Consider the following 110,915-nt stretch of genomic DNA (forward strand, 5'->3'; position numbering starts at 1 on the left):
TTCGGACTATAACCGCAATCAATGGTTCCTATGGAAAATTGCAAGGGGAAAACACGTTTTGGGACCCCCCTTTTTTCTTGGCCCCTGCTTCAAATGCAATATTTTAGACCACGGGATTTGTCCTACCCAGATAGCTAATTTTTAAACAAGTACAGGAGCCCGCGCTTCGTTTTTATTTTTTTTAGGGAGGATCCATGCACCCAGCGCACATTTATCCATTAAAAAAAATATATATAAAATAATTTGGGGCCCTAGGGGTCCTTGTGGGACCCCCTCAGCATGTTTAGAGGGTCAAAATATTTCTTACCTGCCCACGTTATACATTTTGAACACTTCTTCCACTAATTTCTATATCCTCGCTTCTACCGAGGCACAAAATGGCTGCCAACACTTCCTGGTTTCGAATTTGACAACCACTTGACATCCAATCAGCATTCAACGTGTGATCGGGACGGTGCGCTTATAGTCCGCAGAAGATGCGCGCATCCACAGATGCCATAGATATATATGTACTTTTAATTGTCATTTTCTCAAGAACTACTGAACAAATTTACACCATGTAAGCAAAAGGCACGAGTCTGAACCGAGGACTACAGCTTTGCCAAATTTGTTGTAATTTTGTTCAGCCGTTCAGGCTCTAGCCGCGATGAACTATGGAAAATTGCATGGGAAAAACACGTTTTAGGACCCCTCCTTTTTTCTCAGTCCCCCTTCACGAATCACCCCAGGACTTTCAGGATAGGAGCGTACCGGAGCGCCCCACCAAGTTTCAAAATTTCGCGAAGATTTGTCAACCTGCGCCAAAGTTATTCCAAATAGAATGTTGCATATTTCCTATGGAAAATAGGTCCTAACTATAACTACCTACTGGCGACCGCCAGTAGGTAATATACACACACACACACACACACATATATATACCAGCGATAAAGACATTAGCATCAATGGAGGAAACATCGCCATTGGAACAAACAGGAACCACAGACTCACTCCTAAATGACATTGAATTTTGCAAACAAATGGGAACAAGTACAAACAGAGGAGGAGAGAGTGGCCTCAAGAGACAATCCAGATTCTGTCCACAACTCCCGCCTGGGAATAAAATCGACCTTTTCCATGAAGTAATGATTGAGGAAATTACAAAAATCTCAGGGAAACCGTGGAATCTGAATATGAAAAAGAATAAGAACATGAAGAACAATATAACATCTGAGGAATTTCGTGCAATATCTGAATTGAAAAATGACCCAACAATTATTATCAAATCATCCGACAAGGGTGGAAACATCGTGGTACAAAACACAACAGACTATATTGCAGAAGCAAAAAGACAATTGGAAAACAAAGACCATTATGAGCCACTAAAAGATAACCCATTGGAAACTTGGAAAAATGAATATCATTCTCTTTTATTGGCATGGAAGGAAAGAGGTCTTATTGACTTTGATGAATATTCCTACCTTAAGACGGACAATCCCATTACAGCCACAATCTACTTTCTACCGAAAGTACACAAAGCACTTATAAGACCTCCAGGTAGACCGATTGTGAGCTCCATTGGCTCATTACTTGAAAACACCTCGAGATTCATTGACATTTTTCTGATGAATTATGTAACGATGCTACCATCTTATCTAAGAGACACAATGGACTTCCTCAATAAAATCTCAGGAATCAAATGGAAATCCAACTACCTGATGGCAAGTATAGACGTAACATCACTATATACTGCGATACGCCATGCAGATGGGATAAAGGCCGTCAAAAAAATTCTTGAAACAAGATCCATCAGTCATCTGGAACATTCAGCAATGCTGATAGAAATGCTTATGTACTGCCTAACGCATAATGCATTTCTATTCCTGGGCAACCTGTACCTACAAAAACAGGGTACCGCAATGGGTACATCATTGGCGCCCACGTATGCTAACCTCCTAATGGCCATGTGGGAGACTGAAGTAATGGAACAAGAAAAGAAGCAGGAATCAAGAATTAAATTCTGGTGTCGTTTTATAGACAACTTATTCATAATCTGGGAAGGTAACATCAACGAACTGCAAGTGTTCATAAATTCATTGGAGAACAATAATCTTAATCTTCACTTCACTTCATCAATAAGCGCAACTGCCTTGATTTTTCTTGATGTTGAAGTTTTCATCAAAAATGAAAAGCTGTGTACAAAAATCCACAGAAAACCAACGTCCTGTAACAGTTTGCTGCACGCGAATAGCGGACACCCGAAAAAACTCAAGTGGAGCATTCCATATGGCCAAATGCTACGGGCCAAAAGGAATTGCTCGGAAGATGTCGACCTGACAAAGGAAATTGATGGACTGTGTATAAGATTTCAAGAACGAGGCTACCCTATGGAAGTAATTACATCTGCAAAGGAAAGGATGAACCTGAAGGAAAGAAAAGATCTCCTCCTACCTAGAGAGAATAAAAACACTAAAAAGGACAACAACCCAGACGAGACGGGAAATGAGAACACTACAAGAATAATCATCGACTACAACAATCAGAGTCTGGAACTTAAAAAAGCCTTAAATAGAAACTGGAACATTTTAATGCTTGATGACACATTAAAGGAAAACCTGACTTCTAACCCCAGTATCTGTTACAGAAAAACGTCATCATTAGGTGACATTTTGACTCAAAGTCACCTGCAACTGAAAATCCCTAAAAAAACTGCATGGCTAACAACACCGGGATTTTGGAAATGTTTCAAATGCAAGGCCTGTGAACATGGCACAAATTTAACAGAATACAGACTACAGTATGGACGGATTGAAAAAATAAGGGACCACATAACATGTGAATCAAAATGTGTGGTATATAGACTATCATGCCCTTGCGAAAAACTGTATATAGGGAGTACAATCAACAAACTAAAACTTAGAATCTTACAACATCTAAGAGCGATCAAAAATGTGGACACTAGTTACCCCATGGCAATACACTTTGCCAAATATCATCAATCAAATCCAAGCTTGCTTAGATACGCTGGAATAAAACTATGCAAACTTTCTGAAAGAGGGGGAGATCAAACTCTAATGCTACGCAAACTTGAATCGCGAATGATTCTGGCAATGGGCACTGAGCATCCCTTTGGGCATAATTTGGATGCCGAATTACACGTACACCTGGGAAGTTAGTGTGATGTTAAATAATACCTGCTCAAAAATGCTTGCTAAATCTGAATACCTGTCTGTAATTGGTTCTTAACCTCTGCGAAATTGTGTGGTCATTCGAAAACGAATCATCGCCATCAGTCTGATCAAAATGTTTTCTCCAAAGAGGCTTAGTGACAAATATCTTAACTGCACATATATGTTAACAAAAACATTTTTTTCAGTGTAATTCGAAATCTAAACCACTCCAGAATGAGCCCCAATCTAGTCTGTACTTTACAAATTTAAACCACTTACCAGACGAAACATCAAATTATGTAATTGCTTAGAAAATAGATTGTAATGCACATCCTCGGAGATGGGAATTGAGAATGAAAGAGGACTGAATCACTGTTGTAAATAATGTAAAAATACATACAGTTCAGGTATACTCTATAATTTGTGATGCTGTTTGAACTGCAACACAGGGTGAGGCTGTAGTACTTTACTTGCCACCACTGCAGTAACAATAACAACTGATGGGTAAACACACAGCACTTTTTGAAATGGAGAATCATTTAATGTATATAGACTGTAAATATGTGAATGGAATGCGGGATCAATATAACAAATCAAAGTACTTTACAGTTATGTTTAAATTCATCTGTGGACAATAGGTGCAATGCACCCTGAAACTGACCAAAATGGCGATAATTTTTGTTCTGAAAATACAAGGTAGACAGCCTAGACTTTTAATGGAAATGGAGGAGGGGACTTACTTCTTTACTGCACATTGCACTTTATAAAATGGTCTAGACAGAAAGGACTCTATGGTTCAGTGGAAGGCTTGTAGTAGCCGAAACGCGTAGGCCGTCCTAATCGTTGCACTATTAATTTTGCACATGGTGTGTAAATACATTTGTGTTCAAACCTACCTGTTGCTGTGCCGTGACTTCAATTGCCAAGCTGAGGGGCGAGAAGAATCCAAGAAATATATATATATATATATATATATATATATATATATATGAACAAGCTCCCTTGTGGAGCGAAACGCGTCATCCTTAATTCAATAAACCGTCTTCCCTGCTATCCATGCTGGATTCTTGATATTTTTGAGGCTGTATTTTACTGCTGGGCGTGAGGCTTCTGAGGTCTGGACCTACTCGGTTCCGCCATCATTGGACGGGACTAGGACTGCTTTTGTATATATAGTTAGGATTTTGGCGGTCGCCAGTAGGTATATATAGTTAGGATTTTTTCTCTATGGAATTTTTGAAAATTCTATGTCTAATAACTTTGGCGTTTGTGGACGGAATTGGCTGAAATTTTCAGGAAAATGGAACATTTTGTTTCTGAGCAGCCCCTGAAAATTTGGGGGGGTTTCGTCAAGGGGGGGCCGAGAAAAAAGGGGGGTCCCAAAACGCGTTTTTCCCGTGTTAATTTCCATAGGGCGGTTGGCCTCACTTTTAGCTCGAACGGCTGAATGGATTTGCACGAAACTTGGCAAAATTGTAGGGACTGGTAGCCCGATGTGCCTTTGCTAGGTCTCAATATATGAGCTCCAGTGGATTTTGATAAATTAACGTTCAAAAAAATATATATATCTGTAACAGCGCTCCGGGTAGCGCTCCGGTTCGCGTACTTGACGCGTAACGGAACTTCGCGAAGCGAAGCTGATTGGCTCTCCGGTGTCTGTCAACATTCTAAACAGTCCGGAGCGGCCGCCATCTTGTCTCTCGGTAGGATCGAGAGAAAAGAGGAGGCCAAAACAAAGGGGGAAATGACCATAAGGGGACATAGTAGATCCTCCCTGACCCCCTAGGTTTGATTTGGAGGCTTTAAAAGGGCCCCGCGGGGCAAAAAAAAAATAATATATATATATCTTTTTTTGGGCGTGGGGAGCGCCCGGTACGCTTTTGTGCAATGGGCGGTGGTAATCTAAATGATGAGGGGGGGGGGCAGCGTTCAAAGCACATCAGCGTGCATAAACACGAAAATGTTTTTATCTACCACGTACTTGACTTATCTCTCTGAGATGCATTCCCTTGTGTTTCGGCAATGGTAGTCTGTTCATTACATAGATCGCCCGAGGGCGGTAGTACAGACCGCAGGTAGGAAAGGGTCAAAAGCCAGGGGTATAGGAGTATGTAACAAGCGAGCCATTTAATTGAAAAAAATAAACGTGACAAACGGTTGCAGGATCAGTGAAGGTTGATTTTATAATTGAAAGTATATAGGGCCATGTGCACAAAGACCGCATACATCCCCCATAACGTCAAGGCTAAGTAACTAGAACGTCATAAGGAGTTGCAAGTCGCTCCCATACTGGCGCCATTTTGGTTGAGGCCAGGCAGGTCCAGAGTATAGTTCAATGTCTCCAATAAGTAGCGGCAGGACCAGAATCCCTTTCGGCAGTTCTGGCTTCGTCATTACGAGCACTAGAAAACAAGACATTCTGGGCAATACCACCCTTGACGCAGCCCTTTATTCTACAAGATGGTGTCTTTCAAAAGCCAGGGGTATAGGAGTATGTAACAAGCGAGCCATTTAATTGAAAAAAATAAACGTGACAAACGGTTGCAGGATCAGTGAAGGTTGATTTTTTAATTGAAAGTATAACAGGATCAGTTACAATAAAATCGTCCATACGCATACCATGGGCGAGTATCATGGGTAACATTACTTCGAAGCTTTATTAATACAATAATCAATAATGAAAAATCGACATCAATAGGGTTGTCCCTATTCCCAGTCAGTACCCTTCCCCGCCCGCAATGTGCACAAAGACCGCATACATCCCCCATAACGTCAAGGCTAAGTAACTAGAACGTCATAAGGAGTTGCAATTCGCTCCCATACTGCCGCCATTTTGGTTGAGGCCAGGCAGGTCCAGAGTATGGTTCAATGTCTCCAATAAGTAGCGGCAGGACCAGAATCCCTTTCGGCAGTTCTGGCTTCGTCATTACGAGCACTAGAAAACAAGACATTCAGAAAATACCACCCTTGACGCAGCCCTTTATTCTACAAGATGGTGTCTTTCAAAAGCCAGGGGTATAGGAGTATGTAACAAGCGAGCCATTTAATTGAAAAAACTAAACGTGACAAACGGTTGCAGGATCAGTGAAGGTTGATTTTATAATTGAAAGTATAACAGGATCAGTTACAATAAAATCGTCCATACGCACACCATGGGCGAGTATCATGGGTAACATTACTTCGAAGCTTTATTAATACAATAATCAATAATCAATAATGAAAAATCGACATCAATAGGGTTGTCCGTATTCCCAGTCAGTACCCTTCCCCGCCCGCCATGTGCACAAAGACCGCATACATCCCCCATAACGTCAAGGCTAAGTAACTAGAACGTCATAAGGAGTTGCAAGTCGCTCCCATACTGGCGCCATTTTGGTCGAGGCCAGGCACGTCCAGAGTATAGTTCAATGTCTCTAATAAGTAGCGGCAGGACCAGAATCCCTTTCGGCAGTTCCGGCTTCGTCATTACGAGCACTAGAAAACAAGACATTCTGGGCAATACCACCCTTGACGCAGCCCTTTATGCTACAAGATGGTGTCTTCCATTCAGAAAATATTGTTGGCAGCATTTTGAAAGGAAAGATAAACGGCCGTTCTCCTAGTGAGTCTCACATTGTTACATTTATGAAGAATGTTGAAGAGTAGTATGTTGAAAATCTGAAGCCATCGTTCTACAAACTCTCAACCAGCCTTGGATGGAAAAATCCTGAAGAATGTATAAACTGAAAACCAGTTTTTGTCTGCATAGCATCAGCAGCAACACTTGAGTCAGCTTTGTGTGAAGCCGCCATCTTGATCCAATCAATACCGTCCCCCTGCACACATTCAGGGACCAGGCCGCATTGCGAGGGCACCGCAGGACATGTCTTCAGGTCAAACGGATTGTGGGACAAGGTCCAGAATGGAAGAGTCATCAAAAGGCTAAAAGTTCCGTCGGACCCCGGGAGCCGGCCGCCTATGTCGGGGGCGATCTCAGGCCACACCAGGGCAACAAGACTTGGGGAGGGGGCAGGACCCAAGCGCCCCCTCCCAGTCCGCGCCACCACACCGCCCCTCGGGGGCCTCCGTCAAGTGGTTCAGGGAGGCACCGCAGGCAGCTGTTCTTCAGATCAGTGGCTCTCACCGGCAAGGCTCCCCTCCGTCAGCAGCGATCGTTGGCGCTGTGGTTGCGGCCGGAGGCCCCGCCTAGTCATCGCCCCGGCCTCTCCATCTCGTAGGCCGCAGAGTAGTCGGGGAGAAAGGAAGAGTCACCAAAAGGCTAAAAGTCCCGCCGGACCCCGGGAGCCGGCCGCCTATGTCGGGGGCGATCTCAGGCCACACCAGGGCAACAAGACTTGGGGAGGGGGCAGGAGCCAAGCGCCCCCTCCGAGTCCGCGCCACCACACCGCCCCTCGGGGGCCTCCGTCAAGCGGCTCAGGGAGGCACCGCAGGCAGCGGTTCTTCAGATCAGTGGCTCTCACCGGCAAGGCTCACCTCCGTCAGCAGCGATCGTTGGCGCTGTGGTTGCGGCCGGAGGCCCCGCCTAGTCAACGTCCCGGCCTCTCCATGTCGTAGGCCGCAAGAGTGGGTGCAACTCAGCTGGCCGAGCGAGACTTGGGGAGGGGGCAGGAGCCAAGCGCCCCCTCCCAGTCCGCGCCACCACACCGCCCCTCGGGGGCCTCCGTCAAGCGGTTCAGGGAGGCACCGCAGGCAGCGGTTCTTCAGATCAGTGGCTCTCACCGGCAAGGCTCCCCTCCGTCAGCAGCGATCGTTGGCGCTGTGGTTGCGGCCGGAGGCCCCGCCTAGTCAACGCCCCGGCCTCTCCATGTCGTAGGCTGCAAGAGTGGGCGCAACTCAGCTGGCCGAGCGAGACTTGGGGAGGGGGCAGGAGCCAAGCGCCCCCTCCCAGTCCGCGCCACCACACCGCCCCTCGGGGGCCTCCGTCAAGCGGTTCTGTGAGGCACCGCAGGCAGCGGTTCTTCAGATCACAACAGAGTCTCATGCTCGATCGATTGAGCTGGCCGAATCAGGCAACAAGAAGGTGGGTGGGGGGGGCACCTCTTGCTCAACCACCACCTGAGGAGGTGGTACTCTCTTCCTAGGAGGTGGTGGTGGTGGTGGGGATGCACCAGCTGAAGCTACAACACTTGCCATTGCTAAGTGATGAAAAAAGGTCTTCCTCTCACAAAGATGAAAGTCAGAGTGAGGAAACAAGGAGGGGTTTTCATCATTTGGGACAAAAAATAGTTCTAAACCAATGAAAAGTGTTATTTTTAGGTCACATGACCTAGCCTTACATCATTAGGAACCCAAAAGTGAAATGAACCAATGAAAAATTTTATTAACAAGTCACATGACCTGTTATGCTTACGTTACGCGCTCCGCGCCCCGGATCGCTTCCGGGAAGCTGCGCTTCGCGCCTCGCTTCGCGCACCAGGTGCACTAACGCGGCGCGTCATATGACGCATTACGTGACAACGCGATACAACAGTGTTTCTGGATGTTTCAGACTGAAGCTGGCGTCAGCATGAGAGCACCCCGTGGCTACCTCGTGGCCATTCCGCGAGCAATCATGGCAGTCGCTCCCCACCGGAAGTCTGCGGGAGTCGGGGGCCCCGGTGACTCTTGTAGAATCTTCAAGGCTGAGGGGACGCTTTTGGGAATGGGGCCCATGCCCTAGCAGTCAAGCGTCCGAGTTCCAGGGTTGCCCAGAGCCATCCTTGCAGGCCAGGCCCAAGTCTGTGGAGCCGACCGCCATTTCGTGAGCTCCGTGGCAGCCGCCTGTCGCTGTACCGCAAGAGTGGGTGCAATTCAGCCAGATGGTGGGTGAGACGTTGTAATAGCAAGAGCAGGCGCAACTCAGCTGGCCGAGCGAGGCACTGTGCCGCAAGAGCGGGCGCAATTCAGCTGGCCGAGTGAAGCGCTGGGGTGCAGCTGAGAAACCTCCACCTGGGGAGGTGGGGGAGGCTCGTTCGCACCGCCTCTCCCTTCCAGTGCACCCCACGCCGTCTCCTGGTGCAGGTATATGTGATGGTCGGACCAGGGCACCGCAGGACGTGTCTTCAGGTCAAACGGATTGTGGGACAAGGTCCAGAATGGAAGAGTCACCAAAAGGCAAAAAGTTCCGCCTGACCCCGGGAGCCGGCCGCCTATGTCGGGGGCGATCTCAGGCCACACCAGGGCAACAAGACTTGGGAGGGGGCAGGAGCCAAGCGCCCCCTCCGAGTCCGCGCCACCACACCGCCCCTCGGGGGCCTCCGTCAAGCGGCTGAGGGAGGCACCTTAGGCAGCGGTTCTTCAGATCAGTGGTCTCACCGGCAAGGCTCCCCTCCGTCAGCAGCGATCGTTGGCGCTGTGGTTGCGGCCGGAGGCCCCGCCTAGTCAACGCCCCGGCCTCTCCATCTCGTAGGCCGCAGAGTAGTCAGGTAGAAATCCCGGGAACGGCGGCATGCATTTGGATCGATGTTGCAGCAGGCTGCCATGTAAATAGTTATTTAATAAAATGTTTTACCCTGTTACTTTGCTGGTGTGTTGTATATATTTATAATATTTGCATAGGGTTTGTCGTTATTTTGGGCGGGGTGGGCGGCGGAGCCGAGCTGTCTTGCAGCCATCATGGCGTCGAGCTCGGTTCCTCTCACTAGTTTCATATTTCTCATGAGGGGTTGTTCCTAATGTTTCTATTTTAGCGAGGTCAAAAAGAGATCCCATTAGTGGCCTACTGATTTTGCTTGATTCCTTTTGTTTTTTCTAACGATTTTTCACTATCTGCAAAGACTAAACAGAGTATTGCGACTCTGTGCTTGTTTGTAAATAGAGAATGAACCAAAGAGAACCAATTCCAAAACAGTAAATGCTTGGATAACAATCAATCAAATGGAGAGGGAAGCAGGCACGACGGATTACAACGGGGGCAAAGGCCTGCGTTACCTACCCTTCACTATCTGCAAAGAGAGAATACTCCTAAAAGAAAAGAGGGGGGGGCAGCGTTCAAAGCACATCAGCGTGCATAAACACGAAAATGTTTTTACCTACCACGTACTTGACATTTTAAAGCTTTTGATATTTGCTAATAAAAAACCATTGAAATTCACTGAAAAAACCATAGGTTATAGACCATATATAGTTAGGAATTAGCATTTACAAAACCTTGAAAATTCACTGAACAAACCATGGGTTATAGACCATATATAGTTAGGAATTAGCATTTACAAAACCTTATTTTACTCACACAAAACCATTGAAATTCCATATATAGTTAGTTGCACTAACTATATATCGCGCACACGCAATCCACTGCTGATGATGTCACATATTACATCATTCATGACATGGTCAGTGACATCACTGATGACATCACTGATGACATCTCAAATGACATCACTGATGACATCACTGATGACATCTCAAATGACATCACTGATGACATCACTGATGACATCTCAAATGACATCACTGATAACATCTCAAATGACATCACTGATGACATCACTGATGACATCTCAAATGACATCACTGATGACATCACTGATGACATGTCATTTGACATCAATGGTCACATCACTGATGATATCATTCATGTGACAATACAATGCATCTCCTCACACTTTAATATAACCTCTGTTACACCCAGTGTTAAATACAGAATATAATTTTTTAAACCATTGACACACCAATACTAGTTACTACATACGCACTCACTGATTCCTACGTCTACACACACATTCACTCATTCACCTATACAATCATTCATACATACAATCACTCATCTTTACAACACTATCATATGCACTCATACACCTATACAGACACTCACACTCTGCCACTCATCCATGGAGTTACTCACACACCTAGTCAGTCCTGTAAAGAATCAATCACACTTCCATTTTCTAATCTATACAGTTAAACATAGAGTACCTTACATCTTCAAACATATACAAACACATTCTTACTCTCTTATACAATCATTGATACAAGAACACATTGATCTGCACAGAGTCACACATCTCCCAGCCAGCCACACACACACTCAGTCTCCCATACAAATACTTGGACAATCAATCAATAACCCATATAGTTACTCATATAGCTACTGATCAACACATGCAGCAGTTTACAGAACAACAGACATAATGATGCACAAATTAAGACAGTTTAGTCACTAACCCATGCACTCAGTGAGACACATTTAATCACTCACTCATACAGTCAGTCACGCACCTACTAAATCTTTTATTTAGACACTTCTACATCTACTCATTTTTCAATATGTAAAACATATTTAAACTTTACAGAAACACACAGTCACTGGATGATGTCATCAGTGATGTCATCAGTGATGTCATTTGAGATGTCATCAGTGATGTCACTGACCATGTCATGAATGATGTAATATGTGACATCATCAGCAGTGGATTGTGTGTGCGCGATATATAGTTAGTGCAACTAACTATATATGGAATTTCAATGGTTTTGTGTGAGTAAAATAAGGTTTTGTAAATGCTAATTCCTAACTATATATGGTCTATAACCCATGGGTTTTTCAGTGAATTTTCAAGGTTTTGTAAATGCTAATTCCTAACTATATATGGTCTATAACCTATGGTTTTTTCAGTGAATATATATATATATATATATATATATATATATATATATATATATATATATATATATATATATATGAAGGTATTCCAAGTTTGCACCACACGCTGACTGGATGCTGAGCGCCTCACACCGCAAAACTGGACACAGACCCGCAAATTAGTGCTTCAGACTGGTTTTATTTCCCTTGTGTCAAAGACGCGTTTCGCAGCTCAACAGCCGCCTGCTCACTCATATATATATCCTCGCTCACTTTCCTTCGCGTAGGCAAACAAATGGACCTCACTCTATAGCTCAAGCAAATCCATAGTTTATTTTCTTGTTTTCAGCAAAACAAGACGCGTTTTGGCATTGCACCTTCTTCCAACTGTTACTGCACAGCAGATTGCTTCTATTTTTTAAATAAAGTTTCACTAGGTTTCTTAACATTACATCATTTCCTTTAGTTTCATAAAAACAAAATGTGCACTTACAATCAATTGCTATTGGTGCGGCCATCTTAGAATGTGTTTTGTTTTAACAAACATTTTATCTATGAAATATGGCCTTTCTTTGCTCGAACAGAAATTAAGCCCTGGATGGGCATTTACTCAGACAAATCTAATCAAATCACTTATAAGCATTCATCTACTGTAAATACATTCATTAGTTGTCAACATCTCCATGTTTCTACAATTCATAATCAAATATGCAATTCAATATTTTTTTTGGAAAGCTTAATCAGAATGTGTGAAATAAATACATATGTTCTGTCGACTTAGAGTTGCAAGTACAGATCTATGTGACTCGGGTAGAGGAGAATGGGAGCTTATTTCCCTAGATGTACAGTTAATTATTCTCCTGTGTTAAGACCAAAGATAAAAAATGATAAATCTCGATTCCAATCGATGTAACTGTATTTCCCTATCTCCTCCCCTCTCTTTGATGAGAACTTGATCTAAACAGAAAAAACACAGGAGATTGTGATCACTCTTGTGTTCTTTAGCAAAGTGTCTCGCCACTGGGTAATTTGGGTCATTGTGCTGAATGGCTCTTGCATGTTCCAGTATTCTTCTTTTTACAGGATGGATGGTACTCCCAATATAATTTAATTTACAGGGACATACAAGGCAATAGACACTAAAGGGGGTTGTACATGTCAGGAATTTATTAATCTTCCTAGTCATCTGTGTCCCCAGAATCTTATAAATAGTGATCTTAGTGCTTGCCCTACAGGCTTTGCAATTTTGACATGGAAAAAATCCTGTCAAATTGCTTAGTCTTGGTGTCCGTAGAACTGAGTTAAAGTGGCTGTGCACTAGCAGGTCTCTCAATGATCGATTCTTTCTGTATGTGATTTTTGGGTAACTAGATATTTCTTTCCCAATAATACCGTCTGCCTTTAATATGTGCCAGTTGTGTGCTATAGCTTGATGAATTTCTTTGGAGTCTCTCGAGAAGGTTGTAATAAAACGAGGTTTATCCTCATATTTACTCATTGTCCTACTCTTATCTTTGAGGAGATTTGTTCTCGGAATTTTTTGAACCTTATCATATGCCTGTTGTAATATCTGATCCGATTATCCCTCACTTTGAACCTGGACATCGACTCATGTGCCGCCTCTTCAAAATCTCTCTCTAATGTGCAGTTTCTTTTAAGACGTAGTAATTCCCCGTACGGAATACTATTCTTTTAGAGATTTAGGATGACAACTGCTGGCTTCCAAAATTGAATTGCCTGCTGTGGCTTTACTGTACAATGAGGTACAAATTCTAACTTCCTTGATAAAGACTTTTAAGTCTAGAAAATCTACTTCTGTGTCACCTATATTGCCACTAAAGTGTAGATTGACTGAGTTGATGTTCAAATGTCTAATGTAGGACTCAGCTTCAGTTTTGGGACCTATCCAAAAATGAAAAGGTCATCAATATATCGATGCCATCCAATGATTGATGCGACCCAATGTGGATTTTCTTCAGCCGAGGCGACCTGCTTTTCCCACCTGCCGACGAACAAATTTGCGTAGCTGGGGGAGAAGCAGGTTCCCATCGCTGTCCCCCTACACTGTCTGAAATTTTATTTTTGGAACAAGAAAATGTTGTTATTGAGGCAAAAAGACAGGAACTCAAGTAACATTTCATTATGTCAGGTAAACCTTAATGAACGTGTCTTAAGGAAATATTGCACTGCATGTGTGCCTTGTTCATGAGAAATACATGTATACAATCCTGTAACATCCAGGACAATAATTAACATGTCTGGTTCCCACACAATATCAGAGATCGTTCTCATGAAGTCAGTGGTGTCACAAATATAGGATGGTAACGTTTTTACATGCTGATGATGGCCCCCGTCCATCATGCATCACAGTGGGCGTTTGCTGATGACGGCTGGGGGCCGTCATGAACCTGCCCAGTCATTAAAACGGCCGCACAGGCGCAGAATCGCGGCCGCGCCCAAAGGGGTTAAAAAGAAGCTCAAATATTGTGACATTTTGTTTAGTAAGACTTCCCCTTGATTAAATAACAGGTCTGCCCGGTGGTGTAATCACATTTTTGTGAATTTTGGGCAGATGATAGAAGGTCGGTGTTACCGGTTGTTGACATGTCAGAAATTTGAATTCATTAGTGTCTAGCAGACCCTCTGATGCCCATTTATCAAGTAATTCATGATATTCGGTGATACTGTTGTTGTACTCCTCTTTACTGATTTTAGTGTAACAGGATATATCCCTCAATTGGCGTAATGCCTCTGTGCAGTAGTACTCACGTGTCATCAGGACATTATTTCCTCCCTTATCGGATGGTTTGCAAATTAGATTAGGATTATATTTTAATTTTTCCAATGCTTTTCGATGTGCATAGGATAAATTCCACTGTTTATTGTTACTTGGGCCTGTCTTCTCATTTCGTCCAGGCCAGTTTTGACTGATTCCGCAAACACATCTATGGGGTCTTGTGGCATTGAAGGTACGAACTTAGAAGGAGGTTTGAAATTCGTTTTCGCTTTGGTTTGTGTGATACCAAATTGTTCAGCAATTTCTGCAGTATTAATAGATTGTTCCTGTGTATCACTGATAGATTGACTGTCCATAATTCGCAAAAAATTCAAATCATCCTCCCCTAAGTTCTCCATTGTAGATTCATTGCTTCTAGTGTCATGATTCCCACTAGTGACATTTCTGAGTTTATGATATTTTAAAAGCTTCAGTTTCTGAGTGAATAGGAATAAGTCAATTCTTGTTTGAGTATACTCAAAACTGTGCGATGGACAAAATGTTAGTCCCTTTTTGAGGACTTCTTTTTCAATTTTAGAAAGTTTGTACGATGTCAAATTCACTATTGTAAGATTCTCTGAGGGCACTACCTCCGATTGCCTCTCTTGCTCCTTGTCTGTGAGGCCATCCCTTGATTTTCTGATGTGGAAGCCACTTCTTCGCGTCTGTCTTGTCTTTGTCTTTGTTCTGGGGGCTTGCCTTTGGCCGTTCTCTGATATGATTGTCACATTAGCTGGAACTCTTCGCGAAAAAGGGATTGCGAGGACATTGTATCCTTGGGGGCTGCTCTTTCATCGCCAGACTGCTCAGTATCTGTAACATCAGATTCTGATGTGAGAACAACTTGAAGGCTTCTTTTATTAGCACAACTTCTCAAAGCTCTTCTTGGTGCATCATACTTCCATGCAAAGGTTAAAATATGCCCTTGCTCATAATCTCGAGCATCCCTCTGAAATTTAGTTTGCTTGCGTTTTCTGATTTTATCCTTGTAGGCAATGAGGTGTTTCTTCATTGCTTCGCGCAGTTGGTCTAATTGTGCTGAGTCTGGGTCCTGAGCGATTAGTGCCTCTTGCACTTCAATTTCTTTCTGGCATTTCTCCCTGTCGCTCCAAGCAAATTTAATTAGGATCTTTAGCATGCCTCCCAACATCTCTGCCGCATAGCTGACCCATTCATCCAGCAATTGCGGGTCGGGATTCGCGTATGCGGGAACCTTGTAAACATGGAGCCCGCGCGGAATGCGTTGGACTTCCAAGTATTTCAGAAGCGAGGTGGCCTCCCACCACTTTCTGATCTCTCGCTCGAACAGTTTTTCGAGCTGTACAAATAACGTTTTCAGGGGACTGGATGTGCTTTGTGTGCTTGTTGTAATGTTACTTGCTGATCCACTTCGTCCATCTTTTGTCTGAAATATATCCGCTGCAGCTTCGCAGTGCTCTTGATCTCTCGCTCTCCCCCTCTATCTCACTCTGTCTGTCTCCCTCTCTCTCTCCCTCTCTGTCTGTCTCCCTCACTATCCCGCTCTGTCTCCCTGTCTCTGTCTCTCTCTCTCAGTCTGTCTCCCTCTCTCTCCGTCTATCTGTATCCCTCCCTCTGTCTCCCTCTGTCTGTTGCCCTCCTCCTGTCAGGACACACTCCGCGGGATCCAGGATGTAGCAAGAATGTCCACCTCCTGACCTCACCAACACTCTGACATTGCCATACACAGGGTGTTCGAGCGATCGAGCGAGGGATGGATAGGGAAGGGAACAGCAGAGAAAGGGAGGCTGTAAAAGAAAACACACGATTATGAATGTGCACTTGCATAAACAACTACTCTCATGAATTCTCACTAAGGCAAGACCTATTCACCTGAAGGCCTTTCTCTATGCTCCCAATCACAACATAGAAGTCGAAAGAACTCATATGGCTCTTCTCCCTACGGAACATAAACATACAAGTTAAGGCTGGCAATGGGGCGAATGAATATACCGAATAGGGAGATAAGGACTCTGGGAACCTACCCTGTCTGTTCCCTTTCAAATGAATAAAGAAGGGGGTGCTCTCCCAGCATTTGATAGTTTCTCAATAGCATCAGGCAGAGACCCAAACAAATAATGAAGTTCAAAACATTGCATTGTCATCTCGTAGATCCCCACGAAACCACACAATCTAAAGTACAGTTCCTTAGATACAAACAAACTCCAAACACGGTAGAACGTAGTTGACCTCGCCACCGTTCTCCGCTTTGGCACTTAAATGTTCTATGTCGTATAGCCAGTATTAATTCATGGATCCATACTCCTTTAATAATGTCCCCCCAAATACGGCAAGACGTAGTACTTCTACCACTGTCCTCCGCCTTGGTACTTGTACTCCACAAATGACTCACTATCACGCGAAGGCGTAGCAGATACTACCACCCTCCGCGATTGAAATGTCCCTTAAGGCTCTCCGTTCGTGACGGTAATGCGAGGAACCCACCTCCGCATTCCGCCCTCGTCACTCACCCCGAACAGATAATGAAGGAGAAGTCTCTCTGCCCCACATCAGCAGCGCTGAAAGCAGAGCCCCTCCCGCTCTCCGTGCGCCGAAAGGAAAACAAGCGTTCTCGGCGGAAGCGCTCTCCATACCTCTCCAGCCTAACACAGATCAGAAAGAACCCAAAACAGCAAGACACTCACTAGGGACTGGAACAGTGCAGGCGAACGAAAACAGAATCACGCACAACGTGCTAAGGCTCCGCCCACTATTTATCTGGTGCACCCGGCTGAAGCCTTCTGGGAAATGAAGTTTTAAATGTTAGGCATGCGCGGCTGAGACGATTCCTGACAGTACGTGCCCCCGCCTCAGCGCCTTCTAGGACCAGGCTTCGTCGGGAACGGAGCATGAAAGGAGCGAACTGCACGGGGAGCATGCACGTTGCTCCAAGGTTCCCAAGAGTCACCTTCCGCAGAATAGCCCTTCTAGGACACCAAATACCAAAGGACTCCTCTACGTATTTTGGAGTCCCTAATGCTCCTCACCTCATATTCCAGTCCCCCGTCACCCACCACCGGCGGAGGAGCCTTCCTCCTGGACGTATGGGCTGGTTTCAACAACTGAACATGAAACACCGGGTGTATTCCCAAAGACCCAGGTAACCTTAGTTTGTAGGCCACTGGGTTAATCCTTTTTATGATTGGGTAAGGGCCAATGAAACGTGGGTGAAACACACTACGTAGTTTGAACCTGATGTTTTTGGTGGATAACCAGACCTTATCCCCTACGGCGAAGCTAGGCCCTGTCAATCTGTGACGGTCTTCCCATCGTTTGTATGTCTGTTTGGCCTTCAACAAATGCTCACGCACACTCTTGTGCACCTTCTGTAACAACAGTACCTGTCCTCTAACAGAAGGCTGGTTTCCTACATCCTCAGGCAGATCCACCGGTAAAGTGTTTGCATCATATCCATAGTTAGCCCTGAACTGAGTCATCCCAGTGGTGCAATGCCACGCATTGTTGTAGGCTAGTTCCGCCATCCACAATAAGTCCACCCATGATGCATGAGCCTCCTTTGAATAACACCTCAAATATTTCTTTAGGGTTTGATTCAGCCGCTCCGTTTGACCGTCTGTCTGAGGATGAAAACTAGTGGAAAGTGAGGAATCAATCCCCAACGCTTTACACCACATTCGCCAGAAACGAGCAATAAACTGTGGATCACGGTCTGAAACAATTACCTTGGGGACCCCATGTAATCGTATAACATGACTAGCCAACAATTGAGCTGTTTGCCCAGCCGTGGGGAGGTTTTTGCACAGGATAAAGTGTCCCATCTTGGTCAGACTGTCCACCACCACCAGGATGGCGGAACAGCCCTGATCTGTAGGCAGACCTGGGACAAAATCCAAACTGATGTTTTGCCATGGACGTTGAGGAGTAGGCATGGGCATGAGTTTGCCTCTTTTCCTAGTGTTTTCTCCCTTGGATCTGGTGCATACCTCACAACGTGTTATCCAAAAGGTCACATCTTTAACCAAAGCCTCCCACCAGAAATATTTCTGGATCAATAACACAGTCTTACGAATGCCTGGGTGTCCGGCCAAGGGTACTGTATGACACCAAGGGAAAGCCTTTTTCTGCAACTCCACTGTGGGCAAATACAATTTGTTATCATGGAAAGGCAACCCGTGTCTCACCATCCTTACCCTGTTATGGGCTTCCCGGGACACCCACGCAGCAGGGGTTTTGTTGTTCTTCACCTCCTCTAAGAATGTCTCAGCTCTTAACACACAGATCACCTTCACAGGGGAGATTATGGCCTGCGCTGATTCTTTGGTGTAGTTCTCTGAGGTTTCCTGTCTGGATAAGGCGTCTGCCTTACGATTTTCACTGCCTGGTCTAAAGGTTACCACAAAATCGAACTCCGCTAAGTAGAGCATCCACCGCATCTGTCTCTGAGTGAGGTGTCTGGCTGCCTTCATGTATTGCAGATTGCGGTGGTCTGTATATACAGTGATGGTGTGACAGGCCCCCCACAAGTAATGCCTCCACTCCTGAAATGCTTTCTTTATAGCCAAGAGTTCTTTCTCGGCTGTGGTATAATTGTGTTCGGCCGGGCTCAGTTTTTTGGACAAATAAGCTACCGGATGGAGCTGTCCTGTGTTATGATCTCTCTGGGACAATACCGCTCCGATGGCCTCATCCGAAGCATCAGCCTCCACTATAAACGGATGATTCAGAATAGGATGAGCGAGCACTGGAGCAGTGATGAAAGCCTTTTTAGGTATGCAAACGCCTCCCCTGCTTCGCTCGACCACACAAAAGGCCTTCCTTTTTTCAGTAACTGTGTAAGGGGAACTGCTACTTGCGAAAAATGCAGGATAAACCTGCGATAATAATTCGCAAATCCAAGAAAACTTTGGACTTCCCTCACATTGTTGGGAACAGGCCATTCCTGCACAGCTTGTACTTTCCGCTCGGACATGTGTAGACCCCCAGGAACTCCACCTCTGTTACTCCGAATTCACATTTGCTCAGTTTCACATAGAGCCTATGCTAGCGAATCTTCTCCAACACCTGACATACTTGATTAGTGTGACATGACTCATCCATCGAATAGACCAAGATATCATCTATGTAGACCACCACAAAGTGATCCACAAAGTCCTTCAATACATCGTTTATGAAGTATTGGAATGCCGCCGGGGCTTTGCGCAGCCCAAACGGCATAACCAAATACTCATAAAGACCATAGCGCGTCTTGAAGGCCGTTTTCCATTCGTCCCCCTCTCGCACCCTGACCAAGTGATAAGCTCCCCTCAGATCCAACCGGGTGTAAATCTTCGCTTCCCTCACTTGGTCAAGGAGCACTGAAATGAGAGGAAGTGGATACCTGTTCCGAATGGTGTTTCTATTCAGCATGCGGTAATCCCCACACACCCGTAAATCCCCATTTGCTTTCGCAATAAAAAACAAAGGAGAGCCTGCAGGGGAACGGGAAGGACATATGAACCCTATCTTCACATAGTGGTCAATGTGTTCTCTCAAATGTGTGGTTTCGGGCACTGATAAAGCATACACCCTGCAAGAAGGAATGGTAGCCCCCTCAAGTAAATGGATACGGCAGTCGTAGTCCCTATGAGGGGGCAGCGATTCCGCTTTGGTTTCACTGAACACATCCCCATAAGATGCATAGTCCTTTGGCAGTTCCACTGCTTTCTCTACTGCGGTGGCCACAAAAAACGGAGAGGATAACAGAGCTACCTGAGATGTAACACAGGGAAAGAAATGGTCTTTACAGGTCTCTGACAAGAACTGAAGGGTTTCGGTTGTCCAATCAATAGTTGGGTTAGGGTATCTTAGCCATGGCATACCTAATATAACCTCATACTGAGGGGCTTCAATGATATTCAACAACAATTTGTCGACGTGTTGCTCCCCCATGACTTCCACAGATAGCACAATCTCGCTAGTCTTTTCTGTGATACGCCCTGATTTTAAAGGCTGACCATCGACTGCCAAGACCTCCTCCGGGTTAACTCTAGCTACTCTAGGTAACTGCAAACGTGTAGCCAACCCATCGTCTATAAAGTTGCCGGTTGCCCGGAGTCTAACATAACCAGAATCTGGTGGCATTCATTCCTGCATTCCAATGTCATAGGAATCACTACATGCGACTCAGTCTCACCCACCCCAATGGTAGAAAGAGAAGTAAGTTTCCAGTCCTGTCTCGTATCCGCCTCCTGTGTAGACCTGCCCGGTTCTCTATCTCTGCACTCGTGGCTGATACTGCTAATCTCTTGTTTCGGTTCCAAGGGTTGGAGTTCTTTGGTTTGGATGGACACTCTCTTACATAATGTCCCTTTTTTCCGCAGTACATGCATTGGCCCTGGACCCGTCTACTCTCTCTTTCTTTTCTGGACAAACGAGGTCTGATGGCCCCTATCTCCATAGGCTCGGAAGGTACCTCAGGTGTTCCTACTGCCTTACGTGTCACACTGTCAGGTCTATAGTAACCCCTTTCCCACTTCCGCCTATCACCTCTTCTCTCTGACAAGCGGCTATCCAGTCTTAATGTTAAGTTAACCATGTCCACATAGGATGTGGGCTGAGGATCAATCTGCGCCACAACTACTTTCAACTCCTCCCGCAACCCTTGGTAGAAAAGGGACATCCGCTTCTCCTCAGGCCACTCTGCTTCTGCCACCAAACGGTTAAAAGATGTCATATAGGTAATTAGCTCTCCCCTACCCTGTCTTAATTCCAACAACTCTCTATCGGCACTAAAGGTTGTGGCTCGTCTGTCGAACACTTTCTCAAACTCAGTTCTAAAAGCATTCCAATCCGATAATATGGCATCATTGTTCTTTACCAATGGTACTGCCCAGTTGGCCGTATCCCCTACTAGGTACAAGATGGCAAAAGCAACACGTGAGTGGTTGTTAGGGAAATAAGCAGGCTTGCAAGAGAAGTGTAACAACACTTGTGTTAAAAACACCTGTATCTTTCTCGGATCCCCAGAGTAGCGCTCAGGATTGGCCAAAGGAATGGGAGGGGCACTGTAACATTAATGGATGACGCGGATGAAGAGGCATTAAAGGGGTTCCTGCTAAGTTGTTCAACCTTATCCTTCAATGCGGCAGTCTCTGCCTTAGAGACCGCCAATTCCTGCTGCACCAAAACTAAGGCATGCAGCACATCTTCCATGGAGGCCATGCTTGCTACCCCTGGCCCGGGCGGAGTGGAATACTTGGGTACGTGATTTTGTCAGGACACACTCCGCGGGATCCAGGATGTAGCAAGAATGTCCACCTCCTGACCTCACCAACACCCTGATATTGCCATACACAGGGTGTTCGAGCGATCGAGCGAGGGACGGGTAGGGAAGGGAACAGCAGGGAAAGGGAGGCTGTAAAAGAAAACACACGATTATGAATGTGCACTTGCATAAACAACTACTCTCATGAATTCTCACTAAGGCAAGACCTATTCACCTGAAGGCCTTTCTCTATGCTCCCAATCACAACATAGAAGTCGAAAGAACTCATATGACTCTTCTCCCTACGGAACACAAACATACAAGTTAAGGCTGGCAATGGGGCGAATGAATATACCGAATAGGGAGATAAGGACTCTGGGAACCTACCCTGTCTGTCCCCTTTCAAATGAATACAGAAGGGGGTGCTCTCCCAGCATTTGATAGTTTCTCAATAGCATCAGGTAGAGACCCAAACAAATAATGAAGTTTAAAACATTGCATTGTCATCTTGTAGATCCCCACAAAACCACACAATCTAAAGTACAGTTCCTTAGATACAAACAAACTCCAAACACGGTAGAACGTAGTTGACCTCACCACCGTTCTCCGCTTTGGCACTTAAATGTTCTATGTTGTATAGCCAGTATTAATTCATGGATCCATACTCCTTTAATAATGTCCCCCCAAATACGGCAAGATGTAGTACTTCTACCATTGTCCTCCGCCTTGGTACTTGTACTCCACAAATGACTCACTATCACGGCAAGGCGTAGCAAATACTACCACCCTCCACGATTGAAATGTCCCTTAAGGCTCTCCATTCGTGACGGTAATGCGAGGAACCGACCTCCGCATTCCGCCCTCGTCACTCACCCCGAACAGATAATGAAGGAGAAGTCTCTCTGCCTCACACCAGCAGCGCTGAAAGCAGAGCCCCTCCCGCTCTCCATGCGCCGAAAGGAAAACAAGCGTTCTCGGCGGAAGCGCTCTCCGTACCTCTCCAGCGTAACACAGATCAGAAAGAACCTGAAACAGCAAGATGCTCACCAGGGGCTGGAACGGTGCAGGCGAACGAAAACAGAATCACGCACAACGTGCTAAGGCTCCGCCCACTATTTATCTGCTGCACCCGGCTGAAGCCTTCTGGGAAATGAAGTTTTAAATGTTAGGCAGACGCGGCTGAGACGATTCCTGACACCTCCCTCTGTCTCCCTCCCTCTCTCTGTCTCCCTCTGTCTTCCTCTGTCTGTCTCTGTCTCCATCCCTCTGTCTCCCTCCCTCTATCTCCTTCCGTCTAGATCCCTCTGTCTGTCTCCCTCTCCCTCCCTCTGTCTCCCCTGACTCCCTCCCCCTATCTCCCTCCCCCTGTCTCCCTCCCTCTGTCTGTCTGTCTCTGTCTGTCTGTCTCTGTCTGTCTCTGACTGTCAGTCTCTGTCTGTCTCCCAGTCTCTGTCTCCCTGTTTCTGTCTCCCTGTATCAGTTTCCCTGTCTCTGTCTCCCTGTCTCTCTGTATCCCTGTCTATCTCTCTGTCTCCCTGTCTCTGTCTCTGTCTACCTGTCTCTTTCTATCTGTCTCCCTGTCTCTCTGTCTCCCAGTCTCTGTCTCCCTGTCTCTGTCTCCCTGTCTCCCTGTCTCTGTCTCCCTCTCTCTATCTCTTGTCTCTCTGTCTCCCTGTCTCTGTCTCTCTGTCTCTGTCTCCCTGTCTCTGTCTCCTGTCTCTGTCTGACTCTCTCTGTCTTCCTGACTCTGTCTCCCTGACTCTCTGTCTCCCTGTCTCTCTGTCTCCCTGTCTCTCTGTGTCTCTGTCTCCCTGTCTCTGTCTCCCTGCCTACCTGTCTGTTTCTCCATGTCTCTGCCTCATCTATCTGCCCCGTCCCAGCTCTCACTCCCTGCTGCCCTCTGTCACCCTCTGTCATCTCACCCTGTGTGTGTGGCAGCCCAGGTGGAGACAGCTTCCCTGGCACACCCACAGCCGCACCCGAGTACTTCACAGTTCTTTAAAAGATCATTCACTCGTTAATGAGGCTTTGTTGTCTTTGACCTCTTCTTAGCACCCCTGCAGCTCCACCCTGACTATTGCTGGAATCGCCCGCCCCATAAAGCAGAATCTGTTTGCTGATACTCTTTGAAAAATAAGAAAAAGAACAGAGGTGTGATGTCTGAAAGATCCGTGGGCCGCCAAGGAAGGTTGCCGGGCTGCTGGGGGCCCGCGAGCCGTACTATGAGTACCCGTGCGTTAGACCTTTCAAATGAATGCCCTTCTAACACACTTTTTAAAAAGTGTCCTCTGGTGTGCCAGCCGCGCCAACAACAGTGGGTAACAGGGTGAGTCCCCTTAAGATATGACTTTAATGTTAAAAAAAGTTATTTTCCTAAACTACATTGGTCTCCGGTGAATGTGAGGGGAAGAAGGGATAATACGAATTCTTTTTATATCTATGAAAAGCGAAAACAGAGCCAACACAATAACATCAGAACAGTCTAAAACACTGGAGCAAAGGCGGCATCATACATCACCTGACTACGGGCTCGCTGGGGGCAGAAGTGAAGGTGTACCCCTTGCGCTTGGTAACCCCAGTCTGGGGTGTTTTTCTCTGACAAAACGCCTCTTTCCCTGAGCAGGAGGTTTTAGGGGTGCCGTAAGCCAAACCTTCATACTGAACGGGATATGCAGTAGAGAGGCTCGCCCTGACCAGCGCTCTCTTCCCTGGGTTTGCGCCGGGAAATGCTTCGATCAGCCAAGTGCTTCCTTCCCAGGTGTGGGTGCAGGCTGCCTTCGCTCTTTGTGAACCGACTTGTCTCTCCATGGGTTAGAACTGGAAGGGTGCCATGTGGACAAAAGCATGCAAGCTGGAGGTGCCCTCTCTCTGGTTTAGCGACCCCATCGGAGGGGTGTGTGCAGAAGGTGGAAATGGCTTTTGTACAAGTTTGGCTTGCACTAGACTGTGTGCACCAGCAGGGAAGGTTACACTAGCTTTGTGTGCACGGGGAGTATGCACCACCAGGCAGGGAAGGTTCTCTGTGCAACAGCCTCTTGTGAACGGGGAGTATGCACCAGCAGGTCCGGACGGCTCTTTGTGCACCAGCTTCTTGTGCACTGGGACTATGCACATCAGGTCGGGAGGGCTCTCTGCGCACTGGGTTGTGAGCACCAGCCGACAGGAGAGACCCAGGACCCTGTGTGTGATGTGAGGCAGCTGCCTGCTGGCCCAGCTCTTGTCAGCCGCCTCTCTCTGAGAGCCGTGTGCGTCTGCAGGGATGCATTGAGCAAGGTGTCTCGTCTCTCCACGACCCGTTGGTGTGTTCATGACAAACCACCCATCCTATTCCAGGTGTGCACAAATCCTAGCATGCATCAAACTTTTATGGGAGAAACGGAAGTGCCAGTGCTGGAGAAATAAATCAGTAGCCCTCTTTTAGGGCCGTACCATTTCATGAAAGAACATGTGTTGAATATCAGGCAGTGCATGTATTAATTTAAATCTAACCCCCCCATATAGGTCTACAATGTCTGCTCACTGCCCCCATGAAATCCAAGGTGTTTTCTTGCAGTTAAATGAAATTAGGCATTTGTTTATTGAATGGTTGTTTATGCATTGCTGATTGGATATAATGGATTGCTGCTTACAAAGTGACAGAAAAGTCGTATTATCTATGGTGCCAGATTGAATGCATTGTAACAATGAGTGAAGACATTTGCACTCGGAACGGGGCAATTTGTCAACAGTGCTAATGGATCATGATTGTTAATGTCAAATTAAGAGAAGGTTGCCCCAATCAATCAATCAATCAATCAGCATACATGTAAAGCGCGCTACTTACCCGTGAAGGTCTCAAGGTGCTGAGGGGAGGGGGAGGGGGGGCTACTGCTCAAAGAGCCAGGTCTTGAGGAGTTTTCTAAAGGAGAGTAGGTCTTGGGTCTGCCGTAGGTGGGTGGGGAGGGTGTTCCAGGTCTTGGTGGCGAGGTAGAAGAAGGATCTGCCACCGGAAGTCGTTCGTTGGATGCAGGGGACGGCGGCGAGGCTGGCGGAGCGGAGCTGGTGGGTGGGGGTGTGGAAGCTGAGTCTGCTGTTGAGGTAAATGCAACAGGTGATGGACAGAATGCAGAACAATGTCATACATTCACCCCAGTACAGAGATCTGGGCCTAAATCCATTGTTTTTTTGCTCACCATGCCATTCCAGTTTGAACCCAGCCATATGCAAATAAGTCTTGACCCTGTGACCGATGGGAACAGTCCAGCCCAAACTGCCAAGCCAGGTCCTCCCTGGACTAAAAACAAGCTTCCAAGGACCGGTTTCGGGCTTTCAGCCCGTATCAGCCTGGATAGCTTGATTCCAGTGGCATGGAGAGCACGGGACTCACGTCTGAGCATACCCGTCCCACTCGGGGTGACAAATGCAAAAACAACAGGTGATGGACAGAATGCAGAACAATGTCATACATTCACCCCAGTACAAGGATCTGGTCCTAAATCCATCATTTTTTTTTCTCACCGTCCCATTCCAGCTTGAACCCAGCCATATGCAAATCAGTGTTGACCCTGTGCCCCATGGGAACAGTCCAGCCCGAACTGCCAAGCTAGGTCCTCCCTGGACTGGACACAAGTATCCAAGGACCGGTTTCGGGCTTTCAGCCCTCATCAGCCTGGATAGCTTGATTCCAGTGGCATGGAGAGCACGAGACTCACGTCTGAGCATACCCGTCCCACTCGGGGTGACAAATGCAAAAACAACAGATGATGGACAGAATGCAGAACAATGTCATACATTCACCCCAGTACAGAGATCTGGGCCTAAATCCATCGTTTTTTGCTCACCATGCCATTCCAGTTTGAACCCAGCCGTGTGCAAATCAGTCTTGACCCTGTGCTCCATAGAACAGTCCAGCCCGAACTGCCAAGCTAGGTCCTCCCTGGACTGGAAACAAGTATCCAAGGACCGGTTTCGGTCTTTCAGCCCTCATCAGCCTGGATAGCTTGATTCCAGTGGCATGGAGAGCACGAGACTCACGTCTGAGCATACCCGTCCCACTCGGGGTGACAAATGCAAAAACAACAGATGATGGACAGAATGCAGAACAATGTCATACATTCACCCCAGTGCAGAGATCTGGGCCTAAATCCATCGTTTTTTTGCTCACCATGCCATTCCAGTTTGAACACAGCCATTGTGCAACATTCCGTCCATCATCTTGTGTGTTTTGCTGTTCACCCTATGTGCGAAGAGTGTGCCCAGACGTGGGTCCCTTGCTCACTAAGCCACTGGAGTCAAGCTATCCTGGCTGAAGACGGCTGATAGCCAGAACCGGTCCTAGGATGCTTGATTCCGGTCCAGGAAAGACATGGCTTGGCAGTTCCGGCTGGACTGTTCCCATGAGGCACAGGGTCAAGACTGATTTGCATATGGCCATGTCTGAACTGGTGTGGCTTGGTGAGCAAAATAACGATGGATTAAACCCAGATCTGTGACTGGGGGTTAATGTTTTGCCATTGTGCAACATTCCGTCCATCATCTTGTGTGTATTGCTGTTCATCCTATGTGGGAAGGGTATGCCCAGTCGTGGGTCCCTTGCTCACTAAGCCACTGGAGTCAAGCTATCCTGACTGAAGACGGCTGATAGCCAGAAACCGGTCCTAAGATGCTTGATTCCGGTCCAGGTAAGACATGGCTTGGCAGTTCGGGCTGGACTGTTCCCGTGAGGCACAGGGTTAAGACTGATTTGCATATGGCCATGTCTGAACTGGCTGAAGACGGCTGTAATGCCAGAAACCGGTCCTCGGAAGCTTGTTTCCCGCCCAGGGAAGGCATGGCTTGGCAGTTCGGGCTGGACTGTTCCCATGAGGCACAGGGTCAGACTGATTTGCATATGGCCATATCTGAACTGGGGTGGCAGAGTGGGCTAAAGAACGGTGATGGAATAAACCCAGATCAGTGGACTGGGGGTGAGTGTTTGTATTGTCAACGCCCCGTCCATCACCACCTTTGGTTTTGCTTTGAAGACGGCTGATAGCCAGAAACCGGTCCTAGGAGGCTTAATTCCGGTCCAGGAAAGACATGGCTTGGCAGTTCGGGCTGGACTGTTCCCATGAGGTACAGGGTCAAGACTGAATTGCACATGGCCATGTCTGAACGGGGGTGGCTTGGTGAGCAAAATAACGATGGATTAAACCCAGATCTGTGACTGGGGGTGAATGATTTGCCATTGTGAAACATTCCGTCCATCATCTTGTGTGTTTTGCTGTTCACCCTATGTGGGAAAGGTATGCCCAGACGTGGGTCCCTTTGTCACTAAGCCACTGGAGTCAAGCTATCCTGGCTGAAGACGGCTGATAGCTAGAAACTGGTCCTAGGATGCTTGATTCCGGTCCAGGAAAGACATGGCTTGGCAGTTCGGGCTGGACTGTTCCCATGAGGCACAGGGTCAAGACTGATTTGCATATGGCCATGTCTGAACTGGGGTGGCTTGGTGAGCTAAATAACGATGGATTAAACCCAGATCTGTGACTGGGGGTGAATGTTTTGCCATTGTGCAACATTCCGTCCAACATCTTGTGTATTTTGCTGCTGTTCAGGTAGGCTGGTCCGGTGTTGTCGAGTGCCTTGTGTGCGTGGGTGAGGAGCTTGAAGGTGATCCTCTTGTCGACGGGGAGCCAGTGTAGGTCTCTCAGGAGGGGGGTGATGTGGCTGCGGTGGGGGACGTTGACGATCAGTCGGGCGGAGGCGTTTTGGATGCGTTGTAGTCATCGCCGGTGTTTGTCTGGGATTCCTGCGTAAAGTGCGTTACCGTAGTCCATTCTGTTGCTGACGAGGGCCTGTGTCACCGTTCTTCTTGTTTCGATCGGGATCCACTTTTAAATCCTGCGTAGCATGCAGAGGGTGTCGCAGCAGGAGGAGGAGACGGCGTTGACCTGTTTAGACATGGAGAGGGAGGAGTTGAGGATGAATCCTAGGTTGCGTGCATTGTCGGTGGGTGTCGGTGCTGTTCCCAGTGTGGTAGGCCACCAGGAGTCGTCCCAGGCTGAGGGGGTGGGACCGAGGATGAGGACCTCCATTTTGTCCGAGTTCAGCTTCAGACAGCTGTTCCTCATCCAGTTGGCTACGGCCTTCATTCCCTTGTGGAGGTTGGTTTTGGCGGTGTGTGGGTCCTTGGTGAGGGAGAGGATGAGCTGGGTGTCGTCGGCGTAGGAGATGATGTTGAGGTTGTGATGGCGGGCCACTAGTGCGAGGGGGGCCATGTAGACGTTGAACAGCGTCGGACTGAGGGATGAGCCCTGGGGGATGCCGCAGATGATGTCGATGGCTTTGGATCGGAAGGGTGGGAGGTGGATGCTCTGGGTTCTGTCGGAGAGGAAGGACGTGGTCCAGTCAAGGGCCTTCTCTTGGATTCCAGCTTCTAGGAGGTGTGTTTTTAGAGTGTGATGGCAGACCGTGTCAAAGGCGGCTGACAGGTCCAGGAGTATGAGGGCTGATGTTACGCTGTTGTCTAGTTGGCGCCTGATGTCGTCTGTGGCGGCGATGAGGGCTGTCTCGGTGCTGTGGCGGCGATGAGGGCTGTCTCGGTGATGTGGTTTCGTCTGAATCCGGACTGAGACGGGTCCAAAATGTTGTTGTCTTCCAGGTGGCGGGCCAGATAAACGTCTTTGTTTTTTGTTGTGTGTAAGGATGAGCGCTCCACAGGACTGTGCTGTTGTTGTTAAGCTGATTGGTCAGTTGTACATTTCCGGCCTTTGCAGGTACTTTCCCTATGGCATCTCTTGCTGAGTCTCTCTAGCAGTGATAACATAACATGTGTGTTTGTAAAGCGCACGTTCACCCTTAGGCATCTTGGCGCTGAATAACAGATGATTATTGTTACCCAACTCAATGGTACTCATTTTATCGACCTCAGGTGGATGAAAGGCTGAGTGGACCCGCTGGGATTTGAACCAGTGACCATGAGGTCAAACACAGGGCCCTGAAATGGATGCGTTAGTCCACTGAGCCACCAGACCCACAGAGTGGGTGACATAATGTTCGAGCGGCCACTTGCTTCGGACTCATGAGGATGCTCCGGCGGGTGCTCCCTTTGCTCCCTTTCCAGGCGAGGAGGATCATGGTCCAGGCCCTGATTCTCTCCCGCCTGGATTATGGGAACGCTCTCTATCTGGGAGCACCGGCTTCGGTTCTTCAGAGGCTCCAGGTCACACAAAACTGTGCGGCCCGCCTACTGTTCAATCTGTCCCGTCGGCAGTCGGCGAGGAAGGCTCTGAGGGACCTCCATTGGCTCCCAATGACTGCCAGAGTGCAGTTTAAAGCTCTGTGCATTATGCACAAATCCTTTCATCGTGTAGGCCCAGCGATTCTGCACCCTCTGGTCACGCCTTATGTCCCTACACGCCCCCTTCGGTCTGGTACTCTGCAGTTGGCCACCTCCTCTAAAATTAATAAAGCCCGTTGGGGTGGCCGTTCTTTTTCCCATTCGGCGACCAGACTTTGGAACGCCCTCCCCTTTGCCATCCGAGGAAATAGCAACCTCCTTTCGTTCAGAAAGGCCTTGAAAACGCATTTGTTTGCTAAATCCTGCTGATCTGCCCTGAGCCTGCGCTAAACCATTTTATCTTCAAGCGCTGCGAGGCCTCAGGGCAGTTATGCGCTATACAAATGCAATTTTTCATTTCATTTCAGCTGCCTGTTTGTTGAGATTGCAGTGCTTTGCCTGCTGTCTGGCTCCGGTGCCTTGTTATCAGACCTCAGAGTGGTTGACACCTTCCTGCTTTCTCAAATTTGCTTGAAAATGCACCATTTGCCCACTCTTTTTTCAAAAATTTTGCGGGGGGAGAAACCCCCCCGAGCCTCCAATAGGTGGTTCTGGCTCACTCGCTACACTTGCCGCAGTGAAGTACAATTGTTTTATGCCTCGCCACTTTCAAATGTCACCAGTCACCACTGCACTACAGGGGTGTGCCTACTAGTTAATTTGCACACAATTTGTAACACTGGATGGCTTTAGCGCTGGTGGCACCCAGTGCGATGTTTATTTTTGGTGCCCCCATATCCTATGACCGCCTCCTTGATTCCCTCACTACCACTGAGCAAAAGTGTCCTCATATCTCCAATCACAAGTTATTGCTAAACACAGTACCCCCACCCCATGAGGCCAGCGCCCCCTCCATAAGTCAGCGCCCAGAGCGACTGCACCGGTCGCACTGGCCAAAAGCCAGCCATGCTGGATCAATCAATCAAACATTTGTAGGGCGCGATACTCACCCGTGAGGGCCTCAAGGAGCTGGGGGGTGCAGCTACTGCTTGAAAAGCCAGGTCTTGAGAAGTCTCCTGATGGTCAGCAGGTGCTGAGTCTGACACAGCTGTGCGGGGAGGGTGTTCCAAGACTTGGCAGCGAGTTAGGAGAAGGATCTGCCACTGATGGAGGTTTAGTGGATGCGTGGGATGGTGGCGAGGTCGGCGGACCGGTGCAGGCGGTTAGGGGGACGTGAGACGTTTGCTGAGGTATGCTGGTCCGGCATTGTGGAGAGCTTTGTGGGCGTGGGTGAGGAGCTTGAAGGTGATCCTCTTGTTGACTGGGAGCCAGTGAAGGTCTATCAGGTGGGCCGAGATGTGGGTGTGGTGGAGTATTTCGAGGATGACACGTCCAGAGGCGTTCTGTACACGTTGGAGTCTCTTTTGGAGTTTGGCCATGGTTCCTGCGTAGAGGGCATTGCCGTATTCCAGTCTGCTGCTGACGAGGGCCTGTGTTACCGTCTTTCTGGTTCCAGTGGGGATCCATCTGTAAATCTTGCAGAGCATGAGGAGGGTATTGAAGCAGGAGGAGGAGACTGCGTTGACGACCTGCTGGGTCATTGAGAGCGATGAGTCCAGGATGACCCCCAGGTTGTGTGCGTGGTCGGTGGGTGTTGGTGTGGCTCCCATGGAGGCAGGCCACCAGGAGTCATCCCGGGCGGAGTGGGTGGATCCAAGGATGAGGACTTCCTGTCTTGTCCAAGTTAAGTTTCAGGCAGCTGGTCAGCATCCAGCTGGTGACGGCTTTCATTCATTTGTGGAGGTTGGTTTTGGCGGTGGCGGTGTTTTTGGTGAGTGAGAGGATCAGTTGAATGTCGTCGGCGTAGAAGACGATGTTGAGGTTGTTTGAGCGGACGATGTTGGCGAGCGGCGCCGTGTAGACGTTGCAAAGGGTGGGGCTGAGTGATGAACCTTGGGTACGCCGCAGATGATCTTGGTGGCCTCAGAGCGGAATGGGGGGAGGCCGACCGTCTGGGTTCTGTCGGTGAGGAAAGAGATGGTCCAGTTTAGGGCTTTGTTGCGTATTCCTGCATCGTGAAGCCATGTGCGTAGGATGTGTGCGGCCGAGAGGTCCAGGAGGATGAGGGCCGCGGTTTTGTCGTTATCCAGCAGGGTCCTGATGTCATCTGTGGCAGCGATGAGGGAGGATTTGGTGCTGTGATTTCTGCGGAATCCAGATTGGGACGGGTCCAGGATGTTGTTTTCCTCAAGAAAGTGGGTCAGTTGCCTGTTGACGATCATTTTGATGACTTTCACTGGGAACGAGAGCAGGGATATGGGCCGGAAGTTCTTGAGGTCCTTTGGATCCGCTGTGGGTTTCTTGAGTAGGGCGTTGATCTCGGCGTGTTTCCAGCTTTCCGGGAAGGTGGCGGTCTCAAAAGAGCTTCCTGAGTTGGGGTGCGATGGTGCGGTTTGCTTTGTTGAAGATGTGGTGAGGGCAGGGTTCTGCTGGTGAGCCGGAGTGGATGGTGTTCATGGTCTTGATGGTGTCATCATCGTTGACGTGGGTCCAGGAGAGCAGGTGGTTGGTGAGGCTGGGGGGTGATGAGTCTGCAGTGTCCGCTGTAGTAATCAGGGTCTGGGTGTTGAAGCTGTTGTGGATGTCCGCGATCTTGCAGTGAAAGAAGGTGGCTAGGGAGTCATGCAGGTCTTGCAACAGCGGGATGTCATTGGAGCTGGAGCTGGGGTTGGAGAGTTCCTTCACAATGTTGAAGAGCTCTTTGCTGTTGTGTGCATTGTTTTTGATGCATTCCTTGAAGGAGGTCCTTTTGGTGGCTGTGTGGTTGTCCAGTGTTTGTTAGTGGCGCCACTTTTTCTCGAGTCTTCAGCAAGTCCGCTTGAATTCCTGGAGGTCAGTGGTGAACCAGGTGCCTTTTATGTCTATGCACCTGTTTGAGGGTTTTTTGATCGGGCAAGACTGTTGGCGCAGTCGTCGCCCCATTGCCTGAGATTGCTGGCGGCTGTGTCGGTGGTGTTTGTCGGTGGGTCTCGGAGGAGGGAGGTAGTGAGCTGGTCTTCGGTGACCTTGTTCCAGCTGCGGTAGGGGATCCATTGTGGGTGGTGGTGGGTTTCTTGAAGGTGAAGTGGACGCAGCGATGGACGCAGCGGTGGTCGGTCCAGTGGAGTTCGGTGGTGTGGCTGAAGCTGACGTGGTTGCTGGCGGAGAGAATGGGGTTGAGTGTGTGTCCAGTGGAGTGGGTGGGGGTCGTGATGAGCTGTGTGAGTCTGAGGTTGGCGAGATTATCGAGCAGAGCAATGGAGGTGCTGTTGTCAGCATTCTCAAGGTGGAAATTCAGGTCTCCGAGGAGGATGTCGTCTGTGGACGAAAGAGGATGTAGTCTGTGGATGGGTAACATCTTTTAGGTCACCTTTCCTCTTCAAGCACTTCCTAGTTGTGTGCTTCCTTTTGATACTCAGAAGCAACGCACCAGAGCACGGAAAACACACTGCCGAATTTACGCTTCCCATTCAGCTGCAAAACAAGATGAAAACACGAACACGAAGCAAGCCAAAGCAGCTTTTGAGTATATGGGGAAAGAGAAATGTGTGAACAACTTAAGTATTAATAATTTTTTTTAAGTAAAAACTTTCCTCTGTTTCTAGTCTTTTAATGGTTTTTTATGGTGACAATTTGTTTTTATGGAGTTATGGGGAACAACAGTGCGGAAGGGAGAGCAGTAAATTAAGTGACCGTTTGTTTAGTGTGTGAAGGAGTTTGGTAACTGTGGTTGTTTCTTGTTGGATAGCTTTGAGTGTGCTTTCAAATGTGGAAGGCCAAAATGTCCAGAGAGCATTATTTGCTTCGCAAATAAATCAGTAACAGTATAGGGACAAATAACGTGAATTATACGATTTTGAGCCTGACCTTGAAAATGAATTGTTCTCGATCTCATTATATAACGCACATCAGCTGAAGCAATGTTATGCTCGTGTGCAATAGAGCAAAATCATGTTATGTACCCCTATTTGGCACGATGTATGAGTTGTAAACACAGCACAATCCTAAAGTAGATTTACAGGCGTACGGAGCGGGAATGCTCCGCAAATGAACAGGGAAGCTTCAACACGAGGCATAGAGCCCTGGTGCTGGAGGGCAGCAATGGAGCACTGAAGCTCATGCCTACGTTCCTACTATCTCTCCAAAAGAAGTTTTTGAAATTACGCACACAAGGAACTGTGTGTTGGTGTCGGTTGCCGTCTGCTAAGGATGGCTATGTGCTGGTGTGTAGAGGGCTAAAGCATGCTCTGGCGGCCAGTAAAGTAAAAACATGGAGGGGGGGAGCAGCTGCAGTGAGCATCGGGCAATAAGCACTCCAACAGACCAAAATGGGGTAAAAGGCCGCTTTATTGGACAGGTAAGCAGTTTCATGTATTCCAAATATGCAAGTAAGGCCTCACTAATACAGAGTCATATTCTATCACCCCACCGCCCTTAAACAATTCCCCACAATAAACTTCCCCAACATTGTTCTAACCAATCCCCCTCCCCAGTGCTTAATTTGAGTCTGTGCTTTCCGGTGCTCAGCACCGGCACCTAATCCTCAGCACCAGTGCTTGTAGCACCAGTTAAGGACACACTTATTTAGAAGGCACATGATTTTCCCCAGACTCACAGGATGTTGAGCCACGCCAAGACTCAAACTGGGTTCTCTAGCTCCCAAATTGGCAGCTCTACGCATTAGGCTAAGTCCTCTCCAGGTTAATAAGCGCTGGGCTCTAGTCAGGAGGCAGTTTGCACCAGCACATTTCTCCTGTTAGTGCTGCCTCCTGAAGAGAGCCCTGGCACTTTTTATTTCACAAATTAACCCCTGCTCCTCACCAACCACTATCTTTCGTCCCCTGCCTACCTCCTGCCTCATTCCTCTCTCCCCTGTTGCCCTCTGTCCGAAGCTAGTATGAATGCCTCCAACCCAAATGGAGATATTGGTACATGGTCCTTTTAATTCCAGTGGGTGTGTTTCACCGTACACAACCTCTTTGAATCTATACAAGTGAATAAAACAACATGATTTCATGCATATCAAATTCTAAGTGTGCCTTCCAATTGTATTTAGAATATATTTTGAATGCTCTATAGCAGTGGTTCCCAAACTTTTGACTCCTGGGGACCCCCACTGAATCACTACTGGAAGCCGGGAACCCCAAGCAATTTGTACAATTTAAATTTCTTTTTAAAAACGCCTTTTGAAGCAGAGGCATTTTCAAGAGGGAGACAGCCTGAATTGGGTCTATTGGCATGGACATGTATGCATACAGCAGTGTATTATTTAGTGGTACCCAAGGGCTTGTGGAAAGTGAGCAATCAGACAGCAGCATGAAAATCCTACTGCTGATCCTGGCTGCATCCAGTTTTACCTGCCTGCCAAGTAACAATAACCTGTACACATGTGCCTTTCAACGTTTTATTGCTTTTATTGTATTGCCTGTATGTTCATTGTTGTGTCTGTGACTGCTGTTGTCTATCTTCCCCCGCTGCCTGTACGTGGTCCGTGCCCCTTTTTCTTCCCTGTGTTCCCCTCGCTGTCCCCGTGCTCTCTCTGCCCGGTCTTTCCTACTGTACCCCTCGCTGCCCCCTGTCTCTGCCCGGTTTTCCCTTCTGTTCCCCTCGCTGCCCCCGTGCCTCTCTGCCCATTCTGCCTTCTGTTCTTAGCTGCCCCTATATTTCTGTATTCTGTATTTTGTCTCTGTGCCATTTGTTTTTTGTGCCCGTCTGCCAACTGTGCCACTCGTTTTTCCCTCGTTTTTGTGCCCCTTTTGCCTTCTGTTCCACTCGTTTTTCCCTCGTTTTTTGTGCCTTACTGCCCTCTGTTCCACTCATTTTTTGTGCCTTTCTGCCCTCTGTTCCACTCGTTTTTCCCTCGTTTTTTGTGCCTTTCTGCCCTCTGTTGCACTCATTTTTTGTGCCTTTCTGCCCTCTGTTCAACTTGCTTCCCCTCGTTTTTTGTGCCCTTCTGCCCTCTGTTCCAATCGTTTTTTGTGCCTTTCTGCCCTCTGTTCCACTCGTTTTTTGTGCCTTTCTGCCCTCTGTTCCACTCGTTTCCCCCTCATTTTTTGTGCCCTTCTGCCCTCTGTTCCACTCGTTTTTTTGTGCCCTACTGCCCTCTGTGCCACTCGTTTTTCCCTCGTTTTTTGTGCCTTTCTGCCCTCTGGACCACAGTTTGGGAAACGCTGCTCTAGAGTCATGGCCTTAGCAACTAAATGTGGTGCCTACTAGCCCACACCCAGCATATTTTGTTGTTTGTTTTTTCATTTTAATAAACAGTGACACTACGTTGAGTGTCCATATACTCCGCAGTGGTCTGATGAAGCAGCACTTGAATCCTTAAGAGGTGAGCTGATACACACTCACCATGATGTTCAATTACTCTAACTGGTTACCCAGAGGTTTTTATATTCTAAATACAATTGGAAGGCACACTTAGAATGTGATATGCATGAAATCACGTTGTTTTTATCACTTGTATAGATTCAAAGAGGTTGTGTACGGTGAAACACACCCACTGGAATTAATAGGACCATGTACCAATATCTCCATTTGGTTTTTTGATCCTTTTTGTTTGTCCTCTAGGTTGGCTGCTTTTCTCCGATGCAATGTCCTACTGAGAGAAGAAGTGGTATGTAGAACCACACCACACACTGTAGATAGTTTTCATTTAGTCTCTAGGTCCTGAGGAATGGCCAACTGATCTTTTAGAACATTTTATAGGCGAGAAACATGTTGACCACTAAGGGTTCAGAGTGTAATTTTTGTCAGATTAAAACAAAATAGTCGCCCTCCTTCTTCCTTTTACTTTTTAATCAGGTTGTGACCTCTCCAGAATAAAAATTATTATAGAAGATTCTCTTACCTGTTTTAGCCCACACACCACATCTACATCTTACCAGGCCCCTCCCACCCACAGCACCTATATGGCAAGGAACAAAAGATCTCCGATAAAGAGCCCCTTTATGGGTGCCCATTGAGCATTGAGGCGCTGGCTCGACGAGGAGCAGACCCATATGATGAAGCATGACACCTAGCTTGCTGGGAGTGTGAGGGTCCTAGTTCCGGAAGGAGGTATTCCCCACTTCCCCACCACTCTGAGTACTCACCAGGTGGCCAACTTGCCACCTAGGAACACCGTACCTCTTGTGTCTTCTAGTTCTACCCAGGGCAAGTACTGTGGACCTTTATCAAGCCCCCATTGTCCCCCTTGTTGTTTACTGGGTAGGTGGGACAACATTTCATAAATGCCTACCTCAAACTCTAATGCCTCACTAACTGCGAACCTAATGTTCCCATTCCAGCTGACTCGCGGTATAATCAATGTATATATCAAGGACCCCCTGAACATTAGTTAGTTCAATTCCTAGATCAGGGAAAGATGAATGAGGAAAAACAATACCTAGGCAATTGCGTATATTTGTCTACACAGTGGTATATGGGAAAATTACAAGGCAAGGAAAGTTCTGTCTTTACTGACAGCATTTTAATAGTTCATACAAAAACACAGGTAAAAATACATAATCAAGGCTAGTGGCACATAATTATCGATGCGCGTTTTGGCGAGCTAGCGCCTTCTTCAGGAGTAGCCACAGATTACTTTATTTCATTCGAGGTGTCCATGTGAATTCATACACAGAAAAGTGCAATCGACTTGATAATATAATCTTCAAAGTTATGAGAATCACAACTTTATCGCTTCCTCTGAAATGTCGACCCAATTTATACGGATGTCTGCTTCATGATAATGAAGATAGAATAGAATGGCCCGAATGGAGTGTTGTAGCTTTCATCTTTTTCTAAAAATCGTCAAAAGATGCGGGATAACTTCACAGATTCTCAAGAACGACTCCAAATTGAAACGGAGGACCTCGGGCGTTTCGTATAAAAAGCGCGGGCCGACGTAGGCAGCTGAAAATTTAATAATAATTGCCTCGTGTTCAAAGCAGTAGGAACGACCTGGTCATATAGCATCTAACGAAGCTTTACGGTAGGTGTGGCCTTCGGTTATTATGGATACAACTTGAAGCCAAAAAAGACGATAAAGGTTTCATACACGAAGGTGAACGTTGAATCTTGGCGTCTGACGTCACAGGAAGCGGAAGGATACTCGCGATACATGCCAGCCAATCAGGACCTACTTACCTGTCCTGGAATGTGCCACTAGCCTGATGCTGCCCTGGGGTGGACATTCTGCGAATGCCACCCCCAGGAGCCCTCATTCGCAGTTTACAGTTTACAGCTAATAGCTGAAATAGTGTGCCCATTCTCTCTATACATAGGCATATCCAAAAGCATTCACCTGCTTAGTGCCACAAGACATTTTAGTCCACAGTGGGTGCTCTAGACGGGCTACCACCCACTAATCTATTTCAGAATAAAGCACACCATCTCCTCCCTAATTCTGAATTATGAACGAAGTCGACACCAGAATGGGAACCAGTGCCCAAAAGATGTTGAGCAATAGATCTGGAAGGTGAAGGTTTATCATTTATTAAACAGTCGGTTATTTTACCGTAGGCACCATAAAGCATATTGTTTCCACGGGTCTGTAGGTTTTAAGTGAATGCTACATTTCATACTGCAAATTATGGATTATGCACTGTGTTTAGAAGAATTCATGTAATATGAGAGGGGGGTCTGGTCTCTTTCATGCTTTGGTTATTTAGGGAAAGAATTCGAGGCAACTGACTACAAGCGGATGTGTCCAGGTTCACACAATTTGGTTACATGGAGAAGACGATATTAGAGCTCCGGGGTGTCCCAAACATCAGAACGTAACACATTTCTCAGGCCACGGTGGAAGACGTCCCTGACATGTCGGGCTGCGTAACCATTGGTATATAGTAATATAATGCATTCAGGCAGAGCAGCAGTAGAACGTGGGAAAAGGGGAACCCGAAAAGAGTGAAGATAGAGAGGGTTCCTATAAAGAAAGTGTGATACGCGCAGCCGGAGGCACGTGGGAAAAGCATCCCGGGAGAGAAATCCTTAGACCGTAGATTTACCTCCCACTTGCCGGTGAGATCTGGGTTTAAGTACTATAAAATGCCTAGGGGATGTTAATGTTGAATGACTGAAACCAGCAAAGATTTCACCTGCGGGGTGCAGGCGACTCCCGAAAACCGGAAAAACATGCAGCTGAGAGAGGTAGGTGCCTAAGAAAGCTCAGTTCTTATGCAGAGTTATATAGCGCAAAATCGACCCGAAGGTATTGGAGCGCTTTACATGAGTGCCAGTTACACATGGTCACATTCATTTTTTTTTGGGGTAGGAATGGGGAGATTAAGGGGCATATTACTAACAACTAGCGATATTTATCTCTAAATGCGCTTAGCGACTTTTTTTTATCGCTGCCTATCGCTGGATATTTTAGCGGAGAAAACATGCTATTAGCAACGTTTTTCTCCATAGCGCTAAAATATCCAGCGATAGCGGCGTAATGCGAGAATATCGCTGAGAATATAGCGATATTCTCGCATTAGCGACAAAATGCTCCTAGCCATGTTATCCACCTCCCATTGGCTAACATGGCTAAGAACTGGTCAGAGCAGGCGTTAGTTTTTGGCGATAGCGGGAATATTTCCATTGCTACACCAGCCTTGTGAATAGGCGAATGCGACGTTATCGACTGCTTTCAGTCGCTAGCGGGTTGGGTACGCCCACTTTGCATGTCATTAGCGATAAATATCGCTAACATGCAAAGCGGGCCCCAAACCGCTCCCTATCGCCTTCAAGCTGTCGCTAACTGCTGTTAGTGACAGCTTGATAATAGGGCGATAGAATTTTCACCGAAAACGGCAGCTAAACCGGCGAAAAGTGCCTATCGCCCCCCTTGATAATATGCCTCTAAGTGATTTGTCCAGAATCACAGGATGTGGAGTCGACCCCAAGGTTTGAACCTTGGTTTTCCAGCTCCAAAGGCAGCAGTTTAGCCGTGAGACCATCGGAGTGTACAACGTAAGGCACAGACTCCAATGCAGGAGGTTCAGAATAACAAATTACCAAATTAACAAATTACAAAGGACAGAGTGTTGGCTCTGGTTGCCGTCTGCCCTGGAGGGCTCTGTGCTGAGGTGTAGAGGGTTAAAGCATGCTCTGGTACTAACGTCTACCTGGCGCACGCAATGCTGAAAGATAAGATGGCCCTAATATAAATGCCGGTCAAAACATGATGCACGGCATCCGTGAAGCAGGCGGCATGTTGATATATGAGCCTAGGGAAAGCACAAAAAAGAGCGTGCAGGAAGGAACATGATTAAAAAAAGGAGTAAAGGCCAGATGTATCAAGCTTAATTGCAATTTAGCTGTGTGCAATGTAGGAAAGAAAAACCTACTCGCAAAATAAAGAATCGCAAAATTTGCAATTTTCTATTTTGCGCATGCATTTAGAGAATCGCAATTTGCGATTCCATATATGCTATTCTAGTAGGCATAGCAAATTGCGATATTGCTGTAAGGAATCGCAAATTACCATCAACTTCAAGTTGGTGGTAATTTGCGATTTCCTAAAAAAAAAGCACTTTTTTGCTTTTTTCAAAGTGCCATGTGGCACACATACATGCTCTTAGGGCATGTAGGTGCGCCACATGTGCACACATGCACATTTCAGGGGTGCAACAGGGTGTCCTTTTGGAACCCTTGCACCCTTGAAATTGCATGCGTAATTTACAAGTACCTATTGGTACTTGTTGGGCATGCAATTCCCATTCATTCCTATGGGCTTCTTTGCACAGGTGTACATGCACAGATGTGCATGCACAGATGTGCATGTACACAGACATTCGTAATTTACCACCCAATAGTTTTGGGAGGTAAATAACGAATTTCTAAGGGCCTGTGGCACTGTAAACTGTGCCACCTACATATTGAATTACAGAATCGGTAAATTTACTGATTCGGTATTTTACCGAATCGGTAAATTTACCTATCAAGATGATCTTATGAATTAAAACAACTAAACGAGATGCACTCCGACGAGTCTCCCAACTGAGCGCCTCACAAACTTCGGACGTCATTCAAGCCACCAGCCCATGGATGGATCCGAGCGATGATGAAGCTATTTACAGGATACCGAACTCCCAACTGTCCGTAGATCTACCGGATGTCACGCCGCAAATGGCTGACATGCTCCATTGAAGCCACACATGCAACCTTACTAGACTCTGCCGGGGCGACAGGGACGGAGCCAGAGACCAGGCGGTAGCTTAGATGCCGTGCCTAGGAGCCATTGCCTGGGATGCCCCCTGCCGCCCTGGGGACAGAGGGAGAGACCATGACGCAGTGAGTACCCACCTGGACACATAGACACTGAGAGGGTGATGAGGTGGTGGGGCCATACTGCAGTGCTTCCCCTTCTTTCCCCCATACCAGCCACCCATATCACTTGGGGACCTTCCTGCTCAGGGGCATTGGGGAGTGGAACTTGCCTCTCTCCCCTGTGCGTGATTGGTTTAACAAGCATCCCCACGACAGGAGACGGCACTGCCTTCCTGAACACTGCCTTTTTGGCTACATGGTGCGCATGACATATGGCCCGGGGAAGGGCCAATGACCCCTTTTCTTGCTTTGAATTGGTGAACTGCCAGAACTGTAACTAGCACACGTTACCCCATAGACTTGAATTCTGTTCTCTTTGGTGTGTTTGGACGGCGACATGTTGCGTGGCCGACCTTTTGGTATCTATAACTGTTTAGCACTGTTTGCACACCCTGTTCCTTTTCCCACCCCGACCTCGAAGAATTGCCTATGCCCTCTATTTCTGTGCTGATGTCTGTGTCTGATATAAGTGGGAGGGGGGCACCGCGGGTCTTGTGGTGGCGCGCGCCTGGGGGATGGCTGGCGGGTGAAACGGGTATTTCTTGCTATGATGGCGAGTATAGCTGAGATCAGGATATGCACGTGGAATGTAAGAGGCACGCACACGCCGTCGAGACGTTACCAAATCTATTCTTACTTACGGCGTCACAAATTCAATATAGCGTTGCTACAGGAAACACACTTAAACAAAACTGAGGAACACGCACTGCGCCGAAGATGGCGCGGGCAACTTTATGCCACGGAGTACTCCTCCTATGCTCGCGGGACACTTATATGGATACGGCCGGGCACCCCATGGGCAGTCATAGACACACGGATAGATTCGGAGGGTAGATATGTGATGACCCGAGGCAGACTCGATGGGCACCCTGTAGTACTTGCCTCTCTGTACTCCCCAAACACCAACCAGGGCGGCTTCTTTGAGAGCCTCTCCACGACATTGGTGCCCTGGCATGGGCTCCCGTGGATCCTTGGAGGCGACTATAATTGCGTCCTAGATGTAAACCTAGACAGATCTACTGCACCCCCGGCCAATGCACAGGCACACGTCACCACGAAAGCCCTACTCAACTGGGCCCAGCATTGGGACCTACACGACGCATGGAGAGCACGCAACCCCACAACACGCACATATTCCTACTGGTCAGGTGCGCATGCGCTACATGTACGCTTAGACAGGTACATGATCTCCACCGATCTTCTTCCACTGGTCCAAGACTCGCAATATATGGGCCGTACGCACTCAGATAATAATCCACACACACTGGTCATCGCTTGGGACGACCCATACCCTCCTATTCCCACCTGGCGCCTCCAACCTGACCTTTTACTGGACGCGCCTTCCGCGACTCCCTAGTCACGCAGACGGCTCAATACTTTGAACTCAACACTGGTACGGCATCCTCTCCCCAAACCGAATGGGATGCTTTCAAGGTGGTGACCCGGGGACTCTGCTTGGGTACACAGGGGCACATGCGTCGACAACTCGAACAGGACCTGACACGACTAGAGACCGAACTACTGGACCTTGAGCATGCTGGGGGGGGGGGATGCGGTCGTTCGGTTGACGGATGCCAAGGCGGAACATGACCGCCTACTAGACCGTTTGCATAACGTCAACTTTGCGGCACCTTCCGCCCGGGTCCACAGACAGGGTGATAGACCTGGTAAACTGTTAGCGTGGCTGATCGCGCGGGAGGATCGCTCGACCCCCGTATCGGCAATACAGGCGGAGGGCGGTGGATTACTCTACTCCCAACGCCAAATACACGAGGCGTTCACGAGTCACTATTCGGAACTATACTGTTCCCGACTGCGTGTCCCACTGACTACAATCACTGACTATCTTTCTGCTATACAATTGCCCTCCCTGACGACGGCACAGCAGAATGATCTCGGAGCACCACTGGACTCCGACGAAATTCGTAATACCATCTTAAACCTCTCGAATGGCAAGTCTCCGGGACCGGATGGCTTCCCAGCTGAATTCTATAAGGCCACCTCGGACGTCCTAATTCCCCACCTGGTGAGGATGTACTCTGCGGCTACAGATGACTTCTCCTTGCCCCCGACACTGAATGAGGCCACTCTCGTCTCTCTACTCAAACCTGGCAGGGATAGCGAGCGGATGGGGTCCTACCGCCCTTTAGCACTCCTCAACACGGACTACAAAATCCTCGCCTCCGCACTTGCTCGCAGATTAGCCCCTATGGTTCCCGCGCTGGTACATCACGACCAAAACGGGTTTGTACCGACACGACACACGTCCCACAACATCCGCCGCCTATTCCCCTTACAGGAATACGCCACACGACAGTGGCCACGGGCCGGGTGCCTGGTACTAGACCTCGAGAAGGCGTTTGACTCGGTGGAATGGCCTTACCTGCGAGCGGTCATGGACAAATTCGAGCTGGGGGACGACTATCAAACTATAGTTGGACTGTTATACCGCAGACCCACAGTCCGAGTCCGTACTGGAGCGCTGCTCTCTGACCCTATTTGTGTGCGGAGAGGCACCAGGCAAGGCTGCCCCCTATCGCCCTTGTTGTTCTCCTTAGCTGTGGAACCCCTGGCTGCGATACTCCGGTCCCAAGGGGCGGATTGGGGTATACCGATGGCGGATGGCCTGCATATGGTGTCATTATATGCTGACGACCTCCTTTTGTATGTCAAGGACCTAAGTAATGTTCCGGCGTCCCTAACTGACATCTTCAGCACTTTCGAGGAGGTGTCGGGATTGTAGGTGAAGCCTACTCCTTTAACCCGCACGATCCCGAGAGCGAGATTTGCATCGGGGGCAAGAGATTACAGTGGTACCCCATGACTTTCAGGTACCTTGGGATACACATCTACCGGGACCCTGTGAATATTTTGGAAGGGAACCTGATGCGAGCGATCGCATCCACCCGGGCACAGGTTGGGTTCTGGAAGACGCTACCGCTGAACGTTCCTAGCCGCATAGCCCTAATAAAGATGATAGTCCTACCCAGGCTACTGTACTACTTTGCGAATCTTCCATCCTATGTCCCTACTCGGGTATTTCGGGACCTTGAGGTCCTGCTGCGTGACCTGATTTGGAATAAGGGCCGGCCACGAGTTGCATTGACGAAACTCTATATGCCCACTGAAGCGGGCGGACTGGCTGTTCCTAACATGGAGCTGTATTATCTAGCGGCGCAAATGCAGTGGGTGTCAGGTTGGCTGGGTGGCAAGAACCTAGGAGACACGGCCACGGATACCGCTGTCTGGTCCCTGTTGCAGATCCACGGGTTGTTTCATCCACTGACCCGGACTCCCCGGCCGCCACAACTACTGCTCGCGGTGGCGCGCAGATGCTTCCTCCGTTGTTTGCATCTGACACGGGCGACATTACCGTATGCCCGATACTACCACTACTGGGCACCCCGACTGCGGCGGGGACCTTGACGGCTGTAAAGCTGGACAACTGGACCACCGCGGGGGTGGACACGCTGGGAGATCTATACTCTGATGGCGCCCTCCTACCCTTCGAGGATCTCGCGAGAGACACATCTCTTCCGGTTGGACAGTTCCTATTACACGCATCCCTCATCCATACACTGACTACCGCCTGGGGGGACTTGTCTGGTGAACTACCCACACATCATTTCATACAATACCTTCATGTCATGAGCAATGGCACACACATAATTCATTGGATAGCACAAGCACTCCTTCTCCATACTCATCCCACAACCATGCAACTAAGGGAGAAGTGGGCGACAGACAGAGGGAGAGACTGGACGGAAAAAGAGTGGGGTATGATCCTGGCTGGCCCAGTGAACATCCCCCGCAACCCTCACTTCAAAATTATACAATTTTACATACTGCATCGCGCATATCTTACCCCGGACAAGATAAACAGATATTTTTCAGTCACTGATACTGCCTGCGGTCGTTGTTCCCTACTGGGCGCAGACCTCCTCCACATGCTCTGGCACTGTCCTGCCCTCCAGCAGTATTGGGATGGGGTGACTACGTTACTTCGACATTGCACCAAGGAACACGTACCGACAACATGGGAAGCCTGGGTACTGGGATTGTACAAACGTACACGACTAAACAAAGTCCAGGCCCGTTACTGGGATCTTGGACTAATCACGGCCAAGAGACTGCTTACCAAGCGGTGGAAGGCTGACACACCCCCACACTTCCGACACTGGAGCCTGTCGCTAGTGAACTGGGCGCGGGCGGAGAGCACTGTCCTGCGGCGAGAAGAGACAGCGGGACTCAGGAAATTTCCTATCGCACAACACTGGGATGACATCCTACACTCCTTTCAGCAGAAATGTGTAGAACAGGGGATTACGTGAAGAACTGTCTGCTGCCCCCCCCCTTCCCATCCCTGTAACGGTTACTACGAGTCGTATATAATGCACCGACCACTACCTGCACGGCCACTACACCTTGCCCACCGTATATCACTTACTTGACCGTTCCGCCATAGCGGATGTCTCGCCCCTCCCACGCCTACATCCCCGCACACAACGCTGTAGCAATGGGTCCGACCACCGAATGCCTCCCACAAAGCGTTGAAACGCTGCACCCGATGAACCCTTATGGTGGGGTTCCCCCCCCATGTGCGCTTGACACACGGGCAAACTGCCCTCCCCCGGTCTCCTACCTACCCACCCACTGGACCGCAACCGACACACTAGCACCACACTTCCCTCCCCGACAACGTGGCTTTTTCCGCCTCCATCCACCCCTACCTATCTTTTGTACTGCCTGAGTTATTGTTTTATGGTTTATTGATTTTCTGGACTTATCTCCTTTTGGACCAAGCCCTTGCAGATAGAATATTGCACTTCATAAACCATGAGACCTTCGGGACTGCCAGCTATGGCCTGGGCGTTTCACCTGAGTGCCGACACGAATATCTGTCACTCTCGCCAAGATGGGCGAGCTAAGTTGATACACACGCACCAACACACCTGGACACTGAGCGGCCTCATCCCTCGTTTCTGTAGCACCATGCCCGCTTGAAGGTCGGACTCAACTGATACCCTTCCCAGCGATGCGCATGTGTCATGGTGGGCTTCGCCTAATCTGACAACGCTGATGAGTGCCACCTTACCGCTGTAACTCTGAGTTTGCAGATAAAATGAGAAAAACCCCATAGACCCATACTTTTATAACACCAAATGATTGTATGTCTGTGCAGTATGGTGACACGTTGATATACGCTGCCCAACCCCAGGGTTGTCGGCCTTAAAGCTGTGTTTCTTTACCATACCTGTTGCAATATTCATTACTCGCAGCTGGCCCGGCTGGGTTTTAAGCTAAGTGCTGTATACTGTACATGTTGGACAATAAAGGTCTTTAAAAAAAAAATAAAAAAAAATGAGCACAACCCGTGCAGCCCTTCGCCGCAAAACACGGAAAAAAAATAAAAAAAATAAAAAATGAATTAAAACAACTAAACATTCAAATGAAAAGCTGAGTGGAATCCTTTTTTCATTAAGAGGAGATTTAAGAGATTGTAAAATCTAAAGCGCCAGGATACCCGTAGGGTGACAGTATGCGCGGTATAAAACCTTCATACAATACAATACAATACAATACAATACAATACTATACAATACAATACAAGTGTGCCCTGGAGGGATGCCGCTAATGGCCCATTAGCAGCATATTCTAATTCATGTTCAAAGATGACACTGGTCGGATGACGTCACCTCAGGAGCACCTACAGCATCAGTAATACAGTTTATAATACACAAGAAAAAACGTTCATTCAAAAAGGGCTGTGCACCTAGAGCGCAATCTCACCTCTTATCTAGCACTCCAGCTGTCCTTAACTGACTGCCAATGTATCCAAAGCTGAACCTGCCCCTCTTCTCCTCTGAGGAAGAAGACAGATCTCAAATACCTGAATTGACTGCCGTAGTAGGGTCTGAGGGCGGAATTCATGGCCAGGGAAACAACCCCTGCATCCAATGGGCTGGGCAGAGACTGCCCAAAACTTTCTTTAAAGACACATGAGCCTTGTCAAGGGAAGAAAAGGCCGGTACATAGTGCCGTATTGCCCTGATCAAATCGTACCCAAACAACATACCCTGCATATTATTTAGAAGATTCCAAACTGGCTATTTACCATTTCTCCTTTCAAAGGAGAGACCCGTGTTGACCTTCCCCAGAAATCACAACCCACCAGGACACAATATCATGATCCAAAGGATCCCCTGAAGACTTGGTCAGCTCAATCAAACACATGATTCTTGCCAAAGGTCCTAGGATACCTAATACCTTATCTTGGCAGGAGGCCCATACCTTGACAACCCCTTTTCATAGGTCTTTCCCACCTTTGTGTAGGGATAGCAGGGATAAGAGCCACTTTGTCAGAAATGGTGGGCCTAGTAAATTCAATCCTTGTTTTAGTACTGGTGGCCCCATCCATCAGATTTATAATCCTTGACCTATTATATTCATCCACTGACAAAAAAGGGAACCACTCAGCAGAGTGAGGATGCTACAACAGGAAGGGGACCGCCTTAGCCAGCTTGGTGAATTACCTCGACCAACCTCAGGGAACTGAACCCTACCAAATGCAGACATGTTATGTTAATTCTTTGTTTGAAGCGCCATGCAGTAAACACTTAAATATTAAATCACATTCATACAAAAACAATTACATGCACTTTCAGCATATCTCCTTGCAAACAATTGCAAAGAATTTAAGAAAATTGTCAGCACATACCCCAGATTTAGCATGTGCGGTGATGAAGCAGATAAACTGCCGAATCCCTACTTGACACATAAAACAGATCTTGACATCTTTTGAGAGAAAAATGACAAACGTGCACCACTCATGTACATTATACGTTGAAGACTCATGAGAAAAAGATAGTAAAGAGACTTAGTTACTTCATCGTAAAAGCATGCCGAAGAGTGTGGAGACTAGATGAAAATGCTCCTTGGAATAACATAGGTTCAAGTTTACTAAATTTCCATGGTGTATTCTTTTAAAGTGGAATAGAAATGTGAAAGTGATGACTCACGTGTTATAAAAGTTTAATTAACCATTCTCTTTTGAATAATGATGTATGTGAAGAATTAACAGAACTAAATGTAAATTAGATAACCCTATGAACATTTATTGAAGGGATTTGTTCTAACACTATCTCTGCACGTTAAAGTGTGCACAAACCAAGAAAAAGAAATTGTGCTGCACATTTATGCTAATTCCAATTTCACTGAAACTTTCAGAGAATGATCTTCATAAATGTACTTATGAGAATTACTAGAAACGATTTAGGCACTTCACTTTTTAAAATAATTTTCGACGTTGAATCTTTTGGAATGTAGTTATGCACCATAGTTACACATGCTAATTGCAATGAAATTAAAATGCTTTATAAGTGAGAAAAATCGAAGAAAGAATATGAGGTTTTTGAAACTTTAGAACAAAATGTATATTTCGATTAATTTATATTGTATAATTCATGAACTACAATTCGATTTCGGCCTGCATTGTCTTTCTCTTGCTCGATTCTGTTCTCATGAGAAGGCCTCATACATTTGCAATGTGGGACAAAATTATGTTTCATTGAAAGAGTTCCCATGCACATACGAACATTATTCACAACTATTTTGTTACTTTGGGAACATCTGCTGTGAGAAACTGTCCTTTTCAACTCACTCATTTGCCTTTGCTAAAAGATGATTGTTCACACTCCTACTTTTTGAATGGTTTGATAGCTCACGCAATGATCTCCTCCTTTTTCCCATAAAATGTGTCTTTTTGATGCAGCATGACAATCACCCTATACAAACTGACCAATGGACTGAGTAGTCTGACCAGATGAGGTGACTCAGGAGGTTTCACTCTGGAACTTGAAAAATTATAATATACGTTAGATTGAGGATAAGGATGCCACTCTTTTCGACACTTTGCCACCTTTCCACTGGGGGTTGCTTCCTTGCGGCCCGAGAGACATCTTATGTTTCTTGCAAACTTTACTGGCTTTCCTTGGTCTAACACATACTATTTCCAAATTCCTTTCTACCATGGCAGAGAGGTTCATGTCCCTTCCTGAAATTGTCCTCTAGAGCATTGGTAATTGATGGCCCAAGTGAGATTAACTTGATTATTCTGTACTCCTAGATATAATGTCTAAGAATGATACATTTACTTTTCCTAACTCACTGATAAATCTAACTATTCTCAAATCTTGTTTCCATCTCTCTATGACTTGTCTCCAATAATTGATTGTGCATTCCAATATAATATCAATGAGGAATGGTATTTCTAAAAGAGAAGTCTCTAGTCAACAGATTCTAATGTTACTATTTTGACTCACCTTAACCGGATTATTGGTTTGTATTGTTCTAGTCCCACTGAATTTCTGTAGGAGATTTGGTCCATCCATAATAATCTAGTATTTGTATAGTATAGTTTTGAGAGTTATATACATGAATCTAATTACCAGCCTGTAGGTCAGTTATCCAATTCATGGTCCTCATTGGATAAGTGGTTTGGATCCCCTATCTCTGACCGCTCTTTGTGCGGTTCAAGATTCATCGGAGGACCAAGTAAATGACTCTGAGGTGTGATGCCAGGAAATATTAAGGCCAAACTAAATGCACCCAGCAGTTATAGTAAATCATTTTGTACATCGAAACAGAATAGAAAAAGAACTCTCTGTAAACTCTTCCACTAAAAGTCCCTCAAGGTGCACAACTGCAAGCAAATAAACAAATAAAGTTTCTATGCACATTATCGCTGAACTCAGCCAATTTACTAAACAAGAATTTTCTGTCCGAGCTTAATTATGAAAGGCAGAAATGTCCTAATTCACTGCTTCTCAGATGCGCTGGCTGCGCCTCGAGTTTAGTTCTAAATAGTGTGCATGCAGGCACAGTTCTGTTCTAAGGGAAGCTAATCTCTAGTCCTCAACACGACTTATTAATCACAAAAAAACGGTCTTCTATGAACAAAGACCAAGCAGAAACAGATAACTCCAAACCATGCAAATGGAAAGAGAATCTCATAATCTAAAGAGACCTGTTTATATCATTTTGGTTTGTTTGTGCTCGTTTTGTCATTTCCTGTTTAACCAAGGGGATTGTAGGTCTTGTAGTGCATTAAGATGGTGTGGAATGAAATAGTGACAGAAGAGAGTGCATTATAGGAAGCTTCCGTTTGTACGTGATAAAATCATGGGGTGTGAAACATCGTTGACTTAAAAGTCGTGATTAGCTAATTGTTTTACATATGGCATGGAACTAGTAATCAGCTATGCCAATTGCGAAGTTGGACATCATTTGGACAGCTGCATATGACCTGGACCACAGTTAACCAATTTTAATATATGGTAACTTGTATTGGTTCATTAAAAAAACAAATTTTAAATAAATAGTTGAATTTATTTCACAAGAGGTAAAAATAATTTTATTCCACTCCTTCCCTAACGCGGTAATGTTAGTAAGCAGGAGGACTGTTTTTACAGCCCTTACAAGTTTAGCTCCATGGTTTATGATTTCATTTTGTACTACAAATTCTATTTTTACTCTTCATGTTTGCAACATGCCCCCTTTTTTTTATGAAAGTGCTACGCACCAAGGCTTCAAGTGGGAAAGGCCATGGTGTGACCAGGCATTATAAGGAATAAAGTACCTCCACCATACACGATAAGGATATTGTAAGTCACCATGGAGTTCCATGATCTTATAAAGGAACTCAGCCTCTATATGATCAAGGAATTCCACGGTAATTTGCAATTTGGTATACAAGCTGAAACGTGCTATGTGAATCTGATTACATAAGGAGTCTTTCTAAATAAGCAACTTTGGCGATGTCATAAAAAATAAGCACTGGGCATTGCAATTAAATTAGCAGACTGATTATGTAGTCATTCATTTTGTGCTAAAGGACATCAAGGGCCAGATGTAGGTAACTCATTTTTACCGATTCTAAAATACCGAATTTTACCCAATCAGTATTTTAGAAAAGGGAAATGAGATGTAGGAAAACAATCGGTAAAAAATACCGATTCGGTAAAATTCGGAAACCCCGAGTCGGTATTTTCCAAATCGGTATTTACCGATTCGGCAAATACCGATTCGGCAAATCCCTTCATTCCTATGGGCCTGGATGCCCATAGGATTGAATGGGATTTACCGAATCGGTATTTACCGAATTGGTAAATACCGATTCGGTAAATACCGACTTGGGGATACAAAATAGCAGGCAGTTGAGCTATCAACCAATCACGTGCCTCCACCACGCCCCTCAGCCAACCAACAGAGCAATCAACCAATCCTGTGCATCCACCCTACCCCACAACTAGGAAGTGGCCACACCCATGCAGGTGCAGAGTAACTGATCACACAGGAGAGCAGTTACACAGTGACAGGCTGTTGTGAAGCTGAGCTGTGCAGGACTAACAAATGGATTCCCAAGACTCCCAGAGGGAAGGTGCAGAGAGGAAGAGGAAGATGAAGTTCAGCATAGGTGAACTTCAGGTGCTGGTGGAGGAGGTGGTAAAGCACTACTCCAAGATATTTGGAAAGCAGTCTCTGCAGGTAGCAGAGGCTGTGAAGAGGAACACCTGGCTGGGGATCCAAACAAAAGTGAACGCAATAGGAGTGACAACCAGGGAAGTGGACGATCTGAAGAAGAGATGGTATGATCTGAGGATCATTACCAAAAAGAAATTGGCAGCAAGAATGAAAGAGGCCAATGCTACAGGTGGAGGAAAGAACAGGGCACCTGCTCTCATGGATCTGGAAGAGCTGGTGGAGTCCACACTGGAGCCAGAGTCCGTTGTAGGGATTGGTGATGCAGACAGCTCAGCCCGAGCTGCACCAAAGAAAGGTAAGGGACATGTCCATCATTCCTCACCCCTTGCCTGTCTCCCTCCCCCAATGTGGCTGTGTGTTGAGGAACTCCAGTACAGGCTTCAGTATCCACCTGCAATGCATTATGGGAATGGTAGCCATAAGAATACACATCAGAGCAGTCAACATGAAATAATGTCAGGCATGCCACACAATACAATTAGAGACAGGGGAGGAGCAGGAAATAGTGCAAATGACATGTGATTTAATTGTGAAATACACGGTGAAAGCACCACTAAGACACTCTCCATATCTGTCCACAGGAGAGACTTCGCGCAAGACAATGCAGGAGAGGGAGAAGACACATCCCCAAAGGGAGAGGAGTGAGGAAGAAGCCAGGGATGCAGGGCCCAGCACTGCAACACCTCCAGCACCCTGCACACAAGCAGCTGCCACACCAGAGGCAGCCACCATGCAACTTGAAGCATCTCCTCTGCTCCTTGACTCACCACAACATGAGTCACAACAACTTGCCACACCAGCAGACTCAGAGGTGTCAGACATCTGCAGGCCCGGGAGGCATGACGTTCCCCCGCTAAGGATCTTACATACATCCTCCGATGAGGAAAGGGAGGGTGAGAACCCAATGGAGTCAATGGCAGGAAATACAACTGGTCTTCCATCCACTCCTGTCACTCTATCCAGAGGCACAAGACGTCGTACGGTCCGGGAGGCAAGCTTGAGTGGGCATGATGAGGGTGTCTTCCGTGGCCTTGAGACCACAATGGTTAAGGTGCAGCGCCTGCAGGCAAAAGCTATTAGTGCAGTGCACAGACAAATGCGCCATATGAACAAAAACTTAGAAAACATGAACCAGGGGATAACATCAATGGCGGACAGCATGAGGGACATGGCCGATGGAGTCAGGGACATGTCACAGTGTGTGATGTCACTTTGTGACGATCTACATGAGGACCGCGCCCAAAGGCGCAGGGAGAGGCAGAGCATGCAACAGCAGACAAGGGGCATGCACCGTCTTCCAACAGTGACTTCAATGCTGTGTCGCCGTTCTGTTGCGATGCAGGAGGAGCTGGTGCACTGCTGCACTGATCTCACAAGGGGGATGGGGAGAGTCAGTACAGCAATGGAAGTGCTGCTGACAAACCAGTCAGCCACCGCAGGAGGTGAAGGTTTAGGGGACACAGACAACATCAGTAGCAGGAGCAGCACCCCTATCCCTGAAATTCAGAGGAGCAGCAGACGCCAGAGTACCGGCGCTGGCATAGCAGACATAGAACAAAGCCAACCTCAGGCATCACGCAGTGCAGTGCATGGGCGCAGGCAGTGAGGCTGTCAAATTCGGTCGGACATGTGAGTGTGCTAGGCACACTTAGGATGTAACAATTGTGTCTTCAGACATTTCACGTAGTGCCAAATAAACTACGTTCATTGCCTTTGAACACTTGCTTTGTCTCTATACTAACTCAAAAGTAGTTGTGTGTGATCTCTGCCCGTCTCTGTCTTCCGTCTGTGGGTGTTGGTACTCCTACTGTGTTGGCTGCTGGTAGTGCCTGCTCATCGTCATGGTCTTCATAGTCCTCCAATTCCACCTCTGTGCCCTTCTTAGTTGCGAGGTTGTGCAACATTGCACAGGTTGCAATGATCTTACAGCATATTACTGGTGAGTACTGCCGTGCCCCCCAACTTTTGTGGAGGCAGCGGAACCGACTCTTCAGGAGGCCTAAGGTGTGCTCCACGATGTTCCGGGTTGATTTATGTGCCACATTGTATCGTTTCTGGCTGGGGGTCGTGGGGTTGAGGTAGGGTGTCAGGACGAAGGAACGGAGTGCATATGCACTATCCCCTAATGTGAAATGAGAAAACCATTACTCACAGGCACACATTAACATACGTCTGCATCATCTATCAAGGGAGTGTCACACAGTAATTTACCTAGCAGGTATCCTTCCCCAAATTCCCCCGCTGTCAGGCGGGTGTAGATCCCACTGTTTTGGAAGATGTAGGAGTCGTGGGTGCTTCCTGGGTACCTGGCCACTATATCTGTGATCATGTACTTGGCATCACAGATTACTTGTACATTTATTGTGTGTGATGACTCCCTGTTCCTGTATATGTGCTCAGTGGCAGCAGGTGGGCATATTGGGATGTGGGTGCCATCAATGCAGCCAATCACGTGTGGGAAATTTGCCATTAGGTAAAAGTCAGTCTTGGTCCTGAGCAGGTCCGCATCAGTGTCTGGGAAGTGGATGTAATGCTCCATTCTTTGCATCATGGTATCCAGGAACTTCCTGAAGAAATGGGACAGGCAGCTCTGGGACACCCCACCTACCGCAGCAACAACACTCTGGTAACTCCCAGATGCAAGCAGGTGTATGCTACAGAGCACCTGCACATAGGGTGGGATGGCGTGGGCCCTTGGATTTGGGTGCTCCAGGAGTGGGTGCAGGTCCCTGATCAGGTCCAGGATGGTTTGGGGGTGCAGTCTGTACCTTTGCAGTATCTCTGGCTCTGTCAGTTGGAAGAGTGTCCTCTGCCTGTAGACCTGCTCCTCCCTTCTCCATTCCCTCTCTCCTGCTGCCTGTAGCCGTAGCCGCCTTGCTATGACGTAGAATGCCGCCATTCTGGTTACACTGTTGCCTTTTGGGGCCCTATTTTATAGCCATATATCACCATGGGGCGACCCAGTATCCCTCAGAACCTGGGCAATACAAATCAATATAGACAATGGTTCTGTCGGGTAAAGTACTTGATTCCTTCAGTACATGAACTAAATTCTATTTTAAATACAATTCATAGTCTTCTCATCATTTAAGACAGAGCTCCAAACCAGGAGCTTACTCACCACATAAATCCAACATCAAGAAAATTCAAGATATTTATTAGTTTGTAATTTATGAATTTTTTCATTCATAAACGATATTCATGTATATCATACTTTTTGTTAGAACTTAATTACAATTCATAAATATTTTCAAAATGCGGCGCACAACGATAGATAGTGATTATAATGTGACATAAAGTGAAATAGTGACATTTAAACATGTGTATATACAAATCAGTGAAAAAGGGAGAAGGAAAATCTTTTGGCCAGTTTCCAGATCTAATTAAAATTATCACAGTAATCCACTTCAATTGGATGTCATGAAACTGGATATTCTGTACTGGTCCACTGATACTAAGTTCGTCGACGTTTCTCCGATGGAGCAGGCACTAAGTACTATATGATTATGCTTTGGTTGTATAATCTGTTGTTTTGGGGACTATTGTTTTTATTTCTTCCCTGCTGGTGTTACTGTTTGCATGCGAGTTCACTTAATCTCCCAGTCAGAGGTGTAACACAGGCCCCCGCAGCCCATGCGTCGTAAAGGCACTGCGTGGTAAAAGTTGCGTTGTAAAGGAAGTTTCCCGTTTTCCAAGGGCACCTGTTTCCAGCCTCCCACCCCGCAGCCACTTTCAAGCACCCGAGCTGCCTCTTCTGACCTATTAAGTGCTGTGCGCACTGAATGCAGGGACATGCAGTTCCTCATATGTTTGCACTCGCTTCTTTTGTTGCACCAGCGCTGCAGGGACTACACGCCTTATCATGCCGAGCACTAACTCGCTTCCCTGCTGACATCAGCGGATGGCTGTGCTGTTGTTTGTTAGACACCTCAGAGTTCTCGCAGATTCATTTGCACTCATTCATCGACTACCGCATCGGATGAAATGCCTCATTCTTTTTTTAGGTTTCGCCTGGCGTTCACTGCGCAGCAGTGTCGCGCAGGCGAAATTTAATGTTATCTCAGTATTGGGGACTTGAACCCGCCCCTTCTTCCATTGGCTAGCTCCATAAATGGAGGCTAGCCATTGGAAGACATCGTTGTCAATTACTCTTTCCCCCATCACGACGCGATTCGTGGGCGTTTCTGGGTCTTTTTTTAAGTCCCGCCCCTTTTGTCGTCATGCCTTTCTGGGCGTTTTTTGTTGCTGGGACTTCATACGACCGGTAAGCATTTCTCCTTTCCCCACCATTAACCTCGGCGATTCCGAGTACACCCTTTCACGTTCCCCACGTTTCTTTTAGTGTTACAAGCACTTTTCACTGCTTGTTTTAATATAAATTGATGTTGTTTATTACGTACATTGATAGACGCCCACACGATACACAGATAGTTCTTTGGTGTATTTACCTAGTGAGCAGCGTGGTTCACTTCCGGTCCCGCCCACCGCTAGTTAACAAAACGAGAGTCGCGCTTTATCAGAGGTGCCAGGCCCTAAATTACATCTTATCGCCTCGTTTTTTTTTGTTCTGTCCGTAATTTTTGAGAACATTGGTAGTGTATTTCTCCTTAATCTGCCTCTTATCGGATTCTGGAGCAGGGTGGCGTGATTTAGTGCTGGGCGCCTCACGCCCACGGGCAGCTGCGCTTGGCGCTAGGGAGCGCTTTGTAATGTTCCTGGAGCAGAGAGTTATCGAGCCGGTTTAATGGCTGCTGCTATCAGCCGTGTGTGTGCCTCCCACGTGGGGCTAGCAGGGGGTGAACCTGGCAGAATGTGAAGGGGCCCTAGCAAGTGATTTACTCCACAGCTGGACTGGCAACTCCCCCACCCCCCCACCTGTATTTACAACACCGCCATTGTACGCTATGGACATATACATGCGCTGTGATGGGGGAGGGGGGCTGACATACGCTATCTGAAGGATTCTCTCAAGGGTTCCAGCTCACCTGTTAGCTCTGCTCCCTATTAGGCGCTAGATCAGCCTGACCTGGGCCAGGTGCTGTTGACCGGGAGTGTCCCCGTTCATTGTCAAAGAAGTGGGGGTTTCCTTACCAGGCGCTATCTGACTGACCTGTAAATGTTTAAAAGTTTGATCTGATGCTGCTGCTGTGGTGTCATTCGCACCCATCCAGATCTTTTCACGGAAATCACCGAACGATCCTTGGCAGGACACTCTCGATGTCCTGGGAGGAAGGATGCGCCAAGAGGCAGCTCGCAGCGCTGTGCTGCAGTGCAAGTGGAAAGGTGTTTTGCAGCGCAAAGGCACTGCCAGGGCCAAACTGGAAAACAAAATTTCCCCTGGCAAAAATATTCAAGCTAATCTCCATTACAAGAGGCTGAGACTAGAAGGGGGTGGTTGGGGCCGTGGTAGGGTCTCAGCTTCAACCTCGTAAATCCTGTAGCAGCCACCGCGACCCTGGGACAGCTTCACATGACTCACCAAACACCTGCTTTATTAATATTAATGGCGGCATTACAGTACCGAATCTTGAGACAGTAAACCTCCGTCCCATTATTTGCATTATTCTGCCTTCACTCGACCAGTCAACCAGTAGATTTGTAAATTCTGCCCTGAAACGCGGAGAGGGGGGACTTTGTCAGCAGGCACAGAGGTAGATCTGTTCAATCTGAAAGGATATGTTGCAAGTTAAATCGATATTTTTAATTACACATTGTCATTAATTATCGATTTAGATATCTGGAGGCAGGGTTTGCAGAAGTTGAAAGGGTTTGCAGTTTTTTCCCAGCTCTCCGAGCCTCAGCGCATTGTTTCATATCCTGGGGTGGGCGGGGGGGAGCTGTGAGGATGTCGGTGCACAGGGCCCCCCTGGCTCGTGTTGGGGGAGAACTCGCCTGCATCGAAGCCGGATCAATGGGAAGGCATCAACTATTAGCCAGAGAGGCGGCTTTGATCTGAGATCAAACTGCAGATACCTGATAGTAGCAGCAGCAGCGAGTGAGGGGGCTGAGGGGGGCCTGGGGACCCCTGCCAGTGGGCAGGGCAAATATTTAACTTGCTAATTACCCGCCTGCGAAACGGTGCTGGAGCAGGGGAGGCGCGGCGGCGGGCGAGTAAACACGGCGAGTGCCACACGCTCTTCAAAGGCTCCGACGTTATGGTATATATAAACACACGCATGTACTTGTATATAGACACAGACAGATAGATACACACATAGACAGATAGATAGACACACACTAATAGATATATAGATAGAAAGACGCACACGCAGATAGCAATCATCTTTTTTATTTATTAAAGTAAATAAGTATCGTCGGGAATTAAAATAGCAGTTGTCACCAACATTTTTAATTCTTTGCATGGTGCTATTTTTTTTTAAGATACCCCGCGGCGCTCGTTGTAAATTTATTCATCAAAAGCTATTAAGTATTCAATTAAATTTGCAAAAAGAATAAAACAAATGCCTTCCACCGATGTTATGGCCATTCCTTAGAAGGTAAAGTTTGCATTTGAATATATTGATGAATTGCGTACAATTATTTGCCATTCGAGCAGAAGTTTTAGGCACACGGTTTTGTTTGATAATTCTATATGCAATAATATGTATGAAGGTGAGTTATTAACATTGTCGCCGTTTTCAGTGTTATATCGTTTACATTACTGACGTGTACCTTGTGTCTCTTATTTGTGTTGTGAGCTCTCTGTTCGGGCGAGCTGGCGAGTCATATTTACAACGCTTCCACAATCTTGTCTTAAGATTTAGAGGACATATTTTTGTATTTTCCTTTTAAACTTTTATAGCGTTTGGAGCAGAAACAGCGATTTTGAGTAAGAACTCCGACGCTAGAAGAATGCATGCAGGGCTGGGGCGGGCAGGGTGGGGGTCTGAGTGACATGTACACCCTTATGCCAGACAGCACTGCAGGGTGGCCCGGACTCTTCTAAGCTGTCCCCTGAATATCAAAAGATTAGGCACCCATAAATGTCTGTTCTGTTTAATATATACACCGAATGCCTCAGCGCCACTTCTTAGCACTTTGGAAACATCGTAGCAGACAACGGTGACACGAACATTTAATGTGCGACGCTTAACTCCGGCTCGCATTATGTGTGCATCCGACAAGGTGCCAGGTGAGGGGGGGGTCAAAGGAAGATAGGTGGGGGGCATTAGTCGGTGCGGGTCCCGGGGGCTGGGGAGAAAAACTGCAGCCTGCAGGGGTCACGGCATCTCTCTCACGCACACACATGCTCTTCTCATGCACACACACTTGTGCAATGCCCCAGGGTACAGGCTAACCAGCCCGGGTGCCACTGTGACCCTTAGCAGGCTGTGCAGCGCCTAGAAGCAGGACCGCCGAGCAGTGGCACCACGTGCTATATTACAAGTCTACTGATAGACACCGTGTTCATGAACTAAAGCATCACAACCACCGAGTCACCACAAGTCCCCGACACAACACCGCCACATTGGTGTATTGAGGGTTGTGCACACGTGTCCTTGTCAGAAGATTCCGAGGGGGTCACCAGGCACAGCGTTTGCACCGTTGGATGTGTCTGAGAGTAGATTGTGTCTAGTAGGCGCCGACTGTGTCAGTATAAGGTAGGGTAGTCTGTGTGTCAGTGCTTGCTAGTTGTGTCTCAACAGGTACTGTGTGGTTTGTATCACTCACTTGATGTGTCTGTGAGTAGATGTCTGTTTGTGTTTCACTAGCTACCGTGTGTTTATATCACTTGGTATGTCTATGAGTAGATGTCTGGAGAGCACACATTCCCTCTTCATGTCTACGCGGGGTCCCTGCTCCCGCCTGTGTGCCAGTGCACAAGATCCACCCCGGAATGTGCAATACCCGTCTGTAGATCGATCGCACATTTCCTGTTCACGTCTGTCTACGCTAACTTTGATAGATAGTGGCTGTAGGCCATGACTGTTTGGAGTAGACTGTATTAGGAAGTGGCTGTGGGCCATGACTGTTCGGAGTAGACTGTTATAGAAAGTGGCTGTGGGCCATGACTGGTTGGACCAGGAGTCTGAGCGTATTAAATCATTGGGGGAGGGGGCACGTAAGCAAATGAGCTGTCAGCGTCTCTACGGTGCCCCGGATGCTTCTTCACAAGTAATTTTTTAACTACATTGGCTCTTGGAATTATGCTCTGTGTGTGTGTGTGTGTGTGGCTGTGGCTCTGTGTGTGGCTGTGGCTCTGTGTGTGTGTGGCTCTGTGTGTGTATGTGTCTCTATGTGTGTGTGTGGCTCTGTGTGTGTGTGTGGCTCTGTGTGTGTGTGTGTGTGGCTCTGTGTGTGTGTGTGGCTCTGTGTGTGTGTGTGGCTCTGTGTGTGGCTCTGTGTGTGTGGCTCTGTGTCTGTGTGTGGCTCTGTGTGTGTGTGTGTGTGGCTCTGTGTGTGTGTGTGCCTCTGTGTGTGTCTGTGGCTCTGTGTGTGTGTGTGGCTCTGTGTGTGTGTGTGTGGCTCTGTGTGTGTGTGTGGCTCTGTGTGTGTGGCTCTGTGTGTGTGTGTGTGTGTGTGTGTGTGGCTCTGTGTTTGTGGCTCTGTGTGTTTGGCTCTGTGTGTGTGGCTCTGTGTGTGTGGCTCTGTGTATGGCTCTCTGTGTGTGGCTCTCTGTGTGTGGCTCTGTGTGTGGCTCTGTGTGTGGCTCTGTGTGGGGCTCTGTGTGGGGCTCTGTGTGGGGCTCTGTGTGGGGCTCTGTGTGTGTGGGGGGCTCTGTGTGTGTGTGTGTGGCTGTGTGTGTGTGTGTGTGGCTCTGTGTGTGTGTGTGTGGCTCTGTGTGTGTGTGGCTCTGTGTGTGTGGCTCTGTGTGTGGCTCTGTGTGTGTGGCTCTGTGTGTGGCTCTGGGTGTGGCTCTGTGTGTGGCTGTGTGTGTGTGGCTCTGTGTGTGGCTCTGGGTGTGGCTCTGTGTGTGTCTCTGTGTGTGGCTCTGTGTGTGGCTCTGTGTGTGGATCTGTGTGTGTGTGTTTGGCTCTGTGTGTGGCTCTGTGTGTGTGTGGCTCTGTGTGTGTGGCTCTGTGTGTGTGTGGGGCTCTGTGTGTGTGTGGGGGGGGATCTGTGTGTGTGTGTGTGGGGCTCTGTGTGTGTGTGGGGGGGTTCTGTGTGTGTGTGGGGCTCTTTGTGTGTGTGTGTGTGGGGGGCTCTGTGTGTGGGGGGGGCTCTGTGTGTGTGTGTGTGTGGGGGGGGCTCTTTGTGTGTGTGTGTGGGGGGCTCTTTGTGTGTTTGTGTGGGGCTGTGTGTGTGTTGGGCTTTCTGTGTGTGTGTGTGGCTCTTTGTGTGTGTGTGGGGGCTCTTTGTGTGTGTGTGTGGGGCTCTTTGTGTGTGTGTGTGTTTGGGGCTCTGTGTGTGTGTGTGTGTGGGGCTCTGTGTGTGTGTGTGTGTGGGGCTCTTTGTGTGTGTGTGTGGGGGGGATCTTTGTGTGTGTGTGTGGGGCTCATTGTGTGTGTGTGGCTCATTGTGTGTGTGTGTGGCTCATTGTGTATGTTGGGGTGGCATTTGCGAGAGATTAAGCTATTGGCATTGTAAAGGACAATGCATTTATTTATCTTCTTTAAAAACCAATACAAATATTGTCATTTACAATGCCAATAGCTCTAACTTTTGCAAAGGCGAGACCGTTGCATTGTAAATGCTTGTTTTTGTTTTGTTTTGAGACATTAGATGTGGGTAATGTATTGTTGGAAATGTAGGATTGGAGCATGATGAACTGGAGCAACCACATCTGCCACGTCACAGGGACCCAACTTAAATGAGTTGCTTATAAATGTTGCCTATAGGCTGAGGAGTTATGCTGCCTGACCCATGACTGAGGACAGTAAAAAGACCATAGGTGGAATGCTTGCAGTAATCTCGGCCACTGGTAATTGCTCATGGCCACATTCCAGTCTGTCATTTTTTTGCCCACTATACCACTTTAGGCTGAAACCGGCCATATGTAAGTCAAGATTGATAGGTAAAAGACAATACGTCTTCCGCAAAGACTGTAGCACAGAAGCCACTGCCCTTAAAATGACATTCACTCCATGCTGGATGGTGTGATATCTGCCTCCGCAATATTCAGAGAAATATCAGTCGTGTTTGATAGGATTGAGCATAATCTACAGGTGGATCCCCACCGAAACAAGAAGAGCGGTCACCCAGGCCCTCGTCAGCAGCAGGTTGGACTATGGAAACAACCTCTACGCAGGAGCCTCAGCCAAACTCCTGAAACGACTTCAACGTATTCAGAACGACTCTGCATGCCTGATCCTCGACATCTCTCGACAACAATAACACCCCACCTGAGAGACCTGCACTGGTTCCCTGTCAACAAGAGGATCACCTTCACGCTCCTCACCCACGCACACAAGGCACTCCACAACACCGGACCGGCATACCTCAACAGATGACTCACCTTCTACTCCCCCAAACGCCAGCTCTGCTCCACCAACCTCGCCCTCGCCACCGTCCCCTGCATCCGAAGAGTTGCCTCCTGCGGCAGATCGTTCTCCCACCTGGAACACTCTCCCCATCCTCCCACGGCAGACCCAGGACCTGCCAACATTCAGAACACTACTCAAGACCTGGCTATTTGAGAAGGGCCGGTCCTAGCCATGGGCGGTATGGGCAGCTGCCCAGGGCCTCGCGCTCAGGGGGGCCCCGCCGCCGGCCCCGCGGTTGCGGGCAGCGGGAATAAATAAATTATAATCATGGGAAAAGCGCTGCGCAGTGCGCACAGCACTCTCGTTGCGCTCGCGCAGGGGCCCTGGCCGGGCCGCAGGCAGTAAAAGTAAGGCAGGGAAGGAGGCCGGAACTAAAAACTGTCTGCGCAAGCACCGCACGCACCGTGAAGCACGCACCCCACCACCTAGCTTGGTGGTGGTGGTGGTGCCTTAGTGGTGGTGACGTGACGCCGGCCTTGCTCATGATGCGGGTGACAGTGGGTCCCAGGGCCGTCAATCTGGTAGCGCGCGAAAGCGCTACCAATGACGGCCCTGGGCATGATTTTATGGCCAGCCCCCACTCAGATTAACACACAAGCCAGAAACAGGGGTGCAACAGGGTGTCAAAGTGACACCCTGTCCCCTTGGAAATTCGGTATTTTTACCGATTCGGTAATTACCGAATCTGCTATTGTTTCCTATGGGCTTCAAGGTAATTACCGAATCTTACCAATTTTTTTTCCTACATAGCAATTACCGATTAGTAAATACCGAATCGGTAAAATTCAGTATTTACCATTCGGTAATTTGCTATTACCTACATCTAGCCCCAAATCTTCAATAGCAGCACATTTTTTAGAAGCACACCATAACATCTCGCAATTGAAATTTCTAATATTGGAGTGTGTAGAGAAGCAAGAAGGAAGAGACAATAATAAACACTTGCTTCAACGTGAAAATTTTGGATACAAAGACAATGTTCAAGCAAGCCAAATGGGCTCAATGATCGGATAGAGCTGTCATGTTACCTATAAATAACGACCTCTGAGTCGCTGGTTCCTTAATTACAGTTGTGGTAAAAAAGGTCTGTGTACTTTACAGCACATTGTAATTGTAGACATTACTGCAGGTTCAAGATTTAATTGTGCATCTGTATAAATTTTTATTTGTATTTTTATTTAATTTCACTTTAAACACCCACACTGATACCTTTTTAATACATATCGGGTTTTTTGACACGGTCTTCGTGACACTGTTTTTGGTGTCGAGTATTTCTTTCAGATTTGAAGGCTGTAGATAGTCTGTGAGTCTTTTTACCATGACCTTTAGCTGGAAGGATAGGTTACAGTCATATGACCGAGCGTTTTGTCCAATCAGAACTGATTTTGGTTTAATTACACGGAAGCGCGTAAGAGCGTTCAAAGTCTCTGAAAGTTTAGGAAGACGCCGAGATGATCGAGTAACGGCTGGGCCTTAGCTGATTCCGTTTGAGGTTAGTCCATGACATACGATATACCTGACATACCATTGTTAGAGATTTCGATAGATGGGCGGCTTAACCCACAAAACTTTTTTTTATTGAAACTGTAGGTTAATCAAGCTATGACAAAGAGGACACTCATGTGAGTATTTTGTGACTTTTAAGCACTTTGCGTTTTTTCACGCGTTTTTTGACTCGAACACAAATCACGCACACCTTTCTGCATGCAGCATGTCATGTTCATTTCATTGTTTTTTATCGTGTACGATAAACTGATCGCCTATTCATATGCTTTTGAATTCTTAGTGCCACTCCCTGAGGAAGGGCTAATAGGCCCGAAATGCATAGGAGGATTGGACAGCAATGATGTTCAAAGGAATGTTTATCAGAATTATAAGTTGTTTAATGAAATATAAGAAGTTTGATTCAAGATAAACTTATGAATTAAAACAACTGAACATTCAAATGAAAAGCTGAGTGGAAACCTTTTTTCATTAACAGGAGATTTAAGTGTGCCCTGGAGGGATGCCGCTAATGGCCCATTAGCAGCACGTTCTAATTCGTGCTGGATAAGAGTACACTCTTCCCTTTTGCAAAAGTATGGAGGAGGTTGTCCCTTGTTGTAAAGGAATGAGAAAATATTTCCAGGTATCCGAATCCAATAGTTTTTTCCCCGGAAAAGGGAATGCCAGATCTCTGCAGAACTCATGGGACTTCTTCTAAGAGGGAAGATAGAGGGGTGTTTTTTCACCCAGAAAGTTTTATAAGTAATATTTCTCTGGTTCAAAAGAAATATAAAGTTCAGATCTGCACTAATGATAAAATAATTGAACTAGTTTGTACGCTATTGCCATTTAAAGAAGAATTCAGTAATCTGTTCGAGGGACATGTTACAGTTCGGGGATTGGATACTCCACCTAGATTTTAAGGATGCCTACGTGACAGTTCCTAAATTTTAAGCTCACAGTAAATTTCTTCAATTCCTTTGGCAGGGAAATCTGTACAGATTAAAGGGGCATATGTATGAAAAAACAGATTTGCGAGCCCTTAATAGCGATTTTTTGAGTATCGCTTTGCTTCCGAGATTTTAAGTTTCTCATTTAGATAGAAGGGTGAGGAGGAGTAAAGCGCTCTGTGGGAAATGCAACCAATTTTGAATTGCGTCTGTGCTTCAATGAGGAGCCAATGAGGGCTCGCAGGGCATTGGAAATGTGGTTAATCTTCCTGAAACCTAAAATTAAGCGTGCTGCAGCATGTAGTGTTGCTCTCATTGGACCTAGGTGAACCTTGGAAATGCCAGCAAGAAGGGCAATGCCATAGCCTAGTCTAGAGAGAACAAGAGACTGCGGTACTATTTTGAGGTCTTGTTCCTGAATCAATTTTCTTGCCTAAGTTGGTGACTCTATCATGCAAGGCACTACAACCACGGTCATTATTCTCTGCAATTTCCAAACAGGACCTACAATGAACAATCTCAAAAGTAAAACCCACAAACCATTAGGACACCATTTCAGGTTCTATCAGTTGGCATGGATCCAATGTGCCTGTGAAGATTGAGATGATTATCAAGGGTGATGCAGAGTGACCTAGCACTCTGAACTATGGCGGGGAAGCCATTCAAGGTGGGAAGTTTGGCCGTCCAGTCTTATACTGGCATTTTTGTTTTCAGAGGTGAGATCAAAAGAAATTCTGTTTTGGTTGGGCTGAGTTTAAAATGATGGTTGGACATCCAATTTTGAATCTCTAAGAGTGTTTTTGACAGCAGGGCAAGGTCTTCTGGCGTCATTGGCATAGAGGTGGAAGAGAATCTCAAAGTTTCAGAGAATCACACAAAGAGGTTATAGATAGAGATTAAAGAGGGTTGAGGAGGGGATCGAGCCTTGAGGGATCCCTTGGAGAACGCTGACTGGTCTCGAGAGCGAGTTTCTCAATTTCACAATTTGAGAGCGGTTGGATAGGTATGAGGAGAACCAGTTGAGGACAGTGCCTCCACATCCCATGCGCAGTTTAAGAGTACGAAAGAGGTCCAGGTGGTGGACACTGTTGAAAGCAGTGGATAAATCCAGGAGGACCAAGAGACAGGAGTTGCCGGAGTCGAGTATTGTGAGGGAGTCATTGACTATTTGGAGGATCGCAATTTCAGTACTCTGTCCCTGGCAGAAACCTGATTAAAGAGAGTCTAGGATGTTGTTTGTTCAAATGTGTGAGGCTAGTTGGGCAGCTATGCAACTTTCAATAAGTTTGCCTAGGAAAGGGATTGTGGAGCGGTAGTTGTTCATGTTCTCTGGATCAAGAGGCTATTTTTCAAGAGAGGAGTGATTTAACCCATTTTTTGTTGTTCCGGGATAAGGCCATGTTTGAGAGAGGAGTTCACCATAGTGGTCCATGTGGGGCAAATGTGTGGCAAGGGATTTACTGATAGAACCTGAAATGGTATCCTGATGGTTTGTGGGTTTTACTTTTGAGATTGTTCATTGTAGGTCCTGTTTGGAAATTGGAGAGAATGATGACCGTGGTTGTAGTACCTTGCATGATAGAGTCTCAGCTGTTTCACGTGAATCATTGATGGGTAGCATGATATGGATGTTTCTAACCTTTTAATCAAAGAAATCTATGAAGTTATTGCAATGGACCATGGGTGACTTAGGAGCCAAAGTGGTGGAGGGATTAGTAGTCTGTGCAATGAGCTGGAGCAAGCGCTTTGGTATATTCTTTGCAGAATTCACAATAGCTCTGATGTGGGAGGATTTGGGTCTGAGGGTTTGATCTTTGTATTATTTTCTCGCTTTGCGAAGCTTAGTCAAACTTGGGTGAGATGCCTCTTGTCTCCATTCTATTTTGCATTTTCTGATAAGCTTCCTTTCTTTTTAACATTTTTTTATAAAAAGTTTTATATAGTGCGAACCAAACCCGAGACATCAGGTATCAGAGCACTATACATGAGCACCAATTTAGTTACAGAAGGACACATTAATGTTATTTTTTTTTTTTTGTTAGTCCAGGGGAGATTAAGTGATTTGCCTAGAACCACAGGATGTTGAGCGTGGTTGTCGAGACTCGAAAGTGGTTCCCCAGCTTCGCGGTCCACTGCTCTAGCCATAAGGCTACATCCTCTCCACTAGGTACAATAGAAAATAGGATGGGAAGGACCATGATGTTCATGGCTTCTGTGTTGGATGTTGGATGGTTGAAGGTTGGATGTGTCCCTGAACCAAATTTTCTCTTTCTTGGGTTGTCTGTATGTTTTAATATGTGAGCCGGTTAGGGAAAATGGAATCTGCATGTATAATATCCAGAAATATCCGGAAGTGTCATAACCTAAAGAAAAATAGACAGTGGCATAAACTGTCCCCCACTCTATTCCAAGACCCTTACGTCTCTCCACAGTAAACCAACTTAGACAGTGTTGAATCCTGGCTTAGTAAATTCCAAGATACCATAATATCCACTATAAATACGCTCATACCCCTGAAAACACCGAAGGCGACCCCTAAATGCCCACATACATCCTGGTACACTACCAACCTCCGGACTGAAAAAAGCAAATGCAAGAAACTAGAACGACACTGGCGGCGCACACACAACCATCAGCATAAAGAAAGCTAGGAAAATGCACATAACTAACCTGTTGATCAAGCAGACAACTCCTCCAAAGCACTATTTCAGGTCCTCAACACATTCATCAACCCAAAAGCATGCAATACGGAAGAAGAACCATCCCAGACACTATGTGATAGCATTGCAAATCACCTCACAAAATTGACAATATCTACAACAAGATCATGAGAACCAAAGGCACTAAACTAAACGATAACTGCACACCACCCTCCACCATGCCCTGCCTACACAAACTAGAGGACTTTCCTCTGCTTGCCACTGAAGAAACAAAAACCCTGTTAAAAACAACCAAATCTGGTTCTCCTGCAGACCTGATCCCAGCCAAAACCTCCGCCGCCCTACTAGCAGACCAGCTTGCTGACCCGATCTGCCTCATCCTTAACAGTTCACTAAGGGAAGGCAAACTCCCAAAGGAATGGAAAGCAGCTCAGATACTGCCCATTAGGAAAAATGCTGAACTCCCCCCTAAAGACGTCACTAACTATCGACCCATCTCTCTACTGCCGCTACAAAGCAAATTACTAGAGAAACACATAAACAAACATCTGACCAGTTTCCTTGAATTCTCCAACCGTCTCGACCCTTCACAGTCAGGATTCCGACCCAGACACAATACGGAATCAGCATTAGTGACAGTCACAGATAACATCAGAATGCTAGCCGACAGGGGTAAGGCAGTACTCCTCATACTGCTTGACCTGTCTGCTGCATTCAACACCATTTCCCACCAGATCTTGCTAGGCAGACTCAGAGACATAGGGGTTGAGGGAAAAGCTTTAGAGTGGATTACTAACTTCCTAGCGGAAAGAACACAAACAGTCCAACTAGGACCCTTCAGATCACAAACTACCATGGTTACCAAGGGGGTTCCTCAGGGCTCTTGCCTGAGCCCCACCCTGTTCAATATATATGTTACCCCACTCGCTAATTTAATAAGAAACTTAGGGTTTATCCTAATTTCCTACGCCGATGACACACAACTGCTCCTCTCATTTGACAAAAACTGCACCAACATTCAGAACACCTTTTCAGAGGGAATGAGATCCATTACTGAATGGATACATTTCTCCAGCTGAATGCTGAGAAAACGGAAAGAATGCTTTTTAGAGATGCAGTAACAAGTTGGTCTCCAAGCTGGTGGCCAGGAGACTTGGGCCCAGCTCCTTCCCCTAAACCGGTGGTAAAGAACCTAGGGTTAAAAATTGACCAGAAACTTAACCTCAAGGAACACGCCACCACAATCGCCAAGACCTGCTTCCACGTACTTAGTCTACTACGCAGAGTTTTCCCCCTACTCCCGATATCCACTAGGAAAACTCTGACTCAAGCTTTGGTCACTAGCCATCTGGACTACTGCAATGCTCTGCTGATTTCCGCTAAAGAATCCTCCCTTAGCAGACTGCAAGTGGTCCAGAACACGGCGGCTCGACTGGTGACCAACGCTCCCCCCAGAACCCCCTCACTCCCTCTACTCCGCAAACTTCACTGGCTACCAATTCGGAAAAGGGTCAAGTTTAAGACCTGCTGTATGGTATACAAAGCCCTGAATAACCTAGGACCCAACTACATCGCAGATAAATTGACCCGGTATAACCCTGCGAGGACCCTACGCTTGTTGCCAAAGAGCTTCTCTGTGTACCTGGCATAAAACAAACCCGACTGGGAGGTGCATCATTCTCTTATGTCGCACCTTCTCTCTGGAATCAATTCCTCATACACATTTGTCTCTCCCCCTGCTACTTATCTTTCAGAAGGCAATTAAAAACCTCGCTGTTCTAATTACTGGGCTCAGTTGTCTACAGCCGCCACAGCACGGAGATACCCCGGTTGGGGTGATTCATGTGCTCTAGAAATGACATAAATAAAAATAAATAAATAAATGTGTTTAGACCAGTTGACTGGTATGGCTTTTTTTCGAGCAGTCTCCCTTGTTTACTTCTCTCCCCTCTCATAATGCTGCATGTCGTAGTGTGCTTCTCCCCTCCCCCACCCCTGTTGTGCTCAGCCTGTGTTTCACTGGGTTACATCCACACTCCCTCCCCCCCCCACAGAGAAAGACTGGTTCTTGTATCGTACCCGACTGACGGTAGGGGTTCTAGTAGCAGGGATTGGGCTTTTCTTACTAAATGTCCCTCCACCCTCCCCAATGTTTCTTTGCCAATGCTTAGCTTTTGTCTCTCATTTTAAAAAGCAGACTCAACAACTTTGCAAGAAGACTCCTTTTGCAGTGGTGACCCCTCGCCTTCTTTCCACTTTTCCCACACCCCTTGCTAGCATCTTTAAACCAGAGCATTCCCTTATACACATGTTTAACATCATTACCTCGCACAATGTGTTCACTATTTTGTTTTTACCAACTTAATTGAGATCTTGCTTTTGTTTCACTCTTCACTTTCTCAGCCTGCCAGATAGAAAGAGTTCTCTGAACACATTTTACTCGCTGTCAAGGCCACACAAGTATGCCCAGTGTCTTTAGAAATCCTGATGACAAACTGCGCAGACTCGAATTTTCTGCTCCCTTCTCGCCTGACTGCAGCCTCTAGCCCACCCTTTCCCAACTCGTCACAGGGAGGAGTTGGGAAAGGTTTGGGTGACCTCCCTCTCCATTCCCTGACTGACGTGAAGCCCATGGCACTACAGGGCTTCAGCCTGAAGCGCCCGGGGCAAACTTTACTTCCACGTTATCAGGTGGTGGAGACTGGTCCTCGAGGCTATGTCTTTGCCGAGCTGATGACATCACAGGCCTCAGGGCTGTGAGCTCGTCAGCCGGCAAAAGATCCAGCAGGGCCCACCCACATGCAGCTTTAGCGAATGAAAAGAATCAGCGTGGCTTGCAGTGAAAGGAGACTCATCAGAAATGATGACCCACAGCAACAAAGGCAAGAGTTGTGTCTTGTGTGTGTACATTTTAAACAATTTAAAAACAGATGAATACACTTATTTTTTCCACTCTTCAAATAGCCGACACAGGGGGTGAAAGTAACAGGGGTGGGACCCCGACGCCCTCACATAAAAACCGCCACTGACTCTGGGGCATCCGGGTACAGAGGTGCATTACAGCGTCAGGTGCCCTCTTCACTCCAATGGAGGATTGGTCTGGTCACAAAGGGTCTGCAGGCTCGGACTGATGGACCAGTGGAGCTGAACTAGCAAAGGGGCTGCACTCCTGCAATGTCCAAAGACATGGGGGGCATCTTCGCTTCTCTTTTCCAGGGCCCAGGGGCGACGGGAAAAGAGGTGTACTTAGGCATTGGGCTTTTGTCACTGGGAGTGGTCGCAGTTGAGGGGTGGGGGTCTGCAAAAGGGAAAAGTATGCAGTGTCAGGAAGTCCACCGTGGGCAAGTCCAAGGTGGGCATTGTCTCTGCTGGGCAGAGGGACCACTCTGGCACCGTTGGCCCACTTCAACTCAGGTTCGGAGCTAGGCTGCCATAGTGCTTTCCAGTGTCGGGCTTTTGCCAGTAGGGAGTCCTCGCAGTGCTTCTTGGTTGCCATCAGGATGCAGGTGATCAGCTCTGCTACACCACAGGAGACTCTTGGTTCTTTTTTGATGTCAGGCAGTCCTCCTAAGTTTTTGGTGCCACAACTGTAGGACAAGTCAACTTAGGCGCAGTTCTCGATGAGAGATGCAGACAGATCGGCGAGGCTGGGGCCAAGTCAGCTGCTTCTTCTCCTCTTCTCCTCTTCTCTGTTTTCGCAGCTCTTCCGTCCTTCTTCCTCTTATGGCAGCTGAAATCTAAAGTTCAGGGTCAAGGGATGCCACCTAAATACTAAATTTAGGGGTGTTACTGGGGGAGATAGGTAATAGCCAATGGGCTACCTACTTTTAAGGTGTCTCTACCCTCTATGTGACCACTTATTTGGGTAGTGTGCACAACCCTGACCCTAATTGGCTAATTTCCTCCCAAACAAGATGGAGGAAACTGAAAAGTGGGGTCCGCATCCCCTGCCCCACCTTAGGGGTGATGCTGGCTGAATGAGGGCCCTCCTCCTATTCTAATTCATTTTTCCACCAGTCCTCCCGCCAAATGTGGAGCAGTACAGGGAGGTTGGCATCTTCCACTACCTGGAAATGCCTGTGTTGCATTTCAAAGGCGGCATCGTCTTCTAAACTTCCCGCCTTGGAATGTCATTTCAGCCTGGAGGAGGTGTGAAGCACCTCTGTCCAGAGTATGCATTGTTCTTGGCCTCTAACAGCAAAGGCTCTCACCCCATGAAGTCAGAAACATGTCTAGAGTTGGCAGGCTGGCTAAGGCTAGTCATGGACCACACCAGTATTCAGTAGGTTTTCAGGGGACCCTCCAAGGTGTCCTCTATGAGCATTTATTAATAAATACAACCCTGGCATCAGTGTGGATGTATTAAGACAGGACTACACATCACTGGGTATAGCAAAGCCATCATGGGCGGTGGAACTTTTAATGGCGGGTGTCCAGCCCATGTAATCTATATAGCTTCCCTGTGCACTTACAATATCCAAGAGTGGACTTAGATATTGTAGAACCGTATTTGCTCAGGCAGATATGACCACACATGTGATTTAGTGCACCCTGCGTTAGGGCAGTAAGGCCAGCCGTAGGGGTGACTTCCATATGCCTCATGCAGTGATGTGTGAAAAGTCGACTCTTCAGTTTTCTCTACACCAAGCTGCAGTTTGCATGGCCTTTTTGAAGAGTCCCTAGAGAGGCATAATTCTTGCTGCAGCCCTAGTGGACCCTTCTGAGTCCCAATGCCCTAGGTACCTGGGGTCCCATTTACTAAGGACTTATAGGGGTTGCTGAAGTTGTGCCTATTGTGCTACAGTTTTAGGGAAAGAACACTGGTACTGGAAACCTAGTTAGCAGGGACCTAGTATACCTCAGTCAAAGTTGCATCAAGAATCAGGCACAAGGTGTGGGGGGGAACTGGAACAAGAACCCATTTTCCCACCCAGAGAGAACAGGATTCAAAGATTAGCTAGAGCAGTTCCTTTTTGACCGTATTAAGGGCCACATGTGTGCCGCTTTTTCTTGGTTGCAAATCACCCGATTTGCAGAATTGGGCCACTTGCGACTGGTAAAAAGCCTTTTTCGATGCACCAAACAATATTTTGTGAGTCGGTGACCTATCACCAAATCGCAAAATAGGTTAGCAATTAGGAATTAGGAAGAGGCGTTTTAAAGGTGTCCCTTTCTAATAGAAACTCGCAGTGTTAGGTATGAATGATTTGCGACTGAAATACAGTCGCAAAACATTTGCTTTTTACCACCAAATTCAATTTGGTGATAACCCATTCACAAACAGGAAGAGGTCCCTAAAGGACCCCTTCCTCTTTGTGAATGTGTGCGACCTTAGCCTTCTTGAAATTTAAAAAAAAACTTTACATTTTCTTTTTGAAACCTATCCTGTTTTCCTTTATTTAAAAGCAAACAGGGACATGGTGGTCTGTTGTCTACAGCACTGCACCATCTGTGTGTTTTTAGTGATTCCCTATAGATCGCAAATTGCGACCTACCTCATCAATCGTAATGAGGTAGGTCAATTGCGAGCCACTGGGAATCAGAAACCGTGTAAAACACACTGATGTACATACCTGTTTGCGATTTCCTAATAGCAAATTGCAAAAATTTGCTATTAGTAAATCGCAAACGTAAATGTTAGTACATGTGGCCCTTAGCCCGCAGTACAGTTGTTTGCCCATCATGTTATGGTGGTTTCTCTTTTGTTGCTGGAATTCGGCGGAATAAAACAACCCATAGTAACACAAGAGAGGACACTCTCTCTAATATTGGGAGAGAGGTTAGGGCTCCTAAAAGATTACTTCTATTCAAGATGTTATGCTGGCCCATGGAATGATCAGTTGGTGTGAATAGAATCATGGTGGATTGAGCGATATTACTAGTCGCCTACATTTGTCCCCATTCCTCAAGTGGGATGGTGTTGCATGGGCCCCCTCTATGACTGTGCTGAGCTCTTCTATGCAGCGCAGTGATGTACCTGGTTTGAAGTTCATGCATAGGAGCAGCCGCCGTAACAGAATGCTGAAGCTAGTATATTTGTCCATAGTAGGCCGATCTAATTGTGGGGTCCTAAGTATTACTGATGTCGTAGTTTGATTTTGAAACTGACGTCATTTTAGTCCGGATACTGTTGGCCATAGAAAGACTGGATGGATTCATCAAAGATGCCCTCCGGTTCCGTATATATCGAGCCCTATGGTTGTTGTTGGCCATTCCGTCCATCTTCCCCTTTTGTATCGCTTTGTTCGTCCTAGGTGTGGCAGGGTATGCTCAGACGTGAGTCCCTTGTTCACTTGGCCACTGGATTCAAGATAGCCTGGCTGATGAGGATTATGAATCCGAAACCGGTCCCAGGATGCTTGTTTCTGGTCCAGGGAAGACATGGCTTGGCAGTTCGGGCTGGACTGTTCCCACGAGGCACAGGGTCAGACTGATTTGCATATAGCTATGTCTGAACTGGGGTGGCTGAGTGAACTAAAGAATGGTGATGGATTAAACCCAGATCAGTTGACTGGGGGTGAGTGTTTGATTTGTTCAAACGCTCCGCCCATCATCCCCTTTTGTATCTCTTTGTTCGCCCCAAGTGTGGCAGGGTATGCTCAGAGGTGAGTCCCTTGTTCACTTGGCCACTGGATTCAAGATAGCCTGGGTGATGAGGATTATGAATCCGAAACCGGTCCCAGGATGCTTGTTTCTGGTCCAGGGAAGACATGGCTTGGCAGTTCGGGCTGGACTGTTCCCACGAGGCACAGGGTCAGACTGATTTGCATATAGCCATGTCTGAACTGGGGTGGCTGAGTGAACTAAAGAATGGTGATGGATTAAACCCAGATCAGTTGACTGGGGGTGAGTGTTTGATTTGTTCAAACGCTCCGTCCATCATCCCCTTTTGTATCGCTTTGTTCGCCCTAAGTGTGGCAGGGTATGCTCAGACGTGAATCCCTTGTTCACTTGGCCACTGGATTCAAGATAGCCTGGCTGATGAGGATTATGAATCCGAAACCGGTCCCAGGATGCTTGTTTCTGGTCCAGGGAAGACATGGCTTGGCAGTTCGGGCTGGACTGTTCCCACGAGGCACAGGGTCAGACTGATTTGCATATAGCCATGTCTGAACTGGGGTGGCTGAGTGAACTAAAGAATGGTGATGGATTAAACCCAGATCAGTTGACTGGGGGTGAGTGTTTGATTTGTTCAAACGCTCCGTCCATCATCCCCTTTTGTATCGCCCCCCCCCCCCCCCATAGGAGTCTCCGAGGCTCGATCGGCCTCGACCTCACTTTTGGTCGTTGGATGTTCACACCTTCTTTGGTTCAAATGAACAGGTGCAGTATTGTCATGATCAAGGAAACGTGACAATAATTGTGTTCTAGGAGACTGAGTAGAAGTTTTTACTGAATCCAACATATTGGACAGTGTTCTAAATCCTGATGAATGAGTGGGTTCTCCCTCACAAAAAATGGCACACTTCAAGCTCTGAATTGCTGGTAGTGACTTTTCGATGACAGTACCTTCAACCATCGATCACTGGACTTTTTCTGTGTGGTTCTACTGTCTCCATTGTGAAGTCCTCGGATAGTGGCTGTTCACTACCTTTTGAATGCTAAAGGTTTTGATTGCTTCCTTCTTGCAGATTTCTAATGATTGTAAACCGATGTTATTTGTGATATATACTTTTTACAAGCTCTAATGAGCAACTTGAGGTCTCAGATGTGTTGCAGTTTAAGAATGAATCTCTTGATGGTAGGTATTGGTAATGCTTTAGTGGGCCACTAATGGGGCTTGTTGAGCAAGTACAGGAGGATTTGATGGTGTGATCGTACAGGAGATACATTAGGCCTGCATCAGGTAGATATAGTGTGCAGCGCAGGAGTAGTGACTGCGTTAGTTGTATGTGTGCCTGGGAAGGGTAAAGTAAAGGATTGAGCTGTACTGTGCAGTGCATGTGTGGTTAATATGTGTGCTTGGACGTATGTATACCTGAGAGAAATATATTACATGAGATATGTAGTGCAGTGCAATGCATGTGTGGATAAAGCATGTGCTGAACGTATGTGTGCGTGGAGTACCAAACATGAAGGGTGTAGCGTTATGCATTGCAGGCACAGTGTGTGTGTGTGCTGGCTGTGCATGTGTTTTGAAATAACACACACTAGTTAAATATGGAAAAGCTTTATTGCTGAACAATGCACGCAGACTTAGTCTGTGGGCTGAATGCATGTCTGCATGTAACAGTGCAATGCATGGAGGAACAGTGCTGGGCCAAGAATGTGCTGTGGATGTACACAGAGTGAGTGTGCCTGCAACGGGACATTCCATGGAGGACCCTGAGTTCCATTCTGAGAAGGCTGTTACTGCCTGGTGAAGACATGAGGAGGAGAGGAATCTCCCCTGACAGAATTGTGTATTGCTGCTTTCCTGTGAGCTGGGTGGGGACACACTGGAGGGAAAATGGAGACACTCTATTTACATTCAAAGAGACTGCTCTCTACTTCAGCAATTGATCACAAGATGGGGCTTGACACATCTCAGTAAGGGAAATGAGGCTGTTAAGGGAATACTAAAGATTAGGGCAGGAGACCTGGGATTATCACTGGCTGATATCCAGGTGTAAACGCTGGTCACTCTCATAAATTATGTTGTGGACAATCAGCCACGCAGTTGTGCCTTCTGTGACAGACCTCTTTGATGAAGGAAGATGAAAAGGAGAAATCCCTTCTTCAAATGAAGCAGATCCCCAACAGAAACCCTTCAAAGACACAGACCCTAAATTACATTTAAGTTCTGGAAAAGGACTATATGAAGGAGAGGTTGAGTCCCCCCAAATTTGTCGTCTGTCAAGCAGCAACAATGGCTTTGTGAGAAGGGAAAGCTTTACAAGTCTTGTGCATGTGAACAGGACTGGGGACCAAGGCCTGGAAGTCTGCCTGCTGAGTGAGGGGACATTCCTGTGAGGAAAAGGAGGGTGTTGGAGGGACGAGGTCCAATGGAGAGCCCTACCGCGAGGACTCCCTGTGTGAGGTGTGAGGATTTGTCTGTGAATCAGACCTTAGCCGGTGTGCAAGACTGTTTTGGCAACCTGCATGTGCCTGGAGAGGGGCACTGTAGACTGTGCTGTGTGCAAGGCAGCAAGCCCACATGGCCTCATGGCGGTGATCTCGTATGCCTGAGGAGGCCACCAGTGAATTTGTGTGACCAGTGTGCCAGGATCGTGAACGTCTGAACGGCGACCCCATATACCAGGAGGGGCTGCCGTGGTGTGGGCGATTGCACCTGAGGAGTCTGTGTTGTGTCCAGAAGGTACAATGGAAACCCGTGTACCAGGATGTGCTGTTTGGGACTAAGTAATCAATAGCTTTGGGCCGGGAACTGAAGTGATTCTGTGACCGGTGGGTCGTCTAGCTGCACTGAAGGATCTGCCATGACAGGCCCCCATGGACCAGGAGTACATCAAAGAATATGACGTGCCTCTGCGGAACTCTAATTGTGAACCAAAAGACTGAATTTTTCTTGTTGGGTAGTTCCCGATTTACCGCATCATTCTGAGCTGGAAGCTGCTCCGATCACTAGGTAAAGCGGCTGCGCCACTCTGGAGAGTGTGCCTGCACCTTCCTGCCGCTGCCGCTTGTACTGCGAGCAGCTTGACTTCTACGAGTAGGCCCAGGGGCCCGTGCTGAGGGCACCCACTGTTATACCAAATGCATGTGAAGTGCAGGAGCTGGTAGGACTTAAACCAGGGCCTTTGGTGCCCCAGGGTATTTACTCCTGAAGGTGCTGCGGCACCATAGACACTTTTGACTGAAATCCTGAAGAGTCAAAAGGGAACGCTTGCGTACAGCCTACTAGCTTGCATTCTCTGATGCGGCCAGCAGTGAATGGGAAATAACCCTGGACACATTACACGAAGGAGGGATTCATCTGACGACTACCAGAGCCCCGCCTTCATGAGGGATTGTGTTATTGCATTTAAAAGTTGCATCCCTTGGCATATTTAGAGTCAAAAATAAAATATTACTACTTCTTATAAAAGCAAGTATTTGACTGGACATTGATTTATTATTCATACTATTTGTACTTTGACTTATGAGTCATGTTCACTGACCTGTATCTACATCTCTCCCTCTGAGGGAGCCCTGACTGCTCCACTACAGCTACCATTGAGAGTAAAGTGTGCAGAATAGATACCTAGTCGAGTTGTTCAGGATCCATAGTAGGTCAAGCCCCGGGACATCAGGACTTAAAGGCCTCAACCACCACGGTTGGTCCCAATAACCCCTGTGTGTCCAGTGGCCCTCCGAAAGGGTTTGTGACAACAGGTTTTCTACTGCACATTCTACCCCAATGACTTTCTGTTTGCGATCAACCAGAATGGAATTAATAAGTTTAGTGACCCCTGTGAGCTTTGAAACAATGGAAGAGCAGTTCATATTCTCGGTTGAGAATTGAGAAGTTGTGTTTGAGCCGTTCCTTTACTGCGCTCTCTATAGCATACATTTGTGAGACAATACTTGCAGTATTTAGGGACATATCACTAAAAAGTTTGATTCGATCATGCAGCTTCAGGGTGTGAGATGCCAGGTTGTTCGCCATAAGATCCAACAGAGTGCACATAGTGCGCATAATGGCAAGAATCAGTTTTGCCAGGAGAAAATTTGGCATTAGTAGGCAAAGATGATAAATTTACTGGAGTTGTTGTTTTAGCGTGCTGAGTTAACAGATATTGTCCAATCCATATGGCCTACAATAAGTATCCACCAAGCCGTGGATCTCCTGGTCCAGTTCAAAGGAGTTTCACTCTCCCCGCTGGAGGCATTGGCAAATGATCTAAGAAGTGAGGAAAATCAATTGTACGAAAGGTGGCAATCCCTTTCTGGTGTGCCCAGGAGACTAGAAACTACTGGGTCAGCTGGCAGTTAGTTGCCCTTGAGCTCTTCCTCCTGGTCCTTGTGAATTACTTCAATTGTTATTTGAATATTAGCTGAGATAACGTTGGAAGTACGAACATCTCTGTCGATACAAGGATCAGTCTAGCAGATAAGATTCTGTTTGCAATACATTGGGTCAATAAAGTCATTACTGACATTGCCGGGGTCCACAGAAGTCTGTTTTCCTGCGCCTGAGACAGCCTCCGGAATGTGCTAACCCTTTGTGAGATCTATTGTTTTTTTTTTTTAGTTTTAAACGTACATTATTGTATTATAAGCATGTTGTACAGAATTATGCACATTGCAGTCATCAATTTAAACCAACGCCATAAATACAGTGTAAGTAGTGTACTTTCCCCTTCTATCCACCCCCATTCCTCCCCAGCCCCCCGCAATCCCACCCCACAGAACCCCCCAAACTCCAACCAAGCGCAGACAAGTTCGACCAGGATAGCAATATAGAAGTTCAAAATTCGGAAGTCCTCTCGTCAAGCGAGGCAATGTCTCTTGAGTAGTGGCAAATGTTTGCTTTCCGTCGCTGAGCTCACCTTCCCACCCATGGCCCACATGCAGCCCCACCCCACAACACTTGATTAATCATCATCATTCCCTACACCATCACATACCAAATTCATATCTCCTATAAATCACCCCCCGCTGCCTCCGCACTCTCATCATCTGTATGTTGACTCAATAGATAGGTTGTCAGGGGCCCCCAAATATCCTTGGGACGGGATTTCACCGGCAATTGTTCTGCATACACATGAAGGTATTCCTGCCAAGTGGACATTTCATGGATCCAAGCCTTAAATTTAGGCGCCGTACCTGCCCCACCTGCAGGCCACCTGTCTATGTGCCAACAGCATACCCATTGCCAGGAGTTTTCGGTGAGGTGTCTTTATGTCGCCAATCAGTCCCAACAGAGCTTTAACGGGGGTTGGTTCAATCTGAGTAGCCAGCATACGAGTCAGTCCCATAAATACCTCCTCCCAGTAAGTGGCTACCCGAGGGCACCTCCATGCCAAATGCATAAAGTCCGCTCCGCCTTGACCGCAGCGCAGACATTGCTCGTCGTCCCGTAAGTGTAGCTTATGCAACTTCGCTGGGGTATGGTAAAGTCAGTGTAAAAACTTATAGTGCAGTAACCGTAGTCTGCTGTTGCTGGAAATCGCGTCTCCCGTAGAACTGGGTTAAGGTTGTCTTGTGGTTTATGTATGTACAACGTGATGTCGTCGGCATAGAGGGACACTAGTAACTGCCTAGATGGGTATATGAGGGCTCTATGATTATGATGCTGCCTCAGTTTCGCAGCCAGTGGCTCTATGGCTAAGACAAAGAGTACTGGGGAGAGCGGGCACCCCTGCCACTGGTCGTCAGTTAAAGGGCTGTCAAGGTCCTCATCCCATTCCCGTCTGGCCCTTACCGGGTGAGGGGGGGAGCACTACACACCCGCTTATATAACAGAGAAATAACATGTGTGGGAGCATCTGTATGCAGCAGTAAATGAAGCGACATGAACGTCTCTGGTTCTTTTGGGAATTCCGGGGTTGTAGCCGTGACACTCTGTCTAAGTCTAGTGTAAAGGAACACATCCATGAATGAGTGTTCGCCCTCCCCAAAAAACTGGTCCTTCGTACGGAATTCTCCCCAGTATACAAATCTCCCCAGGTCCTGTACTGCAATCTGTCTAGCAAGTTTTGACATAGCTTTTCAGTCGTGACTGACAGCAATGGACAGTGTCGCAAGGACACCCTGGGGGAGTACATCAGTTGCATCCCCTCAGCACACGCCAACCAGTTCCACGCCCTAACTGTGCAGTCGACCGTGGATGGGTCCCTTTCCCGTTCCTTGGATGGTGTAAACACATAACCCGCCGGCGGGACCGGGGCCATATACCCATCCCCCACCACCAGATGGGGCATACACGGGGCTGGATGGAACCAGTACCCCACGAAGTGTGCCTGCGCGCTATAGTAATACTGTTCAAAATTAGGGACGTCAAATCCGCCCAAATGATATGGCAGCATGAGCGTGGCCAATTTCAAACGTGCTTGCTTACCCCTCCATATGAGGTGTACCAATTGCATTTTAAGCGTATTAAAAAAGAAGGCACCCGCATGGTAAGGGATATTTATGAATAAATATAGAAATTTCTGCAGTATATTCATCTTAATCAAAGATATCCTCCCGCCATCGAGAGGGACAGTTTAATCCATTAGGAGTTGTTATCCGTTACACGGTCCATGGCCAGTCCGTAATTTGTCCTCATTAGTGTGTCTTTATCTTTAGTGACATAAATGCCTAGATGTTTAAAGTCCTCTGTCTCCCATATTAAGGGGTAATCCAATGGATGAGGCAGAGTTTGGTCTGTTAGAGGGAAGACTGCAGATTTGTTCCAATTTATTTGCACCCCAGCTATAGCCCCGAACTTCGTGATCTCCCGTAGAACTGGGTTAAGGTTGTTTTGTGGTTTATGTATGTACAACGTGATGTCGTCGGCATAGAGGGACACTAGTAACTGCCTAGATGGGTATATGAGGGCTCTATGATTATGATGCTGCCTCAGTTTCGCAGCCAGTGGCTCTATGGCTAAGACAAAGAGTACTGGGGAGAGCGGGCACCCCTGCCTCGTCCCTCTGGTAATCCGAAAGGCCTCAGATCGTGAGCCATTAAGAAGAACCCTGGCACACTGCAGCGTATATAGCAATTTAATCCAGTTGACAAAGGATTCCAGCATACCCATATAGGTCAACGTCCCCATCACATAGTCCCATTCTACGGAATAGAATGTTTTGGTGGGGTCCAAAAAGACAGCCACCGCGGCGCTCTTCGGGTCAATATCCTGCAGACCAGCCAGGAGAGTCCCTAGATTATGGGCTGTTGCTTGATTCGGCACAAAGCCTGCTTGGTCAGGCAGAACCAAGCGTTCTAGGAGAAGATTGAGCCTCGTCGCCAATACTTTTGCCAACATTTTTGTGTCACTGTTAAGGAGCGACAGAGGCCGGTACGAGTCACAATAGACTGGGGACTTGCCGGGTTTTAATAGTGACATTATCTGAGCTTCTCTCATTGTTGCAGGCAGACTACCCTCTTCCAGCACCTCGTAAAATACTGCTTTCAGTACGGGTGCTAATATAGTCACATACGTTTTGTAAAAGTCAATGGGAAGGCCATCGGACCCTGGAGCCTTCCCTGACGACATGGACATAATGGCTTCCGTTATCTCATCTACTTCTAAGTCTGCAGCCTAAAATGTACACTGCGTGTCCCCTAGCCATGCCAGTGCGGTGTCCTCAAAGTACCCCAAAGATCTAGCGGAGTTCTCCTCTGTGAGGTATAGAGCTTGGTATAATACGCTACTAGGGTAGACATTTGTTCAGGGATAGTTCTATGCAGTTGTCCTTGCTCGTCCTGCAATTCAGTGACGTAGTTATGGAATCTGGGTGAGCGTATCGTGTTGGCCAGCGCGCTCCCCGGCCTGTCACCTTCACCGTACACCCTGGCCAGGCCGTGCTTTCCCCAGAAAATTACATTCTCTATCTGCCGCCTTCTCATAGTCTGTTATTTTCCCTCTCTGTCTAGCTCTCAACGTTCCTGTCTCACCACCTCCGCCTATTTCCCGCTCTAGCGTTTTCAGCTCCCCTTCCAATTTATGCAGTTCCTGACGGAGGTCCCTCAGTATACCTCCTCCCTTGGAAATGCACCAGCCTCGCACTGTCACCTTGAAAGCCTCCCATACCATAGTTAAATTGTCCACTGAATCTATATTCCTAGTGAAGAAATCCTGAATGTCCCGTTCCATCTCCGCCCTAAACACAGCATCCTGCAAATGTAGTGGGTTCAGTCTCCAATTAAGATAAGGGGATTGATCTATCGGGGGTTGAAGAGTCACCAGCACAGGGGAGTGATCTGAGTACGTACGGGCCAGATGCGTCGCCCTGCTGACCCAGTGTGCCATCCCCACCGTTACCAGTATATAATCCAATCTTGCCCATGTGTTATGCACAGCCGAATAATATGTCCTTTCTTTCCATGACGGGTGCATGTGACGCCATGTGTCCAATAAGTACTCGGAGTCTATTATGTCATGCAGGGTACGCTGGGCGATGCTGTAGTGTGCTGCAACTGCCTGAGAGCGATCATGTGTGGGGTCCACTACGGTGTTAAAGTCCCCTCCCCAGAGAACATATTTGGATCCTGTGGTAAATCTTTAATATTACCTTATCTTAGAATGTCTATATTATTAAATACTTTAGCTTAAGTAAAGAGAGGAGTCCGTGGTATTCGAGTAAAGAGGGATTTATTCAATAACTCGAGTTAAGGGAGAGCTCCTTCACGAAGCGGGTTCAGGAGTGGTCTGATGCTTTATTCACACAGCAGAATATTTATACAGGTTCAGTCAGTAGGCAAAAAGAAGAAAAAGGAAGTGACAAGCAGTAATTTTCAACCAGATGTGTCAAGGTATGGGCGTGTCTTGTGTCTCGTGAGAGTGCATGCGATGTGTCGAAATGTGCTCTTTTCAGTTGAAGGGGGGGGTTTATCTCTGGCTTAGAGTCAAGAACAGGAACTATCTCTTAAAACAGGAACTATCTCGTTGGTTCTTGGAATTGGCCGAACCACAGGAATGTGTGGTCAATGAACGGAGGGGCCAGGTGCAGGATGTCTTGCTCGTAAGACTGGAGACAAAATGGATGACACACGCAAAAATGAGTGCTGTCTGAATAAAAATGGCAACCAGGCAGAGAAGGGAAACGATGGAGCACAATTGTTAATTTTATTTCCTCATTCCCTCCTTGCCCCAGAGTGTACCTGTATTTATATCTCAATTTGCATGAGATAGTCTATGCATTCCTGTAGCATAATTGTTTCGTTTTCTTTCTGCTGGATATGTGGTTTAGGAATGCAGCTTGCAGCGCATAGCCCGCACAGGGCAGGGCCACATTGGATGCAAAGGCAGCATCCAGTTATTACCAGGAATATTATGCCTGCTGCTGACAGCAGTTTCCATCCCCAGGATGATATGATTGTCCAAAACCAGTCAGACCATGTCCAAGTGCCAGGTTCTTGATGTAGGCTGGCGGCTATCTTGTGTAATTTTGTTATAGCCGTATATACAGACGGAGAGTTATCAGGAATGAAAACACAGCAGCTAGAGCCGATAATTCTACAGGCTCCGCCTCTGTCAGCCAGGATGACGTCAAGAACAAGGCGGTTTTGGAGAGCAACCAATCTTATGGCAGACTGTTCCTGAGTCAAGTTTCTCAGGGCAGACGCCGTCTGATTTACAACAGCCTTCAAGGTCCTTGTCAACTTGCGTATGAGCTTGCTGTTCTGCACAGGGCCGATAAAGAAAAAGAATCCTTTGTTGAAGTCTGTATATTGTTCCCATGTAGTTTCCGTTTGATCAACCCCGGAGGTGTCGATCATTCTTTTATGTCTAACATGGGGCACTAGGAGGTCTCGGTGGTAAGTGGATGGGGCCACAAAGACAGGAGGTAGAAGAAATGCTATATAGCACGTTCCCCCCCAGTTCAAGGGCAGCCGCACATAGGCCCTTTGCCCGCAGATGAAATAAGTATGGCGAGATGCTGGAAATGAGGATTTTCCCTTGTCTTCAAAACTCACAGTGGTATGGCAGTCACTGTGTCCTAATGGAACAGAGCCATTTTTCCGGACGCACAGGTGCCCTTTTACTGTTGAGACCGAGAAGGAAGGGGGCCCAGCATTCTTTTTAAGTTTGGTATTTAATATCCTGTAGGACATGGTCACGTTCCCCTGCTTGTATGCTTCGCTTTCTAGGACCGTACCTGTCGCCTCAGGATCTCCATCCTCATTCGGGTAGCAGACAACATTAAGGACCTTATTTAAGTCCCCACAAGGCCACCCATTCTTGCAGGAATTATTTCCATCGAGGCAGGAGGTGGGGGTAGTCCCATCGGCTGTTATTAGGGCAAACCAGGCCTCGCAAGTTCCATTATGTGAAAATGGGAACGGGGAGAGAGGCATCCCTCCCTTCTTCTGATGAGGTGGGAGGCGGCCACATATCCAGCAATCTGTGATATTGCTGGCCTGATGCGTATAGTGTAGCATCTGTATAAAGGTATTGTTCCGGAGGGCTAGCCTATGAGCTAGCTCATGAGGGGGCAGGTCGTGGTGCGTGTGCTCCTGAGTGTTGTTAGGTGCATGAGAGGTATGTGGTGCTGGTGGGAAAGCAATGTGGAGGACCCAACCAAGACACGTCATGATGGTTATCTAGAGAAACAGTATGATCAAACATATGATAGGGCCGCGATGCAACTTCTTAACATTCTTCTTTAGGCTCCTCAATTTCTCTTTCTCCCACATAGTCAGGGTGTCTGAGTCTGCCCCCATGCTCTGACCACTTCACCACTGGACCTGTGTCCGTGAACTTAATCAGCCAGAGTCCGGGTGGCGGACCTCAACTTTGATTTATATTCCTGTTGTGGGGTCTGTTCCAAGGGCAATGAGGACTGTTCAGTCACAGTGTCACTAGGTTTGGCAATATCGCTGGCAACGGAGTCTATTTCTCCAAAGTACTTTTTACAATGGCTGGCATGCAACCAGCCTTTTCTGTTTTCGACCTTCACCGCAGTTCGCGTAGTTAGGAGTACCAACTTCGGCTCTCTCCACCTGGGCTGGAGGGGATTTGTCCTGTAGAAGTTGCGGACCAAGACCCAATCCCCGGGTCGTATGGTGTGTTCTTCAGGGTTTGTTTTGTCTGGGAAGGCTGCAGTCACCTGTGAACGACAAGAACGGAGTGAAGACATCAAGGAAGCCAGGTAATCAGTCAATATTCTGCTATCTACATCAGTAATAGATTTTGGTCTAGGAACTCCCCACATGTTTGGTGGTCTGCCAAAAACCATCTCGAATTGTGCTAATCCTATTCGGGAGTGTGGTACCATTCGCATATAGAACAGGGCTACTGGTAAGGCAGTCATCCAATCTACGCCTTTTTCTGCTGTAATTTTGGCTAACTTAGTTTTAAGAGCCTGATTGTGTCTTTCTACCAATCCTGCTGCCTGGGGGTGTCTCACGCAATGAAATTTCCAAGTGTATCCTAATAGAAGGGAGACATGTTTCATTAGCTCGGAAGAGAAAGGTTGGCCATTGTCTGAATATATGACTCTTGGCAACCCATAGCGTGGGAAGTACTCTCTTACTAGAACCTTAGCAGTCGTCGTAGTGGTATAGTCAGGGATGGGGTAAGCTTCAGTCCACCTTGTTAACGCGCACACCACCACCAGTACATACTTGTAACCTCTACATCTCTCCATCTGAATATAGTCCATCTGGAGAGCTTCAAATGGATGGTCAGGGGGTTGGAATCCACCCTGCTCCACCTTCGTGCCTTTTTCCTGGGTTGAACTGGTTACAAATCAAGCATGTTTTTACTTTTTGTTTGGCTGCAGCTCTCAAATGTTTGTTATGCCATATGTTCTGTGTGCTATCTAACATTGCTTTTTCTCCCAGATGCGCTGGTCCATGTATGGTGTTTACTATAACCTGAACCATAACATCTGGCAGTAGCCATACTGCTCTCTCAGGTGTCATCCAACCCTGGTCTGTAAGGACCCCTCCTTTTTTTTTCCATTCTAGCAGTTCCTGTGGTGTGGTGTGACTTTGGACATCCTGGATGTCAGAAAAGGGGTCTCGCATTGCGTATTAGCGGTGTAGTATATTGAATTCTGTGTTCGCCGCCAGTTTGGCTGCATTGTCTGCGAAATTATTTCCTTTCGATATTTCATCTGTTCCTTTTGTGTGTGCTTTACATTTCAGCACCTCTATTTTTGTTGGTAACTGGCTGGCCTCCAAGAGGGCAGTGATGAGTGCAGCATGTTGTATTTTGGACCCATGTGATGTGAGAAATCCTCTCTCTTTCCATAATGTGCCGAAGTTGTGTACATCCCCAAAAGCGTATTGTGAGTCAGTGTAGATGTTAACTGATTTTCCTTTTGCTAAGTGACATGCTTGTGTTAGTGCTACTAGTTCAGCTGCCTGTGCTGACAGTATCTCTATTTTGTGTGCTTCCAAAGTGCTTATACCATTTGTGACGGCATAAGCTGCTGCCAGTTCTCCAGTGGGGAGTCTCATGCAAGAACCATCAACAAAAAGTGTCATCTCTGCCTCAGAAAGGGGCGTATCTTGTAAATCTGGTCTGGGTTTGGTCACTAAATCAATTGTATCAATACAATCGTGAAGTTGTTCAGCAGGAGAGGTAAGTGGCAACAGTGTTGCTGGGTTTAAAATGGTGCATCGTCGGATCTCAATGTGTGGCTGAAAAAGTGTCATTTCGTATCCTGTGAGTCTGGCTTTTGTCAGATGTTGTGTTTGCGTTCTGTTTAGGAGAAGTTCCACAGCGTGTGGGACCTGGACTACCAGATGATGTCCCAATACAATAGCATTGCTTTGTCTAATAGCCTGTGCAGTAGCTGCCACTGACTTTAGACAGGCAGGTAATGCTTGTGCCACTGGATCCAATGTACTGGAAAAATAACCACATGGTCTATGCCTGTCTGCCTGAAGTTGGGTCAGGACCGACAGGGCTGTACCTGAGTTTTCTGTTACAAACAAGGTAAAATCTTTGGTGTAATCAGGTTTTGCCAACACTGGGGCTTGACACATAGCCTTGATAAGAGACTGAAAAGCTTGTGTGATCCACTGTCTACAATATGAGGTAAGACCAACAAAGGCTCAGACTTGTTTCTGTGTTGTTGGTTGTGGCATTTGTTATATAAGTTGGATGCGTTCCTGTGTAAGCTGCCTACCCTCCTTTGACAGCAAGTGCCCTCAGTATGCCACTTGCTGCAAACAAAATTGGAGCTTACCAGGGGAAACTTTATGGCCATTTGCAGCTAGCTAGGAACTTTAGCACCAGCAATGATGCTTCAGCGCAGGCTGGGTCAGATCTGGCCGTAATGAGGATGTCATCAACATATTGCAATATGGCTGTATCTGTAGGCATTTGAACAGTATCCAATTGTCTTTTTAACGCGTGGCTATATACACTTGGACTTTCGGTGAAACCTTGGGGAGCTCTTGTGAATTGGAAGCTTCGTCCTTGTAGGGAAAAACCGAAAAGGTATTGGCTGTCTGGGTGAATGGGTATACTGAAGAATGCATTCTTTAAGTCAATGACAGTGAAGTGTGTGGCTTCTGCATCTATGGCTGTGAGTAACGTGGAGATGTCTGGGACCACGGGGTGTTGGGAAATGACACATTTATTAAGTTCTCTCAAATCCACAACTAGTCTATAGACAGGGGGTGTTCCCAGTTCCACTTTTTTATGAACTGCTAAAACTGGGGAATTACAAACATTAGAAATCGTTTCTTTAACCACACCTGACTGTATTAGATCCTGAATAATTAACATTAATGCGTGTTCAGCTTGAGGTGGAATTTTGTATTGTCTTATGCGTGGCAGATGGGCTCCCTCCTTCAGTGTAACCTTGTGAGGTGTTATTTCCATACACCCTACTGTGGTAGAATCAGTGGCCCAAAGGGTGTGTGGCAAATCTTTCAAACGTTCGTCTAATTCTCTACTGGTGTAGCGGCCCTTAAAATCTCGTAGAAATAACCTGACATCCTTAGGTGAGCAAACAATACCAGCTCCCAATTCTTTCAATGTCTTGTTACCAAGCAAATCTTCTGGACATGATTTTGTCAATATAAGATCTGTAGTTGTCGTGAGGGGACCAACCTGCAAGGGCAGTGGTTTTGATGTGACGTTTGTCACAGGCTGTCCGGAGAAACCCAGAGAAATACTTTTTGAACCTGAGAGAGGAGCCTCTGGGACCTCTTGATGGCTTATTGTTATTTTACTGGCCCCAGTGTCTAGTAGAAACTTTCTATCCTCGCCAAGAAGTCGGACCTCTACAAATGGACCTTTCTTATCTACTGGGATGGGGATTAGGGGCAGTTTGTCATCTTCTCTCCCTGGGCAACATCATGAAAAATCTGGGTAGTATTCAGTATAGCCATCGTCTCCAATGTACATTTGGGCCATTTGTGCTGTCAGTGGAACTGAAGGTGCTGAAGTGCCTTGTGGGGCATTCTGTTTTGGCTGATATGCACGGGGCTGTGTCTTACCAGTGGCCAAATTGTGTTTTAAGACAGGACAGTCTTTAACGAAGTGTCCCGTCTTTTTGCAATAATTGCAAGTACCTTTCATGTTTGTCTGGTTACCTGGTGTCTGTTGGCGCTGGGCTGCAGTCTGGGCCACTAATGCTATCATCTTTGTGTCATTCATGCGCTTCTTATCATTTTCGTCTTCATCCCTAATGCGGTTTTGATGGTATTGTAGCATTTGTAACACCTGTGGCGGTGTATGGGCTTGCAAGGTACTTTCTACCTTCAGTACTCTTTCCTTTATAGCTGGCAAGGCGTTGTCTTCTAATTTGGAAACAAACAGATGCGGGTAAGCTTCGCTTGTCGGCATAAGATCACTATTTACCGCAAAACACTTTTCAAGTCTTGTATAATAATCTTCTATGTCTTCACCATGTTTCTGTTTGCAGGAGGAAATGGCATCCCAGTCCTCCTTTTTCAATATCAATAACCGTGGTAACACCTTCAAAATAGTGCCAGGGAGTGCCTTGAGTCTGGCTCCTATACCTTGACCTGCAACCCTAGTATTTTCGTCATTTTGAAGTTCGGTCCATCTAATGTGTTCGCCCCCCACCTCCCAATCTTTTTCACGTAGTTTGTCATATATATCCGAGGGCAACAATAATTTCAGAATTGCTGTGATATCAGAAAGAGTATATGTTCCCATCATTAATACGTCTCCTAATTCCTTAAAAAATCCAGCAGGATCTTTTGAGTGAGGGGGGGACCATCTCTTTTATCCTTAGTAATTCAAGTTTTGTCAAGGGTACATAAACAAAAACGCGTTGTAACGCGCCATCTGCGTCCGCTCTGGGGTGGACCACCCTCATGGGGAACTGACGTGTTTGAGGAAGTCTATTAACTGGTCCACAAGTATCAGTGAAAAATCTATATTCAACCGCTTTCTGGTATTCCTGTCTAAAATCTATGAATCTGTTGAGAAAAACTGAACCATTGTGGAGGAACATGTTATCAGCGCAGTCGGACAAAAAATCTTCTAGTCTTGAAACATGTTTAAAAAAAGTGTCATTGAGAGTGATTAGATGTTGTACCATGTAGAGACTCGCTAATCTTTGATGTGAGCGTGGTAATGCTAAAAAGAGTCGGGCTATGAGATCACTATCATATCTCTTATATTGAGAGACCCATAGGGTCGCAGTTCTGGCTATTTCCTCCTCCTCCGGTGTAAGCGGGGGTTCCTGATCCAACCAATAGTTTAATGTGTTAGATGTATTTTCAAATAATTCATCCGGAGATGGCCGTTCAGAATGACATAGGAGGAATGGAGGCGGGGGTGGTCGTGAAATAGGGGCGGAAAAGCAAACAGGTAGGGCTTTTTCAGTTGGTTCTGTGATGTCCCCCTCAGGTTTCTTATTTTCTTCGTCTGTTTGTAAGTCTTGTAAAATACGGGTCACCTTACGGGTGAACCTGTCCAGTGCATCATTCATGAGGTCTAGACTGGTGTGGTCAGATGCGGAATCCAATAAGTCAAAAAGGGAAACTGGTACATTTTTTTCCTCTGCTTGTATGTGTTTTATGAAACAACATAGGAGGGACCTATACATGTGCATTTTTACAGGGTGCGATCTTCTTGTAGTCATAGCGTTAATGGCCCGTGAGTTCTCTCCAGCACGAAGAAACTCAGAGGCCGCCTGAAGAAATGTGTCAATCGCTGGTAGATGTTTTATTGCTTCCCACGAATCATGAAGTATTTTACTTATTCGGCCCGCCTCCCCTGTGGTGCTCGGGGTCGGGTCATAGGGGCAATCGAGAATCGTTTTAGCTGGGTCCGGACCTTCGGCACCCTCCTCTGGGATGAGAGGCAGTGTGTCCTGTTGTGAAGGAGGTGGTGGTGGCGGAGGGGGCTGAATTACTGGAACCTCATATGGAGGTGGGGTGTCTAAGAGGAAATTGGTGAAGGTATCCTCTGGTAATGGGGCAGTAGGTTGTGTCTTAGGTGGTGCAATGTTAATGTGTTCGGGTGCAGATGGCAATACAGGATAAAGACCAGTAGAAATGGCTGACTGTTCCCTTTCATTCCTTTCACTAACTACTTCTCTCCCTATTTCTTGTAATTGTTCATTCTTGGCCTGTTCTGACATTCTCTTACCCTTTTCAACTTTATGCAATTCTTTCTGTTGCCTCCTATGGGCTTCTTTTCTCCATAATTTCACCGAGTCACTTTGTGACTGGCGGACCCCCTATTTCTTCCACAACTGTTCCTCTAATTTCAGTATACATTCCATGTCAAAAGTCCCCTTTTCAGGCCATCTATATCTGTGCTCAAGGTCTTTAGTATAATCCACCCATAAATCACAATAAATAATTGCACGACACCATGTTTTGTGTACATAAAATGTCCTGGAGTATCCCGAGGAGGAAGGGGAATCTCCCTCTCGAGAATACTTTTTCTAGTTCCTATATTACGTATTTTCGAAAAAATAGGCATGATGGCAAACTTTCTATTTAAAATAGAAATGAGAAACAACAAACATATATCTTTACCGTACCCACAAAAGTTGTGGGTCCATCTTTATACTTTCAGCAGTACTCACCGAAAAATAACTAGAAGGCCTGATGATCTTTGAAATGCGCGCAGCTTCTGAGACGGGGCTCACAAGACCTTGGACTCGTCTTCTTCACAGGTTGGGCTCTGGGTCAGGACGTTCCGCAATCTTCCTCACCGCCTCGTGTGGATGACGGGCCGCAGTCGGTCCCCCTCTTCGCCTTGAGGGAGTTGGCAGGAATTCCCCACATCTGTGCACTTTGAAGTCCGTCAAAGGTCAGGAGGGGACAGTACCGGGTCCGACATCGCCGGCTCATGGGGAAGAGGGAACGTCCCTGTTCAGGCGCCAGAAATGTGGTAAATCTTTAATATTACCTTATCTTAGAATTTCTATATTATTAAATACTTTAGCTTAAGTAAAGAGAGGAGTCCGTGGTATTCGAGTAAAGAGGGATTTATTCAATAACTCGAGTTAAGGGAGAGCTTCTTCACCAAGCGGGTTCAGGAGTGGTCTGATGCTTTATTCACACAGCAGAATATTTATACAGGTTCAGTCAGTAGGCAAAAAGAAGAAAAAGGAAGTGACAAGCAGTAATTTCCAACCAGATGTGTCAAGGTATGGGCGTGTCTTGTGTCTCGTGAGAGTGCATGCGATGTGCCGAAATGTGCTCTTTTCAGTTGAAGGCCCTTCCTCAGCCGGAGGGGGGGGGGGTTTATCTCTGGTTTAGAGTCAAGAACAGGAACTATCTCTTAAAACAGGAACTATCTCGTTGGTTCTCAGAATTGGCCGAACCACAGGAATGTGTGGTCAATGAACGGAGGGGTCAGGTGCAGGATGTCTTGCTCGTAATTCTGGAGACAAAATGGATGACACACGCAAAAATGAGTGCTGTCTGAATAAAAATGGCAACCAGGCAGAGAAGGGAAACGATGGGGCACAATTGTTAATTTTATTTCCTCATTCCGAGCGTGTGAAGTTTGCCTCTCAGCATAAGCAGGGGATGTACATCATCCTTGCTGGGGCCATAATAATTCGCAATGGCAACATCGTGTGAGTTCAGCTTCCCCCAGAGTAGACAATACCGCCCTTCAGTGTCCACTTCTGTCCTGCCCAGCACAAATCTGACACCCTCTGGAGTAGTTTGAGTATGATGCGAAGCATCTATGGGGGGGGCCAATCGTGTTGCAAATTGGGGTACACTTCCGTGCGGTAGGTGGGTCTCATGTAACAAAGCCACTTGGACATGGTGGTGATCTAGATATCCTAGCACCTGCCTCCGTTTCCTCGGATCATTCAATCCCCTCACATTCCAGGAAACCATGTGTAGATTATTCCTATTACTTGCGTCCTCAGTCATGGCTACTATCTATTTCATTCTGACTTCTGTAGTGGTCATACTTGTCTTGCTCAAACATACAGCGTAACCGTGCTCCCCAATCCCTCCCTCCCCCACCCACTCTGGCTCCCCCAACATGCAGAGTACTTCCTCCCTAGCCGCAAAGTCAATCAATTCCACTCCAACTGTTGAGTAATCGTTAATACAACACAGATCCCAACCCACACCGGCTTCCCCAACTCGCCAGGTATCATCTCCCTCCCCCTCCCAGCATCCTGTCCACAAATAAACATCTGTTTCCCCTGATATGAACCAGTAAACTTGAACAGGGGGAATGCCCTCGAGGGGGGCCATCAGGGGCTCCCACCGTGTACACTCAGCCTCCTTATTTCACCCATCCGCTAACCCACTGAACTAAGCGGGCTGCATTAACGGGGCGGAAGCAAGCGTCCGGACGGTAGAAAGTGTCATAACAACTGTCAATTTTCAATGATACATCACCAACTCGGCACAGTTCAGGGTATTTCATTGCCTTGACTCCGTGGTGTGCCATCTGCCGCCGGGATGTGGGATCAGTCCGGGTCTGACAATGGTGACTGGAACGGGGACCGCTGGCAGGAAGTCTCTTCCTGAGATGCCGCTCTATGATCTCGCTTGAGGCATTCCTCCACCTGTTGGGGAGAGTTGAAGAAGTGGTGTTTCCCCCGATGCTGGATCTTCAGTCTGGCGGGGTGAAGCATGGCATATGTAATTTCTTTTACCTGCAGCTTTTTCTTCACGGCAGTGAATTTTCGACGGGCTTCCTGGGTGAAATCGGGGTAGAAAGCCAAGATGGTGTTCTCATATCGCACTTCCCCTTTTTCGCGGATCAAGCGTAGAACAGTGTCTCTTTCCCAATAGTTCAAAAAACGTACTATCATCGGGCGCGGCGGGGCTCCCAGGGGAGGGCACGCCGCAAGTGATCTATGGGCCCCGCTCGATGGTCATGTGGGCAGAGAAGTGTTCTTTTCCAAATAGTTCCACCATCAATCTTTCCATGAAGTCTTCCATCCTCCGAGTGTTCGTCGACTCCTCCAGGCCCAGTATCCGCACGTTATTCCGCCGAGAGTGGGCCTCTAACTCCTCGCTTTTGTCCGCTAAGATTTTTAGCAATTTATCCATTTGGAGCATGTGCCGTTTGTTGGCCGCCTCTCTGTCCTCCAGTCCTGATACTCTTTGTTCTGCCTCCTTGATCCGCTCATCATGCTGATCAATCTTGGCCACTACCGTCTCTAGTCTGCTACTCATGGCATCCATTTTGGAGTCTATGGAGCTAAGACTTTGTTGCATCGCCACCAGCAGAGCCTTCCAGGCCCCATCTCGCGCTTCTGGTGGGTCCGGGTCCGTACGTGTTTTGGGGGTAGAGCCAGACGACTTTCTCGCTTCGAAGGATAGCTTCGCTTGCTTGGCCTCCGTCCTCCCCATACTGTCCGACCTCGAGTCTCTGGTTCGCTGCACACAGGGCTGAGAAAAATGTCCCACACTGCCGGATGCGTTAGTTTGCCAGTCTCTCCGCCTCAACTCGTGTCCACCTCCTGCACCCCAATCAGGTATTTAGCGCTATATACATCAGCCAGCTGGCGCTCAGTATCTCAAAGTGAATACCGGGGGGGGTCCGGGGCCCCCAGCGTGGTCCCAAGCAAGCCGATGGGACCAGCTAGCGATTGTGGCCGTCAAGTCGGCAAGGAGAACTTCTTCCGCGCCTCAGACGTCCCGCCAAGAGGTATTGGTAATGCTCCTGCTTTCACCACCCAAAATGACGGCCTGAGGCCCACGCTGCATTGCGGCTGGCGCCGCTGCCATGTGCACCTCCCCGATGCGCTATTATGCCCAACTGACCGTGCCTCTGTCCCTCTCCAGGGCCGAAGTGACCATGCAGTTGTTCTTGTTTCCCTCCGGCCTGTGCTCTTCGCCCCGCACTGGTTTCCTAATCACTCGCCTCTCTGCTCATATGTGCTACGTGTAGGCCAACGTCCGCTCCCCGCAGCTCACCGCTAAATCCCCCGCACCGCAGTCTTTCCAGTCGCCACGATTGTCTCCAGCAGCAATTAGGCGGGCGCGTGGCACCTCCGCTCCCCGCAGCCTCTGCTCACCGGCTAGTAGCGCAATCGGCGGCGCAGCGGGGCCCACGCATCCCCGGCCTCGCATAGTTTCTTCAGCCGCCAAGGGGCTCCAGGCTGTCCCCGCCCCGCGCCGCGCTCCAGCACTGACGCTCGTCGCTGTGCTTCTTATCGGCCCCCGCCTTCGCCGACGGGCCGCCAGCAGCAGTGTGTTGTCCTCTGTCCGGTGGCACTGGTTTAGGGCTGTTTTTAATGGCAGGATGAGGATGATGTGGATATTACCGCCCTAGTCGGCGGGAGCTTTACTCAAGCGCAGCCATGACGGTCAAGCTCCACCTAGCGCCCCCTGTGAGATCTATTGTTGAAACTTTTAAGTTAAAAAAGGTAATTCCTTTGTGTAGTGAATAAAGGATAATCAAGGTCCGAGTAGTTGCATGTAGATGTAATTTATTTGAAGTATGATGGTACAAGGTACATTCATGGATAAGTAATAGATAAGTAATTAAGATAATAGGAGGAAGATAAAAGCCCACCAGGAGCAGGATCATCTCAGCTCAGCCCCAAGTCTCAACTGAAACTCAAGCTGAGGCAGCATTTCATTACATCACAACTTGGTAACATTCTAAAGAGCAAAGCAGGAGAGATTGTAATGAAGAAGAAATCACTACACATCTTCTCTCTTTATAAAATGAACAAAAAACAAAACCTTAAAAAATGTTGTAGGAATAGACAGAGTAAAGGACAATAAGCAATAACAACAAAGTTAAAGAGGACAGTATAGTAGTAAGAAAGGAACAAAGCTAGAACAGGATAAAACTTGAATTTAAAAAGCACACATCTTTTTTAACGACGAATAAAAAAATTAGATGAGCATAAAGAAAACACAGAATACAGAGAAAAAGAATATCCAGACAAGAGGATAAGATAAGGTGGAAGGTTAGTGAAATGTTCAAGGATACATCGAGACACGCCAGTTGGCCAGGCCGTAGTGTAGAAGTAACCAACGAACAAAAACACTAAAAAGAAAAGCAAGAGAACTACTCCAAACAGGAGAATTCAAAAGAAAGCTCCAACACAAAAAGTGAGGGGAAAGGTGAGAAAAAACTACACCCAACAAGAGTACAAATAAGCAATTAAAAAAAACCAGAGAATATTAAATTTGCCAGTAATAAGAAATTATGCGCATATCAGAATAAAGTCTGGCAACAAATTAAATTAAATACAGGGTTCCGTGCACTGAAACCACTGTGAAGAAAGTCATGAGTTTAAATAAGAAATCATTAATGAAATGCAGGAATAGAATATAAATGCATTGAAATTTCACACAATTAAATTAACCTGAAGGTTTCTCACAAGTTACATAAAATGAAAAAATTAAACGAAGGTGTGAGCAATCATATTCTTGAAAACAAAATGGTGAAACATGCGAAACAAATTCAATGAATTATCATAACATGCGTAGAAGGCATGTACAGCTTACTGAAAGTAATTTAAGAATCAAAAGTAAGCTTTTAAAACATAACATTTTCATGAACAGTTTTCTGAAAGTAATTTAACCCGTTCGGTGCTGATGACGGCTCCGGGCCAGCATGAGTTACGGTGGGCGTGTGCTGATGATGGCCGGGAGCCGTCATGACCACGCCCGCGATCGGAATGTGCCGCACAGGCACGGAATTCCGGCCGCAGCCAGGGGTTTAAAATTCAAAAGTAAGCATTGACACATAACATTTTCAACAAGTTGTAATAAATATAATTAACAACATGAATTAATAGTAATTAATTGCACTAGGGCAACTCAGGCATAGCACATTAAAAACATATGCACAGCACTAATCAATAAATTATTTAGAATCAGACTCCGGTCTGTTAATACTTAGTTGAGAAGAAACATGCATAAACATGAATGCCAAATATAATAATGTACATGTCAGATAAAATAATAAAATAAATAAGGTTGTCAACTGTTGTCAAGAATGGGGCAGGATACTTGAAGAGGACCCAGCAAAGTAAGCATCCAAGATAACTCTTGTCATGATCTTTAAAATAAGCAGAGTTGAAACGTTAAAATGAACAGCTATGAAGTGTTGAATCCGTTATGAACACTATAGCTAGAACTGACGAAGGTAACACAACGCTGACGATGATATATAGCTTCTACCAATTATCACTTCAGGAGTGAGGAAAAAGTCATAGGTCGCGCTTCATTACACACCAGATAAAGTTCCCATAACGTCAGAAGACAGACGACTTTGTAAAGATGAGGAACATGAAAAGGACGTAGATGGCAGAATGCTGGAAGCTGCTGATAAATTAATGACCAGCGGTAAACACAAGCTGGCGTCACGTAGGAGGCCGCAATGCCAGATGGCATCAGGCACATAGGTTCAGCTAAATTCAATGACAATACATGCCGTAGAGGTCCCGTATCAGGGCCGGACTGGGAAACAAAACCGGCCCCGCAAATTGCTCGGCCGGCCCCCCTCTCCACTCGGGGGGGTTGGAGGTGCCACTGCGCTCTTTGACGGGGCCGGTTTTTGGGCGATTTTGTTACAGGGCCGATTTTACAGCTATGCAAAACGGCCCTGAAACAAAAACGGCCCCCAGGGCCCAAAACCGGCCCCCAGCTGTGCGGCGCACTGGGGGATTGCCCGGTGCCCACTATGGCCAGTCCGACCTCCCCCGTATGATGCAGGTAAGCGTGCGAGTGAACAAAATAACTCGTGCATCAATTTCAAAAATTTGCAGTTCAGTTAAACTGGCATTAATGGCGTAGAACTTAAGAAGAATAAAAACAAAAAATGTACATCAAATGTGGCACCCAGCCAAAGTTTTGGCGATAATGTGGGCAAGAAGCTGCAGGAAACAGTTACATGTGAAGGGAAACTTGTCACAATACTGTGGATCCTGCGTGGTTGGTAAGAAGTGCTTGAATAAATAAGGACACAGAGGTGAGGATTATGCTTTCTCATAGTGGGGATATATCGTGCCATTTGCTCATCACCCTTTGCTCACCCGACCCCAGTAAAACACTTACAAGTGACTGGTGTCCACTGCGTAGCTTTATTATTATACCAAAACACCATTTCATTTGTGGGTAAAACCTCCCACATTTAACTTTTTATTAAATTCACACATAAATGATGCGCTCCATACATATGCGCCACAGGTTAACATGTATTTACAATTCGGCATCTCTAGAGGCGTGTTGTACCAGCAGGACACTACACCACCCCCTTTCCAAGCACCAGCTTCTAGGGTAGGGCCAGAGAGTCCAGGACCACCAGCAGGACGGCCCCCTCTCCCGCCAGCCCAGAGCCGCCATAACTGCCTCCCCTGCTTCAGGGTCATCCATTTTACGGCCAAAAAGAGTCCCCCGGCCTTTTCTCTTATCCGGGACCCCGCCACAGGGCAAGAAGCCCCTCTGGCGCTCTTGCCCTCCCCCCACACTATGCTACTCTTCCAAGGTGTAAGGCAATGGCCCCCAGAATGGTTTTCACAAACACTTCCAACCCTGTCTTGGACAGGAGCGTCCCCCCTGCCCGGTACTCATTTGAGGTCAATGTCTGCAGCAGGCTATGTCTGACAACATGTATCTGTGACCCCTTCAACAGTTTTTCAACTTCCCTATTCATTTTCCTCACCGACGTGTTCACTGCGGGTGATGGAACGTCACCCCCCCATAGTCTCCGAGTGAGCACCTCCGACCAAATAATTGTAGTGCCCGGCAATACCTTCCTGATCCGTGTAAGTAGAGAGAATAAGGCCTCCTTGGCTCCTCTCCTGCCCCCAGGGATCATGCTTTCCGCCCCTGAGTGAATAACCAGCACGTCTGGAATAGGCAAACCTTTGTTGAGCGCACTCCGCAAATGAGCTGAAACATCCTCGGCCCGCTGCCCCTCAATCCCTAACCAATTATGGACAATTCCCATGGCCCTTTGCGTCTTGTCCACCCCGGACTCTCCGAACCATTGCCCTGCTCCGAGTATGACCGAATCTCCACACCAGCATACTTGCGTCCTCTGACTTGCCACCACTGTGTGCGAGGCCAAAAAAGAATAGAAAAGAAAGAGGTGCATAAATACCAATCTGCTGAAAATACCGACACTACCTACACAAGCTGTGGTCGCACATAGCGCTCAAAACACAATGAACTCCACCTGCCCATCTTCTTAATTGCACTCGATGAGAGTCCCAATTCCGCTGCTGTAGTGGCCGCCCCAATACGAAACAAATGTGATGTGAAATGAGCTATGTCCTCACCCAACAATTCCAGAGCCCGCTTACATATTCGTGTGAACTGGAATCTCGTCAAAGGTGTACCATCTGCGTGCACCAACAGCCTATGATCATCACATCCTGGCCTCATCTGCAGGAACCTCCCCATCAATATCACCGGGCAGTAACCCGCCCCCTGAACTGCTCTTAGTTGCACCCATACCCCTTTCCCCAGCGGGTCTGTTTTCGACCTCCGCACTCTCACCTGCAGTAATTCCGCGGCCACCACCACATCCCCCACAGCCATTCCCCCTTGTTTATCCATCTTGGAGCTTGGCACTAGCTCTGATATCCGGAATGCCCCAAAGAATGCTAAAGAATAGGCTAATCGCAACAATTGCTCCTCATAATGCGACCAACATACCTGTGGTAACACCCCCAAAATATTCACCAACGTTTTGGAATCTATCGGTCTCCTGGTATCCTTCACCCTTGGAGCCAGCCGTTCCCAACCTCTCATAGCCCTTCTAACTCTAAGGTCCTTAGTGGGATCCGTTACCCCTTTTATCCCCGCAAAGAAGGCTATTGCCGACAATTGTCTGCGCACCAGAGTCAAGGACCTTCCCTCCTCTCTCTGGCTAACTATGAACCTGAGAACCCCCTGTGGTGTAAACTCCCCTGTACCCCCTTTGCTCTGCAATACTGCCATGTAAACCTGCCAAGCCCTTTCATACCTACTCTTAGTCTTGGGTGCAACCGAAGCCGCTATGAGATCGAAAGCAATGGGGCACCAAGCTTCCACAGGCTTTCCGGGAAGGCCGTCATCTGACCGTCTGCTTGTTGGCCATCGGGCTCTGAATTCTGTCAACTTAAAACGAGACAGAGAGTCAGCTACTGTGTTTACCACACCTGGCACATGCTTGGCAGTAAAATGCACATTACGCCTGAGGCACTCCCGCACCAACACTTTTAACAAACGGAGTACCCACGGGCATTTTGCCCTTTGGTTGTTCACCGCCAGGACCACTGACATACTATCTGACCAAAACACAATTCGTTTATTTTCCAGCAATGTACCCCATATCTGAAGCGCCACTATTATGGGAAATAACTCCAATGTGATATTACGGACCAACCCTCTCCTGAACCAATCCTCCGGCCAATGCTGCATACACCACCTTGCTCCTAGCACTGCCCCGAACCCGACACTGCCCGCTGTATCCGTATAAAGCTCTAATTCTCTATTGTCCTGTGCCGGTTGTTGCCATATCACTGAACCATTGAGGTGCTCCAAGAAATCCCTCCATGTGACCAAATCATCCTTCACTTCAGCTGTCAGCCTAGTGTGGTGGTGTTTTTCCTTCAAACCTGACATTGCCCTGGCTATATTCCTTGAAAAGACCCTGCCCATCGGTATCACCCGAATTAAGTTGACCCACCAACACCTGCAATTGATGCAGTGTAACCTTGCGTGCCCTTAAGCATTGGTCCAGAGACCCTTTAAAAGCCTTAATTTTGTCCTGCAGTAATCTGCACACACCTTCCACCGTGTCTATCTCGATACCCAAGAAAGTCAATTGTGTCGCTGGTCCCTCTGTCTTCCCTGCCGCCAACGGCACCCCCAATGCCTCCGCCATCCGCTGAAAACCCACCAATGCCTCTTGACAATCTGACGAGCCTGCAGGCCCCATAAAAAGGAAATCATCCAAGTAATGCACGATCTCTTGCGTGCCTACCGCTTCCCGCACTGTCCATTCCAAAAAACGACTGAATGTTTCGAATATTGCACAGGCAATGGAACAACCCATAGGCATACATAAATCCACAAAGAAATTGCCATCAAATGTGAAGCCTAGCAATCTAGTGTCATCTGGATGCACCGGCAAGAGGCGAAAGGCTGACTCAATATCAGCTTTAGCCATCAGTACCCCCCCTCCCAATCTCTGCAATTTCTTAATCGCAGTGTCAAAAGTGGTGTAGCGAACCGTACACAAATCTGGATCCAGCCCCTCATTGACTGACTTGCCCGATGGACTCGATAAGTTGTGTATGAGACGATATTTTCCCACTTCCTTCTTTTGCACCAGCCCCAATGGTGAACAGGTCCTGCCTTGGCAATGTCTGGAAGGGACCCGCCACCCTCTCCAACGCTATCTCCTTTTCAATTTTTTCCCAAGTCGCTTCTGGGTTCCTCATCACTGACAGTTGGTTGCGAGGGGGAGCTGCACTTGGCACTGCGGCAGGCGGGATGTGAAAACCAGTTTTAAAACCTTCATACAAATATTGTGCTTCTGCCCCCCTCTCATATCTGGAGAGCAGATGTGCTAATACTGGCAGGTGTATGGGAGTGGGCAAGTTCTGATCTTTATTGGGCAGGTCGAGGTTTTGGTTGAGCGGTAGCTGTGGGAGGGCGGTGTTCCTTGGGCTTTCCCCCTTTCTTGAAACACTTAATCTCTGGGTGCCCGAGCATCCCACAGAAGGAGCAAATGTGCTTGAACTTACATGCTGTTCCTCTATTACATTCATTCTTGTTGAATTGCCAACATGCTTGCTTCTTGTCCCCGGCTCCCCTGTCTCCCCGAAAGGAATGTGTAGGTTTGCTAACTGGCACCGCCGAATAAAACTCCCCATGCCATATATTAATCTCTCGCTGGTCCCATGCTACTTCAGGCCTCACTGCTTTCATCTGCCTGAACTTTGTGTCATATTGCAACCAGGCCGTCCCCTGAAATTCTCAAGCTTCCCCATGAATCAATGACATGTAGCTTATCAACTGAGCCGCCAATGTAGGGAATCGCTCGACCATAATTGCTGCGTAAATAGCAAACCCAGTCACCCAGTTCTTCAACGACCATTCCACCCAAACCTTTTTTTGTTTCAGTTCCCCATCTTTACCCGACCCGGTCTTCCCCGGGACCACACCCGCATTAATCAAATCAAAGACATCCACATATTCCCCCTTAAAGATCTTCTCCCTTGTATCTGCAGGCACATGCCAAGTTATACTTGCTGACGGTGACACTGCCAATGAAGCTGAACCGTATAACACTGAGCTATGTAGTAGAGGAGCGTGCACCGATGCCACCGTCGTCTGGGGGGGGGCGGTGGTGTCACCGTAACTAGCCCCGCCCCCGCAGCCCCAGCGTTACTCACTGGGCCCTGAGCCGTGGTAGCCACCACCATCGGCGATTGCAATACTCCCCCTGACTGGACCCACACCTGAGCCACCCCACCACCTTGTGTCGCCACCACAGGGGCCTCTATTGTTTCCACCGGAGTCCACGATGCCGTACCAGACGCGGCTCCCCCCTCCCCCTGTATCCCCGTATTTGCCTGGCTACCAGCCTCCCCGGCTGGCCCTGTTGTCATTACCGCTTTCTGTGTAGGCCCCCCCAAAAGGGACAACCCGCCTTCTTCTGAGCCTGTTTGCGTGCCCACATCAGTCACCCGCATATTGTCCTTGACCACCAGGGGCTGGCCCACTGCCATTGTCTCACCTGGAAGGGTCGCTCGCGGTTCTGAGACCCGCTTGGTCTTCTCCTGATGCGTGTCTTTAAAGCGAATAGGCGTCCGCCGTACGCGTTTTGGCAAGGGAGGCTCCTGCTGCCCGCTTGTTCCTGCGTCCTGAGATAGTCTTCAGGGCCCAATCGATTCCTCCTTTCTTTGCGACCTCCCACAATGCCGCCAACTAGCAGAATTCCTCTGTTTAAGCTGAGGCCTCCTTGCCCCCCGTGTCCTTTCGGGCGGCATCCCGTCTACTAAGAAAAAGAAGGCACAATTATTAACTGGTCAATACTTCAATGCCCCTTCAACAGGTCTTGCACCGGCGCGCCTCTTTTTCCCGTGCCGGCCACGCCCCTTTTACCCGGGCACCAGAGATACTTACCGCCCTAGCGCCCCCCGTCTACTGGTTAAGTACCCCAGGGGTATCACACTCCCTTCCCCAGAAAATGACGTAACCTGCCATGCCCATCAATCCCCTTTTGGCGTGCCAGCATATCCAATTTGAATTCATGCCCACGATCTCAGGCTAGCATGCTTGCTCGCGCCATGCTGCTTGATCGCCTACCTGAACACATATCAACCATTGTCGCGCTCCTTTCCTTAGTTTATGCCCCCATTAGGCCCCCCCTGTTATTAACATAATTTGTTGCCAGAATGCGCCTTTTTATTAATTATAATTCCATGTTGACTCACTAGCGGCATTATGCTGTAATTTTCACTATTGTCACTTTTGGCTCATGTAACTTAACATTTGCTTTTTACAATTTTTTGTCCTCTTGCGATTTCCCCCTCATGAATCATTACTGTGTCTATTATGAAGCGCTCTGACACCTTCGGGTAAAGTCGGCGCTATATAAAATTGAAGGCAGAGCCACCTCTGTGCAACCGGCCGCGCTTCCTCAGCTATGCCTATTGTGACGCGCTCTGACACCTTTGGGTAAAGTCTGCGCTATATAAAAGGGAAGACAGCACCACCTTTGTGCCCGGGCCGCGCTTCCCCAGCTGCACCTATTATGAAGCACTCTGACACCTTTGGGTAAAGTCGGCGCCATATAAAATCAAAGGCAGAGCCACTCTGTGCAACCAACTGGCCGCGCATCCTCAGCTGTGCCTATTGTGAAGCGCTCTGACACCTTCGGGTAAAGTCCGCGCTATATAAAAGGGAAGACGGCGCCACCTCTGTGCCCGGGCCGCACTTCCCCAGCTGTGCCTATTATGAAGCGCTCTGACACCTTCGGGTAAATTCTGCGCTATATAGCTTTAAGACAGCGCCACCGCTGTGCAACCGGGCCGCGCTTCTCTGGAATCGGAGATAAGCTATCCCCCCCCTACAGATACGGGCACACGCGCTCTGACACCTTTGGGTAAATTCAGCGCTATAAACTTGGAGACAGCGCCACCTATATGCAACCGGGCCGCGCTTCCCTGTATTATCATAAACAAAACTCCTCACCACAAATACACACATTTTTGGGACATTATTGACAGGCCTCGAACCCTGCTCTCTTCTGCCCGAAGTCCGAAGCCTCTTTCAGCATGCCATGCGGTCCGCCATTAACCGCTCCTCTCTCCACGTCTAAGCAACAAGCTGCGCCCCCCCGTGTCCGCACTGTTGCTGCCCCCCTGCCATGCCCATAGAGCTCCATAATTATGAAACATCATTTTTAAGAATGCCAGCATACATTTTTAATGAAGCCTACACCGAGGCTCGGATCCAAGTCTCCCGGCCCAAAGGCAGCCGCTTTGTTCGCCACGCTGTGGCCTCTCACCTTCGAATTGCACCAGCGCCACCGGGCCTGTCCCTTCACTGCTTGGCAACTGTTGCTCCGGCTAGCCTGCCTGTGCTGAAGGCGAGAGACAAAGAGGGCTACTCCCTGGGGCACTGTAATTTTAATACCTTGGGGGGAGGGCTCTCAGACGCCCACCTGGCATCTCACATTAATGAGAGACCCTCCCCATGACAGTAACGTGGAGATTCAAAACTCTCCTGCCAGGCACGGAATCCCACTAAAGGCCCCCCTCCCCTAGCCGCTGGGGTGGCCTCTCATTTCTTTTAATAGAAATGCTCAGCAGCCAATCATAAAACAGTATGGAAAAAACAAACTACAGTACCCATGAGTATCTGGGTATCACATGACCGACCATAGAGTCCTTAGTATAAAACGTCCCATGGAGAATACCAACTTCTCTTTCTTTGGTGACTAAAACAGTACAAAATGAAAAAGGTCAGTTCCATAGAAGTTTAGAAAAGAGTAAACCAACGGAACCGAAATCCCTCAAAGATCCGGATACTTGAAGCTGTAGACAATTGAAGACTGAAGATAACCATCATGCAGGACGAACCGGTCCAGACAGCAGGCTCTATTTAGGATCAGACCCTGAAAAAAGATATAGAGTCGTAATACACATTCCTTGTAAAAAGAAAAAACAGGGGGGGGGGTAAAAAACAAGGATCAGTAATTTACAAACATCATATGCAATTAGCAATAATCAAAGACAAGGTAACATTTACAATATGCCGAAAAAATGGGTGGGATAATCCTCGCCTCCGTGTCCTTAATAGAATTGAAAATTCTATGTTTGCAAATTTTGAATTCTATGTCAGGACCGGAGGCTCCGATTATGGTTGTTCAAAGCTGATCCACCACAACAGAAGCAATATGTGCAATTGGTTTATAATAAAAGGTCTTAAACACAGAATCAGATGACCAATCAGCGGCTTTCATGATGTCAATCAAAGTCACTCCCATCAAAAAAGCTTTAGAAGCCATAGCTCCCCATGTTGAATGTTCACCAAACCTAGAGACATCAATACCAGCCTCAAACATGAGCCATCTGACGCAACGGGCCAACGTAGCTGGGGTGACAGGCCGAAAAGGTTTCTGTAAAGCAATTAACAATTGACCTTACATATCCTGACGAAAGGGAGCAGTACTCACCTCATAATCCTTTACACATTGGACCACGCAAAGTTTGGGGTTATTGGGAAAAGATGGATCTGTAACAGAAGACGTATTACATTTAGTGTGTCTGGAAATAGCAAAGGTAACACCCTCAGGTGTGAAACAGCGACTTGCCAGATCCAGTGCACGAACGTCAGACACACGCTTGCATGAAACAAGACACAATAGGATAGTCAATTTTGCTGAAAGTTGCTTGCGGGAAAGAGAAGAATTGGAAGGCCAGGCCTCCAAGAATCGCAAAACGATGGAAACATCCCATAGGGCAACGTATTTTGGACATGGAGGCTTCACTAGGTGAATAACTTTAAGCAACTTAGAAATCAAAGGATGTTTCCCCGCAGGCTTGCCGTCAATATGGATATGACCTGCTGAAATAGCTGAACGGAAATTATTTACCGTTCGATAAGGTAGACCAGACCGGACGAGGCGATGGAAGCCAGAAAATTAACAATCAGAGAGATGTCTACTGAAGCGGGATCCATCTCCCGTTGAGCACACCAATCACACCATTGTTTCCAAGCCCCTGCATAACGTTTGTGGGTGTTGGGTGACCAAGCCCCGCTGATAAATCTGGTAGCGTCTTGCAAAAGGCCTGGGACTTGCCAGCGTTCCCCGAAATTCGCCACGCAACTAGGAGAAGGTGGCCCGACTCGATCAGGGGATGTTGATTGCCGAGAGGGTCCAGCAAAAGATTCCACCGCTGGGGAAGGAGTGGCACTGCACAACTTATTTCCAGGAGAACTGGGAACCAAGCTTGAGCCCTTCAAAGAGGAGTGATCAGAATCAGCTCCGACTGATAATGATTTGTGCGAGCCAGGACCCTGGGAATCATCAGGAATGGGGGAAAGGCGTAGCACAGGAGCGAGGGCCAGGTCTACAGAAATGCATCTGTGGCCAGGGCTTCCGGATCCTGGCGCCAGCTGAAAAACAGGGGAAGCTGAGTGTTCAGACGAGACGCAAACAGGTCGATCTGACACCGGCCCCACACATGGGATAAAGAGCGGAACATCCGAGGATGAAGCCTCCAATCGCTGAAATCCCGAAGATAACGCGAGTTCCAGTCCGCAATCAGATTGCTGCGACCGGGGAGATATTCTGCAATAACTGTGATCTTCCTTTGAAGACAAAAGTGCCAAAAATCCTTGGCAATTTCCGCCAAAATCTTGGATTTCGTCCCGCCCAACTTGTGACGTACCGCACCGCCGAAATATTGTCCATGCGGAGAAGTATGCAACAATTGGTCTGGCGTGGAGAGAAACAACGGATCGCAAAAGATCCAGCTAGTAGTTCCAGGCAGTTTATATGGCGAGACAACTACTCCTGAGACCACCGACCCTCCGTTGACAATGGACCGCAACGGGCTCTCCAGCCCCACAGACTGGCATCGGATTCTATTACCATCTCTGGGGAGGCTCCGTACAGGGCCCGCCCGTTCCAGGACTCCATATGGTCCAACCACCACCGCATCTCCCACCTCGTGTCCTCTGACAGAGGGACCAGATCTGAATAGCAAAGGCCTTTCTGGAGATGACGGATCTTCAAACTTTGAAGTGCCCGGTAATGTAGTGGGCCTGGGAAGATCGCTTGAATCGAGGAAGCTAACAGACCGACAATCCGAGCTATAGACCTCAACAACATATTCTGTCTGGATAAAAGTAAATTCAATTCCCTCTTGATGTAACAAATCTTTTGATTGGGCAAGAGGAGCTGACAAGAGAGGGAATTGACCTGGAAACCCAGAAATTCTATTGTCTGGGATGGAAGGAAAATCGATTTCTGAGGATTTACCAGAAAACCCAACGACTGTAAAAGACTGATGGACCACTCCAGGTGCGTCATCAACTTTTGAGGACAATCCGCCATGATCAGAATGTCGTCCAGATAGATGATTAGACGAACACCCCGAGCTTGCAATGATTCGACAACGGGCCTCAGAAGCTTTGTGAAGCACCAAGGTGCCGACGAGAGGCCGAACGGGAGAACCTTGTACTCGAACCAACTCCCTTGCCATTGGAATTGTAGGAACCGACGATGAGGACCATAAATGGGAATCGATAAGTACGCATCCTTCAGGTCGAGGCGGACCATCCAGTCCCCTTCCCGAAGAAGATCTCTCAGAAGATGGATTCCTTCGATCTTGAAATGGCGATAAATCACTCCTCCGATGAATTCTTTGAGATTGAGAACTAACCGGGATCCACCCCCTTTCTTCTGGACCAGAAAAACTGTGCTTGCGAAACCCTGGGGATGACGAGAAGTTCGCAGAATGGCCCCTTTTTGCAGAAGGGAATCGATCTCCGCTGAAATGTACTCTTGTTCCTGAAGGGAAAAAACTAGGGAAGTAGGAGGATGAGACTGATGTTGGGAACTGTAGAATTCTATCTTGTAACCTTGTACAGTCTCCAACACCCATGCATCGCTGGAGATCAGACGCCAATTTGGGAGAAAAAACTGAATCCTGCCCCCTAAGACAACCTCTGAAGCTGGGATCAATCTCACCTGAAGTATTGGAGTCATGATGTTCTCCTTGGGAACCACCGTAGCGTCCTTTCTTGAATTGACCTCTCCCCTTACGAGAGGGATAGAAGTTGGTTCTGGTATTGTAGCCAGAGTATTGTCCTCCACCCCTTTGGGACAGGACTCCCCTCTGGGAATTCTGGTGAGAGTCGAAGCCGAACGATCGTCCCCTGTATTGCCGGCCCTTGCAAAAACCGGGTGAAAGGCTTGTGCCTTATCCAGCCCACTGAAAGTCGCAACAAATTTCATTAACTCCTTTAGGAATGGTTGGCCAAATAACAGACCCTGAGCTAAGGGGCCAGATTTGGACGAAGACAGCTCCACCAGTTTCGGATCCAACTTAAGAAGAATGGAGCGACGACGCTCGCAGGACATAGCACAATTGGCATTCCCTAACTGGCAAATTGCCCTCTCGGACCATTCGATCACAAGAGCTGAAGACTCCTTGGCTTGAAACCCCAAATCCAAGATCTTCGTAAGGGGGCCCAGCAAATCCAACACCTGATCCTGGCAGGTGCGCATTGCCCTATCAATACCCTTTTTTGGGTCTTTTGCATATTTTTTAAGGTATGTGACCAGTGGGATACACCTCCGGAGTGTCAGCCAAACTGTCCGCCAAATCAGGGCGAGGACGCTCAGAGCAAAGGCGAGTCCTAACACCCTTTTCAAATGGCTGACGAATATGTGCTTGAGGAACTATTATATCGCCTATATATGCTTTTCATTACAGCACACACACCGATTCCCCATTGAGAAGAAGCGGTAAGATCACAAGTTATTGGTTACCATTTTCCCCCAGGTATATCAGTAGGCATACAAAACTGAATTTTGATATACGTTTATTACAGATCCCAGACGCTGACCCAATACACTCACAGGTATGAGCGATCATGAGCACATTGCAACGACTTGAGCACCCATGTGCGTACACGATAAATATTTTGGTTTTTATTTTTTATTTTTTTAGTGACAGCCCCTGAGGAAGGCACTCAGGTGCCGAAATGCATCGGGCATGCGATCAAGATGTGCTTAAGATTGAAAATGTGGTTTTGATTTATTCGTAGAAAATGTGATCATTACAAAGAAATATGTATAATGAAAAATGTTTGTGGAATATCATGTGATATATAACATGAATTACATTGAGCAATAGAGCAACAAATAAATCAATGAAAAGTATTTGATAAAAAAAAATTGTTTACGTTGAAAAAAATATAAGGTGTGGTATAACACTATATGAACAGTGCGAGACTGAACTAACACCCCTGTTGGTCTAAAACTTGAACATATTCAGCCACAGCTGGAGACAGAAGCCAAGAGGAGGAATTAGGATGTATAATATCGGAAGGCTTGAAAGTGAGAAGTTGAGCATGCGTCGGCGCATCAACAAAATGCTCTTTACGAGCTTTTTTAGAAGGTGGAGGACCATCATGATCCGAAGAAGAAGGGGACGTGGAGTCATCAGTATCCGTCAATGGAACCTGCGAGGAGAAAACATCTTTGGAGGACTTACTACCAGAATGGTCACTGGACAAAGCCATCGCCAATTTTTTAAAATCGGACTTATACTTATGAGGATTGTGGGGAGACTTTGAAGAGAAAGCGCTCCCTGGCGTTGAAGGCATCCAACCCTGTTGCATGGCGTATTGAGAGAGGTGACGCTTCAATGGAGTTATTGCGCGAACCAGCGCTTTGTTCACAAAGTGTTGGATGCCCTGGTCCAGAGCATCAACTAAATCCTGCTCCATGGAACCAGAAGCATCTTCATCATAATAATCATCTTGCTCATAGTACTCTTCCATCTTTACACCAAGTGTACCAATCAATGCCCACAAGAGGAAGGAAGTACAGATTTCCGAAGGCAAAAATCAGGGGGAGTGGCTCAAGGCCCCAAATGCAAGCCAAATATGACAGGAATGAACCTGACTGAAAGAAAATCATTTAATAGTGGAGGGAGGGCTTGCTAAAAAAACAGCCACTCTAGGCAAAGCCTAGGAAGATTATTCAGCCCAAAAGTGTCATTTTTATAAATTTGGGTGTAACTGGGGACAACAAGCAGGCTGGTGGGCAGTCGCGCTGAAAATGTGGTGTTTCTGTGACAAAAAGTCCGTAAAAACGGACAGAAACCTTCGAAATGGGCACCGCGCATGTCCGGAACGGCCGTCTGCTGAGGTAAATACAAAGAAATCGCGTAGTCCTTTCAGTTCCCCAAACTCCCGCTCCACACAGAAAATAGATACCGGCGCAAAGCGCACGACCGGAGGGAGGTGCACACACGCTCCCGCTAGACACAGAGGAAGAATGGACACTACCGCTATTCCCCGTTGATGAAAACAAAGCGGAAGGGAAAGTGGGACACAGACGCTAGCAGCACGAACGCGGCCGCCCTGAAAACGCCGAAATGCAGCCTGAACACAGCGCTTACAAAGCAGCAGACAAGCGGATGCAAGAGGCAAGAGAATAAGCATATAAAGTACAGGCACAAAGTTAGAAGCACAATGCTAGAACAAGCATTTACAATGCAACGGTCTCGCCTTTGCAAAAGTTAGCGCTTTTGGCATTGTAAATGACAAATGTTTTATTTATGTGTTGGTTTTGGAAACAGATAAATAAATGGCATTGTCATGAGCAGTAGAGAGTGAGTAGTAGAGAGTGAGTAGTAGAGAGAGTAGTAGAGAGTAATAGTGAGTAGTAGAGAGAGTAGTAGTGAGTAGTAGAGAGTGAGTAGAGAGTAGTAAGTGAGTAGTAGAGTGTGTAGTAGAGAGTAGTGAGTGTGTAGTAGAGAGTAGTGAGTGTGTAGTAGAGACTAGTGAGTGTGTAGTAGAGAGTGTGTAGTAGAGAGTGTGTAGTAGAGAGTGTGTAGTAGAGAGTGTGTAGTAGAGAGTGTGTAGTAGAGAGTGAGCAGTAGAGACTAGTGAGTGTGTAGTAGAGTGGTGAGTGTGTAGTAGAGTGGTGAGTGTGTAGTAGAGTGTGTAGTAGAGTGTGTAGGAGAATGTGTAGTAGGGAGTGTAGTAGAGTGTGTAGTAGAGAGTGTGTAGTAGAGAGTAGTGAGTGTGTAGTAGAGAGTGTGTAATACAGAATGTGAAGTAGAGAGATTGAAGTAGAGAGATTGAAGTAGAGAGATTGAAGTAGAGAGATTGAAGTAGAGAGATTGAGGTAGAGAGATTGAATTAGAGAGATTGAGGTAGAGAGATTGAAGTAGAGAGTGTGGAGTAGAGAGTGTGGAGTAGAGAGTGGAGAGTCTGTAGTAGAGTGTAGTAGAAAGTAGTGAGTGTGTAGTAGAGTAGTAGAGAATGTGTAGTAGAGTAGTAGAGAGTAGTAGAGGGTGTGTAGTAGAGTGTGTAGTAGAGCGTGTGTGTAGCAGAGTGTGTAG

At 47.3% G+C, this 110,915-nt stretch overlaps 1 protein-coding gene across 1 annotated transcript; it reads right to left on the reverse strand.

The window, feature by feature from the left end:
* Positions 1–21,909: 21,909 nt before the first annotated feature.
* LOC144752643 (endogenous retrovirus group PABLB member 1 Env polyprotein-like) lies at positions 21,910–84,516 on the reverse strand. Its single transcript, XM_078640523.1, has 2 exons — positions 83,318–84,516; positions 21,910–22,009 (listed from the first exon to the last, which is right to left on the reverse strand). The coding sequence occupies exons 1-2, from the start codon at positions 84,514–84,516 to the stop codon at positions 21,910–21,912; spliced, it is 1,299 nt and encodes a 432-aa protein (XP_078496649.1).
* Between the last annotated feature and the right edge of the window lie 26,399 nt (positions 84,517–110,915).

The sequence above is a fragment of the Lissotriton helveticus genome, chromosome 5_1 (genome assembly GCF_964261635.1).
Source record: "Lissotriton helveticus chromosome 5_1, aLisHel1.1, whole genome shotgun sequence".
NCBI classification, from domain to species: domain Eukaryota; kingdom Metazoa; phylum Chordata; class Amphibia; order Caudata; family Salamandridae; genus Lissotriton; species Lissotriton helveticus.

What these genes read in the sequence shown, in the direction of transcription:
- LOC144752643 (XM_078640523.1), bottom strand. Translation starts at nt 84,516, where the DNA reads ATGACGTGTCTTGGTTGGGTCCTCCACATTGCTTTCCCACCAGCACCA. An exon ending in GAACCTGGCACTTGGACATG is followed by an intron (nt 22,010 to 83,317) that starts GTCTGACTGGTT and finishes TGTGTTCCGTAG; the next exon opens with GGAGAAGAGTCATATGAGTT.